The sequence below is a fragment of the Acipenser ruthenus genome, chromosome 2 (assembly GCF_902713425.1).
Source record: "Acipenser ruthenus chromosome 2, fAciRut3.2 maternal haplotype, whole genome shotgun sequence".
In the NCBI taxonomy this organism is placed as follows: domain Eukaryota; kingdom Metazoa; phylum Chordata; class Actinopteri; order Acipenseriformes; family Acipenseridae; genus Acipenser; species Acipenser ruthenus.
In genome coordinates, this window is record NC_081190.1 from 60,802,395 (window position 1) to 60,945,791 (window position 143,397).

Consider the following 143,397-nt stretch of genomic DNA (forward strand, 5'->3'; position numbering starts at 1 on the left):
ATAACAAACACAATAGTCCAAAATGAAACTTAAAAAGGTGCAGTCCTCCAAATCCGAACTGATAAATAAACGTCAATATTTCAGTCTTAAGCCCGAGACAGACAGGCGCGGCGCGGCACCACTGGGCATTTTCGATGTGCGTTACCGCTAGTCTGCACCCAGACACACAGGAGCGGTAAGTGACTAAGCCAGTACAGTTGTTGTCAGTACCACACTGTAGGCTGTGTACTCGAATAGCATTTACATATATGGCCAAAGGTTTTGCATCACCTAGTAGAATATTAGGATGCAGACATAATTTTGACATTTTATTTAACATCATGAAATCTAAGAAACTACAAAATGGTATCTCAAAAGTCTACAATAGTAGTACAGTATTTCTTTTCGAAATGTCACATTTTTAAATTTTTGGAAAACTACAAAGTGATATGTAATTTCAATATGTCAATGTAACATTATTAATTCTGTAGGGCATGATGGAGAACTTTTGGTCATAGCTGTAATGCCCCCCATATAATCTACTAAATAAAAACACTGGTTTATTTTTCAATGCTGTTTTTCTGTCATCTTATGCAGATGTATGAAATGAGCGATCTGAGCTTAGCAAAGAAACATGCAATACATTGCTGTATGTAGCAAGTAGCCTTCTACTAAAGTGTTAGAAATATTTAGTAAAAATTATAGTGAACTACAGAAATAATAATAAAAAAAAGGTAGGAAGTATGCTTATCAGGGGCGATGTATAAAATACTGACTTGCCTGTCATTGTATGAAATATGGGAGGGATCAAACACTTCAGGGTGCTTGGACACCTCCGTAGACAAGTTTCATTCATGATTTTTCCTGCCAATCACATGTTGTCAGCACTTGGCTGCGATTGGTTAATCCACCGATGGTACCGCATGACAGCCAGAAAAAAAATCGCTCTTGATTCGATTTGAGCGGTACCGCGCTCAGCGTCACCGCGGGACTAGCGGTATCGTCCCGCACTGATGTGTCCAACACTATAGGAAAGCAATGGCAGCGATACAGGCGGCAAAATGCCTTGCATGCTGCGCCGCGCCCGTCTGTCCCGGGCTTTACACTACATTAAATCTAATGATGAACTGTGAGTTATCTACCAATATCGGCCAATAGCCATTGGCTATCGGTATCGGCCAAGAAAATCTTTATCGGTGCACCCCTAATTTCTAGTCAACAATAAAATAGTCACACTGACTTTACATGAAGTATTGCACAATAAAGCTTTTAATGAACACAATAAAGGGTAAGGAATGTTCAGAGTTCTGTGAAGTTTTAACATGAGTACAACATTCACTTGTCTACAACAATTAACAATAAATTACACCCGTCAGGGTCTTAAAAATTACCCCGGATTACTACAACATATATCTGCAGTTGAACTTTATCAAATTTCCAAACTAACAAACAAAATTTTAAAACAAGCAGCTCTTTCATTTAGCAGTGCTATATCAAGTCAGTTCATATTGTGGTACTTCAGATAAAACAGGAAACAACCACTGACATGTACTCAGTTCATTCCTCTGTAAAAAGAGGATAATATAGTTTGCGTCTATTGGTACAGATAGACATATTCTTCAATTAATGTACAGTACATTTATACATGTGCTTTCTTAGACCCTGCCTGTTCGGAGTTGATCCAGCTGAGCTCTCAATTCAGGACAAAGTTCTATAAGCAACAATTCCAAGAGAACCTAGGAAACATTTAAGAGGTACATTTTTAGTTTCAGCTATTAGTGCAGAAGAAGCATTCACACAGTATATATGTTGAATTGCAGTAAGTGAACTATTGACCTTGGATTTACTGCCCTTAAGTATTTATATATTACATATGATTTATTATTTTTAATTCAATGTCTTAATGATGCAAGAACATTATAAATAATACATTTAGGTCATACTATATTGAAAACCTACTGTCTACACTACATTATCAATTTCAATGGATGGATTTGTTTATAATCATGACCGACATCCTGGGGCCAAAATAAAAAAGAAAGCAGCTGTTGTAAATCCAGGTCATTTACACAATGTAATGCATCATACAAGCATTCACAAAGACCTCCAGTATTCACTGTTTCAATATTCTTAATGAGGTTAGAAACTATACACAGTTTAGGTCAATCTCGTGTATACAAAATGATTACCATGTACACTGATATTGTTTTTCATTACCAAAATTTAAAGGAGAAAAAGATTTATACAATGGCTTTTCTGTTTTAATAGTATAAACCATCATAATCAGCCTTACTCAAATTGCTTGGCAGCATGACAGCACTCATGAACAAAATGCAACTCTGTTAAGTGCTGGCAATTATTGTTTATTCTGAAAGTTGATATATTACCATTATAAAATAAGCAGCTTTCTTGGAAACATGTACACATTAATAATGCTAGAAATGTATTGTAATACAATGTTCGCAAATAAGGGTTGTGCCATTGTATTGACATAGTTTATTTAAATCAAATGCAGACATTCTAGGAAACATTAAATTAGGGCTTCATTTTCTTTTCAATATTATTAATAATGTGTTACTTTCAGTGAACGAGTACATCAGTGGCATACATTCCTCACCATTGCCAAGAAAATAAAAGGAGTGCCAACAGTATCATGACAAAATAAGTCACCATAACCTAAATCCACTGTATGCACATGTAAATATGTTTGACAGATGCACCCTGTGTGTCACACACTTTGTTACATATATCAAATGTGATTAAACTTGGTGTAAAAGGAGTGGATGGTCCGCCAATAAAGGAGCTAGATGATATATGTAATTACAAACGCCACACATGCACACAAATGTATTTTATTTAGCAAGTTGTACATAATTGCAGATGTTGGCTGCAGTGCCACCACTGAGCTACCAGCACTGGTGATGCTCATTCTGATGTTGTTTCTTCAGAGAAGCTGGTGAACACTAACAATGGTAAGCACCGAAGCAATTATACAATATAGTACAAGTAAAAAAAAAAAAAAAAAAACAGAAGTTGGCTGTATCTGACCATGGCGCTGTTTCCTCTAAAAAGGAAAGTCTCACCCTCATTTTGACTTGCAGTGCTAACGCACACCCTCACAATACAATACACAAGCTAAAATCACTCCTTGCAAAAACTGCTTTCTTTACTGTCTGTGGCTTTTCTTTTCCCTTTCTTCATCCAAGACAAAGGGATCCTGTTGTTTGCTTTGAACTTGCTGATTCAAACTAGGAACACCTGTGTGCAACTGCTGCAAGGCGTTCCAGAGGCACACCCACCAGCCTGTTAGAGACCTGTAGCCAGCCATCCTCGGCTAACATTCTCCAAATAATCACAAATAATCTGGCAGCCTCGTCGTGCACGGAGCGCCCTGCTCTTCCTGCAGCTACACGTCTATAAAGCGGTCTCTGTCCCTGTCACACTTGGTTTGTAGATTCTTATCACAAGCTGTTGAGACTATCAGAATCTGGGGGTACTGTCTGCTAGTCTGTCAGTAAAATGGATGTAGGTCAGGCTGATCTACTTGTATGTGTTACTGAAATCTCTAATGATGTATTTATAGCCGTGGCAGGGGATGAATGTCACTGACATGCTTGTACTGTGTATTAAGCAACTTGAACACCACTGCAGGAAGCGTCCTTTTACCTGAGTCTCCGTTATACTGAAATATCACCATTTGTTAGTCATCAGATTTCTCCTTCAGTGGAACAATTCGGATATAACCTTAATGACAACAGATCATCTTGGCCCTCCATGTATCTAATAAGCTGTGCTTTTCGCACATCCATAGCATTATTTTGTTACAAAGTACTTACTGATGTAGAAGATCATTTTTCTATTGAAGAGTGGCAGTGTGAAAGCCCTGCCGGTGCATGTGTTTAAGGGTTGATGTGGGGAGTATTGGGTTGGCAGGGAGGGGGTTAAGTTTCTCCAATAAAACAGGTGGGAATGTGGCTGGAGCCGTGAATTGTAGAGGTGTATAAATAGGTTGATCACGGGTGTTGGTTAGAAAGGATTAGGACTGATGCTGGTGTTGGAGGTGGAGGGCGTTCTGTGTTCCGTGCTGTGCTGTCTCGTCCTGCATTGTTGTAAGTTTTTGTACAGACCTTTTGTTTTGTCCATTGTGCCTTTTATTTTGTTCATGTATTTTTATTCGTGTTTGTTTATATGTTTGTAAATAAACGTGCGCGTCAGTGCTTCACTCTGTCTCTCTTCTGTGCCAACAACATCCAGGCCGTGACGCTACCCTGTCACAAAGAGCTACTGAGAATAATTCACATGCACTTCAAAATACTGTACTTTATTCCCTGAGATTGAGCAGAAGGCTCCTTGACTCTCTTCAAAGCTACTGATCAATCCCAAGAGTTAAATAATGAGCGTTCCGATTTAACCTAGGGTGTTCCACAGAAAAACCAATAGCAAGCTTGTGAGAGGAAAACCATGTGACCAACATCTTGTCTGCCCAAGCATGTTTCATGTCCTCATATCCCTGATGGGGGTATGCATCCCCAATTGAGGATACTAACAAAATTCTCAAAGATCCACATACAGCAGATAGGATGTCACTTACATATAGGAGATGCTTGTTGGCACTCGTTTCCTGCAGCGCATTAAATATCTTGATGATCCCATGCCGGGCATTCTGCTGTCCAACAAGGCTCTGTAGAGCATCTAGGGGAAATCAACAGTTTCAGAGCATCCGTTCACTACCCCACATTATCGGTCAAGAAACACGTTTAAATTTCTGAGGTATGTAATGTAAAGCTAACGTAGCATAAACAATAAATAATGGCTCTACATTTTTTAATTACTTTCCTCCAAGGCCACAATGTCAAAGACAGTTTTGAAGCAATCAGTTCTAATTAAGCATTAAGTAATTGTTGATAGCGAGTCAAATTAACCATGGCAGCGTATGGAAATTAATAATCAAATGTCATCTGTTCTTCCAGAGTAACAACAGTTGGCTTTACTCGAGAATAAAAAGAAAACCTGGGATGTTGTCCAGTAGCTTCTGTTGTGCTCTTTGCTTCGTTTCCTGGCGCTGAATCTCTGTTCTGGGTCTTGTAAGGGCCGCCAGTTTTCCATTTGGCCAGAAGGCATCTCGAAAGACGTTGATGTAACACACAAGCATCTGCTCGCTGAATATCCAGTTTACTGTGTCACGGATCTGCCTGCAAGGCAAAATGTATCTCAATAGCTACTAAGATGTTGTTCTTGAAATAAATTAAATCAGAAATCTAGTTTAGATTAAACTTTGTAAAACTAGCAAGAAGGAATAATTAGTTACATGTAGGGAAAGTTAATAGTCATAGTTGTGTTTTTTTTTTTTTTTTAAGTACAATTGTGTATTCAATGTGGAATTAACAATCAACCACAGGCTGGTTTGGTTGGGGAACTTTACAAATTCATAATCCCAGGTTAACCTTGAACTGGTTTACACTGCTCATATGCTATTTATTATGAAGACTGTCTATTTTGTTAATACTACTTTTGTTAATATTACTGAATTATGAAGACCACTAAAATGACAATATATTACTTCTGCCATCATGTTCAAACAGATAAAACAGTCTGATTTTAAGGGAATATCTTTTTTTTTTTCTCAGAAATCCATGTACCAAGCAAATTGTATTAATATTATTATTTAAAGCTGCACATCTTTGATAAAGGATGTTTAATAGGTGGCAAATAAATAGCACGAAGACAGACATGACAGGATGCCTTATTTCCCCAAGTGAGAGAGGTGAAACTGCCACTGCTGTCATTTTCAGTTTTGGCAGAACTCTGTGATGTCTCCTTACACCGACAGCCTGAAGAGCCAGCCTGCAGTCTGCAGTTAGTAATCTCAGGACAACAGCTTTTCTTTTTGTTTTTTAAATGGCTTCCTACATAACAGCAGTTAGGCCGACTCAAGAATTCCGAGGCTATAGTATGGTGCATTGTGACAGATTTTTCTACACTAGTCTTTTTATGTACATGTTGGTGATGGTGTGTTTGTTAATTTTGCTGATTCACAACATTAAAACACAACAAAATGGGTTTGAAAAGTTTTCTTTTTTATTTAAGATTTGTATGAATTATATGCAAGACTAATATTTTACCTTCTGTTTATTTACATTTTAAGGATAAGAAATGTCAGGAAAGTGATGTCTATTCCCGAGGAACCCTGATGTTGTTAAATGCTGTACAATAAAATGTACTTTTATTCAAAGAACATTTTAAAAGACATATTCAGAGAGGTTTTCACCTGAAGACTTCCATTCACAACAGAAAAGCACACAAGAGGCACATGTTAAGTGTTTTTTGCTGGTATTTTAGAATAGCATTGATTTGTCCTAAATCATGAGAGCCAAGGCCAGTTTAACACACAGTCTGGAACAAAAAAAAAAGACTACTTACTTGTTAATAGTTCTCCCAAATGTAATTTGAACTAGTGCAATTAGTGTCTTTCTGACCCACTTAAACACTGTCAAAAAAAGAAGAAAGAAAAAAGAAGAAAAAAAAAAGTAAAAAATCAACAAACTTTTTTTTTTTTTTTTAATACAGTTATGCTTTTTGGATTTTTTTTGTTTTACTTAATTACTAACCCGAAAACACTGATGTTTGTTAAAAAAGGTATTTACAACATGTAGTTGTGCTAGTTGCAAAAATCTCATGAAAACAATGTAGTGTTTTGTCAGTGCTTCACCATCCACAGCATTCAGCAATGCCCATGTATATCTTATTAGAACTAGCAACTAGCAATATCACTACTGCCCCCCCATTTTCTTCTATTGAAGAATATCAATCAACGATATCAATGAAAAGTTGCTGCTGCTTCCAGTTACCTCGTTTAAACTAACTCCAGTGGTCTAGCTGCAATCACATCATGTGACCTACAGCACAGTTACCAGGGTGCAGAGGTTTATCTACAGAGTATTTTAAATACTTGTATATTCTGAATTAGAAAAATCTAGTGAAGATCCAAAATATTCTCAACACATTAAACATTGGTAGGAGGAATTAACGCTCTTAAAAAAAGATAATAAAAGGTAAGAATTTTGATTTTAAAGCACCGGTTAGCACTTTAACTTTTTAACTATTGGTTGAGCAGTTGCAAATGTGACATGTTTATATATGCCTGAGACGAGAGGTTAAAAAAAAAAAAAAAAAAAACATCTTAAAAGGGGGAATTTTTTTTTTTTTTTTTTAGCCACTAAGGTATACAGATGGATATTGAGAACTCAAAAAACAAATGAAGCAGCTGAATTTCAGAACTTCAATCTACAGATCTTCCATCTGCCACCAGTCTCACTATTACTCAAGAGCAAGCACAGGTTTGTTTGCTCTGGGTGTAACTAACATTTCCAAATGTGTTATTGTTTAGCATTGCACTCCAAGCAATTTGTTTCCTACAAGCACCTGATAGTATCCTTGGGAGTCCTATTGCTTACTGCAACATATGGCTTGCTTCTCATTTACTTCACTACACAGGACAATAATGGAAGGGGCTGCAGTATATAACCCAGTTATGTGTGAAAATGAAAGTGTAAATTTTATTGCTGTAGAATGCATCTGACCATGAAAGTGACATCTGTTATCTTGTTAAGTTTCTGAAGCATAAAATCTGTTTACAACAGTGTCATACAACTTTCCAAAGTGCACAAAGGGAATACTCTCTACTGAAATACTGCCATTAAAACAATCTGTGACAACTGAAGTTCATTTATTGTTTACATTTAAATTGAAATTTAAGCGCATTACACAAGAAAAGTAATTCAAGGCTATAATGCTAGGCTATTATATGTATATTGTGATGGAAGTGTACATTCCTAACCGGAATTTGGAGGCTTTAGGACCCTGGGGTTAGGAGATGTGCACTCCATCTTCTATACACATACAGAGGCTAACTTCACTACAATGAAACCTTATAACGATTCCAACAGCAAGAACCAATATTTTCAATGGAAATTAGCCCCATTAGAGTGATCACTTACCAGGATCGACCTGGATACAAATATCTCAGTGCTGGCTAAAACTGAACTTCCTCCAGTGTGAATGTGTTATTCTCTCAGTGAAATTAAAAGACTAAGGTTGTCTAATTCAAAGATAACTTATTGTAGTGCGAACCATGCATGACGTATGCTATCGTTGCCTGCCCGCCATCTTCACATAAACTATAACCAGGCAACTGGCGGGAGGAGGAAACTGCAAACAGTGCATTGAGAAAAGCATGAAAAATATGAAGCAATCTGCGCAGGATATTTTTTGTACATTCTTTTCTTTTTCATTTCACTACCGTTTTCTTATAAATACCGTTTAAAATGTTGATCGATGTGAAGTCATTTTCATATAAAGTACTATAAAACGCTAAAAACGCACTTTTATAAAATAGCTTTCTTATTTTAGTGGGCTTTAATGTAACTTTAAAATTGCTGCTTTTGTATTATGGGTATACTGTTTTTTAAATATGATATTTAAATGGTTACATATCATGTTTCTTCATTATTCTGATGCAGCAAATTGCCAAACACTATTATAGTGACCACCCTGATATAACAAACATTTCTCCAGGTTCCCATGGGGGTTCGTTATAGTGAAGTTTGCCTCTCTCTCTCTCTCTCTCTCTCTCTCTCTCTCTCTCTCTCTCTCAAAATTGTTTTTTTTAAATACTCTATCCTGATTGGTCAAAACAGGTCACATGGGGGTGTGGATATTACAGCATATCACCATGGGTTGGCACTTCTTTTCAAAAAGTGGAGAATCACTTGTAGATATCCATACGAAAAAATGTAGCCATATTTAAATTCGCAATAAAGATGACTGACGAGATGTATGTAAATTTTGATCTTTTGGGAAACCAAACTCTGGATGAGATTTTGTATGAGTCTGAATCGGACACTAATGCAAGTGGTGAAAAAAAAAAAAAAGTAAGTATGACTTCGAGTACTAGACATCTTGAACTTACTAAAGCGCAGCTTCTGGACATAGAAAAAGAAAAGGAAGAAAGAAATACACAAAGGACCACTGCCTGGGCATTGGGTGTGCTATTTGACTGGCTAAAACAAAAATCATTGTCCACTGTCCGTAGCTCAGAGGGATTCATTCTCAAGCTTTGTGACCCTATGAGCCGGTCTTATATATATATGGTCACCACAATCCTTTAGAGTAAGTGTTGTGTGCTGGTACTGTGCAAACACATCTTATATTTAATCCCATATTAATCTAACCTTAGTTGTATGACACCCCTGGTTTTCATGAGTGGTGCGAGACATTTTAGGAACAATCAGCTATAAAACTGTGCTTCTCGGCTCCTGAACTTTATCGTTATTCAGTGTATAAAAGGGGCTGGATTGATGGCTGTACTAGATGGAACACCTTTACTCATCCATAGACCAGGTCCAGCAAAAGCAATCTGATCTTTCACAGCAGTTCATTGATTTGGCACAGATAGTCACTTCCACTACGCTTCCACACTAAAATGGCTCCCTAGGGAGGCATTTTTTAAATACAGTAATAAAATGCCAAGTCTTACATGAACAAAATGTAAATGACTCTCTGACTGCAAACTAAGTGAATTAGTCATGGGCATTAGAGTTTATTCTGAAATACTGAAAATAGAAAAAAAAAATACTCATATTGGTTTAATAGTATAATTATTACTAAACAATAGACAGGATATTTGGGCTTGTGTTTTAAACGTTGTATTAAAAGTAACGGTTTATAGTTCATCCCAATATTTATGTTTATCCAAAAGCCATGTTCCAGCAATGTGAACCTCCTCCACAGCTACTACACATAGCCTCACACAGCTAAGTGAGCTGCACAGTGCAGAGACGTGCTGAGCACACTGTAAATGAAGCATGATTCTCAACAGTCAGCTGGCACCAAGTTTGCACAAGTGTTGAGAAGACAGTAAGACTGTAACATTCAACCAGGTCTTTAATCCTTTACCTGAACCTCCTAGATGTATACTGTTGGGTAGCAACAAGAGCTTCAATGTACTTACTTCCCCGAAGTTCAAAGATTTCTCCAATCAGCATGAAACAAGGTTCAGCAAGCAGGTCTTTCTTCCCATCAAGCTCATCTACATAGTCGGAAAAGTCAATGTCATCTTCAGTCTCCTCCTGAGACAATGAGAAAATATCCATAGGAAAAAAAAGGACAGAAATGAACTGCTTAAACGAGCTGGTTACTGAACCCCACCAGGAGGGGTGTAATCACATAAAAACAGAGATATCATACCAGATATTGAAAACATCAAACACATACTCAGACATAAGTCATGTAAATGTGATTCTCTCATGCTTGCTAGCAGTCTTTCTTCAGAAACAAACCGAAATGCACAAACCTCTTGGTGAGAGAAGAAATCTCCAGGCAGCCTCTCCAGGAAGGACGACAGTGAAAAGGAGGACTTCTTTCCCTGGATGTCGATGACCTTTAGGTGCTCGGGCGAAGGGCTGAGAAAGGCATACAGAGCCTCACTCTGACACAGCCTCTCGTCAGAAAGCATCTTCTGAACAATAGAAGACACTGTTCAGTGTTTATTATTGAGGGGCAAAACAAATACCATAAGGCAGCACATATACATATATGAGACAATGGAAATCTGTACTTTATAAACAAAGTACGTTGCAAACAATTCGAAATGCTGTATGTAACTGTGAACATAAGTACCTTAAATATAAACAATACAAGAAAGCTTAACTGCCAAAGAACGGGAGTTTATTACTGTATTTGTACAAAACACCCCCACCCCCCCTCCCCGTGTGCCGTACAATGTAATAATTAGTACCATTTTATGAATTTATATTTTAAATTGTATACGTTATGTATTTAAACTATACAACGGCTGTGCAAACAAAAATATAGAATGAAAGTAAACAGCAACTGTTTTTCCTGCCTGATGTCACAAATACCGCCGTGACTCATTTACTGTCCTGGATGTACCTTATTTGCACAAAATATCTACCTGATGAACAGGGAAACTGTACATCATAAACACTATTTTTTTTTTTTTGGTCAACAGGTTTATAGCAAAAAACAAATTCTTAAACCCAGTCTTTGGTAGTTTTCTCTTTATTAGGATGCTGAGACTGCTTAACAACTACTAAGTAACATTTAAAGGGAGGTAGAGATCTGGAAAATAAAAAGGAAAAGATCAAGCCCGACCAGTCCTCCCTGCTGCTAGCCATCTTCAGTCACAATGGACTTGCCCGGGAATCTGACTGACAAATCAGTTTTGCCCTGCCAAGCCTACACCCTATCAACTGCACTTCATTTTTTTTTTATTTTTTTTTTTTTAAGAGAAAGTATGAAAAAGCAACTGTGCTGTGCTTCCCAGACACCAAGTCTCCCTTACAAGATGGCGGATTTCATGAAACGGCTTTGAACCCTGAATAGCAAGACAAACAAGGCTAGTTTGTTTATATAATAATAACCTGAACTTAGCCAAACTGAATCCTGTCCTTTTCAAATGTACCAATATACTTTAAAAGCAAGTTTATTGATCTCATCAGTAGCAGCAACTAAATATTAGTGAACCCAAAACCTCATTTTTTTTTTTTTTTACCAAAAATGAAACCAGGTTGAGTGTTTTTACTAAGTATCCCTGGTGTTTACTCCCAGGTGTGAATGGTTACATTAAATTATATAGGTTTGTTTTTTTAGAGCTTACATTAAGTGTATAATATGTGTATTCATCATTGCAAGGTCAGAACATCGTTTTAATAAAATTTATGAGTTAGTAACCCAGATCTCACCTGCAGGAATGCGTTCAGTTGGTTTTTGGATTTGTCCAGGAATTTTTGGTCAACAGATTTAAATGGCAGCTTACTGAGGGAGGGTAACTGTACTTTTTTCAAGGATGGGAAACACTGTGCAGAAAGGGGGGGGACAAAATCAGTTTAAAAATACAAACAACAATACATTTTCTTTCCTCTTGAAGCAGCACAGGTCTTTAAGGAAGCTGTGCTCGACACACTCGCTGTGAAATTGGTTTAGCCATAGAAGGCTTAGGATCTAGCAAATAAAACAGTATACAGTACATTGCAATGTACTTTTAAAAAAAATACAGAGTCTGTGATCAAGCAATGCAGGAGACATTTGGACACCATCTAATAGGGGTTGTTACATGGAACTGGCATAAAAAATCTGGTTGTATAAAAAGGTAAGAGAGAGAGCTGCTTTTCCTTCTGACTTCAGAAACATGGCTATGGAGGGCGAATTACGTAAGAACACATTTCTTTTTACATATTTTCTTGATAATATAAAAATCTGGACAGCAATATCATGACTGACTCTGTCTCTATGATAACACAGCAGCACTCAGTTAGCAGCATTGTTAAAGTAATTACTATACCTCAGTGAAGACAATGTTAACACAGGCACGTGGGTGTTATGCATTACAGAGAAGCAACAGAAATCTGATACCTCAGTGAGCTTTCTGTGCAGAGTCTGGAACTCGATTAACCTTCTGGAAACTGTCCAGCTATTGTTTTTAGACTCGTCGCTCTCAAGTAAATGCACACAGATAGAGTAGCAGGGCATTTGCTCACCATTCTCTTCAGCAACCTGTTACAGAAAGAAACAATTTTACAACTAAAACCAAAAAAAAAAAAAAAAAAAAGGTATGTTTTAATGCTGACCTCTGCTTTTGAAATGACCAAATTCAATTCATTATGATTTCCTTTTTAAAGAAGCTGTTCCTTCTTAATTGAATTACCTTGAGTCATTAAGTCTTTAAAGTAAATTGAATTAATCTCATATAAATAAAAACATGGTAAGAGAATGGGTGTTTTCAGCAGTGACAATTCTCCAATGAATGTAGACACTAAGTGATTCAAGCCAAACAATACAACACTGATTTATTTCCATGTTCTATTTCGGTACCCAATCAAATTTTCATGGAGACATACTGTACACATGTGATTAAAATGAAGAGCTTATTGAACATGTAGAAAAGAGACCAGAAACATGGACACACAAAAACACTGTGATGTATAAAATATACTATTTATTCTTAATGAGTTTACTGATTTTGCAGATATAAGGTAACATTGTTATAATGTAACCCAGGCAGCTCTTAAAGGTTTTTGCTTTAGTGTTCTCAGTCCAACTATGCGTGGAACATGACAACTGTTTTAATTATTTTTACATATATTAGACCATTGTTATATTGGTGAAATATATTGTTTTGGTTGGACCTATACATATCGCACAATAACACTGCTGTACTCAGCATGTATTCAATGAATATGTTTTCACTTTATTTAAACAAATTTAACAGGAGAACCCAAAAAAACATACCTGCACAATGCAGTGGTGCAGTCAGTGTTTGATTACAAACTATGCAGTGTTTCCTGCATTATTGCACGATCCACGCTGCATACATACCTAATCACGCGAGATGTGATCAAATTCAAATTCAAAAACAGCTTTATTGGTTGTACACGTCATTGCACTTGATCAAGTACCGTATTACATGTAGTCAGTTTGCCCAAAAATGATTCTTATAAGCGGATTGCTTGATTCTACAAGCAGAGTATTTTACATTGGATAGTATAGGAATGATTGTGTCCCAGTGGTTTTGATCACTATATGCGGTTGGTTCTTATATCAGTGATTCTTCTAAACGGAGTGCACTGTATTTTTAACAGACTGATAAAGAATTTGTTACAATTTTGTAATGTCTTATTAAGTGGAATTCACCAAGATTTTATTTTGATATTTACTGACTCATATTTATTCAAAAAGATATTTGCTATATTTATATTATTATATTTTCTTCAATTGACGCAGTAGCAACACTGAAGCTGTTAAAATAATAGTATATAATAACACAATCATAATAAAAAAAATTAACATCTGGTTAATTTCAAGTACGAAATGTAAGCATTACCATAAGGGTATTTAACTCTTTAAGACCTGTGATGCAGCCTGTTGTTTGTTACGTCCTACATCGGCCTTGTGCCCCGTGTGAAGCCAGCAGCTTTAGTCGCTCCTTTCCAGGGATCAAGCAACGTAAGTCGGCTGACTTTGTGCTCTTCCCCCAGGCTGCAATAGCTCTGGCCAGAGTTATTTTATTATTATCATTTTGGCTTTGGCCATAATCACGAGACGGTTTGTGTAATTTAAGTAATTATATTACTGTATTATTGTATGTGAGAAATATTTTCTTTTCTCATTATATTTTTCTGTTTTTACAGAGACTATGTGCAGACTGGAGCTGGCGTTCCAGTCTGAGGGCATGGAGTCAGACAGCACATCCTCTGCGGTTAAGCTCTCTCTGTCTGCAGAGCTTATACCACTAATCAAGAGGGCCACTGCAGACTTGCAAGTGCCCTGGCCTACAGAAGGCGAGACAAGGCAGTCAATCTACAGCTCCTGCTGTTTACAGGTCTATAGATACCCTATATAGGATGCACGATGCGGAGAAGCTTGGCCTGGCCTAATTCCTGCCTGTGAAGACTTCAATTGCTGTTGGTACTAGCGCCTTATTTAGCATTACTGTCCAAGGACGCTATCTGCCCCAATAAGCTGTGCCGGGTCTCGAAGGTGATCCTAAAGTGTGCCTATTCAGCCAGTGCATTCGCCGCACGGCTGGGCAACTTTAACAGCATTCAGTCATACTTGCTGAGGTCCTTCTCTGACAACCACAGGCCCTCACCACCACAGCTGGATGAGCTGCGCCTAGTCAGAACCTGCTCTGTCTGTCTAAACTGAACGGGCAGGCGGTGGGTAGAAACCTGGCTGTGCTGGTAGCTGCACGCAGGCCGCTTTAGCTTTCCTAGGCACGTGTGCCTGATGGGGACAAAGCACCGCTGTTGGATGCCCCTATTACACAGCGCAGAGGAATCCACGAAAGAGCTGGTACGCTTGCTCCCCAACCGACCATCCCCAGTGCGCCTGTTGCCAGAGGTGGTATTCAGGAGCGGCCCATGGCTCGCCATGGAGGCTATATAGGTCCCGCCGCCTGGCGCAGAGACAAAAGCCTCAGGCCAAGCCACAAGCTGAGCAGTGGCCCTAGAGGTTTGCTGCCACAGGCCCAGGGCCCCTTCTCAGGAAGCCATCTGGACTACTTGCGTCAGTGCGCCATGGACATCTGGGTGCTTACTACCATTCAAACTGGTTACTCTCTGCAGTTCAAGCACGGTCCCCCTCCCTTTCGGGGCGGGACTCCAACATCAGTCACGGGCCCGCAAGACGCCGCAGTGGTGCATCAGGAGGTAGCAGCTCTGCTGAAAAAGCAGACTACTCGTATGGTACACCCCCTCGTTGGAGGAAGGGTTCTACTCCAGGTGCTTCCTGGTGCCCAAGCGGGATGGTGGCCTCAGACCCATCCTCGACCTCAGACAGGTCAACCTGTATCTTAGCCGAAGGAGGTTCAAAATGTTGACTATACAGGAGCTGTTGCAGTCAATCAGGCCAGGTGACAGGTTCACCACGGTGGACCTCAAAGACACCTATTTCCACATCCCCATGGATGGTTCGTCTTTCAGGGAACAGCATATGAGTTCCATGTCTTGCCATTTGGCCTCTCTCCCTTTATCTTTTCAAAGTGCATGGAAATTGGCCCCATTGAGACTCAAAGGCATCAGAGTACATTTCTATTTCAGGGAACCATGGTTATGATAATAACCTAATGTTATTTTTTTTTCTAGTCATCTAATCAAACCATGTCACAGTAAATGTACAAAAAGCCAGATTACAATAGATCAGCTATTACCGTTTAAACATGTGATAGACACATAATCAGAATTATTAAACAAATAATCCATAATATTGTTTATTTAATTTTTATATGATGCTAAAGGGGTCTTCAACCCGGACGCAGCGCGCATGCCGTCTCCTTGCGCGTCACTCTGCAGTTGCCGCAGACCACTGTTCACACCGAACGCTGCAGGGGAAGTCATCGGCCGGTCTGATGTTATGTTACGGCTGCATGTACAAGCAACAAACAGTAAATGCCAGCGGGAAGGGAAAACTCTTTTTATACAGAAGACACAAAGCTTAGTTAAAAAAATATTTCAAGTAATGAGGAGCGAAACCTATAAAACCTCATTTTAACCCCCCCTCCACACACCATCATAATCCCCCCACAATTACCCAAAATATCAGGCAATTGTGTTGTTTTTATTTTATTTTAAACATGTTGCTTTTAAAAATTGAGATATTTTCTTTCTTTGTGAGTTTCGTCTAGTCTGCTGGGTATAGGCAAAGAGAGTGTGAGGCATCATTATACATTGATATTATTGAGCATTATCGTATACACATGATTAAAAAATGCAACTACTGCCATCCCATCATATCAAACTTTTAGACTGTAAAAGTGACAACACAATACCTGGAATAATGAACAGCAAACAAAAAAAGATAATTGCGATCGCCCTGCTCTACCGGAGAAAGAAAAAAAAATTGAGGGTCCATGACATCCTCAAGAAAAATGTACGACAAATATCATCGGCTGATACAGGAACTCCGGTTTGATGAAGGCAGATTTCAAACCTACTTAATGTTGTATTATACAACTCTGGAAAATCAGAACCACAAGCTTTTCCTCTGTTTTATTTATTTTATTTTTTTAATTTCCTCCTCACAAAGGAGCCTCCTACTTTCCCCCCCGATTGGCTGCTGGTAATTTATGTCACAGTGCGGTGCAGCAAAAGTTGAAAAATATTTTGCCTCCTGCGTGCCGCTCCGCAGTGCCGCTTGAGTGCCACTTCCCTCTACTGCTGCGCGGGACCGCCTTCATTGAAAACAATAGCTACTGCCGCGCCATGTCCGGTGTGAATGCCCCTTAACACAATCTAATACATTACGTTGCTGTTAACTTGCTGAGCACACCAATACAGATTTTTTTTTTTTTTAATAGCAAAACCTGGGCAATTTAACAATGTTACTGTTTCCGACCGCGACAAAAGAAAAAATGAATGAAAGCAATCCCAGTTTTCCCGGATGTCTGATAACTGTAATTTAAGAGTAGATCTAATTCTTATAGAAAAGACAATTAGACAATTGATGAATGCTTGCTTTTACATGCAATTGATATTTACACTGAAGCTGAGATATTAACTGGATATTTCTTAATGAACTGATTTATGCTATTTTGATATTTAGCTTATTTTCTAAATTTTGATCAAATTCATATAATGGTGTTACGTGGTTTACTGCTCAATTGTTTATCTCTGCAATCTTGAACTTGAAGGAAGAAATATATAATTAAGAAAGTGAATTCAATTAAACCATTATACATATTCATGAACTGTATCAATAAAAATGAGTGGATCCCAAACCATTCAAACATCTGAACACTTCTAGTCAAAACATTTGTCACTGAATGCATTAATTTTCTTTTAGTATTTCTAAATCCAGCACAATTGAGCATTTAATAGTAATGGATGCCCTGTAATGCACTGAAAAATGTAATGAAAAAAATCAGAAACATAGCATTGCATACCATATTTGACAGACGAAAGACATGACTTTGTATTGACTAATACATATTTATCTTTTAGCTTATAATTTGAACATTTTCAGCAGGCCAGTTGCCAGATCTAGATTTCGTCACAGAATTATAGTAACAGAAAAACCTGCAAAACATAGATCTTAAAACACTGCAGCACTTACATAGCACTCTTTTGGAACTGACTGCTTCTAAAACACATGAGAATAAATATGACTAGATAAGCAAAACAATAGTATTTTACACTGAACACATCATTAGATGTTTCCAGACACTTTTTAAGTGCTTTATTTTTTTACTCAGAGGCCCTAAATTACCCGACTTTCTCCCCAATTTAGAATCTCCATTTACGATCTACCTGCTCATTACATATCAGCATCTATGCTAAAAGCCCAGCGTGGATGCAGCTGAGTTATGGGTGGTATGGATTTCCTGACTTTATTGGCTTCAAGCTGCACCATTTAAATTAATTTAATTGTCATTTTTTTAATGAATTTCCTAACTTTGTGGCTTCAAGTGTACACCAAAACAATTTTTATTAAGTTTTTTGTAATGAATATCATCCACATGATACGATTATGAAGATCATCTTTGTCAGCCCTTAATTAAGAACCATTCCTATTTCCAGCTGAAAGAACGGAGCCCCCACACCACGTTCCCTGAATTACCTCGTTGCTATTGATAATGGCTCGCCACGTGCCCAGGTTCTCGCACCACCAGTCTGTGCGCGAGATGTGTAGCTGAAGGTCACTGTGCTCCTTCTCCATATTGCTGATCTCCTCCCTCAACTTAGAGACAATCTAATGGGGGAATCAGGGGTTTAGAGGTTACAAAGGTAAAGTAGCAATTTACTCACATTTTCTCAAGGTCACATCTCAGGACCTGTGGCAGGACTGAGGCCTTGCACATGTAAATAGTGTTGTTTTATTTTGTTTAGTTTTGTCAATAAAGTTTATTGAAAATGTAAGTTTGTACTATATATGGCTGGGCTGGGAGTTAGAATCCCCTCGATAATTGGGACAAGTGTGGAATGTGGCCAGGTGTTCGAGTAACTGTCAATTAACCCTGGCCACATGGTTTAAAAGTGAGCTGGAAAAGCCAGTTCTTTGTTATCTACAGCAGGAGATGAAGGGCTGTGAATCTGTGGAGATCCCTCACGACTGTGTGTATATCCAGGGTGAGTGAACCAACTATGCAACCACTATGTACTCAACTGGCACTGTGAACGCAACTGAAGATCACTGCATGCATACTGGGATGCCTGGTATTGAAGAATAGGAATTAGTTTAGTGTGTTGTCAGGAAGAAGGTTTTGTATTTTTGTATTTATTTTTTTCATTACACTGTGTGTGTTCTCCTGCGCTAGGACAATCATTGCTGGTACCCTAGTAGCTGCCACCTACCACTACTACAAAATAGTGTGTCAAACGCAACCTCTGTGTCTCTCTGGTCTGTCAGTGGATATCCACAACTCTCTTTTATGGGACAATATGACCGTGAGACCTGTGAGTTTGGGGTCACACAAAATGATTGACTAACATTTCAGTTGAAAGATCTGTATCCTGATATGTAGGTTTCAGCAAGTTTAGTACTACTTGATGAGCGATTAAAGATCAACGTATTGTTCTTCTTTCAAAACCTAAGATCCCACACTTCTTTACATCAAATAATATATCAGTTAGAGGGCATTTTCAGTATATTTTCTTGCAAATTGAGACTTTCATTGTGTAACAGTTTGATCTATTCAATTAGTGTGAGGTATGTAAGACACTACACACACACAGGTGTGGTAATGGAACAGCAATACTATCCAGTATACTGTTTGGTGAAATAAAGGTACCTTTCTGTCAGGTTTTGGCGCATTGAGAATGGAGCCCAGAGCTTGTCTTTTGTACTCCAGCTTCTCGTGTAGCAGGCGAAGCTTGTTGACAGCGTAGCTGGCCTGCTCATTAATCCCACTGCTACCTTCATCCAGCACCTCCTCACCGCTTTCACAAGCATGGCTCTGGAACAACACAAGAAAACAAAGTTTAACATCAATAAAGCAACTTCATCTCCATCTCTGAGAGGACATACTTTTAGTATTAACAGATTGCTAGTGCTTGTCAGAAACAGGGGTTTGCTTTTAAGCTAATGCCATGTCATTAATTACTCATAACTAAGGATACCATTTTGTCACGGTAATGGCTAAAAATATAAATTTTCACGGAATGGTCAGGGCTTTGAAGTTAGAGAAATTTATTAATATAATATATTGTGATATTTAAATATTTGTGCTAAATAAACATCTTTAACACAAGAAAAAAAAATCTCTGGACAGCCAGCTTGTTTTCCTTTTGATCAGCTTAGTGTGCTTTCCTATAGCTTTGAAAAACATTATATCATCACCCGAATAGATGACTCCTCTGTACTACTGCCTACCACTGACAGAGAGTTAAGGTTTAAAAATAACACAGAAAGATTTTTTTTGTGTTTTCTCACTATTTATTATTTAAGATGCATAAAGTAAATTACTAACAATTAAGATTGGGTCATTTTATATGCATTCTGAGACCAAAAAAAGGTCAAAGGTCAAATTTCAGGGTAATGCACTTTAACAAGACCAATATCTATTTAAATATTTGTTCTTAACAATTTTTTTTGTCTGAAAAAGATGACTGTACATTGAATTTTGTTTTGTGAACTTTAGCAAAGACATACCTCATTGGTTTTTGCGTACCCTTTTTTTGTAAATATATAAATGCATCTGCTTTCTTTAGCCTTCTATGGCATACAGAAAAAAAAAGTAATACAGTGACCTTTCAATTTTATAGCTTTAAAACACTTATTTACATCTATTCTTTGAAACAAAACAAAAAAAATGCATGTCTTCTGGCAAAATATTAAGATACAATAACTTATATGCAGTAAAAACCACTTGTGAGTAAGGGTCAGTCAGCACACAGATTTACGCGCCTCTGTTTTAGAAGCAGTGTTAACCCATTCAGTCCATCATTTTTTACCACTTTTTACACTTGCAGGCATTTCGTGTTGACATCGTAGCAGAACTTCTGAGAACTGCTTGCTGTAGAGTGGTGTTTTTTTTCAGTGTGTTTTTTTTTTGCATATAACGGGATATGATCGCTCGTTGTGATCAATTCAACTTCCTCTGCCGGTACATGTGTGAGCGAGGACGTTTTTTGAAACGGAATGAGGCTTAAAAAACATTTGGAAGCAAACTTTCCTTTCACTCAAAACGTATGCAAATTAGCAAAACGGTAATGATTCGTCATGCACGCATGACCTTTCCTTAGCCCTACATTAAATTAACATAATATTCATCTCAGGAGTCATTTACTCGCCACCATCTGTGTTTTTGTCATGTTTAATTGTAACTCCCCTTTTAAAATGACCCTGAGCACTGTTTAATGCCAGAAGCCCTAGTGTGTGTGTGTGCGTGTGTGCGTGTGTGTGTGTGTACGTCTCGACACGTAAGAGAGGGAGGATGTCTTGGAGAAAATTAGAGGTAGTCTGTTTTTATTTGTTTATTTAAAAAAAAAAAAAAACTTAACTGAAATCAGTCTATTAATTTTCCAACTGTACAACTACTGTTTTTTTTTGTTTTTTTTGTAAATTCAGATTCCAGGGAGGGGGGCAAGTGCCCCCCCTTGCACCTATCTGTGGACGCCCATGAACGTGTCTATGGTCACTGTTTACTGTGAAGAAACAGCAATGGCAAGGAATGAAAAAAGTGAAGAATAAATAAATTGCGGTGTCAACTTTATGTATTATTTAATTTCGGAAAAAACAAAACAACGTTTAACTTGAACTGCTATTTGGCACCCTTTGTTTTGTAGTTAATTCACTGGGGTAAAGTAAGGCCTACACAACGTATTCTTTACTCCTGGGATATTTTTCTGCTTTAACATGATACATAGTGTAACGTCTTGCTGTAAATTAAATGCACACACAGAGGCCACGCCCCCTGCCCCTGCTGCTATGCTGTCTCTGCCTGCGTTCAGAGCAATATATAATGGCTTTTATTACTTTTTGAAACCAAACAACTATCCGGATTAATATTTAAATTATGAGCGAATATCCGAACATGAAAATCCTGCGTTTGTCCAAGCACTAGTAAGAGTTATGTGTTACTTGTCTGGAAAGCTGGGAATAAAAATAATAATAATAATAATAAAAAACAGATTAAGCAGACCTCCTGCCCACAGCTAGGGGACCATCACATTTTTTAATATACAGATTTGGTATCTGGCCTTTCTAGATACCGCTCTGGTCAGTGCAGTCTTACCGCCTCATCTTTGTCCTCGGAGCTGGACTGCGAGTTACTTCGCTGTTCCTCCTTCCTGATGAGTCTCTCGTACATGTCGCTCACCAGGAATGATGGGTAATACCTGTCCTTCATTGTTTCACAAACGTCACTCTGGATCTTGTTGAAAATGTCAGTTCCTTTGTTACCCACAAGTGTCTGCTGGATTTCTTTGTAAAGAGCCTTCTCCACAGGAATTTCTCTGCTTTCCACAAAGAAGTTTTGGTAGATTTCACCAACTAGTTGAGGTATTTCATTCTGTGGAACAAAAATGTAGTTAATTGCAGGATAGTTAAAATGGAAAATGCAAATACATTTGAAAAACATCAACTGGGCTGAATTCTCAAAGCTTTTTACAACAAATGTCTATAGGCATTGTGACAGGGATGGCTGAGTGGTGACGTCAGACCAGATGCAGGAAAAATAACAAATGCAGTACTGCAGGGCAAAAGACACGGCGTGCGCCGTTTTTATTTAAATAACTTACAAAAAAACGCTCACAGAGCAAAATAAAAGTTTAAACAAAATAATGACGAACACAATAAGAAAATAAGTATTCAAGGTCAGGCTGGGCAAATCGCTTTCACTGTTACTAGATTTATTTTAGTTTTGTTTTCTCTCGTCTCTTCCGCTCTCGTTCTCCACTTCCGAACACCCACCCAGATTGCAGAGAGCTGCAGGTGACCATCTCCCGACTAGCAACATTCAAACAATTAACTAACTTGGGAGATGGTCACCTTCTGCATGAGGTTTTTTTTTTTTTTTTTTTTTAATGTGGATGGGGCTTCCCATCCACTCTGTAAAACAATAACAAAACATATGGCTTCTCGCTGTCATATATACCAATAATAATAATAATAATAATAATAATAATAATAATAATAATAATAATAATAATAATAATTTTATTATTATTATTATTTTTATTATTGTTAATACAAAAACAAAACAAATACAAAAGAATAAATTGCACAGGGACGGAGGGGGTACCCCGTTCTAAAATAAGCAAATACATTCATGGCAGGGCTTTGCCCTGCCCTCTTTTCATATGCAAGGCTCCTTGCCCTGTCACAGGCATAAATAACTATTGCAATTCTAAACCAAACCAAAGACTTACACTAAACTGCAAGACCCCAAATCAAATGTTTGAGAACATTTGTATTAAATTATTTTTTGAATGTAACCCTGTGTGTGACAGCAGGGAAGGTGTTCAGAAACACCTCCAATATGCAGATGATATAGCTGTACTTTAGTGTGACATGTCAAGGTAACATCGAACCAGCACACAGGCACGAACAGATCTGATGGTAACAGTGTCAAAAGCAAAATAGTATCCAATACTGGCTTATCATATTTACTATCAACAGCCTTAGACGTGGGTAAAGTGAATTACAGACTTTCTGTATTCTTGTAATACAAAGCATCCACAGTCCTAAATACCTTGTCTCGGCACAAGCTGCATTCCCAGAGTACATGCTGCCAAATGCGCCAAAGAAGCTATCTTTAACCCACACAATGTTACACCTTTCTGTTGAAGAGTGCTTATAATTATGGAGATGTAGTTGCCATATACTGGGTCTGATTCTCAGAGTTAATGTTCATTAAGTTCCCATTGGCCTTATGAAACCACTGGTGTCACAAGCCCTGTGTCTTCCTGGAAAAGACATCCCTTCCCCTCCAGGAAGCCCTGTTGCTGAGCACCTTGGTTACAAGTACCTTGTTAGCATTTTTCAGATACTCCACCGATTCCCAGAAGCTAACGAGCGCTCTCTTGTCGACCCTTTCCATGTAGATGCGGAAATGTTCCCGAAACTTTGGGTTGGACAGGATTTCCTCGAACTGAAGAATCTAGTAACAGAACACTTGAAGTAAGTAAAAGCAGACATACCTATCACTACTGTCATTTAAAATGGTGGTGTGGCTAGTGAACTGTGGACTAAAACAGGTAAAACTACAACATTTGTGATTATAACAATTACAGCACCACAAAATTAAATAAGTAATGTTTAATCATTATAGCAGAGTGGAAAACAGGAGCCAATTATTCCTACAGGACAGAAGTCAAAACTCCAGCTTCTTTCTCAGACTATTAACAGGTATCAATATTAAGAAGTGTATAATACAAATGTTAAGACTACACACCCGAATTATCACCATCCTTGTATTGCCATTTAGGAGATACTTATTAAAACTGTTATTTCCCCATGGATACATAATAAAATGGGTAAAATACAAAATTACAAAGTCATCTTTTCAATATTCAGTGCAATGTCTAAAAGCAATGAAGTATTGAGATAAAAAGGAGAGCTCCATTAATTGGCCTGTCACCTGATTATATTGAGCCATGGTTCCAGTACAGACAGTAGATTTCCTTAAACACCAATCCCCCGCTCTGGTGAACACACTCAGGACTGAGACACAAGTCCATTGTACTTTGTTTGTCTCTTCACATGTAGACTTTTAATTTCCAATAGTTGCATTTGTTGCAAAGATAAATACTGTGCAATCATCCATTAACTGAAGGATGCCATAAAATGTGTATTATTTTGTTAACCCTTTCAATGGTGAAAGAAACAGGACTAACCCTTTCTGTCACTATAAAGATGGACATTTTATACAAAAGAAAAACAGTCACAGTGCTCGTAACCTCAGACAAATACAGTACAAGTTACAACCTAAAAATACATTGTTGTTTGACTAAAATATTTGACAAAAAGATTCTCACTTTGAAGGGGAAGTCTCCTGAGCAATTTAGCAGATTCAGCAGGTGATTATGAAAACCAAAATCCCCATCAAGTTAAACCACCAGAGGGGGATAATACTTTAATGATCTATAATGGTGGAACATTTTAGATCTGCCATAGTTTAGATCAGGGGCTCCCAGTCTAAAGGCTTCTACATGGTTTTAAAGGGACGCAGCATGTACAGAAATATGAAAACCTGTTGCCCTTTATTTACATGAACCTGGGGTTATTTTACAAATAGTATGTATCACTCTAAAATAAAATGGTGATGGTAAGAGAACAGTAGAACTTGTTATATCCTATCCTATGTTACCATACCCTCTATTAACTGATGGGCCTCTGGCATGTGTCATTTACACATGCTGCTACCAACTGAATGGTACAGGTGGAAACTGATCAATGCACATTTTACTATGGGTGTAAAATCAGTAAATTCAGCTCACAGCAGGGCAGAATGGATTCCATTGCAGACTTGTTTTTAAAAAAAGACGGTGTGTTTGGGAATTCAGTTTCACTTTTTATATGCTGTTCAATAAACGAAAACAAGAAAGCAAGGGATTAATGTAACTATTACCATTGTTTCTCTCTTGGGTTAACACACACGGTGCAAAACACATAGAAAGCCTGAGAAAGTACAGTAAGAACTGTTTTTGGAGTGTTGTTTTGTAAATTGACAAACACTGTATTACAGTGTTTTGTTTAGCAATAATTTCCACTGATTTTCTTTGTACAGTATACATGCAATACCGTACTTTAGTGTTTTAGACACACTGATGTACCTGACATTGTTCATTTATAATGCCCCCAACGTTAATAAAGCAACTACAATGTAGCATAACGACTCCCTCTCGGATATTATATTTTTACATATGCAATGGATCCCTAGAACCAATTAAATCGGATATAACAGGTTCTACAATATAACCTACATTATAAAGTGTTACACAGCCTTACAGCCTCTATCATAACGTAGCCACTTACAACTTTCGCTCGGCCAAAGGCTGTCCGGTTACAAGTGGCCAAAATGAGACAGCACTCTCGTGGCTATAAAACCAAACTATGGAGCTCTATTCCTTGTCATAACAGAGACTCAAACTCCCACATGAAAACCAATTTCAAGTCTCACTTATTGCAGTTTCACTCTATGATATTCACCTGGGAAATTATCTTTTTTTTGTAAATTTGTTTTTAAGCTCTTGCTTCTTTTTAAATCGCTTGCTTCTTTTTTCTTGTTTTTATTATTGAATTTGAACGGTTTTGCCATTAAAGATACAATAAAAATATCATGTTGTTGTTAACAGAATCACTTGTGTTACTTATCTAATAAATGCATGATTTCTGCCAATATATGTTTTTGAGTAGAAGGTACTCCCCAAACTAGAATTAATAGGTCAGGAAAGAAAGCTTGTAAAGCCCTACTTTAAATAATTAATATAGGGGGGGGCATTTTTCTCCTCTAGGCAGGAGTACTCTCACACTGTCTAGAGTAATTGCTATTGCTATAGATACCTGTCACAGGGTAGAGGAAGGACTAATACTAATTGGAGACAAGAGTGAAATGAAAACAAAATGATTGAAGCAGCACAAATACGTTTTTGAAAATGTCATTGATTCCAAGAGACTAATGCATTTCCAGTGAGCTTCTTGAAATCCTGTGTCTCAAATCAATAGGGCAATGATTCAGGCAAAGATATATTGAAAAAAATCTGAAGGTTACAGTGCGACTCAGATTTATTTATTTGTATTCATTCCCGATTTCTGAAAGGACATCAAAACGTCAAAACACCAAGGCAACATATACAGTACTAACAGCAATAATCCTTGTGTGCATCATTCTCTATTGCTGTTGCATCTCTGATCATTGTATACTGTTGTGTACTCTATTTTGGCCCTCGTGCCGTCTTTATTTTGTTCCTGTGTTTTGTGTTATTTGTTAAACGTGCGCATACGTGTTTAAAACTGCAGCTTTCTGTCTCTGAGTCTAATTCCTGCCGGTAGCCGGCCTAGGCCGTGAAGCTACCCTGTCACAATTGTGCTTATGGTATTTATTATTCCAGCAAAAATATTGTCTCTCATTGTGCCAATCATTATATTGTTAAAACACAGTCATAAACTTTCCAGCTGTTACAGGTTATAGATATTCCCTCTCTGTTAAAAACACTACTTTTGCTATGATTGACTGGATTCACAAAAACAACTGGTTCCTCATTGGCCCAGGCGATGGGTTTGTTCTGGTGCAAAACTTTGCAGTCTGTCAAGAAATGGACCCAAATCGAATGAGGAATGCACCAGACCAAGGCACATACATAAAAAAAAGATCTTTAACTGAGAAGCATGCATTTTAAATCCCTTGAAGTGCTTAATTATCTTGCTTTTCTTCTATCGAACATCACTAGAATGCAGCTAGTGCAGAAATGTTCCACAAAGAGAAACAAACCCCATGGTGAGGTTTATCTCATTAAAAAATGTTGTATTCCGACAGTAGTCCCCAGATCTTTAGTACATAAGCGAAGCGTTTCAATTTTTCATGTACAAGTCGTTTTAAATACAACTTCTTTATTTTTTTATGCCCTAATGTAATTGAGTTGGCATAATGCATTACTCCTGGGTCACCAGGAGACAAGCATTCCCCTAAACTGAGTGCAAGCATTTCAAAATGTGAAAGATAGTGAAAGTGGCCATTAATGTTAAATATCTGGATTAAAATAAAAGTACGTGTCACAAAGACGGCCGGAGTGGGTGGCGTCAGACCAGAAACAGGAACACAAACGACAGAGAGATGGGGTTTTGGTGAGGCTGAACGCGTGATCGCGTTCAGCATTTAATAAACAGAACAGAAAATAAAAGGTTGGAACAGACAAAAACACTGGACACGGCACTACACGCCAAAATAAATAGACATACAAAACGACTAAACGCTAAACAGACGGTGCAGGACAGACAGACGAACAAACACGGTGAGTGAAAACACGTTAACTATTACTTTTACTATTATTATTATTTTACTTCACCTCCGTCTCCAATCCCGTTCTCCACTCACCGAACACCAACCCTGACTGAACGAAATGTGCGTCTATATATACTATTGTGCTGGGATTCAATTACTAATTAATTATTCACTTGAATCCCAGCACGTGAATTAATTCTGTGCAACCCCGTGCTCACATATTACATTTAACCAGCACGTGAAGTGATTTGTGCTCTCCTCGTGCCTAAATACAAATCTACAATTTAAACACACGTGAAACACAGACCTGTTTATATCCCGTGTACCAATCTATACACCGACATTTACACACGCAACATACAACACATAACACAAATGCACACAGGGGCGGGGCGCTTTGCCACATATACCCCCCCTTGTGCGCAGCACACATGGCCTCAACGGCCACCTCCCCCCTTAAAAATCCAGCAGTCCAGGACAAAGTCTCGGGCTGGGAAGGGAGGCTTCAGTGGGCCCATGGCTGGCCATGCTGTCAGCACCCCTGCCGGTAGTGGCACGGCTGACAGCCTGTTGGTCCCGTCCTGCAGCGAAAAAGCTGCGGGGCAGGTGGTCCCCCGACCTCCCCCTTCTTCGTAGCCGGCAGCTCCCTCCTGTGGGGCTCCGGCCACAAGAACTCCTGCAGCGAAACTGCTGCTGGGGAAAGTGGTCTCCAGACCTCCTCCCCCTTCTTCGTGGCCGGCAGCTCCCCTTTCTGGGGCTCCGGCCACCGTACTCCCTGCGGAGGTACGGGCAGCAGAGGCAGCTCCTGCTCCTCTGCTCCGGGCGGTGGTGGAGGCAGAGGCAGCTCCAGCTCCTCTGCTCCTGGCGGTGGTGGAGGCAGAGGCAGCTCCAGCTCCTCTGCTCCTGGCGGTGGTGGAGGCAGAGGCAGCTCCAGCTCCTCTGCTCCTTGCGGTGGTGGTGGCGGAGGCAGAGGCAGCTCCTGCTCCTCTGCTCCTTGCGGTGGTGGTGGCGGAGGCAGAGGCAGCTCCTGCTCCTCTGCTCCTGGAGGTGGTGGAGGCAGAGGCAGCTCCTGCTCCTCTGCTCCTTGCGGTGGTGGTGGCGGAGGCAGAGGCAGCTCCTGCTCCTCTACTCCTTGCGGTGGTGGTGGCGGAGGCAGAGGCAGCTCCTGCTCCTCTGCTCCTGGAGGTGGTGGAGGCAGAGGCAGCTCCTGCTCCTCTGCTCCTGGAGGTGGTGGAGGCAGAGGCAGCTCCTGCTCCTCTGCTCCTTGCGGTGGTGGTGGCGGAGGTAGAGGCGATGGGGCTGATGCTGGCCACTCAGAGGGAGGCTGTGGCGGTGCTGGCTCCCTCTGCTGTGGCGGCTGGGCATGTGCACGCTGTGCTGCCTTCAGCAGCATAGCTCGAGGCTGCTGGGGGACACCAGCATCCTGCCCTTCTCCCCCCCAAAAATTTTCAGGGGGTTGAGCCTGTAACTCCTCCCCTTCTGGCTCTTGGGACGGCACCAGCAGGTATTCACCCTCTGCTGGTGGAGGTGGGACCAGCAGGCATTCTCCCTCTGCTGGCAGCTTGGGTCCTACGGCTGTGGAAGCCCCGACTTCCCTCTTTTTGGGCTGTGGACGCACCGACTCCTCCCTTTTGGGCTGTGGACGCACCGACTCCTCCCTTTTGGGCTGTGGACGCACCGACGCCTCCCTTTTGGGCTGTGGACGCACCGACTCCTCCCTTTTGGGCTGTGGACGCACCGACTCCTCCCTTTTGGGCTGTGGACGCACCGACTCCTCCCTTTTGGGCTGTGGACGCACCGACTCCTCCCTTTTGGGCTGTGGACGCACCGACTCCTCCCTTTTGGGCTGTGGACGTTCGGGCTCCCCCCACTCAGGCGTAGGACGTTCGGGCTCCTCCCACTCAGGCGTAGGACGTTCGGGCTCCTCCCACTCAGGCGTAGGACGTTCGGGCTCCTCCCACTCAGGCGTAGGACGTTCGGGCTCCTCCCACTCAGGCGTAGGACGTTCGGGCTCCTCCCACTCAGGCGTAGGACGTTCGGGCTCCTCCCATTTGGGCTGTGGACGCTCAGGCTCCTCCCACTTGGGCTGTGGACGCTCAGGCTCCTCCCACTTGGGCTGTGGACGCTCAGGCTCCTCCCACTTGGGCTGTGGACGCTCAGGCTCCTCCCACTTGGGCTGTGGACGCTCAGGCTCCTCCCACTTGGGCTGTGGACGCTCAGGCTCCTCCTCATAACTGCGGAAGGGACAGTTGGCGAACAGATGATCCTGGTCGCAGAGGAGGCACCCCGACGATGGCTTGTTACATCGCCGTGGATGCCTGGCCCTTAGGCGGCACTCCTCCTCCCTGTCCTTCACCTCTTTATCCGTCTCTGCCTCCCGCTTGGGCTGTGAAGGCAAAACCAGCAGGCATTCACCCTCTGCTGGTGGAGATGGGGACAGCAGGTACTCACCCTCTGCTGGTGGAGATGGGGACAGCAGGTACTCCTCTGCTGGTGGTCCTGCTACCTGGGCTGCTGTTCCATTTATGGTTGCCTCCAGGTAGCTGAGGACAAACTCCACACCTTCCTCCAAGGTGTTTGGGGTGTGTTCCTGCTGATAGGCCTCCCATCTCTCACTGTCCATCATCCACAGGGCCTGGACGACTATGGGCAGAGACTGGGCCTCCAGCCCAGCATTCTCCAGGAACCAGTCCCGCCATTTTGTGGCGTCTTCTGCCATTATATTTTTTTCTTTTTTTTTTTAAACAAAACAGTATTTGTAATCCCTTTTTTTTTTTTTTTTTTTAATCCAGACCCCTCCTGGTCTGACGCTTGGAGGCGCGGCTATCCCACGAAGACACCACGTGTCACAAAGACGGCCGGAGTGGGTGGCGTCAGACCAGAAACAGGAACACAAACGACAGAGAGATGGGGTTTTGGTGAGGCTGAACGCGTGATCGCGTTCAGCATTTAATAAACAGAACAGAAAATAAAAGGTTGGAACAGACAAAAACACTGGACACGGCACTACACGCCAAAATAAATAGACATACAAAACGACTAAACGCTAAACAGACGGTGCAGGACAGACAGACGAACAAACACGGTGAGTGAAAACACGTTAACTATTACTTTTACTATTATTATTATTTTACTTCACCTCCGTCTCCAATCCCGTTCTCCACTCACCGAACACCAACCCTGACTGAACGAAATGTGCGTATATATATACTATTGTGCTGGGATTCAATTACTAATTAATTATTCACTTGAATCCCAGCACGTGAATTAATTCTGTGCAACCCCGTGCTCACATATTACATTTAACCAGCACGTGAAGTGATTTGTGCTCTCCTCGTGCCTAAATACAAATCTACAATTTAAACACACGTGAAACACAGACCTGTTTATATCCCGTGTACCAATCTATACACCGACATTTACACACGCAACATACAACACATAACACAAATGCACACAGGGGCGGGGCGCTTTGCCACAGTACGGTATGACAAAAATTATTCCCCAGAGATGTTCAAATAAAAGAGATGGTTAATATTGTGCAAACCTCAACTCAGCAGAGCTTCTGTCACAGTAACTAAGCTACAGGGCTCTGAAAAGCAATAACGTAGTGCAGTACTCTCTGCGTATAGGAACACCTCCTAAGAGAACACCCTTGAGGCAAAACTGATTTTTCCCATTGTAAATTCTCCGCCTAACAGAGCAGGAACTTTGCTTAAAAGAACACCTTTTTGGCACCGCTAGCGATTCGTTCACAACTGATACAGTACTGTTTTGTAACTCATCATCATCATCAAACGTAAATTCAAATGGTCTTGAGGCACACTGATTGCTTTATTCAATCTTTCAAGAACCGGCGTCATTTAATATTGCCTCGCTTTGTATTCTGATTTCCACGAGTGCACCTCATCGCTACAAAATGACACGTAAACAAACACAGAAACGCATCGCTGTTTACCTTGCTACAAAAAGTTGGTATTTGTTCGAGCTCTTGAAAAAAAACGGAATCAGTTTTCCATAATTTTGAGCATGTCTTGAATATTGGTCCTGTAAATGTATTCATAATTAATCTAGAGCTGCTTCTGCATTTTTTAATGTGTGTAGGGGTGCTGTGTTAATTTAGTTTGACAGCTAGTTTATTAACATTAGTTCGTCTGTTACTTTATTATTATAGCTTATTGCTTTTCTCGTACTCTATTCTGTTCATTTCATATTTTGATGTACGTGCATCATGACAATTAATACATATTTATTTATTGATTCATATTGTGTCTAGTGGTCAACTCTGTCTTAGAGAACACTTCGGCTAAGAGAACACTTTGCTTGCTTCCCGAGGGCTGTTCTCTTAGCCAGAGACTACTGTACAAAGATTGTGGATAGGGGTCTACCTAATTCGTGAAAATCTGGAAATTGAGGGGTCACCGCGAAATTAACCTCTTTTAGGGGCCAATGTATAACAGACTAGTGCGGAGAGAGAAAAAAAAGACATACTTTTAATTTAAATGAACTACTGCACAACGCAAACTACGTATCTTAATTCTGTAGATAGGCTTTTTTTATTATTCCTTCGCTGTCCTGTGTGCATTGCACTAAAAAAGTCCTTAGACAAATACCATTTAAAAAAAATACTCCAAAGCGGTTAACTTTCTTGTTTTCTGTTCACATGACAACAATGTTTTAAATGAGCCTATCAGTGTGTCTGTACTGACTTTTCTGTGACCTGTACTGTACAGTAGGAGGTGGGACAAAGTCAGTGTTGCATTGTTATTTTGATTTAGAAAGCTAAAATCGAGTTTTTAGCATTGGAGGTAAAATACCAAAAATGGACAATAAAGCAAAAAAAGCAAAGTGTATTTCAGCTGAGGATCGTGTCAAGAAATTACCCAAAGAAACTTTACATGTAGATGGGGGTAAATTGTTTTGCACATCTTGTAATGTGACTTTGGAGAAAATACGACTGATTGCTTTTTAGCTTCAGAATCAAACATTAACAAAAGGCTACTACAGAGGCTGCTAAACAGGATGTAAAACAAACAGCTTTCAGAAAACAAACTTGAAAGTCAGCGCAGACCAAAAGTATTCCTGTCGGTTGTAGCCAAGTTAAATCAATACTATGGGTACGATCCAGCACAGCCACCTCGCTTCAAACAACCTGCTGCTTACTTTTTAAACACAGTTAGAATTTTAGACCTGAACAGGCACGTTTTCTTTGTTTTGACTCAGTACTAATAAAAAAATTCCTGGATGGGAACGTGCTGCATATACTGCCTTTATTAAAGTATGCCAGATGCCCTTGGGTAACCAAGTTTTGGGACTGTTTCTAATCGATCTCCACATCTGTATAACTTGGCAAAGCGTTGCCTTACACTTCCAATCAATTCAGTAGATGTAGAATGTGCAGTCTCAATGTATGGACAAGTCTTCACAACACAGACACAGAATGTTGTCAGCAACTGCTGGGGGATGTTGCATGCTTGCCTTTAACAAATGGCGGTACTCTGTTTTAGTAAGGAAGCAAGTACCAATATTTTTACTCTTTTATAGTGCTCTGAAATATTACTTACTTGGGTTTATTTAATGTTTAAACAGGTCAGCAAAATCCTAATTTTATTCCATAACCTACCTGGGAAAATTATGTAAATTCTCTGTGATTTAGTAGACCCCAAATTATGGGGCATTAAAAAAAGCAATGACATGGTAATAACTGGGTAATAACCTTCTGATCCTATATAGTATCGACTGCTGGTATGTGTGTAATTACGGTCAATGGTATATGCAATGGTATTACCAGGTAGTTACCACAAGTAACAAGATGCTTTTCATATGGTACTATTCATGTCCTGTAATATAAAGTTCCACCCAATAATTACAAGTAATGCAGAGCACAGCTGAAAAAAATGTATGTTGGAGTATGTAGAAACAATATGTGAACTGAGCAGAAGAACATCAACATGTATATATCCTTTCCTCCACTATCTGAGCAGCCAATTCTAATCTGCCTCCCCCCCCCCCCCGCCCCCGCCCCCGCCCCCGCCCCCGCCCCACTAAAATGAGGAGCTATCACAGGTTAACTCCTGCTAATTTATTAATGAGTCATTTAGCAGACGCTTTTATTCAAAGAATGCTTTCACAAAACAAACACTGTGACATCCCATATCCCTGTCAGCACTCCACTGCTGTGGTGACCCAAGCACTTTCCTGTTCGTTTTGTGAAAGCCCCCCCTGCAGAGAGGCTGTTTCCATCAGTGAGTTTCTTACCCTCGGACTCTGGTGGCCTTCTGTCTCTTCGGTAGCCCCGTCCTCTTGCTGGTCATAAGCAGGGCCCCCCAGCATCCTTATCCGTTTCTCGCACTGCTTCTTAGCCACAGTCAGTTGGTTGATGTACCGCTTCATGTTACGAGCCCTCAGCAGGTCTGCCTTCATTGCGGCCGTCTCTTTACCTTTGCTATCTGCAGAGAGAATGCTTGTTTAGGAATATATATATATTTTTTTTTCTTCTGAGGAATCCTAATAAAGGTGCATTTATCATACTAACAAAAAACACCACACCATAAATTAAAAACGCTGACAGCGTTAAATAAGCCTGCAAAAACATTCTGATTGTTAAAATTGATAAACTGGATTTGAACTGCTTTTACTTAAGTTAATTGAGCTTGCAAGACATTCAAGATGGAATTACCTTCAGCAGTACCAAACACTGCAATCCGTGCAATGCATAACAATGATGTACTAACCGGATTGGACTGGTAGATAATCCCCTTAACCCCCCCCCCCCCCCCCCTAAAAAAAGTCAAATTTGTTCTTGCTATCCCCCACAGCGACAGCATCAAATCTCCTGGCTGTGCTCAGCACACAACCGTTGAAACAGTCAGTAGATTTTAATGTCCTTATTTCCTGTTGCTCTGCCATTTTCTGCACAAGCAATACTGAACAGGGAACTGCTATAAGCACCAAGTGACAATGACCTGAGCTAACAGCAAATTAACCAATAGCAACTATATCAAAGCAGCACTGACCCTGCTGAAGCTATGGGAATGGACACAGCCTGTTTTCTAAATATCATTGCCCTGCAGGGGGCAGCAGTCTGACAGAATGTTGCTCATGCAAGCATGAATTGAATATACCATAAATTAGAACTGTATATAAAATCAAGTTCTAACCTATTTATTTCCAGTACAGTACACAACCTGGAACTCAGTACCCACACATCATATTTTATAGCAGTTTCTCCCATTCCAGGTTTTAATATGTGCTTAATTAGCCCCAGTGTATAGGTAACAAGCTCAGGTGTGTCTTATTAAACTCATACTGTAGTAAAACCAGGAATGGATCAATCTGCTATGCAATGGGAGTCTTATTGCCATTCATGCTATTATGATGTTGAGATAAAAGTCACAATGAATAGGCTACAGCAGATTGTGTAGACCAGAAGGAGGGGATGTTATGAGCATATAGCAGTAATACAGTAATGGTAACTGAATCGACTATAATTGGCCTACTTGCATAATTGCAAACGTATAAAATAAAAAAGACCAAACTAGACCTAGCAAATCACACATATGCACTGAATATGAATCCAATATTTCAAATCATTAGGGCTTTATCTTCTAGAAACCAAAGTCACATGACCACCATATGGCAGGTCACAGGTTAAATAGGTTCATAATTCCAGCTACTGTTTGATTTTGTCCAAGAAATTTATATAACACTGTGAAGTAAGCTTCTTAAATGGTTTATGAATGGCAGAGAAGGAAGTACAAAAACATAACACTCCCCTTACAGGACTTTGTACATCAGAACAGTCAATTAGCTATGCATGAGCCAAGCTGCAAATATACAGGTCGACCGAGAGGACGGGGAGGACAGGGAAATTTCCCAGGGGCCCAACGCCCCGAAGGGGGGCCCTGATGAAGGGGGAACTTTTTTTTTTTTAATATATATAAAATATTTTAAAACAACTAGCCCTGCACAAGACCCTTTGCGTTCCCACCACCACATTAAAAAGAAAAACTCCAGTACTGCACACCGAGCCGATGTGCTTCTGTTGTATAATGATTGTGTATCCAGGCGCTGTCAAACACTTCCTTTCACACAATGATTTGAACTTTCACATTTCATATTTTACTACACCAAAAAGATGAAAAAAAGGCATAGCAATTCTATGTATTTTTTTTTTTTTTAAAGACTTTTAAAAACTTTAAAAGAACCCCAAAGTTGCACAATATATACCACAGTATGAATTATTCTATTATTAAGATCTATAATTTGCTCAAAACAAAGTGGTGCAGCAGTTTGTTAGAAAAACTGCATTATGTAAAATAAATAAAGTACTTTCTTCAGCTGGTGGTAAACACAATTAGAGAATGATCGGTTATATTGCTTAAAATACAAATATATTTACCAATACAGGCTATTAGTTAAGAGCAGAGATGAGTGGTTTATTTTTGGCACGGGATAAATAAAATAGTGTATAGCAACACCATTAAAATGTAGTTTATGCTAAAAACGTATGTTATTTGATGTTAAGTAAGCTTCCAATTAATGACTATTACACGTGGAGTTTGTACAAAAAAAATATTTATTCACTTTGAGAAAGCGTAAACTATCCTGCTGCAGATTTTAATTGAGATATTGAAACTTCTACGTGTCGTTGACAGTTTCCTTCAAACCCATTATCAAAATACTGTATCGGTTGAAATGATCTTCCTCAGACACTGCTAAGATTGTATCTATCATTGCTTGGTTTAGAAGCTTGGTTTAGACTACAGTATACTACAGAGTCGGATGAATATAGAACCTTGGGTGGGAGGCGGCAGCGGGACATACCAATCCTTCCCCGGGACCCATGACGGCTCTCGGCGGCCTTGCAAATATAGGTACTGCTCATGTATTACAGAAGTATTACTGACTATCTTACTTTAACTGCAAATTAAAAGTCACCACCCTTTCCATTATAGAGAAGATAAGCCAGTACTGAAATTGCCTGTGTGAGCTCAATATTGTAACTGCATTCTACTGGAGGAGGAAGGTCAGGTCCTGGAATTGTTGATTTAATTGTATGGTGTTTTAACTATCTAGCATTGTGGGACAACAGAAGATCTACCTTTGCACAAAGCCTGCCTATTAAAGCTTTATCAAAAATAAAATGCTGATCATAGTCTAGGCATGAGGTACAAAAGAAATAATTAAGCGAACATGTACAAAGCTGATATTATTCTGTGGCAGTCACGAATCTTAAACACACGCAAACTGGCTTCTCAGAGCCCGACTAACACCTGCCAACAGAGCACCTACTGTGCTTCCTCTAAATCATGCCTATAGATCTTCACCAAAACTCACAGTTTTATATAAGACAGAGTGCATGTCAGAGATTCCATTTGGAAAACGAATGGATCAGACACATTTTCTTCACAATCACACTGCTTATACTGGAACGACAGAAGTCTGCTTCATTTAAGATCCAACAGCTTGATAAACCATCTACAGCCAGCACTGCCTGCGAATCCTGCGCTTGATCATGATGTGATCTAGACTGATTACTACTCAGATGCAGCTCCGATCCAACCGCACAGATTCAAAAAGCATTTACTCAAGGCAGTGCAAAGTTTGGAAGGAGGAAAAACAAGTGGTTACAGAACAAATGAGACACAATTAAAGTATGAGCTGTCAAAGGAACATACTGGGCTCCTGCATATAAAGTTTTACAACATTAAAATGTTGTTTTTTCTAATGCAAATGCTTCAAAGTCCACTTAGTGGTCTGTTAGGTCACATTCATTTGCATGGTATTTAGATTTTAGGAAGGTATTTTCCCTGCAGTCTAAATCCTGCCATTCCCCACTATATGCAAAATGTGATGCAAGAATAATGGCTATACAATTCTTTAGCATATCAAATCCCTTTTATATTCATTTACAAACTTAACCAAGTCATATTTGATTTGGTAGTGCTATCTAGTAGTGTTTTTTTTTTTTTTTTTTTTGCTTTTTCCAGAGCTAACTAGTCCTCAAGGATACACTTGACCTTTGAACCCTAGTTTGTGAGGGAATGCGTTATAAATCCCAGAGGACTCTGTATTGATTCACCAAGACTCGTATTTTGTGCTAGTGCATTTGACAGTTATTGATGAATTCTAGCTAAAATGTCAGTCTTCTGAATAGATAGATAAATAACAACTAGGGTGTTGATTGTTTGACATGTCTGGCTGTGTGGAAATTTGCTGAGGCTTTTCCTTAATTTAAGACATTTTTCAAGCACCAAAGGTTGGCAGTCTTTGTATTACAGAATACAATTTCACCTCAAAAACGGTTTGGTTAGAACTAAATATCAGGGTCATTAAACAGATTGTGCAAGATCACAATCAATAGCAAAATGAAGAAAACACACACACACAAAAAGAACATTCAGCACCTTTGGCACAAAAGCCCAGCAGATACAGCTATCTATTATTCATTAATCTGAGCCCTGCTTGCTTTAAGTAAAAACATCATATCAAAAGGATGCTTCCCGTTTATACTATATAAGGTGTATAAGGTGATACCTTGTAACAATTGTAAGTCGCCCTGGATAAGGGCGTCAGCTAAGAAATAAATAATAATAATAATAATAATAATAATAATAATAATAATAATAATAATAATACTCTAGACTCAAACTGGCATATCGTTTCTGGCTTTCAGCTCTAACAGAGTAATGATGTAGTTGAACATTTAGCTTTTTGCTTTGTGTTTTTATCAGCCAGGTAATGGGATTATATTTGGACCACAAATCCATTTTGCAACCATCCTGAGAATCAATACACACAGAGTGCTGAGGGCTCTGAGTACAGAAATCACATTAAGAGGAGGGTTTGGGGAAAGGATGATAGGAGGAAGACCAACAGCAGGGACTTTGCGTGTGTTTCTTACATTTCCCTTTTCTCTGTTTTACAAGTCGCTATTTTATTTAGTTTATCACAAGCTCAGCATTAACTTTTCCTTTGGTTTCATTGTCAGTGTGTGAGGAGAGAAAACAGAAAGTTGTTTATAGGTGTATCTGTTTCTTATGTATAGGTAATGTTAATAAATTGGTGACTATTTCTTGCCAGCAAATATTTCATGTTTTACAGTATTTTGTTTCCCTATGCTTTACCATATCACTGGGGCAGCAGTGTGTGGAGTAGTGGTTAGGGCTCTGGACTCTTGACCGGAGGGTCGTGGGTTTAATCCCAGGTGGGGGACACTGCTGCTGTACCCTTGAGCAAGGTACTTTACCTAGATTGCGCCAGTAAAAACCCAACTGTATAAATGGGGAATTGTATGTAAAAATAATGTGATATCTTGTAACAATTGTAAGTCACCCTGGATAAATGTATGGTACATGAATTATAGTAGACTCTCGCTAATCTGAACCCCTGTAATCTGAATTGAGCTACAGTGCGGATACATGGAGAAACCAAATTTCCATATCAAAATGCTATGATGTATGTTAAATATTTAAAGATTTCTCTATTTTTATATTCAAAGGTTTGCTACTAATTTGTGAGAAAATATTAGTTTCAGATACATAAAACAAAGACTGGATATGGCATTTTTAGTAGGGTACAGATTACAAACAGTAAACAGAACAAATCACTAATCTGAACAGGGACCAGTATACATTTTGCAGTGCAATGCACTAAAATTACATAACAGTGTTTACACCCTGGTAGATAGTTACTCCCTTATCAAACACGAGAAAACCTGAATAAACTAATGAAACAACTTTTTTTTTTTTATGACAGTACACAGAGAATCTAAGTACATGGTTACCTAGATCATACCAAATACATTGAATTACAAATGTCTTAAATCAATTAAAGATAGCAGTACAGCTACAATGGCATTGCCTTATGTCAAATGTCACTTTAATTAGTGGAGTACTATTGATTTAGTACCTTTTTGCGTCACTTCTAAAACTAAAGGTGCAAAGATGATATAATTAGGCAATGAAGAAAGGTTATGTTTTATAAAACATAGACATGTGTTCCTTCTTTAAGTAATAATTCTATAGGCTTCTAAAATAAATGAAGATTGAATTGAACACGAGTTATGTTGTATTACAATTGTAGCTCTATACTTAAACATATGGAAAATGTTTTTTTCTAGACTGTAGAGTCCGATCGTACTGTACATATCTGAAACTGATTTTTAATAGATCTGCTGGAGTGAAATTATATCACTACCAGTATCATAAGATTAGTTTTTTCAGATTTCAGCTGTGTTACTGACATTGTTGGCACTATAAATGTATTAGCTTAAGTGAATTCAATCTTGCTTAGCTATTGAGCACAGCCCATTTTCATACAGCACTTTGTGTTTGGCTTAGCTCCCAGCATAATAATGTTTTACTACAATAAGTCACTTACACAGTCTCATGGCAATAAGCAATGAACAAAATCAGCTGCAGCCCAGCTGTTTCAAATTGCAGCCAAGCTCTAAACAGATGCCTTACCTTTCTGCTTCTTCAAGTGAGGCAAGCTGCTGATTGTAGTTGCTTGAATTACTTCAACAACAATCTGGTATCTGTCAAGAAAGAAACACATATCATCTATCTAAAACATCATTTCTTTAAGCCATTAGCTATACTGTGTTTTTTATTTCCCTTTTGTTCTGTAAGTGATTTCCATTGCTCTTGTCTGGTATCAAAACAAAAGTTATTGTATGGGTGGTATTGAAGGAAGGGGAAATGTAAGACTTTCCTGAGCCACAGGGTTATTTGACATGTATAGACAGAGGCACTTCTGTGTCCCGAAGCACATTACAGGTTGAAGAGGCCAACTTTACTACTGTACATCAGACTTAATTTCAGCTATGCGATTGCGGCTAGACTAGCCAGCAGCTCAAGTTAGCACTTAAACACATTGTTAAAGACGCTGAAGTTGAATACTGTTTGAAATTATAATTAATACATTCTGATGGAATGTACAGCAGTCCCTGCTTCATTTGTTTTAAGATTTTGCTATGTTAGGGCTATCAAAATCTTAATAACAACAACAACAACTTCAAATGAATTCCTTAAGATCTGGGGCCTTACAGTATTTTCAAAGCGTTTACTCAACTTTGTAATATACTCCTATTTTTTGAAAGGAGAAAAAAATCAGTGTCACAAAATGAGATACAAAAGACATTGAGAGTGCATTAGGGAACTTGAAATATGTTGTTTGGTTTTAGTTTTCTAAAATTAACAGGCGTTTTAACTATTTAAAAAAATATGAGTGAATTAAAGACTGAAGTAAACTTTTTGCACATATGGTCCTTGGTTTCTTAATCCATCAGTCCTCTTTTATATCTGAAATGTGTGTAATATTATAAGACTTGAGTTGCAGCAAGTGATTTGGGGATATTAACTCACTCCCTTGCATAACAGAAGAACTTGATTTTTTATTTTATTTTTATTTTTTTTAAATTATTATTATTCTAGCTTGAGCCTTACCTGTTCAACAACCAGGCCAGGCAGAGACTACCCTACCCTATCTGGGTAATTTCCACCAGGGCTTGGTCCCTTTGGTCTACCGCCTAGATCAGCAACTTTGCGAGAGCAGGATTCTAACCACCATACTTGCTTAATTCACCCTACTCTCTAAACTGCAAGTTGACATAGATTATTCTACCCCTGTTCAATTTCTAGACAGTCAGGCAAAATGGTCCCTTTTATTCACACATAAAACACATCGTCCTCCACAAGGTGGTTCTTTATTTTTTTTTTAATTGTCAATTTTAAGGATATTTTCCTTACTTGTGTCTCAGCGAGACAAATAACATCACTGATCATTAAGAAGAAACACAGATACCTGCTGGAGAACACATCAACATTATGACTTGGCTACTACACAGATGATATTTACCAGCAAGCTTCTAAATCAGCAGTCCATGGCATCAATCTATTGCTGTTATTTACAACTTGAAAAACTGACAAGGTCTACAACAAATTTTCATCAAGGTTACTCCAAACCCAGATACTTTATGACTGCTCTGGAAAGCGTTCCAATAGTCTAGCCTAATTGTATAAAATCAATGTTTAATATATTTCAGTAGTGTAGCAGGTTGCATTTATTGCTTCAGCAATGAATTGCAGGATGATTACCTCTTCATTTAAATGAATCTTGAACAACAGATTTGGGGGATTTTTTGCAATTCATGTTCCGGAACACTGAACAGATTAATCTACTACATTATCGGTAGATTCCACAAAGGGGAACCCCAGTTCTCTAGCTTTCCTTAACACACAGATACAAGGGGATATGTTCTTTCCAAAATCAGAGTTAGAAATAATATGGTAAGTTTGGACACAGAAAAATGGAGTAAAAAGGTAAAAGTATCTCTTTTACAATTGTCGCTCTAATTTAGATAGACAAATCTGTTTACCATACAAGAATGAAAAGTACTCTTGATAACTACCAGACTAGGCCACTGCTGAGCCTACAGTATATATACAACTGTTGTTGTGACTGAATTATTTTGTGCACTCTAACCTTGTAACACAGAGGAGCCTTAAGTGAGGCATCGCTGGAAATCCTAATTGAAAACAAGTCATGCCCAGTATTGAACTTTTGCCTAGACAGCTGAAGGTGCTTCTTATCCACTATCTAACATAATAATTGGGGGATGCTCTGACCTAATTTCCATGGCAACACCATGCTCGCAAAAGAAAAATGTTTAATTGGGTTTTATCCCAATTAATTTATATTTGCTGGCATCACTACAAACTATGCTAATACATCAATCAACTGCCTGTATCTACTTCTACTTTCTTTAGAACAATCTAATATTGCACATTCCAATAAGGGTTCATTAATATGACTAGTTTTTATTATCAATCTAATTTAATTACATTTGCATTGCAAAGATTCTGTCAGACATTGTGCCTTAGCAAGCGGAATGCCATGCGAGAGACTTGTAACCTAGAAAAAAAAATGTCCGTGCACAAATAAAGGACATAAAATGTATTTTAATGATGTTACAGAAGATTGATAATGAGCCTGAATTACCATAAAAACTTGTATGTCCAACTGCTTGTTGTTATGGTAACATACAGTATGTCACTTCCTTTAGCTATTCATCACCATAACAACAGATTAACATGGTTTAAAATATATTCAAAGTTCACTGTGGTTTAAAAAAAAAAACACACGGCACAAAACAAATATTATTTTAATTCATCAGAATAAAAAAAAAATCCTAGAAGAATAAAAAAAATCCTTCAGCTGCAGAATATAAATTTCCAATTATTTTTTACAGAGATTGGGCATTTAGTTCTGCTTCTGTTTCTGTCCAGCATACTCAGACCATCATCGTTGTCGGTATTGTTGTTGTAGACTGCCTTGCTAATCATCATTTGCCACCTCTTGGAAAAAATGGGACAAAGTACAGTACATACAATCTTGCTCATTTTAGAGCTGTATCATTGACAACACAGTGAAAACATTCGCCAATATACTTTTAAACGAATTACACTAAACAAAAAGAAGATATTGATAAATAAATATCCTGCAGCATACCATATGGCTGTTGAATACAAACAGCTGTAAAACAGCACCATCATTAGGGTCACAGTTGGTTCTATTTATCTAGGTTCAATAAACCTTTGTTCAAGTTTCTATTAATTTCCATTACCAGTTACAGCCTCATGGACATTGTGGCCTTTGAGCCTTGTTATTATGCAATGCATTTTGAATTCACTTGTTGTTGAGATCTTTAGCTGAAATTAAGTCTGGCTGTTAAATAATATTTCCTAAGGGTATGGGCAGCTCTGCAATGTAAATCTTTTATTGCTGACTTCTGTATCAGCAATAAATGTTGATTTTGACTGAATGTTTGAAGTTGAAGAAGGTGGTAAAGTCTGGTACTGAGCAGTCAAACTGATCATTTGAAAGTGTCAAAAGATATCCACCAAAAAACTTTCTACATGCTATAAGAAAAAAGGTCTGGAAGCGATTTTTAATCTATATGAATTTTTTATTACAAAGTAACATGCAATTTTATAGCATCTCCTAGCACAGGGAACCCTTGGCATTGCTGAAGTATAAACATACAAAATAATAACTCTGTGCATGCCATCTAAAGGCAATTTTACACTAAACCTAGATTGTAACATACTGTACTGCTGTTAACAATGTTTCTCTTCTTACCCACAAAAACATCTAATTCATAGCTGGACCCTGCTTGCAGCCCTGTTGCTCAAGACAAGAAGGTCAAGTGACTCATCTGATGTCGCACAGTAAATCATCAGCTTAGCTTTCATGCATCCACGAATCTCCTTGCTCTCCCCATTCAGTCAAACTGCATTATTTATATAACCATATTCACATGTTGCTTCACAGAAAAAAGGAAGCTGCGCTTCTGGGAACAAAACATTAAGAATCTCTTTATTCTATTACGACAATAACCCAACAGCTTGTACCACACACTTTTAACCTACATATCTTAAGACAACAGTAGGCCTTTCAGATTTCAGTAGATTCAGTTTGTACAGTAATGAGACACAGAAAACAGGAAGGCACAAGAGTAATGTGCCTATGTGAAAGGACATTTACTGATTTAGTGCCGCGGAGCACGAAATCAGTGGCACCCACAGGATTTGAAGGCAGCGTCTCAGAAACTGAAAAAGATATTTTTTTTTTACTTCTTTCAACTGCTGCTGTGCTGCTGCTAAGGGATTTTACAGTTTTTTATGATTTGTTCTGGAGAAACTGTTGACATAACTCATCTAGAAATACCAGCTGAATGTGTTCTAATTAAGAAAACAAACAGAAATAAAATAAGCAGGCAATTTAAAAGGCAGTCTTGCTTTCTTTTTTAAAAATATGCAGTATTACGTAAGAAGCAGGCAGAGTCCCACACAAAAAACAGTTTGGGAAAATCAATCCTCCCTGGTGTATCCCACATGATACTATACTTTGGCATTCGTTTCTAAAAAAAAAAAAAAAAAAAAAAAAAAAAATAATAATAATAAATTAATACGCAGTACATATGTGTTGCCGGACGGCTTTACCCTTGATACAAGATACATGATCTAGTTACATATATGCTTTTCACTGTCCAAAAATACATTAATAACCACCTATTGCTGCAGATAGAGGAGGGGCATGCCAGTCATTTGAACGCTGAGGCAGGTTTCATCGAGGAGGAAACTTTTGCCACTTCAGCTGCCATGGTTACTAAAAGCAAACCAATTTATAAATAATGTTCACCATAACACCATTTAACACATACTGTAGGTGACAGGTAGCTCCTTGGCCAGTACCAGAATTTTTTTTTTTTTCCGGTCTGCTTTTGGGGTCTCATTCAATAGCAATGACAAAAAGCCCACCTTAATTGCTTCAGAAATTCAACATCAGAGCTGCCGCTGATGAGCTTGATGAACTCCTCATAGGAAGGGGCGTAGGTGTAGGCCTTCTTGTGGTGTTCATTCACCTGCTCCCTGAGTTCCAGCTGGGCGAGCAGCATCCGATTGATGTAGTCTGGGTCGCTGAGCACCTCCACCAACGGTTTCAGCACTGACAGCCATGTAAGAGATACCAAATTGTAGTACGGTTATTTAACCCTAAAAGCATTTAAACACAGGCCTCCAGAGTTTAAAAGCATGAGGCTGCTGAATTAGTCTAGGTTTAAACTCAAATTTTGTAACAGCACCTAAATGTAAGCTTACGACTTTTAAAATTTTGACTAGCTTGCTGGATAAATTAAAAAAATATGTAGTTCCTTTCATAATAGTGAGAACTACCTACCGACTGATTTATTAATAAATCTACCAGGACACATTGGTGTGATTTGCTGTGAAAACACCCTTTGAGCAATTTTTTTTGTATCTGTCATGAACATGATGTTTTAGCCTTTCCTTCTGCCCACATTGCCAGCTGCGTTAAAAAATAAAATCCATATATATACATTTCATTCATATGCTGAGTTTTTTTTACACAGTTTGCCAAAGTTTCATGTCTGACCTCAATTAGGTATCAAACCAGAAAGAAAGCACGCTGAGCACATTGTCACATAGGATAAACATGTTGTAAAATTGGTATGTGTAAAAGATATCTATCATTGACGTGGCAAAGGTTAAGACAATACTGCTGTGACATGGTTCTATTTTGCTGTAAAACATTCATAATGGAAATGTATTCAGAAATTCATAGAATATAGCTGTGCAAAAGTGTGTGGTACGTATCACTGAAACGACCAGAGGTGGAAACAATAGGGCATTACACCGGTAATAGGTTTTACCTGAGAAAAATCATAAAATAAAGCCTTGTACCAAATACTTAGACAATAAAAAACTTAAAGTCATATGACTTCAATATGACAGCCATCAGAGATCAGTGTCAAGAACACATTTTATCATGCACTGTTTATATAACCCGGAAATATGAAGGCACCATCTGGAAGGCACTGATATTGTGAAAGGGTTTAGAAAAACATTGATCTCACAGGGAGGCTTAAAAAAAATACAGCAACACTGTATAGCCTGCACTGTTTCCCTGTCTTATAGAGTAAAAAAGTGTCAAAAACACATGCATCGTTTTATGAGCTCTTGAATGTCATGTCGTCATAAAACAGGGAAATAAGGCGGGTGCTACAGTATAAAGAATCTAGCAGTCACAAATCCTCAGTATATTAGTGTAGAAAAAAAGAGACACATAGATTGTGTTTGGTTTAGTTCATGACAATAACCTTGGCATTATTTAAATGTGCTTGGTCAAGCAGGCATACCTTATAGCATGACAATGTCTGTACTTTCCAAATCGAGGTATTTGTAGATTTCCCTTACCTTATAAATTGTATTTTTAAAAGTAGCTGCTACCTGTTGACCAATAATACACCAGTTCCTTTGTTAATACAGACACTGCTATGCTGTACATTCGGATACGCCGGACACAACGTATGTCCCCCAATAATATCAAATTAAGTATGACACTAAGTCACTGTGAGTTGCATAATCCAAAAGAGACACACTGAACAAATAATACTGACACCAAAAGACACTACGAAAACAAACGGAAGAACAGATACAAGTTGCCTATGAAATCAATAAAATGAAGTACAGGGTTAGAAGTTGGAATATATATTGTATACTCTACAGCAGCGGTCGGCAATTCAATTTCATGGTGGGCCAAATGACCTGCAGGCAGCCACAGAGCGGACCACTTACGCATCATGCCCTTTTATGGATGCTGACTCGGCCCACTCATCACCCATTGGCCCATCGATATCCTCTCACATTCATACACACACACGCACGCACACACACACACACAAAACGGACATGCAGGCAGGCTGCTACGGATAGAGATTAGCCGGCGAAACACTCACATCAGCGGACAACACAGGAAACATTATGTGTACAGTATACAGTTTGTTGTGTTTGCCCACGCCGCTACTATACATGAAGATCATATGGGGAATCCCCCATGACAACCCCCTTGCGGCAATATTACAATGAAGTTCCGCTCTCACTCCGCCCTTGATACAGCCCTGCCAAGGAGGCCTCCGCGGGCCACAGTACCTGTCCGCGGGCGCCAATTGCTGACCCCTGCTCTGCAGAGTTTAAACAAACTGCCATTGACTGTTTGGAAAAGGACAAGAAGTTTTCAGAAATACTGATGGACTCCAGTGGTTCAAAACGCACTCAAAATGCAATGTAAAATGTTCTACGTAGATTTAAAAATGATTTATTTCTGTAAACTGTGTTCAATTTAAAATAATCTTTTATTATTTTTGCATTCTTCCTCATGTGCACAATGTAGCAGCATGATTTACTTTATGTTACCAGTAGCCTATTTGAGCATGATAAATGTATGTGTGTGTATTTTTGTTTTGTTTTGTTGTTTTTTTAAAACCGGACACCTCGTTATTTCTGACAACCTTTCTGTGTCCCGACATGTCTGGTTTAGCAAGGGACACCTGTATAGGTTTTTTTCTCTGCTATTATTTCCAGGTGCTGCTTGCCTCATAGGGCTTTGTCTTCAAATTTTTGGGGCAGACATTCCAACACCAACACTAAGCCTGGCTTTAGTTCCTACAGTAATACCTTTAGTGGCGAAGACTTCTGCCAGGACCACCCTGAGGCTGCGAGAGCGGACATCCTTGGTGGGAAGGAGGTAGAGCATGAGAAGGCGCGAGCAAGAGCGCAGGAACCGCAGCTCCTCCTCCGGGCTGTTCAAACACGGGTGCAGTGGGAACAGCTTTGGGGGTTCTTCTTGTCTGAGAGTGGAAACAGAGTTTAGAAATGACATGGTCTCAAGCCAGGTTATTCTCACACTTCGTTATTGTTTCATTTGTAGCTTGCTCTACAAATGTCAACACAGATATACAGTACCAACACAAATTATGGAAAAAGCTTATTTACAGCAAGACTAGGGGTGGGATTGTAGTGCTCATTTTTCCTCACTCCAGACCCCTTAATTACTAAATATCTCTGAATAGATAAATGTCACCTCTAAAAATATGCAAAACATTTCAATGAGCAATTCATCTCCAAGTATAATGGCACCCCAAAAGGCTCTCCTTTTTCTTGGTAACCAGTAAAACTGATGATTCCAGATAACTTCACTCAGACTACTTGTTCAGTATATATCTTGGTTTCCCTGGATAGAAAATCGTCTCCTCTTTAAAAAAATGCAATAGGTTTTAATGAGCAGTCTGTTCACAGTTTTCATAGTTTTAATTGTAACCACAAAAAGATTGACTTCAAACGAAAATGCAGCACATATTGTTGCCATCAAGATGCAGAATGCAAAGAATATCAATAAAAAACCAACAAAGACAATACTTCAAATGCTTTTCAAATAAATAAAAAAAATAAGCAATTGGGGCTTCATTTCACATCAACATTATGAACCGTTTCAGTAACAGTAAACCCAACAAACATTCCCTCGCTGGCCTTGACAGCAGAACATGTAATTTGTCTTGAATGCAAGTCAGTCTGTTTATAGAAATGTGGGGCCAAACCAATACATTACTGTACTGAAACCCACTCCACCACATTATCTATACAGTTACTGGTTAGAGGAACCTAGGGATCTTACAATTCGATACAGGGAAATCTAAAATTCCTCTAGGGCAATTCAGAAACTGTATCTGTGTCTATCTTTTAGGAATAAAAACAAATCTACAACCATGCTTTTTCATAACAGTGAAAGGTGGAATTCTAAGATCAGGTGACATAAAACTAGAAGTGATCAGATTCACGGATTCTAAATTACCCAACGAGACATTTTAAATCCCCTAATCTTTGCCCTCGATTACAGGGCTGTCCAACCTTGTTGGCTAAAAGAACCATACCCATGACTAAGGATACGATTTTGTCACCATGATTTTTAGTACATTTCACGGAAATGTCACGGAAAGGCCACCAAACTCAAGGTCAACATACACAAGAGCTTTTAAACAGTACACAAAAAAAAAAAAAAATTATATATATATATATATATATATAAATATAAGACTGTTGCTTTTGACTACTGGTAAGTTTAAATGTCACTTTAGAGTAAAAAACTTAGTTAAAGGTCCTTTCACACCAATGTAACAATTTTTTTTTTTTAAATACTGTACGATGCAGGCTTTCACACCGCGTAACGAAACAGATGGTGTGAAATAAACTGTTCCTATTTCTCTGGGCACGTCTGGTGTAAATATAAATATATATATATATATACAAAATAAGCATTTCAAATAATTGTTTTTATTACCGTGTACAAAATGAAACGGTATATATTTTTTTCTTAAAAAAAAAAAAAAAAAAAACAGTTGAAAAGGTCAAATCACACAGGCAGCAAGCACCGTGTCCAAGAAACAGGGCATCACAAAGATAAAAAAAAAAAAAGACCAGAAACAGATAAACGTTTTATCTACAGTTTGCAGGAAATAAAGATGTTTTGTTTAGCAATGTTTAGTTTTAGAGAAAGTGAGTATTTATTTTCAACAGACTACTTGGGTACCCTAGCTACACTGTATGAAAAAAAGTTTCAAAAAATTTCATTAATAAATATTTTTGGAAGATGCAAGCCCACTTTTTTGTTTCAAAAAAATTAATTAACAAGCGCTGTATGTATGTGAAGATCACAACCGAGAGTTTACAGTAACATACGATCTGTTCATTTACATGCTCGCTCAGCTACAAAATACAAATCTCATTCGGTGACCTACATCTACATGTAAATGCTGTGTGCATACACAACCAAACAATTTACAGACACTCGCAGATTTGTATTTTCAGTGCATGACATATTGCATTTTAAAAGGAAATAAAGGCAGTGCCTAACCAAATGTGTTTTTACATCCATCTCCAAGAAATAAATAATAATAATAATAATAATAATTTCACTGACTTCTGTTCAAATTAACGATTTTCACGATTTCCATGACCTCCCTGACAAAATCGTATCCTTACTCATGGCCAAGGAGTTACCAAAAAAGAAAAAAGACAGTAACCTTAAAGTAAAACAAAATAATTCCACAAGTCTTGCCCCTTTTTACACTTCCATAGGTCTCAAATGTGCAGTTTTTTAAAGAAACATGTGTTATTGGAATCATGTATTTTCTTTTTAAAACAGGCATTTGGTACAGGATGAAGAAACTTCTCAGTTTGCTTGCTTTGCTTCCAAGGACGTCTGTTGCTCCTTTACTTCACCCCAGTGCTCCTTTACTTCACCCCAGCAGTGTACTCTGGGTCAAAGCAGGTTATAAATTTACATTTTGAATAAAGGAGAGAGATAACCTTGCCGTTTCTGTTTTGGAAGAGATTGAGATGTCCTGCAGTACATAGCCTGCTGTACAGTGCACAGACATCTTACAGAAAAATACAGTAGACTTTAGACACCAAGGAGTAGTCATAACATGGACAGCGTGACTCTGCAGAATGTCTTTTTCTTCTGGAAAGAATTAATTATGGTCTATGTGTACTCTAATGAACTCACAGTGGCTAAAATTAGCTGGCCACACACACACACAACTAAGTAAAAGATACATAGGGGTTACAGTGGTGGCAGTAAAATGGTGCATTACTCAAATTACATTTTCAGTTTAATAGCACTTAAGGTTATAGCGTAAACCTTCACAAATTCCATGTCAATGTCAGGGCCGCAGTGTGGAGTAGCGGTTAGGGCTCTGGACTCTCGACCGGAGGATCATGGGTTCAATCCCAGGTGGGGTACAATGCTGCTGTACCGTTGAGCAAGGTACTTTACCTAGATTGCTCCAGTAAAAACCCAACTGTATAAATGGGTAATTGTATGTAAAAAAAATAAGGTGATATCTGTATAATGTGAAATAATGTATAATGTGATATCTTGTAACAATTGTAAGTCGCCCTGGATAACGGCGTCTGCTAAGAAAAAATAAAATAAAATAAATAAATGTCAAGTATCCAGATGGATGAGAATCCAAGATACTAGGAATCTCAATAATAAAATATGGCAGAATCCTTACCTGGTGTTGGCTGCTTTGAGGTCACAGAAGTGAGTGTGTAACGTTTTGACAGTGTCGATGCACACCACCCGGACGATGTCGACGTAGGACAGACGGTTTCTAAGCCGTTTGGCCACCTCCCAGAAGTCCTCCGATAGCATGTGATACAGATGACCTTCATCTTTGCTGAGCTCCACATACCAGGAGAGGACGTAGTCCCTGTAGCTGTAGTCAAATACTGTCAATGGAAAACAAATGCGAAAAGAGTGAGTGGAAAGGCAAATTAGTGTTTGGGTCCTAGAATCAAAGCCTCACTACCAGTAACAGGGCTTTTCAATTGCCTTGGTGCCCTTATCAACTGCCACAATGCTCCCCTTTTAGGGAAGCTCTGTTGTGTGTGTGTATGGCCAGCTCCTTTTAGTCACTGCGAGTTCATTAGAGTACACATGGACCATAATACATTCTTCCAGGAGAAAAAGAGTCACACTGCCAATTTTATAACTACTCCTTGGTGTCTAAAGTCTACTGCATTTTTCTGTAGTATAGATGTCTGTGCACAGCAGGCTATATACTGTATGACATCTCAATCTCTTCCAAAACAGAATGGCAATGTTATCTCTCTCTATTCAAAATGTTAATTTATTTGTTTTTGTTTTTTGTCAGATTTTAAAGTTTTTGTTAACTAAACTTATTTAAAGTAAAAACACATCGTTTTTTTTATTTTTTTTTTATTACTGGCTTTCAGTAACATGCTTTGACCCAGAATAAACAAATTATTATTAAATTAAACTGTGTTGTTTATTTCTGTAGCCAATAATTAGCTTTATATATGAATCCTAAGCAAAATTACACAACATACTACACTTTGGCCTTGATTTAAGTTTAGAGGCCTTGATGCCCTCTACAAATGTACAGTTGCCAATTTAGAGCCCTGCAGTAAGCAACTAAAACAATCTTATTACCTTAGTAGGGGCTTTTGTTCTAATGCCAGATAAAACACTTCTATATTGATTACTTCTGACTCAACTGGAAACCATAGTAATGAAGAGCAAAATTATGAATCAGTTCTTTGGTGGTGGATCAAAGCTGGCCTAAATGATGATCTTCGGTGACTCTCCAATGGTACTGTTTTTCTGTCCGGAGATGAATAAACAACACTTCAATCAATACATGTAATTCTTTGTTTTACAGTACAGTAGCTTGATGTTTTATTTTTGCAGACAGGAATTTGCCTTGTCTGTATTAATGGAATTCTAGGCTAGCTCAAGGTTTCAACAGGGGGGGGGGGGGGGGGGGGTGTAGAGAGGATAAGAGAAATGGGAAAACTAAACTCTCACAAATCACAAGATGTCTGTATTAAGATGCAGAAGGTTACTATATGCAATAAAAAGCTGTTGTTGTAGCCCTGTTGATTTAGAAGTTGCGCATTACACTGGACATGTGAGAGTCAAATGCTCCAACAGCTGATAGGATTGCAGCAAGTGAACATATTGTACTGTACAAAGCGTGATTAAACCATGTTAATAAATAAAGACCTGTTGTGTTTAAAAATTGTACAAACTGAAGATAAACCCAGCTTTCTCGTGGGATTACAGTAACCCCCACTGTCTTGTTTAACCTAGGCACTTTTACTTTACTGGGCTGAGTCTTTTTTGGTATTTAACTTGGCCCCTTTTGCAGATATCATGTCGTTATACAGCTGGACACTTGGGTGTTTTTGTACAGCATGTGAAACGTTTATGGACAGATATCCTTTTTAAATATGCTGCTCACATCCAAGCACTATTGTACCAGCGTAAAATTACAGGATTAGAAAAATAAATGAGTATAGGCCTAGCAGTATTTTAAATAATGTCTTTTACATACCATAGCCTACTTGCTAAATATAAAAAAAATTAAATAAAATAAAAAACATGTGGTTCATACAAACAGTGATCTGTTAAAAATATTTAAGAAAATAAATTGTACATGGTTCCCAAGTAAACTTACTTCTTTTAAACTTTTTTTTTTTTTTAACCTTGTGAAAACAGCTTCAGGTTTCATCTACGCCCTAATTACAGGAATACACATTCATGTATTTCCAGCAATGTTGTTAACAGGAGAAAACTCTATTGTAGCTGCAGAGAAACTACTTGCAATGCACATTGTTAGTTTTTTATTGTATGTATATCAAGCAGCAGTTCCTACTGGTGTTTCCTTCTCAAATTGCAGTGTTGAAGCTAGGGTTCTTGGACTCCCTCACCACGATTATGCATTGTAAAGGCTGGCATGTATCTGGGCAATATTACAAGGCTTGAGTTTGCACTGTGAATCAGTATTTTACGTATTGTACTTTTATTTATTAAGCAAAACGTTTGGGGTCACTGTTCTTCATTAAATGAGAAACACTTTTTCCAACAGCTACAGACGTGTTTCTCAAAACAGGTCAGCCTCCACATCTGAACTGTGTCTTGTCTTGCGGTGCGAAAGAACAAGCGTGATCCAATTAAAGCAAAGCTCTTTGTGTCTTAAGCGAATGTGCCAGCTTATCAGCTAGACAACCACGTTTATTTCTCAACAGAGCGTCTTCAGGTTGGGATTGAAATGCATTTCTCACATGCTGTTAAGGGTGTTGATAACTGATAATGCTGCATTTGAATGAATGCAGATTCACAGTAACAATTTGTAGTATATGTACTGTACTAACTGCTTAGAAGCATGTGACACTAAAGAATGGTGAAGAATAAAAATGCCATATTGTATACTGTCACAGATGATTCTGATCGTTCCTTCCTGTGCTACAAGCAACTAGTTTATTTTGAATGGAAGGCGTCTGTCGCACGGGTACATGGCTCTTCGATGGAACCTACTTTTTCCCTACAGATGATACAGATGACAGAATCATCATCATCATTATTATTATTAATGAGAAAATTAGGTCTCATAATAAAAAGCAACAGCTACTATATATCTGAAGAATCACTTGCATGCAGTATGCTCATTTATTAGCTAACATCGCATCTGTCTTCAGTATGACACAGACTCATTGCTTGGCATTTTGACAATTTCTCAAATTACATTTTCATGAAATGGCTGCCAATTGTTTCCTTTAAAAAGGCCAATATAGCACACATGCATCCTATCACAGAAGTGTGGCTTGTTACAAAGCCAAAAGAACTAAGAAGATAATACATGGAAGATTTGTATACAAGAGCAGAAGGAGGTAAAAAGTAAGTACCAACCTGCAGAAGCTGTTTATTCACACCTGCTGAGCATTTTCTTAGCTGAGTTGATATTCAAGCTACAACTAATCTTCTGTTAGATATATTGACCAAAGGAAAGTTAATAGTGATGCTTAAAGTGTTATGTTTGTGTCTTGATTCATATTTACAGGATGCTTTTTAAGGGTGCAACGGTTCACTGTGTATCGATGAATCGTGATACTTTCTTTACACAATATATCGTATCTTAATAAAGGTATTTATCGTTTGCATTGTGATACAAGACCAAAAGCACAACATAGCTCATTGTAGTTCACCAAATGGTTCTTGAACAAAGAATGCAGCAAGTGTGTTTTACAGTTGCTATGGATACATACTCTCCCTATCTCCCTATGTCTTTTTACAAAATGGCCCATCATTAAGGACCTTGTGATTCTGTTATGCATCAGGACCAGTACTAATTCAATCAAGAACTCCCAACAATAAATCTTTGTCCTCTCACAACGGCTGCCAGGCAGTGGTCAGTCTGCATATGATTGGTCAAGGACTGCTGCAGGCTCTTCAATGCAGTTATTATAATGTCATAAAAGCTTTAATAACCTGATAAGCACATCTAACCATCTCTCTGAGACTTGTGGATAATCTCCAAGTTAGCATAGTAAGGTCACAACACAACCAAAAGTACAGGAATACAGTGATCAACTTAGACATATGTAAACCAACTACACCCAGTATATTAATCTAACTAGTCTGTTGCAGAAGATTTTTATTTTATTTTTTTATTTTGTACAATTTGTATAGCTTCAATACATGAGGACACATTTCACTAAACTTTACTATACTGACAATACTACAAGTATACTAGGCCTACAAAACATTAGGGCACCTCAGAGCTTGTGTTCTTAATTTGATATACTGTAGGGGTATAATGTTTAATGTAGGCCTATACTCAAGGCTGGAAGTTAACATATATTTTGCTACCCAAAATTCTTAATTTGCTAGTAGTTTTTTTTACGCAGTAGCATTTTTCTGATACCTTACGCTCCTTACCTTACGCCCCCCCCATGTAAATACGCATGAGACCCACAATGCAAATCGGACTGGACAGTGAAGTACAAATACTGTCACAAATCACAACGTGGATACAAATTTCAAGGTATGAAGTTTAATTTATAGACCAAAATTAAACATTGTGATTTTTTAAGACAACAGGCAATAACCTAACAGAAGATTAAGTTCATTCAAGGTCTATAAAATACTGATTTAATCTGTCATGGAGAATGGTGGCTTTGGTTTTGTTATAATTTAAACCCTGGTTTCACCCACGCTAAAAATGAACACATACTAGGTAGATAATTATTACTTTATCAAAATCTTGGTTAATATGCCTTATTCTGTTATTACTTCTTAGTTAATTTCTTCAAAATTGTACAGCATTTACATTGCAGTGAAAAGGCAGGGTGGGAGCATGCATATTTATGAACAAACCAGTTAGTGTAACATGTTGCATGAAACTTTTAAATGTAGCGGTACCATGTTGGAATTAGCTTTCATTTTCAAAACAGCTTGGTTGTGTTTATAACCTTATAATTTATAAGGTCATACAATGCAGGATTCAACAATAACGTGGCTGTGACAGGATAGCGGCACGAAAGAGACTCAGAGGAACAAAAGCGGGAGTTTAAACACTAACGCACACTAATAAACAAAAATAACAGAAATCAAAAAGGCACCAGGCCCAAAACAAAAAGCTTAAACAAAATACACAAATATACACAACAACAACAACAACAACAACTGCTGTCAGGCTGGGCATTCAACTTCACTGAACAGATCTTTTAAAACAGCAACACACAGAACAAAAACTCACCAAACTCCCCTCTCTCCTAATGGAGCTTGGGCTCTCCTTTTAAAGAAAGTGGCTGCCCACAATTAGTAGAACACAAACAAAACCCCACAATATTTACAGGCAGAACTCTTGGTCTGTTTCATAGTTGTGTATGATTTGTTAGTTACCGAAATCTCAGTCAACAACTGAAGACAGATAGATGAAAGGATAATTTTGTACCACTTAATTTGCACCGACGAAACATAACCTGGCTAACCGTACTGATGGCAAACGCTTAGACACAGATATGGCTGCATTCTTGCGGAACTTAAGGATAAAACAAAATACATTTTGACAAGGAATTGCATTAGTTCCATTACTTAGTTGAGCACTAGTTGGTTTCAATAAATACTTCCTGATTTAAATATAGGCCTGCTGTGTGATAGTTTGAGATATTCAGTCTATTTAAAACAGTAAGTAGTTATAAATTATTTTATAAATAATTAGGAGGCTGTGTGGTCCAGTGCTTAAAGAAACAGGCTTGTAACCAGGAGGTCCCCGGTTCAAATCCCAGCTCAGCCACTGACTCATTGTGTGACCCTGAGCAAGTCACTTAACCTCCTTGTGCTCCGTCTTTCGGGTGAGATGTAATTGTAAGTGACTCTGCAGCTGATGCATAGTTCACACACCCTAGTCTCTGTAAGTCGCATTGGATAAAGGCGTCTGCTAAATAAACAAATAATAATATTAGTTGAATAAACCACTACCGAATAAGACCATTTTGCTACCTACTTTCCAGGCAGGTAGTAAATCCTCACTATTGCCTTAGGTTATCTTCTAGCCCTGCTATAATACACTAAAAAACATATTATTGTGGGTATCCAGGACAAATGCAATGTAATATAACTGTACCACATACATGTCCTAAAAAAGGCCTGTTCATACTTCTGTTGCACTGCTGGGTAGCCGCACTGTAGAATAAGGTGACCAAAGCTGTTCATAGTTCTACAGCATTCAATGTGCAGTGTGTCGCAGATACAGTACCTGCAGCTGGAGTTCAAATAATTCAACTTTTCCCACCACTAACCTGCGGCTAGACAATCCAAACATAGTATGTACATGCTATGCTGAATCAACCCTGATTGACTATGAACTCCTACATCGCTATATTATGGATGTCCTGCAGTACCTCAGGAACAGCTCAACGCAAAGCTACAATACCACTAATAATGCTTAGAAATACTAAAATAACCTGGCTTGAAAAAACTACAAGGAAGTACTGTGAAGTACAGTTCCTCAGTATCAGTGGTTCACTTGACAGCGACTGGTTGCTTCAATGTCCAACAGACAGAACGCATGTGTTGGTTGATTGCCAATGATGCTCCTGGCAGCAACAGTGAAATGAGGACAGAGACAGATCAGCTGGCAATAAGCAGATAACGCCCAAAGACCTAATTTAGCATACAGTAGTATAGACTGCTACAGTCCTTAAAGGACAGAAAATAGTGTTTGTAGAAGATGCTATTAGCAAATTGCAATGATCAGTTATTCAGTATCAATAACGATTATGTTTACACTGAGGAAAATAAGGATCACTAAGATTAAATCTGCTCATTACTATGATTAAAACACACACACACACAGACACACACACTCCTGACTTAGTTTTCTATTCTATTTTTCAAGAGGCTTGGAAGCAGGAAAGACAGGAACTTATTAACTTATATTTATATTACGCTTTTCACATGTGGTTATATGTCACTAGTACAAATATCATCCAGCATTTCTTTGTTTGTGGCTTGCTAGGAAAATATTGACTATTACCCAATAAAACTTGAATGAATTAAGGTTTGATTCAAAGCAATACACAAATGCCGTTGGTGGGAAAGAGTAGAGTGAGATACTGTGAGATAAAAAGTTAGTATTGAGTTACATTGATATACAGTCAGCAAAGGACAGCTACTCGCCCAGACTTTTCCCTGAAATTTGGATACTGAGGGCGTAAGGGCGTAAGTCGGTAGTAAGGCACAGAGCTATTTATCTTTACTTGCTGTCATCATTCAAAGGTGTTGTTTATTACAAAGTACTTGACATCATTTTGACAGCTGCAATAAGTTGATTTTAGAACTGATCTAGTGTTTATGGTTTCAACAAATTAATCAAACCTATTCTTTTATTTTTATTTTTAAACAGTCCCAGCAATACTTTGTTTGAAAACATTTCAAATGTGATATAAACAAAAAAAGGTTGTCTCAAAGATGTGAGAAACAAATACCCAAATAAAGCAAAGACACATGATGAAGACTACGATGCACCGTTAAACAAAAGAAAACCAAGCCTTTCAATGGCACTAACTTTAACAACTGTCCCGGTGAAACTGATTTTCCCTGAGGTTTTGCCCTTAGTAAAGATGGAACTGAAGTCACAGCTGGTGGCTCCCCAGTGGCAGGATTAAAATACTACTACAGCTCAAGCCTTTTCCCTTCCCTTTCAACAGCAGAAACTTTTACACAGGTAAAATACAGGATTCCAGACAAACTTTTTACCTTGGCCAAAAATTATGGGAGACAAATCCACTTGCTGGACGCCACTTTAAGAGCAAGTTAGTTGCTTCCATATTCAACTGCTTAAAATACAAGAAAAAACACAAACATTACACAAAAACAGAAATGTAATGTTTGTACTCACTGGTTTGCTGCCTCATTGTTCATCTATGCTCCCTGACACTGACTTGCTGTGCCTTGCCTGTCCTCCATGTGAGCTGCTCTTCTGACACTGCACCTGTCCTCCATGTGGTCTGCTGTTCTGACACTGCACCTATCCTCCATGTAATCTGCTGTTCTGACGCTGAACCTGTCCTCCATGTGGTCTGCTGTTCTGACACTGCACCTATCCTCCATGTAATCTGCTGTTCTGACACTGCACCTGTCCTCCATGTGATCTGCTGTTCTGACACTGCACCTGTCCTCAAATGCTGCTCCTGTAACTGTTCTTCTTCCTCATGCTGTCATTTTACATGTTTGGTTCTTTAAAAGTGAACTTCAAATTTCCTGCAGTTCTGCCTTTTGGCAATGTGTTCCTTAACTCAGCCCTCTGAACTAATTGGAATTTAAGCCTGTGAACTACATACAACTATCAAATCTTTCTTATTATTCACAATCTGAGTCAGCCTCACCAGATGCCCTGTGGTGTTTGGCCTGCCTCCCTGATCACCTGCATTGGGGTCTGCACTGTCAGGCACGGTAAATCAGAGACGTATGGTAAAGTCACATTTTTGACTGGCAAATAAAAAAGTAAGGCACAGTAAATGCACAGTATAAGCATGTGAGAAGGATGATAAACTGCAGAATTACCATGCAAATTTATGATCAACTTTTAAAAGGACAATCTTAGTAAAACAAAACATTATTATTATTATTATTATTATTATTATTTATTTCTTAGCTGACGCCCTTGTCCAGGGCGACTTACAATTGTTACAAGATATCACATTATTTACATACAATTACCCATTTGTACAGTTGGGTTTTTACTGGAGCAATCTAGGTAAAGTACCTTGCTCAAGGGTACAGCAGCAGTGTCCCCACCGGGGATTGAACCCACGACCTTCCGGTCAAGAGTCCAGAGCCCTAACCACTACTCCACACTGCTGCCCTACATACTACAAATAAGCTGCAAATAAAATGTCTATTGCTCAAACATTATAACTTGACTAATAAACAGCAACCTTGTACCTAAAATGTCTGATTTATAAGCATACAGTAGTCTCTGGCTAACAGAACACCCCTCGGAAAGCAAGCACAGTGTTCTCTTAGCCGAAGTTTTCTCGAAGACAGAGTTCACCATCGGACACAATATGCCAAGGCCAATCACGACATGAATCAATAAATACAAATGTATTACTTGTCATGATGCACGTGCATCAACATATGAAATGAACAGAATAAGTATGAGAAAAGGAATAGGCAAGTGTATGTTAACTATGATAATACACTAACTGACAAACTAAATTAACAAAACACTCCTATATACGGTAAAAATTCAGCAGCGGCTCAAACAGTAATTATAAATATGATAATTCATTTTAACACAATGGTGATTAACACAGCACCGCCCTACACAAGTTAAAAAAAAAAAAAATGCAGCAGCAGCTCTAGATTACTCTCACGATGACAAGTCAGTTTTGAAAAGATTGAATAAACCATTTTAACTTGAGTTTGATGATGATGAGTTATCAGGTTAGAAAACAGTGCTGTATCAGTTTTGAATTGGTCAATAACAAATCACTATCATTACCAAAGGTGTTTTATTAAGCGAAGTTCCTTTTCCCTTAGCCGGAGCATTTACAATGGGAACATTACATTTCACCACAAGGCTGTTCCCTAAGCCAAAGTGTTCTCTTAGGAGGTGTTCCTATATGCGGAGACTACTGTACCACTGAAAATCTGATTAAAAAAAAAATGTACCCTTCAGATGGTAAATTACAAATAAAAATACAAACCTGTGCATAAAATGGCTAACAAAAAAATTACTGACTTGTTAGAACGTCGCTTTATAAGTAAATTGTCTATTGAAATATTCGGGCCCGGCCTTGAAAGGGTTAAAAGGCGTGCACTGGCATCATAGCGCATTCATACATACTGTACATACAAAAAGTGGGAGATTGCACTTTTGGTGTTCTTGCTAGTCTCTTTAAAAGCTAGATAGAGGCAGTATTTTTGGTTACAGGCACCAATAGCATCTAACCTCAAAAAGACAGTCACAAAAAACAAAGTTAACCCATTTTTGCGACCATTTTAGTCACAGTCTGGAGCCCTGAGACAGCTTTCTGGATATGATGTCATACTCTGTCTGCCACGGACGTAATTCCAACATTGTGAATAGCAACCGATTTGCCAATTTGGTCCTGTATGCAGAATCACAATCAGTTTTTATCCGTCTTTATTTAGACATTACTAGAAAGATGTCACAGTGCAGTGGTGTTTGAATGAGTGCTTGGATATATAACACTCATCTCGTTTCATCACAGTTAATGGGTCAGTGGCCGTCAACGATACACCAGAGTTTGAACAGATTTTCCCAGATACCAGTCAGAAAAACTATATGATTTGTGCTCTCCACCTACTGCACAAAGTTTTACCCAACAGCAATTTCTTGTACATTCCATAAGTGTGCCTAATATGTACTGTGTGTGTGTGTGTGTGTGTGTGTGTGTGTGTGTGTGTGTGTGTGTATATATATATATATTAGCATTCACCCCCCTTGGACGTTTTCACAGTTTGTTTTGTTACAACCTGAAATCTTGATGCATTTAAATTGGATTTTTTTTCCTTTTATTTACACAACCTAATCAACACTTTTAATGTGTGAAAAAATGAAAAAACAAATCAATTAAAAATAAAAACCTGAAAAGTCTTCATTAGATAAGTATTCACCCGCTTTGCTATGACACTCCTAAATAAGCTCAGGTGCAACCAACTGCCTTCAGAATTCACACAATGAGTTAAATGGAGTCCATCTGTGTGCAAGTGGTTCACATGATTTCAGATTAAATACACCTGTCTCTGTACAGTTGGGTAGTGCATTCAAAGCAAAGATACTACCATGAAGACCAAGAAGCTTTCAAAACAACTCTGGGTTAAAGTTGTGGAAAGGCACAAATCAGGGGAGGGGTATAAAAAGATTTCAAAGGCACTTAATATCCCTTGGAGCACAGTAAGTCGATGGTATACGGCACCACCCAGAATCTGCTTAGAGCAGGCCGTCCTCCCAAACTGAGCAGCCGGGTAAGAAGGGCATTGGTCAGAGAAGCCAGCAAGAGGCCAACGACAACTGTGAAAGACCTACAGCGTTCCATAGCTGAGATGGAAGAAACTATCCATGTGTCAACAATAGCTCAGGTACTCCACAAATCTGGCCTGTATGGAAGATGGCAAGAAGGAAGCCATTTCTGAAAAAAGCCCCTGTAAAATCTTGCTTGGAATTTGCAAAAAGGCATGTGAGAGATTCTGTGGTCCGATGAAACAAAAATTGGACTATTTGGCCTAAATGCAAAGCTTTATGTCTGGTGCAAACCCAACACAGCACATCACCCAGGTAACACCATCCCTACTGTGAAGCAGGGACTGGGAAGCTTGTCAGGGTAGAGGGCAAAATGGATGGAGCTAAATACAGGCAAATCCTTGAGGAAAACCTGCTTCAGTAGAGACTTACCCCAAAAGACTCACAGCTGTAATTGCTGCCAAAGGTGGTTCTACCAAGTACTGACTCAGGGGGGTGAATACTTATCTAACCAAGACATTTCAGTTTTTTCATTTTTCATTAACTGTTGTTTCACAATAAAAATTATCTTCAAAGTGCTGAGCAGGTTGTGTAAATCAAAGGAAAAAAAAATCCCATTTAAATGCATCAAGATTTCAGGTTGAAACACTTTGTAAACATTGTTTATATACTCTTTAAATAAAGAATTAATTAATTTTTTATGCTAGGTTAGAGGTTAGAGGCAAAGGCCAAGGTTCAGCATACAGTCTATATACTGTAACCATGCAAATACAGCATTAAGTCATTACCTCTAATGATATGTGGCGGTGTGTGACGGTTTATTTTGTATAGTTTGGGTTATGTATCACGGGGGAGTTAATGTATATTGGTATGTGAGCACGGGGGTGTGGATTTGTGTGTGTGTGTGGAATAGTGGTGACAGGGAGGAAATTAAAATCCTCCCTTTAAAAAAACGTGGGAACGTGGCTGGAGCTGTGAATTGAATAAATGATTAAATGATTAATGAAGGCTCCAGCCACAGGTGTATAAATAGGGTGATCACAGGTGAGAAAGGAGTTGTGTGTTCAGAGGCGGAACGAGAGTCGGGAGGTAGAGAGAAAATATAAAATAATTTACAATTGCTATTCGTGCTGGATTTATACCAGTGCAATACTTTGGTTTTGTTTCATGTCTGGGTTACTTCTTCCGGCTCTGACGTCACCACACAAGCCATCGTCTGACACATGGTGTCCACAAGTGGGAAACAGCGCTTTCACAGACGCAGGCCAGGAACAGTACTGCGAGTGACAAAGGAGGGTTTTTTTGTGTGTGTTTTCTTTGAGATGGAGAAAGGAATGGACATATGCCTTGCTTGCCTAAAAGGTGAGGAATGGTGCTGTTGGCGAGGTCGGGCACATCTCACCCGACCAACCCCCTCCATGTCAAGAGGTGGAACTGCCGGCCCGAAGAAAAAGAAGGGGAGGAGAGGGGGTTCCCGGAGGAAGGCAAGGAAGAAGGTGCAAGCTCCAGCGCCCATGAGGGAGGAGCCAGAGTGCTCAGTGCCCAGGAAAGGGGGAGTAAAAGGGTCCAATGCCCTCAGGGGAAATCTTGGGATGGGCTGATGGACCCTGAGAAGGACCCCAATGAGACCATCCCAACGACGGTGAATATGCTGTGGGCCTGAGATGGGGAGCAATGGGAGGCCTGGGAACGACACCAACACCCAGCGTCCCTCCCAGACATCACTGCCATGGTACTCAGTTACCTGGTTGCCGATATGGGACTGTCTCCACTGCCTCCAATCTCATCAAGAGGAGCCACGCCTACTCCAGATCCACAGGCAGTAGGCAGGTCCACACCGAGGCCCAGAGGAGAGTCGCACCAGTCCCCAGCGACCGAAGGAGAGCTGCACCAGTTCCCCGCGACCGAGGTAGAGCAGCACCAGTCCCCAGTGATAGAGGGAGACTACCTGTTGCTCCCGCCTCCACCACCAGAGGGCAAATACCTGCAGCTCCCACCTCCACCGCAAGAGGGAGACCACCTGTTGCTCCCACCTTCACCACTAGAGGAGCTGGAGCTACCTCCACCACAAGAGGAAGAGGACCTGCAGCTGCTTAAGCCTGCACTGCCCGGGGCTGCCTGTCCCGCATCGCTTGGGGAGGCCAGTTCACCGTTGACGGAGGGAGGCCAGTCCGCTGCCAGTAGTGCTACGGGAGGAGGAACTCGTCCTGCTGATGGCATTAACAGCATTTACAATTGCTATTCGTGCTGGATTTATACCAGCATGATACTTGTTTTGTTTTGTTTCTTGTCTGTTTTGTTTGTCTATTTGTTTTGACCAATGTGCTGTTTTGTTTGTGCAAGTGTTTTGTTTTGTTTAAAACTTGTATTTAATAAAGAAACAAGCGCATTTGCTTCTCGCACTGTTGTTGTGGGTTATTTCTTCCGGGTCAGACGTCACCACACAAGCCATCATGTGACACAGCGACAGTATTTTTTATTTTTTGCACGATACCTACATCCAACCTGACCTAGAATAATATACAATTGTGTACCAAGTATGAAGCCAATCTCTCAAAGCCCTAGGTCTTTATCATGCAGAAACCACAGATCACAGTGAACGTTGCTGTTTGTTCAAGGAGTTTTTCACAAACATGAAGTTCATCTAAAATGAAATACAGTATCAGCAGTTGAAGATGAGGCAGCAGGGCCGATGGGGCTGTATTTGTTGAGCTGACTGTTGCCCTAGGTAGTACACTGTAAAGAATTTAGCAAAAATAACAATAACTGCACAATTTTATGGGTCTCCTTGAAGTCTCAGGTTTTCCAGTTTCAAGGGCTTTTTCTACTGGTATTAAGGAGAAGGGGTTATTTTAGGAAAGGACAGTATCCAAAAGTAGTGTTCATCTCCCACTTTTTTTTGTTTTAGTTCAAGAATGTACGCCTTGCAAGTCTTGTTAATTATAACCTGACTGGCTCTGACTCAAAGACAAAGTGATATGATGCGTTCTGTAAGCTTCTTTATTTTGCTAGATTAAATACTGCAACATTACTGAAGTGCCTGTACCATCCTGTTTATGACATTTTTTTTCATGCTGCAAGAGGATCCAGTAACATGTAGAGGCTTTCAAATCTGTGCAGGTAACGCAGTATTCAGCACAATGACTTTCTTCATTATTAACGTATCAATGCTTTGCAATTATGTGATCAAAAAGTGCAAAATACAGCATACTGTAGGAAACTATTTTCAAAAGCACCGATGCAGATGTTTCCAGAAATCTCTTTCTCAAATTATTAAAAAATAATCTGACACAGTGCGTGAGGCTAAGAACGTGTTGCTTATACCGTATGACATCTACTGTACAGTGCCAGGACCTCTAGGTATAAAGCCAAAAAGTTAATCACATTAAACTACTGTAACACAGTTACATACTGGAGGGGGTTAGAGCTGCCTCTATGGATTGTTTCTCTGTATAAAATGAATATTAAATCAAATCAGTAAACTGATGTTTTAAAAAAGACAGTAAGTGGATTATAATAAGCAGACATAGTGTTTCATATTGCAGTGCTGAAAAAACATCCTACTAATAGGCCTAAATATTTAGTAACAGCCATAAATAATAAGTCTGCATTGACAGGTTACTCTGGTCGTGCATAAACATAGCACACAGGACATGTATTGATATGTCAGTAAAATGAATGAAAGTTTGTAATAAAAATAAACAGCGTAACAGCATGTACTTCACACCAAGCGCTGCCACACACACAGCCGTGTGGCCAGACCAACACAGCTGCTGTTTCTGTTTGAAGGGTGGGGACCAGCTCCTCTGTTACTGAGTAAGTACAGGAACAACAACAACCTGCCCATTTAAATGAATGTAGTGGAACAATGATTCCACATGGTGGTCTTGAGGTTTTTTGCATTTTATTAAATTACAGCTTTGTTTTCTAGAGGTTCAGACAAACTGGTTAGAAGCAACAGAGAATGACAAGATATGAGCAAGTTCCACACAGAGAGTAATATACAGGGATCTATTTAAATCTAAACAGTGACCTCGAAACACAGACACCATAACACTTTTAAACCTGAAATATCACAGGCAAATTCATTTGTATTGTATTACAGTAGGCGGTGTTAAAAACGGGACAGGAAATCAACCTGGTGGGGAAAACACCTGTAGGGTTTATATAGAATTAAAAGGCTATTACAATAAACCCATGTGTGCAATAATACTGTACCTTCTTTAAGAGCTTTATCCACATTGTGTGAGATCACTACTCTTCTTAATTGCTGAGACTCCAGTGCTGGCACAGAAAGATGTCTCTGAAATTCAAAATGAAGACTGTCACACAAACAAACAAACAAACAACAACAAAAAAAAAATCCAGGAAACAAAAAATGCCAAGGCAACAATAAATTAAATAAATGAATGAATACTTACTGTATAATTTACAAAGTCAAGTAATCACAAATTAGACGCAAACACTTTGGCTCAGCGACACTAAACATATGTGAACACATGACTCTTAATTGGTTAATGCCATTAATAACTGCCATTTGTCACAGGAGAAGGGGTGACATTTGACAGTGTGGTCAGAGGCAAAACCATAGTAAAAGTGCTCTATAGGCAAACTACATTAAAAATTCAAACCAACAAACTCCAGACATGACTTAAACCAGAGAAATTGTTACAAATGAAGTAAAAGCAAAAATGACAGATTTACTACAGTTAATAATAAAGTTGTTAACGCAGAAGCTATATAAAATAGTCCAAGATTAGCAGGAGACTGGAAAACCAGCCCTACAGGTTCAGAGTACTGGGCAACAAACAGAACATCTATCTGTTTAAGAAATACATGTCAGCTTTTCACTTAAACATAGCAAACTGATACAATAAGGAAAACCAAAATACAGGGATGATCTCAGTACCTAAACACGTGTGTTAGTTAATCATTCATCTTTTTGCACTGATCATCCATATACAATAGGCTAATCAAGGCACAATACACCTTCAGCATCAACCAAGACACTACAATGTCTGACAACTACTGAAAGCACTATAAGCCGACTCATTCTACACTGCATGCTCTAGATATAAACCTACAAACCAGCAACATGTTATTATGATCACTGTCCTCTGAGGAACGTAACAGTTCAATTTCACATGAAGGATGGAAAGTAACCATCAGAGAACAGAACAACTGATATTACAACTTTTTCATCAAAGTGTGTCTGCACCACAATGGTCTGTAGGACACCTTGTCACCAATGTCCGTGCACAGTTTGGATACAGAAAGATGTAGCCCTCAATAGCTCTGCCAATCTGATGCAGTTGCACAGGGGTAAAATATTTAAATGAATAGAGGATGTCTATACTAATGGGCACAACTGTTCTACAACCTACCCACCGTGAAACATATGTTTGAGAACAAAGGACATACAGTACCAGTTAACTTTGGATACTACTGTATGTCCAGATAACAAACAGTCTCAGCTTGACATCATGACAAAGTGTGTAGTTCCTCATAGTAATATAAAAAGAAACTATAAGGACACCAAAGTCAGTTGCTTGAGACATGTCAAGAATTTAACAAAACAGGTTCAGGCTTTTCTTCCAATACTTCCAAAGCACTGTGAACATCTCTTCAATTCCCAATTAGGAAAATATGTATGTGACACATAGTAGGCTACAGTAAGTACCGTAGTGTACATTTGATATTTTAATGGGTAACCTGTTTTATACTGTCAGAGGTCCATTGCATACCAACGTGTCCCATCCCAACAAGGCCTGCATCCAAAAACAATGGTGCATCACCCTTGAAAGTTCTGAAACTGCCTAACTGCTTAGCAAACTGGAATCCCAACCCTAAGGTCTAGCAGTACTGCAATAACTAGATTTGCCAGTTTAAAAAAGTTAAGCCATCTGCAATCTACCATATCTGTCAGCCTTGGGGGTGACTGTAGCCTTTCACTTCTGAATATCTGGGTTTAAATCTAACTTGGCTAAGACTACAAAACCAGTTAAATGAGTTTGTCTTAGTTTTATTGTAGTTCCCTTTACAAAACCACCACACAATTTGGCACAATAAATTGGCTCTGTGGGCACTGGGAGCCTCGAAAACAGAGAGATCAGTGGCAAAACCCCTATAGGGTGCTCCTTCAATCACTGCTCCCAGTGAAGCTGCCAATCCATCACTTACAGTACATCACAGAAACGTTGAATAATGTCAGAATAGTATGTAGGCCTATACAGTAAAGTAACTGAAATGCTTTTAAAATCAGATCAACAACTTGGCAGGATGTGCAATTCTGAACTCTAGATCAATTTGAGACTCTTAGTCATTGCTACTGTCTGGCAAAGGATCTAAACTGTGGCAGCACAGTAAGTAACATAATAAATGTATAGTAATACAATCAATAACAACCCATTTACATTACTGACCCCACTGGTAGTAACGTATTTCTTGTTTAGGCCTGGAGTAGATACTGTACGTTACAGAAACCTAACATAACCATGTATTAAATATTAAATGCATCTACAGCAATAAATAAACATAGGAAGCTAGTTTTAACTTAACTCCACTAGTGTTACAATCCACAAACGCACTTGTTAACACTAATATCTTTTTAAAAAATATTTACATGCAATTTAAAAAAGGTTGATGTAGATTAATATATAATGATAACAATTAGCTTACCATTATTTTAATGAATAGCAGTTCCAACGTCGGTGTCTTATTTTTCCTCAGGGTGTCAAATCTAGTTATTTTTGTTGGACTTTGCTTTACCAGGAGGGCAAATGTTCCAACTAAGATGCAGAGCAGGGAGAAAGAGAAGTAAACAAACAGCTTGAACAGGACCGATGTTACGGAAATTTCCCGATCGCCACACTGAAAAAGTAAAGGTGCAGCGAGACCGAGCAAACAAGCGGGCAGGAGAAACCGGGATAAAGAAACGGGGCTGCTGCTGCTGCTGCTGCTGCCATCAGGATGCATGCTGCTGGAAATAACATTTCCTCAACAACGACAAGAAGACGGACCTCACTCTTCTTGATTTTAACTGACCCTCGCTCATAACAAGGAATACAATTTATTAAAACAAAGCAAAATGTAGGTTGTGATTAGACTCCGGTCCAGAAACAAATAATTCTGATAATCCGTGTGCGTATTCGATGTGTTTCATTTTAAAATGTCAAGTCTCTGTTGCATGTTGTCATAAAAAAAACACACATGCGTTTCCATTTAATGAATCGTTAGCAGTAAGCTGTTGCTTGTGCATAGATTCAGGCGCTCGTGAGACGCAGGTGGTAAGTACGATAGAATCGTGTGGTTTCCTAAGAATTTCTATGTTATGTAACGTTATCAGTTTCGTTTCCGCTTCGCTTGAGACGTATTCAGGCAACAATTGTGGCTTTAAAAACAAAAACCACAACATTGAACTTTACTCTCAACCGGCTTTTAACCGAAGCGATTTACACCTGTGTTTGGGTGAAGTGATGATCTTCAATTGCAAGCTCCCGAGTTTCCTGTATTATACAGTATTAGTCCATCCGATTCACCAATCCGAGAGGAAACAAATATCCTACTGCACTTGGGCCAACCATACACATCATCATATCATACCGGTACAGTGGGTTATAACTTTAAAAGTCGTAAACGAAAAATTATTCAATGTATGTACATTTGTCGAAAGAGGAAAATATGTTAATTATGGCACAACGAGTCTCCCATAAAAATAAAGGCTTTTTGTTCATCCATGGAGATACGAGATTGGTTTTGGTTGAACCAGCAATCTTTGGAACATGTCTAAAGCACAGAATCAGCATACCATCATCTGGGGTTGGGGGTAGGTGTTTTTTTTTTTTAATATTAAATCCCTCAAATAACTTAATTTACATGTACATATCTCGTGGTGTAGAACAGGACCCCTGGTCAATAGATTTGTGGGTGTTTTTGCTTCCTCTAAACCAATTTTATTTGCTCTTCAAAGTCTTCATCCATAACTTTAGAGTAAATTGCAATTACATTTTTTGCAGAAAATCTAAAAGGCAAGTTTATAAATGACAATGCCTTCACATCCACAATAACGTCAACAGACCCACAGTGAATATGGTTGGAAATTATATGGAATAATAAAGTAGCAGTGGTTACCCAGGGAATATTTACACGCGCCCACAATTAGTAAACATGGTGAGCTGTATAATATGACAACGAACCCTATTGCTATAGGATATAGCTGGGCTGGTTGGCTTTCATCGCTGCCCAAGTACGTTAGTAGGGTTTTAGCGCCATCTGTTGGTACTTCTCATTACACACCCAGCCCGTGGAACTAATTGCTGTCAGTCAGGAAGTGACGTTATTTAGTTATACTAGTTTTTTCAGATCCTGCCAGTGGTGAATATGGGAGATGTATTAGTTCAAACCAGTAATTAGTGATACAAGCACGTATGTAGAGCATTCTTAATTGTAAAAGTGATCAACCGTTTCTTACAGGGACAAAATACTAGAGCGCGGGTCCCTTGGTTATTTGGAAAACAAACACGTCTGGCGACGTAGTTACTGTGAACACAGGTAGTGATGAAGCAACTAGTGCCGCCTAACCTATTAATGTTTTGCTTCTGTGTACTATTAGCCTTTTTTAGATTCGTATTAAGTATGAGTTATTTTGTATTAATTACAGTGTGGTTGACATAGTGTTTAACCATGACATATGACTACGATACAAAACAAAACCTAGCTATGGCGTGCTAGTATTATTTTTTTTGTAACTATTTTGATAGGTCTTTCAAAGGTTGTCTGCTAATGCATTGTATGTAATAATAATAGTCTATATTTTTGAGTGGATTGTTATTGAAATATATACCTATCTTAAGTTATAATAATGGCAACAACAACAAAAAATATTAGGACAAGAGACCTGTCCTGAGACGTAACGTTTGAACTGCCACTTTGGCAGAGTTTGGGATCCGAGTCTACTGTCGTTAAAAACATAAAATGTGTATGCAACAGGTATTCACAGCGGCGTTGTCTGGCGTTAATGCCGTTAACAAATCAGTAATGTTTGGAGGAAAACAAACGAGCTTGGAGGTGTAATTTATAGCCTCCAAATACTACGTTTCAAGGAAGGAGGCTTGTGTTTCTGCTGATAAAACAATTGGGATGTAAGCAAGGTCTGTTTTCTGACAGCAGTGCTGTCGGGCTTAGTTGGCTAACCTATGTTAAGTAATTAAGGGTTTACTGTGTGCCCATCTGAGTTTTACCTTCTCTGTGGTTTCCACGGTTATTAGGGTGTAAGCCTGAAGATCTGCAAGGGATTGTGAATATGTACTGTGTGTGGTCATTACAGCTTAAGTGGACCAGATTCTGGGGATTTATTTCCTACATTTGATTTTTATGATGGGATCATTCCATTTCAAGTGGGCAAACATCAATAGAATTGGGTTCTTTAATGTCGCAGATGTTATTGAAAAATTGGAGGAGAAAAATACAAAGTTTAAATTCTCACCTCTGCCACTTGCCCTTAAATTCTTAGGGGGTAATTTCCCTGCTCCTTGTTATTGTTATGTCTCCTGAACCATTTCACAATTAGAGAGCCACCCCAGTTTTGTAAAATGTAAAAAAGGTACATTTTGTTACTCTTTCTCAATGTGTGTTTTTGAACACTACAATGACAGCAGCCATGGGCTGAGCAAGCTGGATTTTTACATTTGTCTTGGATCTTATTCTGCCTGACTTTTTCTCCTGAAATCACCGACATGCAAGCACCCTCATTGTCTCACTGGAAATGGAATGAATGACCTGTTGCATAAACTACATGTTGTTTCAAATGGTTCTCAGGTACGCTAGGTACTTTGTCCATATAAAAAAAAGAACTGTCCCATTTCCCACACAAATTCTGCACAGTAGAGTAATTGTAAAAGTGTTCATTAAAGGGTAAAGAAATTCAATTTAAAAAGCTTCATGGTATAGTCTAGTCATTATATCATGTGATTTCGCAAAACAACACAGGCCTGAAAGCAAAACGACAGCCTGTTAGATTGAGCAATTTATTATAAAATATTTAAATTGCTTTTCTAGTAATGTGACCTTTCATTTTTGAAATTATGAAGTGCCAAGCTTATTTTGCTTTGTATTTTCTAAAGGCACTGTTAGAAATAAGTCAGCAAAACAGAGCAGTATCATGGATAGCCCTAAGGACTTGGAGGGTGAAGTGGACCATTCCTTTTTTGACAGTGATGATGGCGAAGAACAAGGAAAAGACCTCAAAGAGGCCAACAATAGCAAACCTCAAAAACACAATGAGCTAAAGCAGACCAGCACTAACGAAAAAGGAACAAGTAAACTGGGAAGAGATGGAAACAGGGAAGAAATTAGAGAAGGGCAAGAAGAAAGAGAATCATGCAGTGGCTCAGTAAAAGAGGAGTGTAATCTATCAGCAAGTTCTTTCTCACTGTCATCATTGGCTAGATCAGAGGCCAGTAGAGGTAATCTGGAAGGAGCCTCTGGTAGCCAGATAAAAATTCCAGAAAAAATCAGATCATGTTCATCTGCCGAGGAGAGGGAGGATGATGATGATGATGATGATGAGAGTGAGGATGGTTACAACAGAAGTGAAGAGGACAGTGAGGAAGAGCCAGATCAAGAACATTCCAGGTGTAAACCTGCTCACCACAACAGTTCGAAAAAAGTGAGCAGCAAAAACAGAAACTATAGCCCTGCTTCGTCATCGGAATCCGAGAGTTCCAGCAGTGAATCGGAGAGTTACACATCACCCAGAAAAAAATCTGCAGGGTTGCCACTCTCTTCCCCCAGACATCGATCCAAATTATATTTAATGTCAAGAAAAGATAAAGCTAGGCTCCTGGAGGAATCTGAAGATACAGTGACAGATGTAACTCCATTATCCACACCTGATGTCAGCCCCGTTCAGTCTTTTGATTTAGCAATGGCAAAAGAGGACCTGAAGAAGCAGCAAATTAAAAAGCAGCGCAATGTGGGCCTTGGTCTCTATGGGAATTCTGGAGATTATTACTCCGACGAAGGTGAAAAGAGGTTCCTAAAGACGCAGAAGGAGAGATGTAATATGTCTGGCAACAACTTGGCATCGTCTGTGTCTTTAGAGTCTGGTGCTGGTAGCAGGCATGACCAAAAGCTCTTAAGTGATGCCATGGATCTCAATCAGCTTCTAAAAGGTACTTTTTGAAAAATGTCAATTGAAACATGTAAAATTGTAATAAAGTAACATAAAACCTAACCTACTGTAATCCCCTAACATTTACAATCATGTAGAAGTGTTAGTGTAAAGATTATGAAACCAGATGTTTCATATGTATTGGAGATGTGTGAGAGTGTGTGTAAAAGGCTATGGAAGCATGCATAGCCATGTTCTGATAGGTGGAGACTGGTTAGATGTCATTAGCTGTGTAAGCCTGTTGAAATGTTTAATGCAGCGTTGTTGAGCATTTGTTTGTCTCGTGGCAACAGAAAGTGAAATGCTCAATATAATCTAAGATATAGCCAGCATTTCTTTCTCCATGTGATGCACCAGGCATTCACCATTATTTCTGGAATTTAGAGAGCCCTAAAGACCTTTTTACTGGGCACAGAAATGTGATGCACTGGTTTTACCACTATTCAAAGTCAAATTCATATTGTGATCACAAATCAGCTGAAAGAAAATAGTTTTTTTTACTAATTAATTAAAACTTCTTCCCTATCCTGTGAAGCTTTTATGCATCTGGAAAGCAAGAAACAGAAAAATGTGGGCATTGATTACCCTGAACGGAAGTCAAGAAAAAACTTTTCATTTAGCAACGAGGATGTGAGGCGTATTGATCAAGAGAACCAGAGATTACTGAGAGAACTTTCCAGGCAAGCCCGTCCACCGAGTAAGAGCCCCAAACCAAAGAAACCTGCCAATCCCCCTGCAAGGCTGTACCACAGTGCTCTCAACAGGCAGCGGGAACAGCAGAGAATCGAGAGAGAGAACATGGTGAGTAACATTTACAAGATGTCTGCTTGAATGCATAGTAACAAGGTTATACACTGCATGCCGGCAACTGCAGTGAAAAGCAATAAACCCAGTGTCTTTATTATCTGGATTTTCAATGAAAAGTTAAGGTAAAGTGTATTTAAATCTGTGATGTCCGTCAGTGCTGTAATTTAAAATCTGATGTGAAAATAATAATGTTGACCACCAGGAGGCACTTTTATTCCTTTTTGTGGTCTTCAGTAACAGTTATTAGCAAAGATGCAGGATACATACTTGAGGGTGTTCATTTTTGTTTGGCTAGTAAAGAGTAGCTTGAAACGTAAGATTCAATATTTTTTAAATAAATGATAACCATTGATAACTAATCTAAACAAAATCTGACATGATATTCTAATTAAGCAGTAGGGCCCAAAGAAGAGGGTTCTACCACCTGGTATGAATGCAGTGGAATTTGAAACATTAGAATATCGCGTTGGACAGATCAGCACAGGACGATATCGCTAGTCCTGCTGTGATGCTGAACGGTGCCGCTCAAATCAAATCCAGTTAAATTTATTTATTTATTTTATGAATGCCGTGCGGTACCATCGGTGGATTAACCAATTACAGCCAAGTGGTGACAACACCAGGGTTCGTAGGGGCTTGGAAAACCATAAAAAGCCTATTTTCACTTGGTAATATTCAAGGCCTTGAAAAGCCTTTCATTTGATTGTATGTTTTTTTGGATTGGCCTGGAAAAGCCTTGATAATTGTGGAACAGTTGTTCCACAGTGTTTTAGTTGCGTCCTGCTGTGAAAAATATTCTCATTATATCTGTAATCTATACAAAGACATGCATGCAGTGTCGCCCCATGGATTCCGTCAGATTCTTTTTTTTTTTTTTGCATGTGAATGTGCTGCATCACAAAACTGCTGGAAGTATGGTAGTTTATTTTTTATTTTTTTATTTTTTTATTTTATTTATGTAGGTATTTATTTATTTATTTATTTAAATGCTTTGTGTTATGTTGGATTCATAAATCAACAGCACTTAACCGGTTGTATATGGTTCTAACCGACTTCCTTTTGTAAAATGAAATCTTTCAGTGATTACTTTTTATTTTCTAAACATACTTTATAATACAATATTTTAATGATCTGTATTTATACAATTTAGTGTTTTAATGCATTATTTTAATACAGTCGCCACCGCTTAGAACGGGCACGTTTGTTCATTCACCCACAGTAAGCGATGGACGGTATAAACTCCCACACAGTAACCTGACATTCAAAATGTCCCCCAATCACCAGTACAGTAATCAAAACAAACAAGCGTGTGTGCGGTTAAAAGTCTTTATAAAGACACTCATTACACTAATAAAAAAATATGTATTAAAACCTATGAATGTAATAAAAAGTGCAAAAAAGTAATACAAGTGCAGAAATGTACAGTACAGGTAGGTTACATTACTGCAAATTGTTTCCAGCGAAGAACTCTGTAATACACATCTGGACAATCTCTTTTTTTGTATGGACGGCAAACCATGTCAGCGTTTAAAAAACAAAACAAACAAAAAAAAAAAACAATTCGGCTCTATATCCGGATGCTGCTCCACATTAGCAGTGTTGCAAGCGCAGCACGCAAGCTTATGTCATCGGTGTCTGTTTCAGGCAGAGCGTCCTGGTCGCCAAGGTGACACAGCTGAGAATTCTTCCTCCGACATCCTCTCTGGAGTTTCACTTTCGGTTGTATTTTCATCAACACTCTTCTCCTCAACTACAGAAGTCTCAGCGCACAGTATCTAACAGACACTTTATTTTTATTTACAATTTTTGATGCGCATCACTTTTCTCTTTCCAGCCATGCTTGCTGTTGCAGTCAGTGCTGTTTTTTCAAACTGTAAACCCGACACTGCGTACAGGGATTAAATAGCCAAGGTATGGTACAGGGGTAATTGCTCAGTAACGAGGTTCAAACAGCTGATTGATCGATCTGTCAAGCTTTTACTACAGTCAAGTGCTGCCTTTTGTATTGAATGCTATGTGAATGGCAAGGTAACAAGATGAAAACAGTTTATTGGTGGATTAGTAAGAGCGATTACTACAGTAATAAGCAGTGCGTTTGTTATTTAAGTTTATCTGAATGGCACACCACGCGATCCAAACAGCTGAGTTTGCCCGAAATATACGGTGTGCTTAACACGGTATAAAGAATGCCTTTATTATTGAAATCAATGGGAATAGCAAATGGCAAACTGCAAACGCTATTTGTCTGCTATAAACGGCGGCCCGAAATAACCCTGTGCAGTGCAAGTGGTGGGTACTGTAACCTATTTTAACCTTTATGCTTTTGTACCATCTGTAAGTAATACTATAAGTTTGACTGAGTTAGCTTATAGTATATGCGTTGACATGAGCGCATACATTGGTTATTTAAAGTTTGACCCAGGATTATTTTAACATAGAAATACCATAAATTAAGAAAGCTTTAGAAAGTACTTACAATGTCTTTCGATCAGCATGAGTTTACTGTACAGAATATAACATTACGTACCAGTGTGTGTTTTTTCCCCTCCCTAGCTGGTGTTAGTATATTAAAACATTAGATACTGTACCTTATCAGACCTTGTAGGGACTGATATATAAAAGAGTTGGATACTTGAAATTGCCAGACTTTCAATCACTATGTGTGAAGACATAAAAAAGACGCCCGTCTGTTTCCGTAACATTTCTTTAGGTTTATTTCTGTCTTCTTAATATCCGTATGCTCAAAATCCACCTCTACCTTTTCCACAGTCTCTGCATTTTCAAGTCTATTCCATTTTTTTGGATTTTGTATGTTATCTACATGATGCACAGAAATGTGCGGCATTGTGATTGGAGTACTCGACTCATGTCAATTTCTCAAGCTTACCTGCGTAGAAACGCAAGCCCGGTGGTACCCGGTTGAATATATAAATTCCTCTGTACCACCAGCCATATTTAAGTGTTAAACACATAAAATGGCAATGTCCGGTTGCACTTCTGTATAAAATATACGTACAGAAGCTTATTGTTAAATACTACAACATCTCAAATTAATGTACATTTTGTGCTGCAGTGTAACTCTTTTCTTTTTGGTGTTTCTAAGCCACCGTTGCTTTCTCATCGATGGCCGCGACGCAAACTGCGTTCTTGTGTTGAGGGGAGTCAGTAGCCTATGGCAGGAAAAAGTGGCAATCTAAACAGTAAATATTAATTAATAATGTGAAAAGAAATTGCAAATAGTATTGGAGAGCAAAGAAGCCAGCAAGTAAAAGAACGTTTGATTTAATGGTGGAGAATATTTAATATACAAGAGTTGTATTGGGCATGTGTGGCGGGGTGCCCCCCTTCCCTGTGTGTATTTTTGTGTTTTATGTGGTGTGTTGTTGTTGGTGTGTATGTATTGGAGCACGGGGTATAACGTGGGCTATGTAGCACGAGTGATTTAAAATGTATAGTTGTATTTAGGCAGGGGGATTGCACAATCACTTCACATGCAGATAGTATGTATTTGTATGTGGGCATGTATTAGTTCACGTGATGGGATTCAAGTGAATGATTAATAAGTAATTGAATCCCGGCACAGCTGTATATATAGATGCACGAATCGCTCACTCGGGGTTGGGTGTTCAGTGTGGAGAGAACGGGAGAGAAAGTCAGGAGTAAGCTTTAAAAACAAACAAATAACTACATGTGCTATTCATGCTGGTTTTACACCAGCGCGATACTTGTTTTATTCAATATTTCTCCAGTGTTTGTTTTGTATGTTTATTTTGGCCAACGTGCCGTTTGTTTTGTGTCTGAAGTGTGTGTTTTGTTTAAACCTTTTATTTTGTTCATTTACAAAGCAACAGCGCATTTACTTACAGTACTGTTGTGACTTCCTTCCTGGTCTGACGTCACCACACGAGCCATCCATGTCACAGCGTGAAAAAAAGAAAGCAGAAAAAAGAACTTGCAAAATCTCATCCAAGATGGGTAAGTGCTCATTTCAAGAAATGTGGCTTACCACAGATAAATATAAAGGCTGGCTTTGCAAAGATTTTAAAGATGCCTACAAAGTACACCGCAAAGCATACAGAAAGAACTTTAATATATCCAGTATGGAGGAATCTGCCATTCATAGTCATATACAGGGTGCAAAGCATTTACTCACTATTAAACAGATGGAATCTACAAGTTACTCAATTGCAACATTTCTCACTGGCAAGGTGAAATCAGCTTGTTGAGTCTTCAGAAACTGAGTGCCATGAACACAATAACAATAACAGTCTACTTTAACCAGCACAGGTATAAAAGATGATGTATGGACAGCTGAAGTGGCATGGGCCATGAAAGTTGTAATGTCTCACTATTCCTACAACAGCTGTGCTGACATTGGCAAGTAATTCCATCTCATGTTTCCAGATAGTGCCATTGCAAAAGCCTTCACATGCGGGGTGAAAAAGTGTGCCTATATTGTAGTTCTTGGACTTGCACCTTACTTTAAGCACCAGTTAGTGGATCAAGTATGTGGACTTAGAAGTTATGTGATCCTTTTTTATGAAAGCCTGAACCAGGATACCCACAACAAGCAAATGGATCTGAATATCAGGTTTTATGATGAATGTATCAAGCAAGTCACTACAAGATATTTTACAAGTGCATTTATGGGACATGCGTATGCCGATGTGATGGTCTTAGAGTTTTTAGAAACATTTACTAACTTGAATCTCACAAAAATTATTCAGTTGTCAGTGGGTGGCCCAAATGTGAACTGGTCATCTTGTAGCAAACTGTTTTCTGAAGTGCATGACAAAGATAGCCATCCGCTTATCGACATTGGTAGTTGTGGCCTGCATATTGTCCACAATGCCTTCAAAGCACGGTTTGAGTCTTAGGATGTCAAATCCTTTCTGTATGCCATGTATCATCGTGTTGAGAATGCCCTTTTTAGATGTGGTGATTTTGTTGCAGTTACTGGTATTACTGGTAGTAACATCTTTCCATTAAATTTCTGTGGCCATCGATGGGTTGAGAATGAAAAAGTGGCAAGTTGTGCTATTTTAGACTGTATTTGCCAACATCAAGAAATATATACTGAAACAGTGCAGAAAGAACCTAAAAAGTACAGTGTGCCGCAAAGCAAGACAATTTGCAACTGTGAAGCAAGGATGCTTAGATGTTGCCATGCCAGCAAAGTTTTTTGAATCAGTGGCTCACCAGTTTAACCAGTTTCTTCTGCGATATCAAACTGACAAGCCAATGGTTCCCGTCATTGCAAGGATCTTGAAAAGCTTGTTTGTGGTTTGCGGAGTCGTTTCATGAAAAGAGAGGTCTTGGGCAAGGCCAAATCTAAAGCTCAGCTGGCAAAACTTGATCTCACATATGAAAAAGTAGATGTTGGATTTTCAGCCTCAAAGCAGTTGAAGGAAATGGTAGCTTTAAAGAAAATATCAGAGAAAGGTGCTAGAATTTCACATGGAATGTAAGAAGTGCCTAGTAACTGCTACCTCAAAGCTTTTGGATAAGTGTACTTTAAAGTATCTGATGGCACAAAACCTCTCTTGCTTTGACCCCACTGCTATGGCCAGTGACAAAGAGGATTACATAGCTAAACTTCAAAAGAGTCCTGCATAAACTGGCTGAACTTAAACAAGTGAAAGGGACTGTGACAGTATTCAAGGGCAGTATCAAGCTTTTCTTAATGAAGTGATTAGCCATCAATTGTCAGTGTTCAAGGAGTTTAACATTGACACAGAACGGCTTGACAACTTCAAGTCATATGATGGAAGATGTTTGGACAGTCACCAAGCTGTTTTTTTATCCTTTCACATGGACAGGCAACGGTGCAGAGCTTCTCAATCAACAAACAACTCATTGTTGACATGAAGGAAGAGTCAGTTGTGGCACAAATAATGGTGTGTGATGCTGTCAGTACTGTTGGTAACAAAACCAATCCTGTCCTTGCATTGGAGCCAGACAAAAATATATGCAACACTTGGAGAAAAGCAGAAAAACTGAAATTCACCTCTATCGACTTCAATGGAAAGCAAAAATTAGATGCTGAAAGTGGGGGGGGGGGGGGGGGGGAACTGTTGTCTGTGGAGGTATCCAAGCACCCTGAAGTGTTTGATCCCTCCCATATTTCATAAAAGGACAGGCAGGTCAGTATTTTATACATCACCCCTGATAAGCATCCTTCCTGTGGCCAGTTTGATGCTGGTATCACTTTTTGCCTTTTTTAAAATCATTTCTGTAGTTCACTACTATTTTTTACTAAATAACTGGCTGTAAAAGGATATATTTTCTAACACTTCAGTAGTAGGTGACTTGCTGTCAGCAAAGTGTGTGTTTCTTTGCTAAGTTGATTGCTCATTCATACACCTGCATATAGATGACAGAAAAACAACATTGATAAACAAAACAGTATTTTTATTTAGTAGATTATATGGAGGACATTACAGCTATGGCCAAAAGTTTTGCATCACACCCTATAGAATTAACTATTTTTGCATAGCCTACGGTGTGGTACTGACAACTACTGTACTGTACCATTCAATTTTTCTACAATATTGTAAGACAGCTCAGTTGCGTAGTGCATACCACTCATGTCCAGCAGTGCTGCGCCCCTCGTGTGTTCCAGGCTTAAGAAGGGACGAACATTGATGGGCCAAACAGCCTCTTTAAACTTTTCTTATGTCATAAGTTTTGTTAAATGTCCCGAGATGAGGGCATCCGGTAAAGGCACTCCACATGGAATGCAGGATGTGCCCTATAGCCTGGAGGTCGCCGGTTCGAGTCCAGGCTATTCCACTGCCGACCGTGGATGGGAGCTCCCAGGTGGCGGCACACAATTGGCCGAGCGCCGCCCGGGTGAGGAAGGGCTTTGGTCAGCCAGGGTGTCCTCGGTTCACCGTGCACCAGCTACCCCTGTGGACTGGCCGGGCGCCTGTGGGCCTGCCTGTAAGTTGCCCAGAGTTGCGTGGTCCTCCGACGCTATAGCTCTGAGGTGGCTGCATGGCAGCCCTGCAGAGTGAAAAGAAGAGGACAGCTGACGGCGCACATTTCAGAGGACGCGTGTGTCCGTCTTCGTCTCTCCCGAGTCAGTACGGGCGTGGCAGCGGTGGGCCTGGTTTAAATAAAAATAATTGGGCATTTCAAATTGGGGAGAAAATCTAAAAAAGAATTGGCAATTCCAAATTTATAAAAATAAATAAGTAAAAAATAAAGAAATGTCCCATCTCGAAGGCTTATAGAGCAAAGGTTTATTGTTTTCCTGTCCTATACTTGCAAATAATGTCATATATAAACATATCAGTTGGTAGTGATCTTAATGATTAATGCTTAGTTAGATGAGGCAAATATTATGTTTATATATTCATACTAAACTGTATCTTTAAAATGGAAATGTGTATTGACCCCAGTCTGCACCAACTCATTAGATAGAGTTTTAGTCCAGCACAATAAATAGCAAATCATTTAAATCAACAAATGCCCATTTTTCTAGTCAGTGATGAGGTATGGACAGCCCAAGTTATAACAACAATCACTGCTGTTAAATCAGGGCGGGACAGTTTAGAAAGTGCAATAGAAGGAACCCCAGAATAGTGTAAGTAGAGACAGCTTAACTTACAACACACACTGTACAGCGCTCGGTTAAAGTACAAAGCGAGACTGCCTAAAATTCAGTGAAAGAAAGATTTAACTTTGAATTCAAATTCCATTTGCATTATGAACTGGTATAAAATCAAATGACCTTTTCTGTCATTGTTTTAGAGTTTTCAATTTTATTGCTGTCCTTTGGCACAGTATATTTTGCACCATTTGTCACATAGTTTGAGGACTCCCCTGTAGTTGACTGCCTGTTCTTAGAACAGAGTAACTGAATACTGTATATGATCTTTTTACGTCTGTAGTCCCACATTTGGGGAGTGGCTTTGGTGTGAGATTCATAACTAGGCTTGGAAAAGCTATGTGTGCAGTAGGTTATGTGCTTGATTTGGTCACTTCCCTTTTACCCCTAACTTTATTACTATTGATTGACCTTTCTGTTCAAAGGAGGTGACATTGAACGTTTGCATGTTTCATCTCGACCGTTCTAAAGAGAAGCAGGTGAATGAGTTCAGGCATAATTAGACACTAAGGAGGCATCACATTATGAAGGATGACACAATATGATATATGTCACAACAGATGATTTACATCCACTTAAAAAAACTCAGTGAAGAAAAGAACAATAGGGTTTGTACCCCACATATTTTCCATATCGCTGGGGTCATTATTCTTTTTTTACATATCTAGCAATTATAAGAATTTCATGCATATGTTACGGTAAAAGTCTGAATCTGGTCAATCTAAATAAGGTGGTAAATGTAAGAGATTATAAAGAAATAGATTGCTTTTCAGACATTTACCGGTTAATCTTATGATTTACCGAAGCGTATTGGTAAATGCAGGTATATCATTGAAGAATGTATTTATTCCTGCGTATAAATTGTCAATTAACAAAATAATTATTAATGTAGAAGAATATATGTATTTCTGCATACACATTTTCCATTAACAAAATAATCATTAATGAGCTTACAGTAATGCACAACTGAGCAATTTTTAAACTAGTGCAACGTGGTACTGAACAATATTGTGATCCACTTATGTAGAACAACCAACATTCTGGTAAATGTGCATATAAAACAATTCACAATGCTGTTGAAGGATATTGTACTCCAAATACTTAGATGAAAAATAACATTCTCTTAAATGCAAAATAAATAATTTAGGACCTTTGTTTTTTCAACAGAAAATCACACTTTGGTTGTGACACAAAATACCACAAATACAGGCAGGGAATAGATATATTTACTTACTTATTGCAGCATGGTAGACTCTTGTGGCACTTGGAGTTACACAGGACTCCTGAAGCCTTACAATGCGTGAAAGCGAGACATTCAGTCATTAGCCAAAGGCACTTGGTTATTCTTGAGATTTACCGGTAAATGTCTGAATTAAAGTGTTATCCTGTTTGTTTTGGACATTTACCATTTTGCTTTGTAAATATCGACATTTACCGGTAAATCTTTGATTTGCCGATATTCAGTCTTTTACGGTAACATATACAGTACATTTTACATAGATTATGTTGATGTACATTATGGTGATATACTTTTTCATAATACTAATACAGGTAGAACGTTTGACAGTGAGGGTTGTGTTTATTACGGACATACTTGTTAAAAAATGTACATAAAAAGGATGGACGGCAGAATGAAATAACAAAGTTTACAGTAGGTGCTGTGGTGGTACCATAAAATATGTAGAAGATTTTCTCTTAGCCTTATTTTATGCTACAATAATTTAACTAGGCTATATAGTGTGTTAAGCATTTACAACGCTATAGTAGGAGCCAACCATTCATTATGGGGCAAATGGGCCTTATTACAAATTCTGCTGTATTAATGGCCATTTGCAATAAAGATAGCTTACTGTGCTCCAGTAGTAAAATATGAAGTAGGTTTCTAAAACATTTTGTATTATGTTTAGCAGGCTGAGAACATATAAATGTTAAAATCTGTTATGAAATTAGTCACTGAACATAGTGTGATCCAGTGCTCCGCATGACATGGAAGTGACATTTGGAGACTGTTCTAAGATTTCATATTTTGGAATGGTACAACTTTGCCTATGCTATTTCAGGCAGTAGTGCTTCCTGTGGCTTCTGCTTACCTAGTTATTTCCATTTGACACTGAACAGGCTGTGTCTTGTGACATGTTGAATAACAGCCAATAATTATTTTAAAACTCCAGTGGGGTCTATTGCATTGATCTAAACAGTGAGAAATCTAAATACAGCCACTGTTCAAATAAAATGGTGCCTTTGGGTATCAAGGTTATGCACATCAAACATCTAACAGTGCATGAGACTAGAGCATAGTTTAAACTGAATAGGTGTCTAATATAAAAGCCTTTTATAAAATGTACTAAGTCTACAATGTATTCATTTTTTTACTATTTATTTGCTAAAAGTATTCACTTCTTAAAATGTACTGGCATTATTTTGAGGTAGATTCCTCATTACTGTAAACCCTATTAACATTATTGACCCAAGTCCTGGTTGCTGTAGGATGTATTGAGTTTGCTGTAAGGCTTTGATGTCACCTGCACTCCTAGTCCTAAATGAATCCCAGTGATGCAAGCTGTACATTCCTTTTTCAGCAGGGCTTTCCTTTAGGAATTAAGTCGCTGTAAACAAAGCCAGCAGAACATAGGGTTTAAAAGTAGGTAATGCAAAGAGTTTAGGTGTCTTGTAGATATGTGTTGCAGCTATCCAGCTTAGATGAAACAATGTAGCAAGGTCATGGCTTAAGGCCAGTGAGTGCATGTGAATGGAATATGTTTTAGTAGAAGCTTGTGCTTAGCATTTGACAGCCTTACATAGGCATTATGAAAGGCCACAGGGAATGTACTAAGTAGCTCTAGGAATTAGCTAATAAACACTGTGGAAGACACTAAGGCCCAAATTTATAAAGGGGAAAAACCGACTGCAAAAAGCCATGTAATCTGCTTGTTCAGTACGGCCGCACTCCGCGCCAAAATAACAACCTATTTTATAAGACTAATTAGGTGAAGCAGGCGATTCCGCATTTAGCAGTGGAGAATTACACACCTCTCACAATAAATAGCGGGTTTGGGTCAACCCTGCGTGTGTAGGCTACACATTCCAAAAGAAAATGAATGGCACACAAAGACCTCAGCCTGGTACTAGCCATGGTGATGAGGATGCTCGGAAGCGAAAACTGAAATTTACCAATATGGAAGTGGAGATTTTGGTACAAGCAGTACTTGTAACACATGAAGATGTGTTACAAGCTTGAAATACATCAGCAGGACAAAGGAATCAAATATGGACTGTGTGGTAGCTTCTTAATAAACAAATGTACCACTTCAGAGTTTGTAGTCTAGGTTGCTTATACATTACAACGCATCATCCAGTTACTGTGCTTCACATATTAGTTCAACTTCTTAATTCGTATAGAATAATTCCAGGCGTATAGACTTTTCAAACTTCAGAAACAATACGTTTTATTTACTTACATCCATGGCAGTCAAACAGGTGAAAAATCCTTTCATTGTACAGAAATATGTTCAACAACAATAACTCCATACTACTTCGTACAAACAGTCTGCAGTTACAACTCTCCTATTTCTTATGTATTTCTGACTCTATGTATGATTTTAAAGCATATCTGTATGGTCTATAATATAGCTACATTATTCAGATGTGCCTTCAACCATTTGCTCTAGCAACAAACCAACTGTGTCATCTGTCCCTCTGTCTTTTTTTGTTTTGTTTTTACTGTTTTCTTTCAAACTCAAATTTAACAATACTGCTGAACTAGTATTGTTAAATACCAAAATGCCATATTACAAAACATAAATTCTATAGGCATTACTAAAATAACGCTGGAGGAGGAGCCCTCATTGTATTACATGTATATGAGGCTTTTTCTTTGGTGTGCCTCGGAATATCGTTCCATCTGTTCTTACTCTCCCCCACCGTTCTTATAATAATGCCTACACTCTAGAAATAAAGGCTCTCGTTAGAACCTTGCTTTGCCACTGTGGGGAGACCTTTTTAGGTGCTTCTAAATATTTTTTTTACATGGATTTTATATTCTCTATTTGCAGACTTTCTTTTCTGTCATGTAAACTATGAAACATGTATTGAAAATTGGAGTTTGCAAAACAATACGGTACTTTAAACCGCAATTTACAAACTCGCGCAAATCACTTCTTAGTTGCGTGTTTTATAAATCCCATCCAAGAATTCAGAAACCTCAGCACCCATTTTACAGTCGTAAAACATGCGCAATCATTTTATCTCAACCTAAATATACACTCTGTATATAAATATCTAAGTTTATGTTTTGAAAAACTCGAACAAGTGTCCTGTTCATATATTTACATAGTGTGTTTATGTCGTTTAACTTTAGGCTTTCCTGAAAAGACTTGAATCAGCAAAGCCAACACTGGGAATGAAACGTTCTGAACAGTTATCAGACTATCAGCGCCAGATGAGGTACATGGGCTCAGTACCTTTAGGCAGAATGAGCTCAGCAGGTAAGCTGTCTATTCAGAACTGTACTACCTCTGAGGTCCTGGCCAAAGAATTAGAATAACCTGCTACCAAAGCCCACAATACTTGGCTCTAGCACATTGTGGAAACAGTCCAATGTTTCTGTGATAAGTTACTTGTCCCAGTACTTTATGGTGTGCATGTCTATGGGCTTGATGTGTTATGACCCACATGCTTTTTTGAAATGCCAGAAACAGGTGGAAGGCCTTGTTGGGCACTTGGCCACTGCATTGGGGGTCGAGTTTCATGGGCATTTGCGATTATGCCTCTCATGAATCAAATGTCACATGACATACCGCATGGGAGATGTGGGGTAGTCTGTATATACTCTGCATAAAAGGTTGATTTGTTAGATTGTAAAAGTGTAATCAGTCACCATTCAATGGTGCCAGTGTATTTAGTAAACATACAGACGTGCTCAAATTTGTTGGTACCCTTACAGCTCATTGAAATAATACTTCATTCCTCCTGAAAAGTGACGAAATTAAAAGCTATTTTATCATGTATACTTGCATGCCTTTGGTATGTCATAGAATAAAGCAAAGAAGCTGTGAAAAGAGATGAATTATTGCTTATTCTACAAAGATATTCTAAAATGGCCTGGACACATTTGTTGGTACCCTTAGAAAAGATAATAAATAATTGGATTATAGTGATATTTCAAACTAATTAGTTTATTTAATTAGTATCACACATGTCTCCAATCTTGTAATCAGTCATTCAGCCTATTTAAATGGAGAAAAGTAGTCACTGTGCTGTTTGGTATCATTGTGTGCACCACACTGAACATGGACCAGAGAAAGCAAAGGAGAGAGTTGTCTGAGGAGATCAGAAAGAAAATAATATACAAGCATGGTAAAGGTAAAGGCTACAAGACCATCTCCAAGCAGTTTGATGTTCCTGTGACAACAGTTGCAAATATTATTAAGAAGTTTAAGGTCCATGGAACTGTAGCCAGCCTCCCTGGGCGCGGCCGCAATAGGAAAATCGACCCCAGAGTGAACAGAAGGATAGTGCGAATGGTAGAAAAAGAACCAAGGATAACTGCCAAAGAGATACAAGCTAAACTCCAAGGTGAAGGTACGTCAGTTTCTGATCGCACCATCCGTCGCTTTTTGAGCGAAAGTGGGCTCCATGGAAGAAGACCCAGGAGGACTCCACTTTTGAAAGGAAAACATAAAAAAGCCAGACTGGAATTTGCTAAAATGCATATTGACAAGCCACAATCCTTCTGGGAGAATGTCCTTTGGACAGATGAGTCAAAACTGGAGCTTTTTGGCAAGTCACATCAGCTCTATGTTCACAGACGAAAAAATGAAGCTTTCAAAGAAAAGATCACCATACCTACAGTGAAACATGGAGGAGGCTCGGTCATGTTTTGGGGCTGCTTTGCTGCACCTGGCACAGGGTGCCTTGAATCTGTGCAGGGCACAATGAAATCTCAAGACTATCAAGGCATTCTGGAGCGAAACGTACTTCCCAGTGTCAGAAATCTCTGTCTCAGTCGCAGGTCATGGGTCCTCCAACAGGATAATGACCCAAAACACACAGCTAAAAGCACCCAAGAATGGATAAGAACAAAACATTGGACTATTCTGAAGTGGCCTTCTATGAGTCCTGATCTGAATCCTATCGAACATCTATGGAAAGAGCTGAAACTTGCAGTCTGGAGAAGGCACCCATCAAACCTGAGACAGCTGGAGCAGTTTGCTCAGGAAGAGTGGGCCAAACTACCTGTTAACAGGTGCAGAAGTCTCATTGAAAGCTACAGAAAATGTTTGATTGTAGTGATTGCCTCTAAAGGTTGTGCAACAAAATATTAGGTTAGCGGTCCCATCATTTTTGTCCATGCCATTTTCATTTGTTTTATTATTTACAATATTATGTTGAATAAAAAATCAAAAGCAAAGTCTGATTTCTATTAAATATGGAATAAACAATGGTGGATTCCAATTACTTTTGTCAATTTCAAGTTATTTCAGAGAAAATTGTGCATTCTTCGTTTTTTGTGGAGGGGTACCAACAAATCTGAGCACGTCTGTATAGCTGGAATCTCTTTTCTGGACAGACTGTACACAAATGTTACTCTGTCCCTAATAATACATACATTTGACTAAGGGGGATGATCCGGACATCACTATTCCCTTGCTTGTTTTGTACAATAATCTTTGTTTGTCTTCAATAGGTGGTTCTACTAGATCAGCCAGTGTTGCAAGCCATTGTAGAGAAAGACCCAGTATATCCACTACTGCTGTGTCCAGGCCTAGCAGAGCTGCTGAAGCAAGAGCTGCTTGGTCGTAATTCCCATTCATTAATATCTTTACTGTATGGTGCATGGTGGACATGTTTTCAGTTATAAAAATATCAGATACTGTGCAGCTTCTGTGTAAATGTAAAATAAATCATTTTTTAATTTTGACTCGACCGAGACAGTGAAAACATTTCACATTAAGCCAAACCAAATCTGCTTTGTAGTGTGTTATTTAGCAGTAAAGTTTGAAATGTGTTGTTTAAAGTATAAGTAAAATCTGTAACAGGGTTAAACCGTATCAATGTTACACAAGGATGTGCTGCATTTTGCATTTTGATTAAACATTTTCTGTTCATTTTTAAGGTCATTTAAACTACAAAGATGTGTGTTTTATATACAGGGGTCAATTGCTGTTGCTATTATATTTGTCAATAAAGCTACTTGTTACATAATCTACAAGTTTTTGTAGTGGAGGAATCTGTCCATTATGACCTACTTTTTTTTTTGTTAATGAAACCCAAATGTGTGAGCTGTTGAATGCTGCTTTTATTGTAAGATTGCTGACAGTGACCAAACTATGAGAGTAAAACTAAAATTCCAAATTTTAAGGAAGCTGAATAAAGAATGCACCCTCTTGTTCGCAATAAAACAATATCCATTAAACTATTCTGTTTTATGATTAACATTTTTGTAACACCCTATAAGACAATATTAATGGCTTTTTTTTTTTCACAGTTACGGTTTTAGATTTATTTTCTTGTGTAACTCCATTCAGAAGTTCCGATGTTTAATAAATGTAAATATGACAGAAGGCAGCACAAGTAGCAGAGTCAAATAGATAAATGTTTAATCCATTAGTCACATTATTATTTTAACAGTTTGTCAAACCTTTATGAAAAAATGCTATAGTATACTATACTGCTGCACAAAATCCTATAGTTTAGCAAACTACAAAATATATGAACTACATAGGATTTTTTGTAGGATTGTAGTGTAGCATTTGTTCACATGGAAACTAAAGTACTAAAAGTACAAGACGCATTGATGTAACAGTGCATTACAGTTTTTGCATGAAATGACTCTGGGATGTACAAGATTGCTGTGATCTAAAGGACAACCATTAATTTGCAGTATGACTCCCTATTTTTATATATTGCTGTTTTATATAAATAAAGACCTACTCTAATTTCCCTAGGAAATATGCTGTTGTCCATTAAATCACAGTTTCAAAACAGTAGAATATAACTATGATCTTCAGTGTAGGGGATGTTTGAGATTTAGGTGTATTTCTTGATTTCATCATACAATACTAATACAAAAGCACCACCCATGCCTCTCAATACATTGGACCAGGCACCCTTAAAGAAAGCTCTGGGTCCTTCATCCTTGGCAATCTTCTTCCAGCAATCAATTGTGCCCGTGTACATGATATCAGCTGTCAATACAAGATAAAACATAAATTAAGCATGAGAACCTGTATTAGGTTTAAAACATTTTATATTCTAAAGGTTAACAGCTCAGTATAATTAATGTACTTTATCTCCAGAAATCCACTATATTATGTAGAAGATTGCAGGATCAATAAAGTTATGTAAAACGCACATGCAGTACACAAATGAGTCAGTTATATTTAATATTTAACTTAATAAATGAAAACGCAACATCAATAAACACAAATAGGTGACAATAAACTTTAAAATAACAAACAACTCATTTTTATCATGAAATGTGTCTTTAAAGAAATCAGTTGGTGGAAGCTTTTTTTTTTTTTTTTTTACACAATCTAACCCGTGTGCAGAACACATAATGAATACACCAGATATCGTGACCGGGTTTCATTTTAATGCTCATTTTTATAGCTCACCTCCTTTGCGACCTGACTGCATCATCATACGACGACGGACTGTGTCGAAGGGGTATGACACAATGCCAGATGCAGCAGTAACAGTCTGTGCGATCATCCAGCTGATGACGATGTGCACGTTTTTGGGATCCGGCATCATACCTGAACGTGCAATGAAGAAAATGGGATATGTGTCTTAAGTTTGCCTAAATACAAATTTGCATAGTTGACTTGTATAATCAGATCTCCTGAAAAGGTCTGCACGAGCTTCAGAATTAAAGCAGATATTTTAAGTAATATAATTTACCAAATATAGTCGCTTGTTTTAGGATCACAATGATAACATAATCATATAAAAGGAAAGTTATGCAAGCATTGCTTTTTATAACACCTTGCTCTCTGCAATGAATAGACTAAATATTACTTCTTCTCTTACCCTTGGCAGTGTCGTAGACTCCAAAGTAAGCAGCTCTATAGATGATAATACCCTGGACTGAAACGTTGAATCCCTGGTAAAGACCCTTGAGGCCGTCAGACTTGTAGATCTTAGAGAGGCAGTTGCCCAGACCGGAAAACTCTCTCTCGCTCATGCCTTTACCCACATCGGCTGCCAGCCTGGTTCTGGCAAAATCAAGGGGATACACGAAGCACAGCGAGGTGGCACCAGCGGCGCCGCCAGACGCCAGGTTACCGGCGAAGTAGCGCCAGAATTGCGTTTTCTGGTCCACTCCTCCAAGGAAGACTTTCTTGTACTTGTCTTTGAAGGCGAAGTTTAAGGCCTGGGTGGGGAAGTAGCGGATCACGTTGGCCAGATTGCCTCTCCAGAAGGAGATAAAACCTTGCTCCTTGGGGATCCTCACTACACAGTCAATGATCCCTTTATACTGCGTTGCCGCTGAGATCTGCTTGCTGACATGTTGGACCTAGATAGAGGCAGACAATATTTATATAAACATAAATATAATTAGATGCAACGTGGTGTATATAAGGTTACCCACTTTGTCAAATGATAGATAAATGTTTGTTTAACCCTTCCATTGCCACCCTTTTTAAAACACATGACACGCATTTGTAATATATAGGCCTATATATATAACTTTTTTTTTTTTTTTACTGTATAATAATAATAATAATAATAATAATAATAATAATAATATTTAATATGGAAACCGTAAAAATTATAAAGTTCGATATATTGTAATCTTTTTCATGTTACGCGCAAAAATCAAAAAGGGCCAGGAAGAATCAGAACAGTCGCAAGACCGCAATTCTGACAGTATGAGGAATGTTATGCAAATTAAGTGGTATCTAATGAACATAGCCCACGTGCAAACATCAAAAGAGTCAGATTTATTTTCCTTCTAAAGTGGTTTCGCCTGTTTCAAACAGTAATGGAGATGGGAATCTATTTCAAACAGGCTCAGTCTAAAAAAGTGTCACACACAGTCCAATGTGCTGCTGGAAATTGCTGCAATTAGAGGATGAAAGGGATAATGTAGCTGCTATGCCAAAATAAAAACTAAATAAATAATCGAATACATAAATGAATAAATAATCGGATACATAAATGAATAAATAAATGCCTGTATTTATTGATTTATTTGGACTTTTATTTATGCATTAATGTAAAAATGAATTTATTTATTTATTCATTTTGGCATAAAATATCCTTCATAACAGAAATTAGAATTGAATACATCATACATTAAAAGAGGCTACATTAAAATATGAGCTAACTTTATTTGTTTTGTCCTGATGTACTGTGTCGATTATTTTGTGTTTCTACAGAACAATGAATTTTGCACTGTAGATGACCTGTCTATAGAATGCAATCTCTGCAGCGTTATGAAGTTTAGTGCGTGAGCTGCTTTGTGTAATGTTTAAGCAACACCCACTGGCTAATTTTAGAAGCACATCCCAGCCAAACTAAAGCGTTGATGGAAACCAGAAATTTCAGAAGCAACCTTAAAGAAACCGTACAGCTTGGTGTATTTAGTGACTTCACGTCGCGTGGAGTTGCATTCACTGCAGTCACATTATGCAGAACCGACCCGGCCATTGAATCTAACAAGTCCCCGCTCTTATTTATGTATTTATTACAAATTCGTTTAAGGTTTCGTTCGTCTCGTGCTAAAACCAGCACCATGGAAAGCAGCCCTGATGTGTAGTGTAATGTGAAAAGTTTCTAAATTTAGAAATCGAAGCCAGTGCAGTTCTGTCACTTCACTACTATTAATAAACTACTATTATATATAATAATAGCACATCCACACAGAAAACACTTCCTAATTTAACCGCCAGAGACCTAATTATCGGTCTCCATTATAATAATTAGTGCTGCAAGTCATCAGGATACATACTAGTGTAAAAAAGCAGCTGCTCTCACATGTGCTCTTTAGCTTGTTTTTCCTTAATAGTAAAATGTAATTTAAGTCTCTAAAGCAGCACAAATTCACGCATTATTTGTCCGCCATTCTTATGTATATATATATATTGATTTTCTTCCTATTTTCTGGTTATCAAGGAATCGCACCAGCGCACAATCCTACCTGCAGCAGCAGTTTCACCCTTTCTATAGGGGCCACAGCTGTCTTGGAAATTGCAGCAGCAACACCACCGGCCAGAAAATCCTTCAGAAAGCTAATTACTTGGTCACCCATTTGGAATCAAATGTATCCAAAGCTGCCTCTTCAAAAATAAATGTCAAACTTAACAGTTCCCTTCTCCACCCAGTTATCGGCTTGCAACTTAATTCCCCTTCAAATGTACGATGACTTTTCTTCTTTCCTAATATACAGTCTGTCTATCGCGAGACAGGGGGGCTGGAGGAACCAAATGGTCAACTTCAGATTGGTGCTGCTAAATAAATTTCCCAGGTCACAGTTCATTCCAAACGCCATACTTATTAAAGTAAGTTAAGAGGTGTATTGGGGACGTTTAAAGGGCAAATTAAAGTTATCTTGCCCTCACTGAGCCTCTGCACATCATGTACTAACAACACCGAGTTCACGTGAAGGCGAACAAGTGGGAAGCCTGGACTACACCCACGAGACTCAACGTTTAAAAGTATCGCATAATTAAGAATTAACGTCTTAACATCAACAGAAATAAACATAAAAAGCATAAGAAAATAAATTATTTTAAACTTGTCATATTCCATTTTAAAGTTAGTATAGACAAGATCATTGATGTTGGTAAAACGCAGCTTGTCAGTCACTATGTGAAACCGGTAAATATCTCAAATAAAAGCTAAACCAGGGTGCGTTCTAGTTTTGCCCTTGGGGCGAAACGGAGTTTTTGGAACACTAATCAAGTTCCATTGGTGTCAAAAACTTTGTTCAATGTCAAAAGTGAAAGTAACTTTAATTTGTTACCGGTGTGGTGTTATTTTCAGGTACGCGGTAAAATGTGGTACACTGCGCCCTGCGCTTGCTCATGCCTAAACAATGCCTAAACAACGTCTGCTAAGAAAGCAGTGAAGCTGCTAGTAGGTTATGCTGCTTTCGATCTTTTACATCTTTTTAAATTGAATTGATCATAGGTTCCCGTCTTTTACACCGTTGTTAATGTAATTTATCATATTTTTCCACCATTAAGAAAATAGTCTGCAAATATTGATCATATGCAATACATTGGGTCTTTTACATTTCTTTTATTTGTGCAACTTTGCAGTGCTCATTTTGTCTTGTTGGTCGTGAATTGTTTTTTTTCTTTTTAGAGAAATTGATTGTCTGTTTCCAGGCAATCAAGTTTGCAAAAAAAAAAGTTTAATTAATGGTAAATGTACCTCTGTTTGATAATAGGAAAATATCTATCAGATTGCAATTGATTGCATATGTACCAAAATCTGACAAGGTACCACTTTTAATGTGACAACATACCATTTCTGACACTACACAGATCAAGATTTTGTATGTGTACCACATTCTGACGATGTACCACTTACTAACACTACACCGGTACTGTCATTAGGGTGACAGCAGCTCGGCTCTGGCAGGCGGCTGCCGGGGGAGTTCCTGCCAGGTAGTCAGGGGCGGACTTCAAGCAGGGTTCCCATCTCAAAGGCCGCAGCTTTTCCGACAGCGGCGGGCGGCTCTGGGGTGGACGACGAGGAGGATCCTGACTCTGGCTGACTGGGAATGCAGCGCTGTGATCTGCCATCTGGAGGTCCCTCTCTCTCAGTTCTCCAGACCGCCTTCACTGTGGGAGTTGCCTTCAGCCATGACAGTGGCCACTGTCTGCTCCTGATTGGTGCTTCAGTCTCCGGAGATCCTGGATTCCTTGGGCCCCACTGTATGTCCTGTTCTCCATTCATTTGCAGCAGTGTACGGTCCATAATCCCACTTCTGTACACCAATGTAGTGTTGTGTGGAAATGAATAAGGCTCACACAGGATTTGCAGGTTCTCAAACTCATGGTTTATTAAGCCAGGACACTACACTGGACAAGTACTGCTTTACCAGCCAGTGGTACAAATACATCTGACCAGCCTAGCGCTACTCAGACTGTGACAAAATAATCAAAATAGAATAAATGCAAGTCCCAAAACACACTGTTGCAGGCGTGTGCTACAGCCACTAAGTGCAGTCTCTGGTCCATTCTAGTCCTGTTTCTCTTTTGCTCTTTCGTGTGGTTTCTTCTTCCCTCTTTCTCTTGCTTTCCAACTTGTGTCTGTCCTTCGTTCTCCAGCTTGTCTCTCTCTTGTTTTCCAGCACTCTGTCTCAGCTGCACTCTGTCTCAACAGCACGCTGTCTCAGCAGCACTGTCTGTCTCAGCAGCACTGTCTGTCTCAGCAGCACTGTCTGTCTCAGCAACACTGTCTGTCTCAGCAGCACTCTCTGTCTCAGCAGCACTCTCTGTTTCAGCAGCACTCTCTGTCTCAGTAGAGCACCCTCTGTGTGGAAACACAACTATTTCAACTGAATCTCGCTAATTTAAATTATTTGACAAGGGCCATTCTTAATGGGATCCAAAAAATAAATAGGCGGGACAAAAGAGTGAGAGAGGGACAACTGAAACAGTTATTGCGCATGCCCATTGACAGAGGGATGCATTTTTTCGGAGGATTGCATTTTCTGATGTTTGTGTTGTCTGACAAGAAAAAAAATTGGCACTGCCTTTCAAAACAAGCTCCATTTCAGAGGGAGGGGTGTGAGGGTGTTTACAAATTCCATATTTTTTAGTAGTTCTATTTTTTTTGTTTGTTTTAGCAGTTCTAGTTTTTCTTAGTTAAACTGGTGGGGATAGGATGATTCTAAAATTCTAATGACGTGCATATACATTGACACCAGTCAATCACGCAACACGCGACTCTCAAAAAATGAAAGCGACGTTTTAAAAAAAACAAGCCCAATTTCGTTATTATGGCAACTGTGGACGTTATACAGGTGTCAGATACAGTAGTTCCCAGCGTACCTCTGTCAATGTCAATATAGATGCTGTTATAATGCAGTATATGGAGTGACCACTAGATGGTAGTGTATAGTGTTTATGAGAGCCTGTTATGTGGTTCCTCTTGAAAGAGTTTAAATATGTGTTTCTTCATCTCATAAAACGGTCGCAGTATATTAATGGTTCAAAATAAAAGTTATTTGTTATCAGCAAACTTTCGTGGATTCTCAATATATAACAGATACGTACCATACTGTGCATGGAACGATATTCGTCTTAAAACCTTTAAGGGGGTTACAGTTTGTCTGCTGATTTGCTTATCGAAAACTTAATATTTGTAGCACATATTTCGAAATCAGTTGTACCAGTACAGTGCACGTCAATGTCAAATGACAGTGACATTGCTTATCGGATAATGTTAAGGTGCTGTTCCAAGCTGCCCTTTTATGGACAGTGACAGTGCCAGCCTTAGTGCTGCCTGCTGTAGTCAGTACAGACGGAATCCAAAAGTGAAATACAGTACAAGGAGAGACCAATATTGTAAAACGAAACATGCTTGATTAACGGTTATTCAGCTGTACTTCTTATCCTTTTTAAGGTGGTTTAAGCCATTTAATTAAAAAATCACGTGACAATGTGATTTTTCAACTCACTTATAGATTAGGGGGAGGCTGGTAGAGTTTAAGGTCGCATTGTGCGATAGATGAGGAGGATCTATGGTCGGTATTTATGATTCTGCAGCAGGCTCAAAGAAGCCAGGTAAAGAAAGGCAGATTTAGAGAAAAAGATCAAAACAGAACCCAGAACAACTAAGAATGTTCCTTTGGTCACGTTTTTTTAATTTAATTTTTTAGAAATGTTTAAAACAGTTTGGGCGCTATTTAGCAAATACGTGCTACTGCGTTTGCGAAGCGCTGCGATAGCGCACGAAAACGTGATTTAGAAGTCGGGTCTCATGCGTGGGCTAACGAACATCAAGTAGCGAATCATGCGCCCAGCCAATCAAAGCACAGCGGGGGGAGTAAGGCTACAACCAATAAGGATTCAACATTCCCTTTAAGAGCACCTGTGCGTCTGCGATAGTGAATGGAGGTTATTTTGAAAAAAATAAAAATAAAATAAATAACTAAAAAAGAAGGAAGATTAGGCGCCTCAAGCAAGGCTACATTTTTTTTTAGCAGTCTGGGGCAGACAGTGAATACTTACGAAATAAAAAAAAAAAGTAATCTATAAGCAAAATTAAGTTACATAATTATTTTTATATTTCACTTGCTGAGCGAGCAAGCAACGGGGGAGCGAACATTTTAGAATCAGGAGTTTTCCTTAAGTTAGGCATGTGCAGCTCACCTTTGAACCACGAGGACCATCGCTGTCTATTATAAATGCTTTCCTGTTAAAAATATACTAATGGTACGCATTTGCGTCTTATACAACAATAACAAAGTACGTTTTAGTTGAGGTACCCTCCTTCTAAGAATAATATACGCATGGATTCTCGATTATAGTAAATTTTAAAGCTATACATGAACCCTAAACTATATATTTCACAGTGTTACTCTATATAGACAACTGCATTCAATACATTTTTAACCAAGTCAAAGTCAATTAAGAACATGGTTACACATTTTGCCAAGAAGGCTTACAAAGCTGCAGCTAAATTATTATTGTTTTTCTATTGTTTTGTTGCCAGGTGGTGTTTTTTTTTTTTTTTTTTTCTCACTTCAACTCATTATCTGAAGTCAGTTCTTTTGCCACAGTGCTATAAGTTAAGTTCCTGTGTTGCAGGTAATAGGACCCTATTTGAGTGCTGCAGTTGCATTCCTCAAAGCATCCTCATCACTTACATTACCTCCACTGGCAGCTCAAAAAATACCTTTACATGTCAACACAATCATAGAAGATATCTTAACTGGCACGCTTCCTTTATTGAAGCTGGGGTGTTTGCCATCTGTAAATATGTGTCTTTTGAATTCAGTTATATTACTGTATAGTTTTCATTAGCACACCATAATCTGTCCAAGGTAATAGCCTCCCTTTTTAACGCATACCAGTGCTCAGATTTCTTCAGTATTGCTGTACTTTCAGTTTGGCAGCTGTTTGTGTATCAAGTGAATACAACATCATATTAATGGTGAAGTACTTGTCAAGCCGATCTCAGTCAAAGCAGTACCTCCCCACTGTGCCAGGCTCGTTCTTTCTATGTGTTAAGATAAGCAATGTTGCTTGAGTGAGAGGGGATTTGGGTGCTTTCTGTTGCCTATAGCAACCTCACACTGTTGAATAGAAAGAAACAACACAAGGCGGAACAGATTGTTGACACTAAAGAAAGTTGATTTCACTGTCTACCGGAATGCTGCTGTCTGTCATATTTGTAAAATATGGTAACAAATAACTACATTCTTATCAAACAAAAGTGATGCTTGAATGGAAAAATGCATTCTATTGATTTTTTAACAGCATTTATTAAAAATGTTCAACCAATGAATCAGTCTTTATTTAATAGTGAATCACCATCACAAAGTGCTTTACAAGATACAATAAAAAACAATGCATAATACATTAAATACAGTGAAAAACAAAGCATAATACATTAAATACAAGGCTAGGATGTGAAAATTCTAAAACATTGTGGATGCGTATGTCATATAGAATCATAAGAAGATACAGTGAAAAATCAGAAGTAGCAAAGACACAACAGCTGATAACACATATCAGGCTTAAAGAGCATGCAATGCAAGAGAGAACAAGTGGGTCTTGAGAGTTGATTTAAAGCAAGCGATGGTGGGAGCATCACGCACCAAAGCTGGGAGAGAGTTCCAGAGAGTCAGAGCCATGAAGCTAAACGAGTGTTCTCCAAGTGTGATGCACAGTCATTAAACCTTATCGACAGATAGACCTGCAGGTGCCGCAATAGCTGTGGATTATTTAAACACAGTTGAAACTATTGTACAGTTGGAAGTATGTGGTTTTTGAATACCAGTCGGCATGTTGATTTTAAGTAATAATTATAAAAGTTATGAATCATTGTGGTCTATTCAGATTGGCGGTTGCCTTTTACTTTTCGGAGCGAACCAAAGTAAAATTAAGAGCCTTCTAAATTCTGCCCTGTGATCATTTCAGCACCTTAAACAGCACATTTTTTTTAAATCCCCCCCCCCCCAAAAAAAAAACAAACAACGGGATGCTTATTGCTATAGAAAGTTTTATTAAAGTGCATAACTGCTTCAACTTGTAAGTCACGTGGGTTTTAGTGAAACAGTACGCTGCAATTTGTTTGTCTATGATTTTCGTTGGCAAACAACATGGTTCAAGTTCTGTGGCTAGCCTACAGCCTGTGGGAGACTTACGCAACCTGCACAGACTTATTTTTAATTAAAATGTTTCTGCAATTATCACCATGTTGATACAGAGGCACACAGACACGTATTTTTACATGATAAGATATACTTGCAATGTGGGTTCGTAGAAATGTATCGAGCCATACAATGGTTCCAAAATGAACTCGCTTTAGAAAAAAAAGAAAGAAAAATACAGACATCGTTGGTTTTATAGTTTGTTAACATAACTTGGCATTTTGAGCAGAAGGCACACGCGCTCCCTCGCAAACTGAACACTCCTGTTAGAAGCAAAAAAGAATGTTGACTTCTGTGGGCGATCGTATTGCTCAAGTGTTAGCGCTTTTGCTAGGTCCAAGCCACCTAGAGCAGTGGTTTGGATGCCCTACCATGGTGCCTTGCCTGTGCAGAAGTCGGGCACTATACAGTGTGCTGCTCCCTCCAGGGTGAAAAGGAGTCGCCACCTGCCAAGAAGAGCAAGAAGGGGAGGAGCGTCTGTTCCCAGAGGCAAGCCAGGAAGGTAGTGATAGAGAGAGCTGCTGCCATTCCAAGAGCCAGAGAAGTAGGAGCTGCCATCCCCAGCACCCAGAAGGGGGGAGCCCGAGCGTCCACAGCCCAAGAGGGTTAAGCCAACATCTCCAGCATCCAAGAAGGGGAAGCCTGTATGTCTAGAGCCCAAGAAAGGGAAGCACCAGTCTCCAGCGACCGAGGGAGAGCCGCACCAGTCTCCAGCAACCAAGGGAGAGCAGCACCAGTCTCTATTGACCGAGGGAGAGCTGCACCAGTCTCCAGTAACCGAGGGAGAGCCACACCAGTCTCCAGCAACCGAGGGAGAGCCACACCAGTCTCCATCGACCGAGGGAGAGCCACACCAGTCTCCAGCGACTGAGGAAGAGCTGCAGCAGTCTCCAGAGATAGAAGAAGACTACCGACTGCTCTCGCCTCCACCACTAGAGGGAGACTACCTGCCGCTCCCGCCTCCACCACTAGAGGGAGACTACCTGCCGCTCCCGCCTCCACCACTAGAGGGAGACTACCTGCCGCTCCTGCCTCCACCGCTAGGGGAGACTACCTGCTGCTCTCGCCTCCACCACCAGAAGAATACTATCTATTGCTCCTGCCTCCAGCACAAGAGGAAGAAGCCCCGCTGTCTCCAGCGCGAGAAGGAGAAGCCCCGCTGTCTCCAACGCGAGAGGGAGAAGCCCTGCTGTCTCCAGCATGAGAGGGAGGGGCCCCGCTGTCTCCAGCGTGAGAGGGAGAAGCCCCGCTGTCTCCAACGCGAGAGGGAGGAGCCCCGATGTCTCCAGCGCGAGAGGGACAAGCCCCGCTGTCTCCAGCGCGAGAGGGAGAAGCCCCGCTGTCTCCAGCGCGAGAGGGAGAAGCCCCGCTGTCTCCAGCGCGAGAGGGAGAAGCTTAGTTGTCACCAAAGAGAGAGAAGCGGTGCGGCCAGTGAATTCTATTGGACAACAGCCAGGCCAGCCTCAGCAGGCACTGCATTTGCTGCTGAGGGGAGCCTGGTGAAAGCCAGATGCACATCTGCGTTCCGAGGGTCCGCTGCTGCCGTCGCCTCCCGAGGGTGAGCTCCTGTCCTGTCCTGCACCGCCTGGGGCTGTAAAGCCTGCACTGCCCGGGGATCCCAGCTCGTCATAGCCCAGGGATGCCAGCACTGCATTACTGCTGCCCACGCCACCACCACTTCTGGAGTACCCTGCACCGGTGTAAGATCTGCCTCGGCTGGAGGAGCCAGCCTTGTCGCTGTCGGTGTTGACATTTAAGGATAGCCTACCACCGTGGCTGTCACCCATGGACCCATTGTTGCCCTTGGACTTTTGGAACTTTAAGGGGGAGATGGCCATTGAAACCAGGTGTGCGTTACACAAGGTGGGGGGGAGGGGGTGTGTGGCAGGGGCAAGAGCCCTGCTTGTAAATAAAGTGCAGCGTTTTGTGTGTTTTGGTGGTGGTTGGCAAGGATGTGGTTAATTCTTGCCCCTGCCAAAAACATGTAAGAATGTGGCTGCTCCCAAATAGAATAATTGGTGATAATTGGGAGCAGCCACATTCTGCATAATTTGCATGACTTGTTTTTGTTTAACCTTTTATTTTGGCTCGTGAGCTGTGTTTTTGTTGTTCATTTTGATTTATGAAAATAAACCTGCAGTTCTGAGTCTCCTTTCTGCCTTCTGACTATCTTAGACATCCGCCAACCAAACCACATGCATAAATAAATAAATGTTTTATTTACATCCTATCATAACATTGTACATCCACCTTTGTCTTGTGTTTGCTTTTTTGTCCTCCTCCTCCCTCCTCCTCTGCTCCTTTCTAATACTGCACTGTCCGCACAGGGATCCCTCTGTGGGGGAAGTGAGTCTAACTCCTCCGACCGCCCGGGTCGGACTCCTGCCCAAGTCCCTGCCATCCCCAGCGGTTTCTCGTCGGTCAGAGGGGACCCTCGGCCACATCTACACTTTTGCAGCTTATGCGCGAGCCTCATGGAGGCCACAACCTGCTATCACTCTCCCTAGTTTCTTTTCTAGGTCCGAGCACCTTTCTTGCCCACACTCTGAGGCAGGCCAAGTCCCCCACCTGCCTAGTTGGGCCCCATGCAATGGGGGGGGGGGGTTCTCTTCCTTCGTCTCTCCTATACGGACGTGAGACACTTTTCCCTAACTCTCCATGCCACACAGCTGCCAGCCGATGCTGCTGAGTAGTGACGGGATCTATCCTTTTGTCTTCTATCTCTCATTCTCCTTGTCGCCAAGCAGCCAGAGGATGCTGCCTGACCTGACCTGGACTTGCGAGCGTCCTTAATGTTTGTCTTTTCATTCTCCTTGTCGCTCAGCAGCCAGAAGATGTTACCTGACTCAGTCCTTTGAGTACAGGGAGCTGTCCAGCTGTTCTATGCCTAACACCATTGTCACACAAGCGCTCACACACTCCCAAGCTCACTGACCCTCACGTCCTCCTTTACTCTCAAGCTCTTGTAGGTGCCCAGTGAAATTGTTGGTAAACTTAAAGCCTCCATGCTGGACAAGCCCAGTTGGACAAAACAACAATATTTGTCCACTATACAAAAAATAGGTATTTTTATTTCCAAGCTATTATCTGTGGTTCTGATGGACAAGGGTCACTCAGTATGGTGTCGACCAGAGCCTCCAGTGAAATGTGAAATGCCCATGACTAATCAATAGGACTGACGAAAAGCACAGTAATTGAGTCAAAGGCAGCTACCATCCTAAAACCAGTGATTTTTTAAATTCAGAGTGAAACGTATTATACTCAAGATTTGAGTTGCATGCTGTGAAGTTTTGCTGGTGTTCAGCCTTAGCGCTGTAATAAGTGGCTTGAAGCAGCGACTTTTTCAAGACTAAAGTTCAGGTGCATTGTTGTCTTTTGAATGGCCTGTTATGTATTTTGCAGGCTTTCAAAAGGTAATAAGGTAATGGTTTTCAGACTAGAAGATGGAACAGTAATTACATTGTTTTTATTATCTACATGTGGTTTTACATAATATTTTCCAGCAAAGTGTAGTTATGACTAGAGTATTACAGATTTTTTTTTACAACTGTGCATACATAACATATTTAAATAATCAATATAGCATATTGCTCAGACTCAGAAATTAGAAAATGGTTAATGCAAGATTATGCAACAATATATTGTTTAGATTGCTGGATCTCTCGCTGAGCTGCTTCCCCAGAAGAATCCAGGAGGAGCTAGTAGAATTGTGGCCCCTGAGTTTCAGAACATGTTGAATCGAAGAGTTTGAAAAGCTGTGGAAGAGGTAGGATTTGTTTAAGAAAATACACTGAACACCTGATAGAAGCAAAAACTGTTTTTAATTCATTATAGTGGTTGGAGTTTACAAAATAATAACGTTTAAAATTTAAATTTCTAGTTACATTACTGTAGCCTTAAAACCAAGTTAACATTTTAATTGACGTTTAATTTAAATAGAGGATTTAGAGGTGTGATATAAAGTTTTGAACATCACAGGGACATTAGACTTAATTTTTAGATATAAACAAACCACATTTAAACGACACCTTGACACCCTTCCCGATTTTACGTACAGATATGATAAGGAGGGACTGGGCGCTATCAAAGGTGATGCTATTCTTAAACTTGGGATTGATTTTTAGAAATAGTTCTGCAAATCATGCTGAACTTGCAGCTAGAACATCCAGGGAATCAATGAACTCGGAAGGTTCACCAAGTAAGTGGAGTGACGATGTCAAAATAAACAAATAAAAACATGCACGTGTGTAATATCTGTTAACTGGTAAATTACAGTTATTGTATAAAAAACTCCTATAGCACTTTATGGTTTTTCACATGCCGTAAATCCTCCAACAGAGGGCGCTCATGTACTGCAGCACTGTACAAGCGTTGGTAGATTTGTCGAGAGCAATAGCTGGATTAAATAAGATACAATATGCAACATTATCATACTTTTGTAACATTTAAAACCAAAAAATTATTTTCTATGCAGCATGTTTATATATATACATAATTTTAAGCAGACACCCTTATCATGGGCAAACTTACAATTGTTACACTTATAGCACATTATTTTTACATACAATTACTCATTTATACAGTTGGGTTTTTACTGGAGCAATCTAGATAAAGTACCTTGCTCAAGGGTACAGCAGCAGTGTCCCCCACCTGGAATTAAACCCACGACCCTCCAGTCAAGAGTCCAGAGCCCTAACCACTACTCCACTCTGCTGCCCTATAGTTATCATAGATAGTTTATTAGGGTTGACAACTGATATACTTATCAAGTTCACAATGTGGTTTCTAATTCCCATTGATAGCAAAGTGGCCAATTGTTTTGCCTGCTATTTGGCACTAAGCGTATTAATGTGTTCTCTTTCACAAAGGTTCAACAGGAAGAGTTTCTGTGCATTCTCGAAAAATTTGACTTGCACCTAAAGAAGGAGCATGTGAAGCTTTTCCTGGCAAGATGTGGCCTTGAGAACAAGAAGTCTGCATTCGACTATGTAGAGTTATTTAAGAACTTCCTGGACCAAAGTGAGAGACAGAGAGTCACCCACAAAGTCCTCTCCCAAGTTAGTGCTTTCATTCAGCCTGTCATGAGAGCGGTGATAATTAAAAAAAAAAAAAAATTTATGTATTGAGCACACACATTCCTAGTCCTAAACCAGACATTTTTTTAAATTAAATTTTAAAATATGGCACACTAATGCATTCACGAGAGGTATAGTATTGAAGTAACCTACTGAAGTGATAATACTGAGTCCTAAAAAACAGTACAAAGCAGAAATATTTTGACAATGAGACACACGTTGAATAGCTTTTCTGCAGCATCCTTTTATTTGTTTTGGAAAATGGATGTGGACAGGCAACCAGGAGCTTAACCAAAGCTACACACTGCTAACAGATAGTGAGAAAAAATATCCTGTAAATCCCAAAGGACAGGGGCTTAACACAAGCTGCAACTGTGTACCTAGTTTCCAAGGAAACTTCACATTGCAGCTCTGAGGTGGTTGCATCAACATATATACAGCAAAGTCTTCAAATGTATGAAACATGCAGCTTTAATTCTAGGAGAAAACTGTTTTGCGTGACATATCTTAAATCATTGCCAGTTGTCAGTTAAAAGAACATGCTCCATATACACACCTCATTGCTATCTGGCACATCTTTGATAGTTACATTGGTGCAGAAACTTGAGCTATACATTATTGTATTTTCTCTGCTAATGCCTGTACAATAAATTAGCAGACAGCCGAGCTCTTCACAAAGTTCTTATGGTAAATTATAATTATAATAATTATATTAATCTGAAAGTACACATTTCAAAACTGTTAAATATGTTTCTGTTAACATTTATGTATTAAGGTAAATCTGGAAGAAAAAAAAAAGTTTTTTTTTAATGTTAAATCTAGGAAAAATTATGTGATTTAAGTTAAATCCAGAAAACACTTTTTTTTTTTTACACTTGGTGCTCCATATATATATATATATATATATATATATATATATATATATATATATATATATATATATATATATATATATATATATATATATCCCTACGTGTTGCTACAACTGTTTAAATAATGAGTTATAAATAATGAATTACAATTTTTCTTTTCATTGTTAACATCCTGATAACTTTTTACACACATAACTTTAGTCTGTTTCAAAACTTTTTTCAAAATGCCCGCTCTAGCACACTGGGGTTTGAGATCTGTCCTCTAAAACATAACAAGTGCTCTGGCTTTTCAGTTCCGTACCACATCATGGACTGTTACTGCTGTGTTACCTGTTTGACAATGCGGTCAAAATAGCTTTGAAACAGACTTTAAAGTTAGAAGTGTAAAAAGGATGTTAACAATGAAAAGAAAAATTACAGGTATGTTATTTTAACCGTTGTAGCAACACGTGGGGACGTGTAACGCTATATTTTTCTGAACCCCGCTACCTACTATTTAATGCTTCAGTTAACATAGTTTTCTTATCAAGACTTTTTAATTTGTTTTATCTTTCTGTTATGTTGCAGTAAAATTGACAAGCTATACAGGGATATCAATTAGCCAGAATTTCGAGCAGCAGTTGAGAGCAGGTATGAAATTGCCGAATACATTGTGTTTACTGGTAGTGATGTAATGGCTAGTTTGTTTGTTTACATACACTAAATATGCTACTAAGGTTTATCATGTTAATCTGATAATAGGATTGTTAACCCAATTCAGGGCTAATGCACCAAAGAATAGTGAGGGATGGGGGGGGGGGGGGGGGGGTGATCAAAGAAATAAAACAAAATAAAATCAATAAATAATAATGTCATAGACTTAAAGTCATACCTTTGAAGTCATAATGCATTGCAAGTGTTATTAGGGAATGTTGTGCTGTGTTTTCAAGCGCTTCAATGTGACAGCGGGTGCGTTCACGGAGATCAAGAGCAGCCGCCGCAGGGGAGGGATACCATGGTAAATAGGTTACCTATTTACCATGGTATCTCTCCCCTGGGTGCGTTGTGTTTTGGTGAGCAGGAAAGCAGCGGGCGGGATGGCGAGCTTGTCCTGCTGCTCCAACACAAGCTACCTTAAGAGCCGGTACGATGCGGTCAATGGGTGAAGTTCGTCAGGAGTACTGCATAAAAAAAAAACGAGTGTGTTGTCGTGGCAGTTGGTGATCAAAGAAATAAAACAAAATAAAATCAATAAATAATAATGTCATAGACTTAAAGTCATACCTTTGAAGTCATAATGCATTGCAAGTGTTATTAGGGAATGTTGTGCTGTGTTTTCAAGCGCTTCAATGTGACAGCGGGTGCGTTCACGGAGATCAAGAGCAGCCGGAGATCAAGAGCAGCCGCCGCAGGGGAGGGATACCATGGTAAATAGGTTACCTATTTACCATGGTATCTCTCCCCTGGGTGCGTTGTGTTTTGGTGAGCAGGAAAGCAGCGGGCGGGATGGCGAGCTTGTCCTGCTGCTCCAACACAAGCTACCTTAAGAGCCGGTACGATGCGGTCAATGGGTGAAGTTCGTCAGGAGTACTGCATAAAAAAAAAAAAACGAGTGTGTTGTCGTGGCAGTTGGTGATCAAAGAAATAAAACAAAATAAAATCAATAAATAATAATGTCATAGACTTAAAGTCATACCTTTGAAGTCATAATGCATTGCAAGTGTTATTAGGGAATGTTGTGCTGTGTTTTCAAGCGCTTCAATGTGACAGCGGGTGCGTTCACGGAGATCAAGAGCAGCCGCCGCAGGGGAGGGATACCATGGTAAATAGGTTACCTATTTACCATGGTATCTCTCCCCTGGGTGCGTTGTGTTTTGGTGAGCAGGAAAGCAGCGGGCGGGATGGCGAGCTTGTCCTGCTGCTCCAACACAAGCTACCTTAAGAGCCGGTACGATGCGGTCAATGGGTGAAGTTCGTCAGGAGTACTGCATAAAAAAAAAACGAGTGTGTTGTCGTGGCAGTTGGTGATCAAAGAAATAAAACAAAATAAAATCAATAAATAATAATGTCATAGACTTAAAGTCATACCTTTGAAGTCATAATGCATTGCAAGTGTTATTAGGGAATGTTGTGCTGTGTTTTCAAGCGCTTCAATGTGACAGCGGGTGCGTTCACGGAGATCAAGAGCAGCCGCCGCAGGGGAGGGATACCATGGTAAATAGGTTACCTATTTACCATGGTATCTCTCCCCTGGGTGCGTTGTGTTTTGGTGAGCAGGAAAGCAGCGGGCGGGATGGCGAGCTTGTCCTGCTGCTCCAACACAAGCTACCTTAAGAGCCGGTACGATGCGGTCAATGGGTGAAGTTCGTCAGGAGTACTGCATAAAAAAAAAACGAGTGTGTTGTCGTGGCAGTTGGTGATCAAAGAAATAAAACAAAATAAAATCAATAAATAATAATGTCATAGACTTAAAGTCATACCTTTGAAGTCATAATGCATTGCAAGTGTTATTAGGGAATGTTGTGCTGTGTTTTCAAGCGCTTCAATGTGACAGCGGGTGCGTTCACGGAGATCAAGAGCAGCCGGAGATCAAGAGCAGCCGCCGCAGGGGAGGGATACCATGGTAAATAGGTTACCTATTTACCATGGTATCTCTCCCCTGGGTGCGTTGTGTTTTGGTGAGCAGGAAAGCAGCGGGCGGGATGGCGAGCTTGTCCTGCTGCTCCAACACAAGCTACCTTAAGAGCCGGTACGATGCGGTCAATGGGTGAAGTTCGTCAGGAGTACTGCATAAAAAAAAAAAAAACGAGTGTGTTGTCGTGGCAGTTGGTGATCAAAGAAATAAAACAAAATAAAATCAATAAATAATAATGTCATAGACTTAAAGTCATACCTTTGAAGTCATAATGCATTGCAAGTGTTATTAGGGAATGTTGTGCTGTGTTTTCAAGCGCTTCAATGTGACAGCGGGTGCGTTCACGGAGATCAAGAGCAGCCGCCGCAGGGGAGGGATACCATGGTAAATAGGTTACCTATTTACCATGGTATCTCTCCCCTGGGTGCGTTGTGTTTTGGTGAGCAGGAAAGCAGCGGGCGGGATGGCGAGCTTGTCCTGCTGCTCCAACACAAGCAACCTTAAGAGCCGGTACGATGCGGTCAATGGGTGAAGTTCGTCAGGAGTACTGCATAAAAAAAAACGAGTGTGTTGTCGTGGCAAATCAATAAATAATAATGTCATAGACTTAAAGTCATACCTTTGAAGTCATAATGCATTGCAAGTGTTATTAGGGAATGTTGTGCTGTGTTTTCAAGCGCTTCAATGTGACAGCGGGTGCGTTCACGGAGATCAAGAGCAGCCGCCGCAGGGGAGGGATACCATGGTAAATAGGTTACCTATTTACCATGGTATCTCTCCCCTGGGTGCGTTGTGTTTTGGTGAGCAGGAAAGCAGCGGGCGGGATGGCGAGCTTGTCCTGCTGCTCCAACACAAGCAACCTTAAGAGCCGGTACGATGGGGTCTGGTTGTAAAATACTTTACAGAGGAATAAGTAATAACATTTGTGATTATTTTATTTGCAGTAAGTAAAATTGTATTGTAGTTATAATTTGTGGGCCACTATTCACAGTCCTTTATTTCATGTTTTTGAGACAGTTGGTGGTAAACTTGGTTTAAGTGTTGAATTTAAAAGTAGTTTTTGGACCCATGATTAAGGTTGAATGAACACCAAAAACAGGCTTTTATTAGAGTATGGGCTCAGTGAATAGGACCCTATAGAGCAATGGTTTTCAACCTGGGATAGGCTTCCAACTGGTACGCAGCAGCAGTTGTCTTTATGACGATGTGATTCCCCAACCACAATACTCCCTTAATCACACTATCGTTATGTGTTTGTACCACTGCACCACCTACAAAGAAAAGGACTTGGAGCAAGTCTGAGAAGTTATGATGAGAGGTATTTCTTGTGAGCTTTCAAAGTTAATGATGGGGAACCAAAGGAGCCACAATGAGTTGTTTGCGTTGAACTCATATCAAATAATTAGATGAAGCCATCGCAACTTGGAGACAAAAAAATCAGTTGTAATAGGGTACTGTTTTACAATAGCCATTTAAAATTGCACATAGTTACTGATACACCTGATGGTCCCTGCTGTAGACACTGGTAGTTGAGGTGAACAGGTTGAAAACCACTGCTATAGAGCACAAATGTGAATTCATTATAATGCTGAATGTTGATTATGTTTCTTATTGTCAGCACAAGGATGCCAGATAAAGAATTAGATAAAAAAAAGACTCAAGGTAGCACATTATCCTTTGAAACACCTGCCACCTTTAGCACACACTTTTATGTCAATGGTCCATCCTTTGTATGAAAGAGTAAAACTGTTATACAAATTGCAAATTGTAGAATGGCTGCCATTGCTGTCCTGTTGACAGTATTGCATCATGTTGCTATGATTTATCTCAAACTAACCTTTTTCTTGAAATCTCAACCAATATTTTGTGTTTACAGTTAGTCACTGTTCAAATACCTTTAAATGTAATATCTCATTGTAAATGTGCATTAGTATTTCAATGTACAGATATATTTATTTTCTTAATGTTATATAAACTACCCTACCTTTTAATAACATTAGTATTGCGACACCCTGTTCCCCAGTACTGTAACAATATTGGTTTATGGGTAGTTTATGTATTAATTTATCTTAATACGTTTTATCCTGGTTAATAAATAAAAATTAAGGCATTACAACGTTTGACAAACCTACATAACAGGTCACAAAGCAGCCCCAGCTATTGGTCTTTTGTGTCCAATCAGAAGCCACTGACTGTTAGTGGGAGCCAGTTCATGCTACTAACCCAGTGTTCAGTAGCTGTTAGGTTTCTTATTTGAAGGTTATTGTTAAAGATTGTAACAGCATTGAAATCAATACAATCTACTTTTTCCTGAAGCAAATGTAAACTTTTAAAGTTTCAGCCCCTACTTGGTGTCCAAGCGCAATGAAGATGAATGTGAGAGTCCAGGGACACACTAAACCTGCAGGAAGATTGATTCCCTGGTATTAAATGCAGACATTGATTGAGCGGTAGACATCCTTTCTTTGGGGACGCTTGGCTATCAAAAGCCTGATTAACGTCTGATAGTCATGTGTGGTGCTCTCGCTCTTGGGGTCTGAGGCCATGACAAAGAGTTAACCACCAGCATATGCTGAGAGCATTGTGGGCCACGCTGACCCAGCACTGAACTCAGCTGCACTGACTGTGCTGCTGCTGCCTGGCCTTCTCAGGTTCAGTCTAGAGATCACTGATGAGGAGTTTGAACAGCTGCTGGACAGTTCATGGCCATGTTCGATTCTCGGTAAAACATGAAAAGAACTGCATTCTCCAGCTGTTCCCCAGCCCTAATTAAATTTGTATATTTGAATTACTCCAGTAACAAAAAACAAAAATAAAACTCCCATTTTTATGTTTTATGTCCTGACCTTTACAGTCATTCTTTTTATTTCTAAGCTTTGTTGATCTACTATTGTATGTTGTCTATAGTTGTCATTACCTAACCTTCAGCTAGCTTTACTGCCAGTTTTGGTCTGCAACAGTAAATGATTATCTATGGCTGGCTGTCATTTGTTTCCTCATTCCATAATTAAAAGACTTGACACTTCAACTATTTCTAACTGCTCTATATTGTATTGTATGCAAGCAACGTTGAGAGTTTGATACAGTAGATCTGTTTATCCACACAGTAGGGTTGTATCACACAGCTGTATGCAACCACCCCAGCCCTTGTTTTTATATGGCCGAGACACGCAAGACACAAACTGTAAAACATGAAATGTTTGCAAGCAAGACATTTTAAATACTAGCATTGTTTTAAACATTTTTTTTTTAATTCTTTCCAGTATTAAAACATTATTACTCTGTGCAGTAGTTATTTCTTGATGGCAGCAAAATACATTATTTGTGATACAGTATTTTCAAATGATGAATGGAGGGCAACCGTGGATTGGAGGAGAAACAGTTGCACTTCCTGTCTTTGCTGTCAGTATATTAGCATTTGTGTGTGTGTGTGTGTGTGTGCGTGTGTGTGTCTGTCTTTGTGACCTTGCGTCACACTTAATTGGAGGTTACTGGGGGACATACATTGTGACACCAGCATAACTGTCTGTAGCGAGAGACTACTGACTGTATTACTAATACTATTAGGTTTTAGCCTAAGTCACAGCCAGATACATGCTTGAACTTACATGCGGGAGCACCGTTGCTGCCTTTATGATAAAGGCTTTCCTGTTAAAAATGTCCTGACGAGTATGCCTTTGCGTCTTAAAAATAATATTGAAGTCCGCATTATTTTTATTGGTGTGCCATGCGCATCTTTGTACCAGTCATGTGAAACCCCTGCTTATAACTGTAAATATAGGCCTACACTGTAATTATAGGCCTCTGCTGTTATTTATTATTAATATTTATTGTTATTCATTCTTATATACACTGCTGTGCAGAAGTCTTAGACACATTCAGGAGTTACAATATATGGATGTTATGAGCATCAACAATTTACTCAAAATCTCCACTAGTGTTTTTCCACTATTATAACAACTCTTATAACAACTTTGTTATTAATACAGCTTAGTTTGGGTGAGAAGAAACCAAGCTTGTCATTTAGCAATCTTAAATTCACTTTGATCAGAATCTTCAAAAACTTGTGATCACAACTCAAAGTAAACTATACATGAGCAGCTAATATGAAGTGTTGTACTAGCTAATCCAATAATAGTAACAAAAGTAATGTGCAAAAATAAATGTAATTTATACAGTGTCAAATCAAAAAGACAAACATTAAATCAAGTGACAAATCAAACAACTACAAACCATAGTTAATAAAACGTGCCTAATCAAATTGACGAGGAACCCTGTTACATATATAAAGATTATTTTTTATATATATTGTAGCCTACTGAAAAATGTGTAATTAAAAAAATATATATGAATAAATATGAATAATAACAGAGGTGTATATTTACAGATTAATTAATGAATTACACTATGTAACACAATTTTTGTTCCTGGGTAGTAAGTGTTATTTCCTAATTGCTTATGCCTCAAAAGTATAGAAAATGGCTATTATTCCCCACAAACTTTGCTTTTGTGACCAGGACAGTGATATTTTGAAATTTACCTATTTCCAATGAGAAAACGGGCGAATTTGTGTCTTTTCGTTCACATAAAGTCAGAAAAAAACAACATATGAATCCAAATTAACATGTATTTATACTAAAGTAATACAAAAATGACTACAAAAGATTTAGAAGTGAGTAGTTTTTCGAGATTTACGATTATACTGTCAATCACTTTCACGAATCAGCCCCCAAATGTAGTCTCCCATCATGTTCTTGTTATACTGTCCTTGGTAGCGGCGTTCAAAGTCCAGTATATCCTGGTGGAAGAACTCGCCTTGCTGCTCCGAGTACGCTCCCATGTTCTCCTTGAATTTATCAAGATGAGCATCAAGGATATGGACTTTGAGGGACATCCTACAGCCCATTGTGCCGTAGTTCTTCACCAGAGTCTCAACCAGCTCCACATAGTTTTCGGCCTTGTGATTGCCCAGGAAGCCCCGAATCACTGCGACAAAGCTGTTCCAAGCCGCTTTCTCCTTACTAGTGAGCTTCTTGGGGAATTCATTGCACTCCAGGATCTTCTTTATCTGTGGTCCGATGAAGACACCGGCTTTGACCTTTGCCTCAGACAGCTTAGGGAAGAAGTCTTGAAGGTACTTGAAGGCTGCCAACTCCTTATCTAGAGCTCTGACAAATTGTTTCATAAGGCCCAATTTGATGTGCAGTGGTGGCATCAGCACCTTCCGGGGGTCCACCAGTGGCTCCCACTTGACGTTGTTCCTCCCCACAGAGAACTCGGTCCGCTGTGGCCAGTCCCGCCTGTGGTAGTGCGCCTTGGTGTCCCTGCTGTCCCAAAGGCAAAGATAGCAGGGAAACTTGGTAAAACCGCCTTGGAGACCCATCAGGAATACCACCATTTTGAAGTCTCCTATGACCTTGATGCCATCTCAGAAAAATGCAGATATGTATCCACTTAGGCAGCTGGAACTAAACTGAACTGGTGGGCTTAAGGCCCCTGTATTTATACTACTATTTATATTACTAGAAAGTTCTAGAAAGTTCTAGAAGTTACTCCAAGTTTACTCAGCACTGAATCTATCTGGAATGTTCTGGAAAATAGGTAAATTTCAAAATATCACTGTCCTGGTCACAAAAGCAAAGTTTGTGGGGAATAATAGCCATTTTTTATACTTTTGAGGCATAAGCAATTCGGAAATAACACTTACTACCCAGGAACCAAAAAAAAAAAAAAATTTGTTACACAGTGTTATTATGTAAACAGATAAGTAGGTTCATCTACCTCTCATTCAGAACCATGAACAGCTTGTGTTCGCAACATTCCTACTTCGAGTTCAGCCACTGAAAAAACTAGGCTATGTAAAATATATCAAATAATCTTTAAATATAATCTGTATCTGTAAGAAGCTATTTATTATTAATATGTATTTGTGTATCGGATGGTTCCGGGTAGGACTAAAGGTGTATCAGACAGTACCGGACGGGATTAAAAGTGTATCGGACGGTGTACCGGACGGTATCACATGGTACCGGACGGGTTTTAGTCACCCCCGTTGGTTTTCATGACTGTTCTGTACTTTTGAGAGCTTTGTGGATGACACATGCACTGTTTTGAAAGGTTACAGTACCTGCTCATGACGAGACGTAAGGTATGTAAATGTAATATGAACTTTAGACCTCCAATACAACATTTAAACATCCATTACCTAGTCTAGAACCCAGTCCATTTCTTTTTATTTTGATGACTTAATTTAAAAGCACAGAATCTAGTGTTTTTTTATGTTTTAGTGTTTTCTACTTCACCTGGTAGGCTGTCCCATGCATTTATAATTCTCTGTTTAAAAAGTGTTTCCTATCTGTTCTAAACTTACTATTACTCAGATTCCATGTCCTCTTCTTCTTCTCTATGCTAAATTTGAAGTAGTGTCTTGGGTTAACTTTATCTATACCATCTATGAATGAAATGACTTCAATCAAGTCCCTACTTTCACTTCTTTTTTCAAGGCTGAATAGATTTCATTATTTTAACCTTTCCTCATAGCTCATGTCATTAAGTCCTGGGATCAGGTTAGTTGCCCTTCTCTGTGCCTTCTATAGTACAATTATTATTATTATTATTATTATTATTATTATTATTATTATTATTATTATTATTATTATTATTATTATTATATAAGCAGACGCCCTTATCCAGGGCGACTTACAATTGTTACAAAATATCACATTACAAAGTATTACATTGCAAAATATCACATTACACAAGATAAGAGCAGTTATATACAGTAAAATCAGTAGCAAGTAAGATCAAATTCAACTAAGAGCAAAATAAAGACTACAGTAAATATTATTTTATTATTATTTATTTCTTAGCAGACGCCCTTATCCAGGGCGACTTACAATCGTAAGCAAATACATTTCAAGTGTTAGATAATACATTTAAAAGCTAATTTGACTAAGAGTAGTGAACTTCTACTAAAAATGTTTGCATATAAGAGTAAATTCCATTAAGAGCACATAGTAAGTACGATAAATGGATAAGAACGATTTCAAATAAGCGCAATTACCAAAAAAACATGAATACAGGTACCTTTAAAGGGCACATAAGGACCTTTTTATTTTATTGTGTTGCATGCTCCCATGTGTTGCTACAAATGTTTATGTAAGGTGTGTGTATTGTTTTAATTATTATCTTTTTTTACATTTTGACCACTTTTTTAAACTTTTAAATTGCATTCCCCTGCCTCAAGATGGCTTCCCACGTACCTGCATGGACCTCTCAGAACTACATTTCCCATCATCCTGCTCACTGGTAAATCCATCTCAGTTACATATGTGAGCAGGAGGATAGTGGGAAATGTAGTTCTGAAAGGTCTATGCGGGTACATGGGAAGCCATCTTGAAGCAAGAATGCAATTTAAAAATTTTAAAAAAGTGGTCAGAATGTAAAAAAAAAAAAATTAAAACAATACACACAACTTACGTAAACAGTTGTAGCAACACATGGGAAGATGTAACACAATAAAATAAATAGGTCCGTATGTACCCTTTAAGAGTAAAATCAAATACAAGATACAGAAAATAGTTAATAATTAAGAGCAGTAGTAGAATGTGGCAAAGTATGGAGCGGTTCAGTGCAGCTACAAGATGATGCAAGCAGTGGTACAATTGGATGGCATATAGGCCATTATAGTCAAGATTATGTATTTTTTGTAGTGAGATGACCAAAACTCCACACAGTATTCTAGATGGGGTCTAACTAGGGCATTGTATAATCTTACCATAATCTCTCTAGAATTGTATTTGATGTTTTTTGCAATATAGCCTCACATTCTAAATTAAATTAAATATCATTGTATATATTTATGACATTAATGTATTTGCAAACATGAAATTAATTTGCTTATTTGAGAAAAATTGACTTTTGTGGGTTACAGGCACACCTGCTTTTAAGCTGAATATAAAGAAAGAAACCATAATCCAGTAATTGCATATATCCAATAGAGTTAGTAAAGATGTGACACTTGATGACTGTTAGAAATCATTTTAAGAGCATTATTTTTTGTTTATGTTTTAAAATCTGTGAATTAAGTAGAGACAGCGTCACCAATAAACAGTTGCATTTTACTTTCTCCAACAAGTTCCTTAAAGGAGTGCTTAGTGCTTTAAAATCATTTTTGCACCACCTTGTATTGGCTTTATTAACATTATTGTTGTTTCCTTTTATTGTACTGAAAATCTTTTGAGAGTCTTATTAATTCAAGATATTCCAATATTTCATATACATGGCCTATTTGCAGCTAGACCATTGGAGTGGTTTTGAATGACAGCACGTGGCGTGGATACCAGGAAGCAACTTTTCATCTGTATTGTTATCTTTGAAATATCTGCATATTCCAAATTGCAAGAAGAACAACTCAGTTTAATACGGAAATTTGGGGGAGAAAAATAAAAGGAAACGAATGTTCTTGTCCACTGGGTGCAATACATTTGGCCACCAATTAAATCGTCTTCCGCAAGGCCCCATAGAAGGAGCAACGTTTGTGTGGTCCCATTTCAGAGGATGAAGCCCTATAGCAAAGGCCTGGTTGATGGGTTTATTTTTTGAGGAGATGTGTGTGGGAACTGCTGGAATGAATTCCAAGCAGATTTAGCATGCATTTTTCATTTTTATTTTATTCATAGGGGGAAGAAAAAAAAGGTGACGTTATATTAGGGAGATACTAGTGAAAGTTAGTCCTGGTCAGACCTGGGGACAACAATAGCACAGTGTTGTTGTGGGCTGCATACAGGACTTAGATATTCTTCCCATGTCAGTATAATCACTACTGGGAGGTAGCTCCATTAAGGATTACCATATCATTAATAGTATCCATGACTTTTGTTCAAAGGCTACTTGTGTAATGTTGCCTTGTGGATGAAGCTGCCTAATCCTCTGAGCTGCAGCTGTAGAGAGAGAGATCCCTCCTAGCCGCCCACACTGACTTCCCTGTCCCTCCGGATCATTTCTCAAAAACAGACAGAAACAACAGTCAACTCAAAGCCAGAAAAAAAGAAACATCCATTCTACATTTCCACATTCATCCCGAGCTTCAATCCCTGCCAACGTCTTCCATTCATCCCCTTTCTAACATCCAGATCACCACTCAGATGGTGGGCCAGATTAAAGAGGAACAATACAGTTTTAAATGTAAAAATGTGCATCTATTTTTTCCCCCCATGCATGTGAAAAAAATAAGCTTTTTTTTTTTTCTGGGCTACCTTCCTGGGTGTCTGCCTGTATGTTTTCCCTTCAGTTTGTGTGTCCTTGTTACACCCATATCTCATCACAGATCGGCATTCTTCTCTTAAAATGAATATGACGAATAAAAAAGTAACAACAAACAAACTACTTGGCCTCTTTTATGTGCAGAGGGGCATAACAAACTAAGAGAGGGTTTTGTCAATTTTCTTGTACTGCACAGCTTAATGCCCAATATTGAAAAGACATGTAATCAAACAAAGTAGTAACAACAGCAATTAGACAGTAAAAAAAGGTGCTGTACCACAATTTAAGTTTACTATAATATGCTTTTTAAATGTTTAGTGCACTATACCAATGAAGCATACCAAAGAGTTGCAAACAATAGCAGAAGCTACGGTAAAATAAACATGATAAACTATGAAAAGTTCACATACTGTAGGAAAAGCATGGCAAACATATATTTATAAGGCAAGTGTATTTATGTTTTTGGAGGTGCAGTGAAGTTTATTAAATTTCAGAGTGATTTCGGTGGTAGGTCATTTTATGGCAAAGTTTCATTTGCAATGGAGCTCTGATAAGGATACTGAACATATTACAAAAATGGACAAAGCTAAGGCACATCAGTATGTTTTTTTTATAAAAATAGGTTCCACAAGTGTAAAGCGTTAATGAAAAGATTATAAGTGCATAACTATGATTCTGAGTGCAGCTGTTATGCTGTTGTCTTGTCTGGCTGCTATCAGGGAAATAATCTTTTATTGCCTGAGAAAGTGTCAAAAAAACTGACCTCACCAGACCTGGTGCAGGCAGGAGCTGTCTGGTCAAAATGTTGCTGACACACAGAGATAAGCCAGAAACTAAGCTTTGCCCGCAAAGGGGTGTAAAACTGTATAATATAAAGCAGCAGCACTTGGAGGTGCATTCAAGAAGCAACAAGATCCTCCAAGAACACACACCAGTGCTAGCCAGAAATTGGTAACTGATATCATGGCTTAGTTTCTGCTAATAACCAGTGGCCTAATTATTGTGTCTAATGATAATGTATCAAAAGTGTAACTTTTGATTATTGGATATATTAATAAAAGCAAACGTGTTAAATTCTGCTTTAATCTTTGTTGTGCACGCACACACACACACACACACACACACACACACACACACACACACACACACATAAATAAAACATTTTGTTTCTTTGCACAGTGCTTTGCAGTATAAAGAATGAAGAGATACGTGTATACCCCTGTTTGGAATACAGCAGTAACAAACTTTTATTATGATAGTAACACTGTCCAGTCTTGCCCTCCTAAGACCAGCAATGTAGCTTGGGCACGCTGTGTTTGACCAATCGATTACGACATTTTAGGATATGTGTGGGAGGGTTTAGTCTCTCAAAACGTGTGAATGGTTGATTACCACGTCAATCAAATGGTGAATGATTGATGCCTAAACTGGCTTATAGGATTTCTCCGTGTTGTTCAGTCTGGAATCCAGTAAGTATAAACGAATTGAAAAGTTTTATATTTCGGATCGTGGTTTGATTTGAGCAAATCCTGATGGCTACAACATTTAGCAGACCCACAGGAGATATTTTTTGTTAAATGTTATTTTATTTTCAACAGTTATTTTCAGAACTAATCAATCGTTATTGATTGCTGTACTGTCCCAGGGTGCTGCACCATCAATATGGACCATCAGTAATATAAAATATGTCGGTGCCCCTAGGCTGCGAGCGAGTAATCGCTTACAAAATTTTAGGACATGTGTAGGGGAATTTAGTCTTTCGAAATTATATTTTGAATTTAGTTTTTGTGTACATTTAAAAATATTTATAGTTTACATATTGACCCGACGATGTTCTGTTTAAATGTTTATTATTATTATTTATTAATACAAATGACGCAGCCTTGAGAAATATACTAACTCCATTTTTTTCTCCATAGATAGTTAACATATGAGCAATGCAAGACACATGCAATCTGTCTAATTACCATGTTAGGAAAGCACTTTTTTAGGGCTTTAAATCGGCACAGAAATTGTAATTTTTCATTTTTTCCCCCATTTAATCTGCAATATCTCAATCAGTTGAGTAGATATGCCCATTGGCGCGAAGCACTCCTTTTAATGGACTCTGACATCGCCCGCTTACACCCATTGGCCCATCGGCATCCCCTCGCATTCACACACACAAACTGACAGGCAGAGGCAGGCTGCTCAAGGAACGAGGGACGGCGACACAACAGCACACAAACATCACACCAACACAGCAAATTCCCAACCCCGTCCCTGTCCATTATTAAGTCCATATTTTCACCGGTCGCTTGTGTTGCGGCTGCTCCGCGAGAGACACATACAAAAAGATCTTTACGTACTTAATTGCAACTGGCAGAATAAATAACACATATTATTGCTGTATGTGCGATCCTCTCTGTATAATCCAGTATAAAAAGGAAAGCAAGAAATCGACTATTACTTATTCATTTCAAACACTATAGCTGCTACTTTTTTTTTGTAAATTGCAGGTTATTAAATAGGTTGCAGTTAAATCTGAATGACATAGTTTAAAAGAAATAGTTAATACTCTTAGTTTTCTTAAGAATGTTTATTAAAATGTGTTTTTTTTTATTTTATTTTAAGTGTATACAATTTCACGTGTAAGCACAACTACAATCAATTATCTATCATTTCTGAACTTTACCCGTTCAAACACATTTTAATAACCAAGTAATTCAGCAAGATGTATTTATTTCGTGTTAGTGAATCAAACGAACAAATCTGCTGGATTGATAAACTCAACTGAATGAATCAAACGAATGAAGCCAGTAAACAGAATCGAACTGCACATCACTGGTTTTCACGTCGGAAAAAAATAGGTTTAAATAATTGCAATTATCGTGCACCATAGTTTAACGCCCTTTCATAAAGGAGGCCCTAAGTGTAGTGACCTTGTTCAGTGTTTAGCTGAGCTATTAATCCTTATAAAAAGTCTACTGTGGTAAAACATTGTACAAGAATAGCAAAAAATATAGTGAAATCATGGTAAAGCCCAGGAAAGCATGGTGAACCACAGCTAATTAAGGCATAATCATGGTAAAAACATGGTAGATTGCAAAATGACCTTGCAGATTCATGCAGACTGGACATTTCTTAAAGGGAAGAAAATTAATTTGAGACAAAAACGTTCCTTATTTAAGACCACTGCACCTACGCAGCATAAGACAAAAAAAAAAAAATAGACCAAAACCAGACAAACATACTACATGTTTCAGTAAACCTCAAACCTGAACCGTCAAACACGTTTCTCTGATCTGTTTGACCAAAGAGTCTTATGGCTCGCTGACGACTGAGAAAAACCCAGCCCAACATGCTGTATGACAGTGTTGTCAGTCCATCTCAAATCTGCCCCTTTAGAACCCTTTCTTCCAGCTCCAATGAGGCGTTTTCTCTCTCTCTCTGCTGGGAAGAAGTTCAATCCTCTTTTCTTGAGTTTACTCATTCAGTCCTGGGTCTCTTCAGAACAGAGGCGACCCGTTGTGTCAAATCAGATCAGAATGCATGGTGGCACTGTAGTCCTCTAATGGCTCTCTTTCCACGAGCTTTTCGCTGTCATTACCTAGAAACCAGTCACAGAGCAAGCCAAAGATTATAAAATGGCATATTCACTTTTGTAAACACTCAGTCCTGGATGTTTTATCATTTACATTTCCTTTCTCATTTTGCTAATTTTTTAGAATATTTGACCCTGTATAATCCTCTGCCTCTAATGTGCAGCTCAAATGTCTTGCAGTTTAAATATATAGATCATTCTCTGTATAGATATTAATAAAACCTGGATTTGTTGTGATAGGTTTGTAAATTGACTTTAATATCTAAACATAAGTTCCATTACTTTTCTTTTTCTTTAGTATGAATCGTTTTTTAAATTCCACTCCAAATACCAGAGTTATTTTGGTTAAAATTCTGGTTCAAAATCAGGAGCAGTTCATAGCAAGCCAGTCCGGGCTCTTTATTATTCACACATACTTTGCAAATTGATCAGATCGACTAGAAAGGATAAAGAAATACATTTTACACTGGGTCAAGAAGTGTTATTGTGTGTTAAATAAATAAATAAAATAAAGCTAACATTTCGTTGAATATGAATTAAAATGTTCAACAAGCTTGTCACATTAAAGGATTTAATAGAATGGGGTAGACGTAATGGGGGAAGTATGCAAAGTGTGTAGTTTAGTCTCTTTTTTTAACAAACTGTTTAATAGTTTTCAGTGACTTCTAGCCTTCTGAAATCACGCTGTGCTGTTGTGTTTTCGGCTTCCCTGACAGGGAGTCCCCACTGAGGTGTCCAGTCCTAGGTCAGCAGAAACATGGGCAGAAATTTTCCACCCTTCATTATTCACCCTCTGAACCCTTATGAAAATAACCCTTGACCGATTCCTCACTCGGTGGTTGTACTTTTTATCCCTGCTCTACAAGTGCTTTACTCTTCATTTTATCCAATCAGTTCTCCCTTGTCAAGTCTACTTATCACAGGACATTTTTCACCTATTTATTTTCTTTTTTAACTCATTGATTTTATTTAAATGTCATTTTAGTAGGGAATTTAGCAGCTTTTACATTTGTATTGTTATATTTCAACCTGTTTTCTTTACTGTGGCTGTTACATAAACTAGATCAAAAGATTACGAATCAAGAAAAGCAGTTTCTAATTATAATTGTGCTTATAAATCTATTGTATATAATTTCAACTTTAAATAAAAAAAAAATGGACAAAGAAGTAAGACAAAAATGTAAAATAATATCTGGCACAGAGAAAAAAAAACTCAAGGAAAAAAATAACATGGAACTGATCTGCTGAGTATTTCAAAAGCTTTCTACAAGGTTTGAACTAATCAGGGATTACTCACATCTTACCATTAGTATTCATTTGCAATTTTTTTTAAAACGTAAACTATGTGCAGTCTCCCTGATCTCCCTGGTGAATATTAAACACATAGATGCTGCCACTGTGGTACTTTTACTAATCTAATGCACACACTCTGTTTTTGGGAAATACAAAAGAATATGTTAAATGGAGCAATATTTTAGCTCAGGCTCTGGAAGTGTGGCTGTCTCTCAAATCCCCAGCACCTGCAGCAGAAAGGCAGGGCATTTGCACACACATGTGAATGGACAATGAAGAAATCATGTATCCATGCCTCCAACAATACCACCTTGCAGCACCCTTGCCCGTGTCACTGAATTTGACCATTCCTAATTCTTATTGATAAAGTCTTCAAATGCTTGCCCACTGTGAGGCTAATTTTCGTTTTGTTTTCGCTTGATTAATTTTGCATGACCCTGGGTCAACCTTTAAAACCCACATCTCTCTCCAAGACCAGAGTGGCCCTCAATTCCAAAGGCAAGGAAAGTGGCTGCCATTTCCCTGGACAAAAGCTTGGAGGTTTTCAGCTAATAACACCCACAGGAGGAGCCATGTGGTTCAGTGAAGCGCACAAGAAACCCATTAGGGATACCTTTTTGTTTTCTTTTTCTTTTGGATCTTATAGGGTTGACCGGTGTGTCAAGTTTGTCAGGTGCTTGAAGTATTTGACAAGCCCACTTTTTTATAAGCTGAAAAGGTATTTACAAATGTGTCACTGCCTTGTCAGGTTGTTTAAGTGTGCTATTACTGAAGCATGAGTTTTATAAATTAAGAGTTACATTTTTGTAAAGGTGCAGCATATCACGCAGTGTACATTGAATAACAATGGATGTAATAAATAAACGTTTTCAGACCTTGAACAGTTACAGTACTTAAATGTCTTAAGAATAAAAGTGTAGCCAGAGGCACAACAAGATGATGTTTATTTTATGCAAACTTTTATTTATGAAGTTTAGTATAAAGTGCTACAGAAAAATGAATTTTGAGTTTTTATGAGAGGTCTTTATCAACATCTTCATGTGATCTATTTAACATAACTTATACAATATCAAATGCTAAATTGGAACAAATGCTGTAATGGTTCTTCTTAGTTTAAACATACAGAACAAGTTTGTTGCTTCATTTATCGAGAATTAAAAATTGTACACTAGACTCTAAACTGAACCCCAGTAATTTCATTGTGAGCTGTGTACTGCTAAAATTAAACTAATGAAGCTAAACTGCCAAAAGTACTTGAAGATATATGACACTGTTAGTTGAAGTCCCGAACCAGAAGAAGTGAACCAGTGAACGGGGCAAAGCTGCAGAAAACAGTGCCCAAGTGAAAGTGATGCCATGGGTATGGGCATCTTGAAGTGAAAACAATTTAATATCAATTTGAGTAAGAACCTGATGGGCTCTTCAGTCCCAGCCAACATCCAACATTGCGCTACAATGTGGGTACTGAGGATTATTTAATGTGCTCCTTGTTTTGTGTTAGCTCTCAAGTTCCGAACCCACTGACTTATTGGAGTAATGCACACAAAATGATTCGAAAGGAAATTGTACCGCTTGCTGTCTTAGTGCAAATGTCTGTAAGAAACTGTGGCAAAGTGGTTTGCAGTGCGCAGGTGTAGAGGTGATGCAGTGCTCAAGACAATGACAAACAGCAAAGTACTGGTGAAATGGAGGGTTATTTATAATCTAAAATCTGATGACAAAGGTAAAGAAATGGAGGGCTGGCAATACACAGCAATGTATATTGCGCAGTTCAATAAACAACGGCTTGCAGTCCCAAAATAATAGACACAGTTAAATACACACACAAAACACAGACACGGTCACAAATCCAAAGTGATTGCTGTAGTGTTCATGGTGAAATACAATTTTAATCTGTGAACAAAGGTGCAGTGTTGCCCGGGTTTGTGCTGGCCTTAAGCGACAGCTCCGGATCGTGTTAGCCGTCTAATAAATAACAAGCAGTACAATTAGACGATACAAACAAACAAAACACTCACGGTTATTTTATACTCATCCTTCAGTGGTTCTCTTAACCATAAACAAAGGAACAGATCACCTAATCACATCCCCTATTTGTACCTTCAGTCACGCCCCCTTGGTTAGCGAGTGCAGCCGTTTCTCCTCCAGTCCGCGGATGCCACATCACTTTCCCTCTGGGGCGATGACTTAATGTACCACAGCTGTGCCCCCTTTCTAGATGGCCGACTTCCACCTAACCCTGGGAATTAATTGTCAGGTCATCCAGTCCAGGACACTCTGTTCCATTTATACAACTGTGACAGGGAGGCTGGGCGGTGACTTCAAGGCAGAAGCAGGAACTAAACAAACTAACACCAATACTGCAGCTTCCAAACAAAAAGACGCGGTGACGCCGTTTTATTTAAATAATACAAAAATAAAATAAAAGGTTTAAACAAAAACACACTGTGCTCACAGAGCAAAATAAAAGGTTTAAACAGAAATAAAATCTCGAACACAAAATAATAAACCATTCAGGTCAGGCTGGGCAGTTGCTGTCACTGTCACTGTTCCTGTATATTTAAGTTTCTCTCTCTCTCTCTCTCTCTCTCTCTCTCTCTCTCTCTCTCTCTCTCTCTCTCTCTCTCTCTCTCTCCGCTCCTCTCATACACCCACCACGAGTGCAGCGAGCTAGAGACTTTTATATCGTGGCCGAGGGGTTTAACTGGCTAGTAATTATTTTATTACCCCTTGGCTACAATCTGCACGAGTTTATTAATTAAACTGCTGTGGATGGGGCTTACCATCCATGCGACTAAACAAACTAAAAACACATGGCTACGCCGTCATAAATAAATCACAATACAAAGCAAACACAAAACAATAATCTGCACAGGGGCGGAGGGGGAGACCCCGTTCTAAAAATAAATACATAAATACGTACAGGGCTCCTCGCCCTGTTACAACAACACAGCTCGGGAGAGAGATTTATCACCAAGAATCATTCTGTCTCTGTCACAGATACATACATTGGTTCTACAAGTAGGTCAGTCTATTTTTAAGTGAAGAAGTTTAATTTATTGTTTTACAGACCTGATTCTGTTGGTCTGCTAACTTTGTTGCTGCTTTTTATTGATAACGTTATTGAATCAAGTGTAAGGACATTATTCATAGAGTCATAGAAAAATATATATATAAATGGTAACAAGGTACTTTGTAAACCAGAAAGTTTACAAACATTTTGTGGATGCTTTTTTAAGGGCTGGTGTCAGGCCTGAGAAGAAACAACATTTAGACAAATGATTAAGATCTTTAAATAACAACAGTGCTGGCAGGTAAGGTATAGCACTGTGGATAAGAGTGATGACACTAAAAAAGAAACTGGAGGAGGAACCATAGAGACTAGACAATGAGAGGATTCTTATCAATAGGGTAGAACTCATTTATCAGGTATGTTATAGAGTATATAGTGAGTACAAGGTTTCCTACATTTAAATAATGTCTTTCTTCTGTTTGTTAGTCATGTCTTTCTTCTGTTTGTTAGTTATAACCAGCCTTGGGAAGAATACATACTGTATGACAAAGATGATATATTAATCTAAAGACTGTGTCACGTCTATATTAGTAATTTAAACAGTGTCATCCCTAAACTTTTAAACCCTGTTGTAACATACATTTTTTTCCACAGTACTGTAATAGTATTTAGTGATGTTAACATGTGGGTCAATAAATCAACTCTGGTGGAAACCATTAGCAGGACTAATATAGAGTTGAAGGGTAGTGGAGTAGTCTCTGTTGTGTTCAGCAATAATAAATTGCATAATGTAGAGGATTCACTTCACCAGGGTAGTCTGTCTCTGTTCTTCGATGCTGTTAAGTTTTATGAAACCTGTATTTTCTTTTTTTCTTTTACACGGCTCTTCAGGATTATCAAAACTCTGGGTGTTGGGAAGACATTTGAGGAGCTGGATGAAAAAAACACAAGACGCCTCACACAAGAAGCCATGTACCAACTTTTAAAAGGGTACTTTTTACTTTACCAAACAATATTAAATACCAAATATTTGCTAAATTGCGTATTAAGCCAAGTGTAATTTTGCTTCTTGCCTTTTCGTTTTCCTTTTCCGATACAGTCTTCCTTTGACTGTTTCTTCTGTTCTTATTCCCCTTTATCTCTCTATTCATTTCAGTGTATTTCGGTTGCTGCCCTAAGTAGAGTTTGAGATGAATAGGGCATCTCTGCTAATTTGCATAATCAGAGCTGTGGCACCAGTTTTCAGACTGGTAAACACATCAGGATTGTGCCAACCGTAGAAAGGTAAGCCCCTGCTGGGAAGCTTTCCAAAAGAATAATGACTGTAACAGGGTTAATTAAACATGCATTTGATATCCACGCAACTGTATTATAACAGTACAAACGATTGTATTGTATCTCATTTCATTTTCAGACTACCAAGCAAATCTGACCTATTATGCCTTTCACATAAATTACATTTTATTGATTTTGTTTCTAGTACATTTCTATTAAAACTATTACTTAGCTTTTACTATACAATATAACTATTATTTGATGTATTATATAATAAATATTAAGGAATGCAATGGTCCATATTTTGATTCAAAGACAAAAGCCAATATTCCAAAAATAATTTAAAAAGGAAATGGTAGCAGTATAAAACTATCAAACAAAATAGTTGCAAGAAGAAGCAGTTAATTTATTGTTCTTGGTAGTTTTATACATTACATTTTAATTCCTCTCATTAAATCAGAGCCCTTTGTTTTCAGGATAAAGAAACACTTTTTTTTGTTGATATCTTGTTTAATTATGTTGTTTATTTGTTTTACAACATGGTGCATGCATGATACACAGTTTCACTGTTTATATTTAGTTTTCAACAAATAAATGAACTATTTTTAAACAGAAAGCAAAAATGACTGATATTAAAAAAACAAAAAAACAATGTTAATTTGAAAAACAAAACAAAAAAAAAAACAAGGGTGAATCTTTCTCAATATATTTTATATTATGATAGCCTAATTCATTCTTCAGCCATAGTCGCTAATACATTCTGCTGGGAAACAGTTTCTTATATTCTTGGTAGCCTGCCAAGTTTTGGCATTGCTATTCTTAAAAGGGAGAAGAGCAACATTCCCAGCTCCCTTTTTACTGTGAGATACTTGTATTCCTCTTTCTACAGCAGCATATCCCAGTTTCTAAAGCTGCACTTTTTGTTACAGATTTGACATCCACCCAGAAGTTAGTCCGACGACTGGGAAACTTTGATTACGAACCAAGACAAGACGCTCGAATTCTTGGAGTTTGTGAGACATTTTGGCTACTCTCCCAAATCAGCCTGTTTTCCCAATGCCAAGATAAGTCCACCAAAGAAAGGAGATGATAATTTCAGGCTCTGCTCCAAAAAACTCAACTGTGCCTCGGATATACTTGTTGACAGTGTGCGTGCCAAGGTAAGGCTGCTAAGAAGTTGCACATTTCACGGTTTGTGCTTGCATGTCTCTTTGTTTTTCTGATTAAGTGCTTGTTAAAGGTTGCAGGCTGACAGCACTGGAGACTGAACCTCTCTGTTTATCAACAGAGAATGCCTGCTTTCCTATACTATTTACTTATGCCCCATCACCACTTTCTTTCCCCAGTTTTTCGAGATTATAGTCTATCCTCTATACTCACCCAATCCAATCAGTGGTATCCCTGAACTACACTCCTAAACTATAAAAAGTCCCAGTACGCTGCAGCAATAATGGGTCTGTCATTTGAAAAGTGTTTTTACTTTAAACAGGATGTTGACCATTTGGGAACCTGTGTTCGACCTATTAAATGACATTCCACTGAATGTGAATTAGCCAAGTATCTGTTGTTTCATTTGCACATGTTGCACCTTAGATGGAGTAGTTGTGGGATGACCTTTGAAAATAATTTGAAGCTGGACCCTTACCACACTGGATTTGTGAGCAAGGAGGAATTCAAAGACATTCTGACTGAGCTCTGTGTGCAGCTGAATGCCTACGAGTGTGACATGCTGGAAATTCAATTTGAAAAAAAAATGGAGGCGAATGGTATGGTTGACTTCAAATAGTATTATTCTGAAACTGGCTTGTGAGTAGAGAAAGAGACAATCCCCCTTCTGCATACTTATGCTAAGCAGTTTGGTCTAGTGGTCAGGAAGGATGACTGGGAAGGACGGCTTAAATTCACAGCTTAAACACTGACTTGACCTTCAGACTAGTCATTTCACCTTCTTGTGACAAAATTCATCCAGCTGTAAAACAATATACAGAGTATTATATAACGTAACTCAGCTGCAGCTTTCCGGCTAGTGCTTACATAATTTAAAAGGCTGCTAGCGTGGTCCAAAAACTCTTCATGATGCTCTACAATTGAGATATTAATGAATGTAATATTATATCTAAAGCATAGCTACACCAGTAACTTTCATCCAGTTACAAAAGTCTTGAAGTTAAGTGCCTTAAGAAGGCAGAGCTGAAGTTTAATATGTCAAGATACAATGTCAACCCCCTTCAAGCAGTAAGAAATGTTTAACTCTTATTAGAATCACAGCAAGTTAGACACTTCCAACTTTTACTAGCTTGTTTATGTTTGTAATGTTTAATTCATCTTTCCTTATGAACATGTCAAGGAGTTGTGTGTTGTTTTTTTTTTTGTTTGTTTTCTCTTGTTCACCATATTGGAGAGATCCTATCAGTTTGTGCATTTGGTAAAATATCTTTGTGGTTCTGTGATTCCAAGAGTTATTTAAAGCTCAAGTAGCTGCCTGTACACATTCTGGCCAGCTTGCAACTTAAAAAAAAAATAAAAAAAAGCTACAAGAGCCAAGCTGTGGCTGTAAACGTAAGGGATCTAGGTGTACCTGCTAATCTCAATAAAAGTAATGAGTAACCCAAATACTGCCACCTTGTCAGTGGGGAAGAGCGACATTTAAGTTAGCTACTGTATTTCCTATAATACATTTTATTAATTTTGTTAACTTCATATTAAAATGATATGTAAGTGGTATTTAATTAATGCAATTAGTTTAGGCTAATAAAAATAAATTGAAGAACAGCATGGGGTGTAGCATGTCTTACAGTTGCAGTAGCGTTAGGCAAACTGCAGCTGAAAGCAGCCAGTGCAGCTAACTTGGGGCAACAAAACAATGCTGTGGTTTAATAGATGATCAGGTGAGAATTGGTAGGTGCACCTTGGTGCTACCTGACTGGAAAAAGGCAATACTGAAAGATATTTCAAGTGATGTCTCAAACTTGTTGGAGGGATGTGTATGAATTTTCATACACATAAAATGACAAAACGTGCATTGTTTAAAAGTAAGCTATATGGCGTTCTTGAAGACATTTGCACTGCAGAGAGATGTGGAGGAATGACAGCCATCCTACAGCATTCCCACAGAGATGCCAGCGAACCACCAGCTGGCAATCACACTTCAGGACTTGATACTCTTACAACCAGGCTGAGGAATAAGGTAAGAGTACAAAATAAAAATATATAAAACTGTTTTGGGCATCATTTCAGAAGATGATATCAATACACACCATTTGTTAGGAAGTCTGTGCGACTTCAAAAGATTCATACAAAAAACCATGCAACTTTGACATCTTTGAGAAGGGCCCTGTGATAGAGGCAGTACTCGGGTGCAAAGCGCACTGCGGCGCTGTGTTTATTTTAACACAAAAATAAATAAAAGATTGAACAAAAAAAACACAATGCACACAGAGCGAAATAAAAGGTTCAAGCAAAACAAGTTGTGAACACAAAATCCAAACAAAATAACAAGTACCGGGCTGGTGGTGTCCAGTACACGTAGCATTTATTAATTTTTACTTTCGTATTTATTTCCTCTCTGCTCTTTCCTCCAAACACTGACAACACTCCACCTGGAACAACACAAGCTGCAGGCTTTTATATCTGTGACCATCTCTGGATTAATACTCAATCAGTCAATTCCAGAGATGGTCACATTCTATACAAGTTTTTGTTTGCACGGCCGACAGTTACTTCTTCTACTTCTGTTATTACTACAATGTATTCTACTACTGTGTTCACTGCAACAACTTAGGACACCCTATGATAAACATCAAGGTGGACCAGGACACCAGATGACCTGCCCAAGGTGGTGTTAGTTGGTGACAAGAGAACGTCTGCCCACAATAAGAATGTCTTTGTTTATTTTCTTTCTGTTATCCAACAGCTTCAAGGGGAGTGGAAGGAGAGTCTAGAAACTCTGCAACCTCATTCTGGGTGAAGATGAAGATTGTCACATCATGTCGAAGATTGATCACAACATAGATAGACACATAGACTACAAGACATTACTGGAGGAGGCATGCAAAAAAAGTAACAGCCATTGGTAAAAATGTTACATATAAAGTCGCTTATGACATTGAACCTATTGAACTCATTAGAACACGCTGAAAAGAAACACAAAACTTAAATCTTCTAAACCTGAATATGTTTCGGTTGAGAACTGGTACCAGACAGTACTTGCAATTGTGCAATTGGTGTCATTTTTTAACAGGGTTTGCTGTGAAAATTAGACATTGACCAAATAGTGTAATATTTATCATTGGATAACTAACATTGCACTGTTTTCTACGGTGGCTTGTTGAGACCACCAGGGAAGATAACTTATCCATCTCAGGTAAACGGAAGTAATGACTTGGTTTTCTCCAGATCCTGAGATAAATGATGTTGTGATCTCGACCTAATGAAGAATTTGTAACTTTTTTTTCAATAGCCTCAACAAGCCCCCGTAGGTTTCTCCTTTTGATGTTGACTGGAAAATGTTGTTCCCCTTCACTATACTATATTGCATTGGAATACTTGTTTATAGGGCATTCAGATAGTTTGTAATTTTGTTCTTGGCATGGAAAGGAGATCCTTTTTAGCTGAGCGCAAGTTGCGTTGGGGAATGTAGCAACAAAGCAGATCCTTGATGTAAGATGGACCCAGGCTGTTCAATTACTGTCCCTATTCAGGGTCATTACAGTGTCGTGCCACCGACAAAAATTTGAGCTATATTGTAATTTTCCAACATGTGGAATATATTTGACTTTATTAATGATTCAATGGAATCAACCAAAATTACACATTTCTCAAATTATAAATTTATTTCCAAAAAAAATGAAGTGTCACAATTATTGGCACCCTTGTTTTCAGTACTTTGTGCACCCTCCCCTTGCAAGGATAACGGCACTGAGTCTTTTTCTATAATGTTTTTTTTTTTTTTTAATTTAGTCATTGTCAATTATTTTTATTAATTTCTCTCAGTTTGGAATGGCCAATTATTTTTAAGCTCAGTTCACCGCTACCACCCCTGCGCTGTCTCGGGAGGGCAAAGATGAACACACGCTGTCCTCCGAAGCGTGTGCCGTCAGCCGACCGCTTTTTTTCACACTGCGGACTCACCATGCAGCCACCTAAGAGCTACAGCGTCGAAGGACAACGCAGCTCTCAGGCAGGTTACAAGCAAGCCCGCAGGCACCCAGCCAGACTACAGGGGTCGCTGGTGCACGGTGAGCCGAGGACACCCTGACCAACCGAAACCCTCCCCCCTGGGGCAACGCTCGGCCAATTGTGCACTGCTCCCTGGGAGCTTCTGTCCACAGTTGGCTGTGGAATAGCTTGGACTCGAACCAGCAACATCCAGGCTATAGAGCGCATCCTGCACTCCACGCGGAGCGCCTTTACCGGATCCGCCACTCGGGAGCCCCTTTTTTTCTATAATGTTTCATGAGATTGGAGAACACATTGGGAGGGATCATAGACCATTCCTCCATACAGAATCTTTCCAGATCCTTGATATCCTTTGGTCTGCGCTTATGGACTGCCCTCTTCAATTGAAACTACAGATTTTCAATGGGGTTCAAGTCCGGAGATGGCCATTGTAAAATGTTTTTTTTAGTGGTCAATTAACCATTTCTTTGTGGATTTTGATGTGTGCTTGGGGTCATTGTTTTGCTGGAAGATCCACTTGCGGCCAAGTTTCAGCCTCCTGGCAGAGGCAACCAGGTTTTTGGCTAAAATGTCCTGGTACTGGGTAGAGTTCATGATGCCGTTGACCTTAACAAGGGCCCCAGGACCAGTGGAAGCAAAACAGCCCCATAACATCAAAGATCCACCACCATATTTTACAGTAGGTATGAGGTTCTTTTCTGCACACACATCCTTCTTTCGACGCCAAACCCACCGCTGGTGTGTGTGGCCAAAAAGCTCTATTTTCGTCTCATCTGACCATAGCACCCGGTTCCAATCGAAGTGCCAATGCCGTTTAGCAAACTCCAGGCGCTTACGTTTGTTGGTTGCTCTCAATAAAGGCTTTTTTCTGGCAACCCTTCCAAATAGCCTATTGGCATGGAGGTGGCGTCTAATTGTAGATTTGGAGACTTGGTGACCCCAAGATGCAACCAAGTTCTGTAATTTTCCAACTGTGGCCCTTGGATTTCCCTTTGCCTCCCGAACTATCTGCCTCACTGTGCGTGGGGACAAAATATACTTGCGTCCTGTAGCAGGCAAGTTTACCACTGTTCCAGTGGTTTTGAACTTCTTAATTATTGCCCTAATAGTGGTTAGTGGTATATTTAGTTTTTTAGCTATTGTTTTGTACCCATTGCGTGATTTATGAAGGTCAACAACCATTTGTCTCTTTTCATTTGTGAGTTCTTTGCCTTTCCCCATGGTGATGGATGACAAATGGATTTCATATGCGTGTTACCTCATTTTTATACCCCAGTGAAACAGGAAGCCATGGAAGGCCACTATACAGTTCCTTAAGACTGAGATGAACTTAAAGAAGTAGAATGTTAATGCAGATTTAATTTTGTTTGATTTTATTTATAAGACTATATATATGTATGTTGTAACATCATCAGATTGTGTTATACTTTTTTTATTGGAATCATTGTAGAAATTCTAAATATAATTACTTCTTCATTAATTATTTTTCTAGAGCTATGAGCTGTTTTTAATTATCTGTGCTTTAAAATCTCTCTCTCTCTCTCTCTCTCTCTCTCTCTCTCTCTCTCTTTTTATATAACATTGTCTATTTTTATTTTGGTAATATAGAGACAATCACATGTAAAAGCCCAAAACATCACAGTGTGGACCTTTTGACCTGTGTCTTTGGATGTTTTGAGTATGCCTCTAAATTTTGTAGATCATTATCATTTTCTAGAGAAAAGTGTGTTTTGAAATATTTTAAAACCTAGCCTCGTCGTTCTGCTCACTTTTCAAAACTGAACAATTGGTACTCCACAAATTGACCAAAGATGATGAAGCGCGCATGGATACTCAGCACTGCCTCTTCATTGTGATTTAAAAAGTCTGACTTTCATGTTTATTGACATCAGAGCAGGGATATTTAGGAATAAAATAATATTACATGATGCTATCATTATCAGTAAATAATTGTGAATTAAAACTATAGTGCTCAAAAGAAAAGGGTGTACGTCATCAGGCTACACAAAAAAGTTATTTATTTCAGTGAACATTTTCCATTGTACATGTTTAGTTTGCACAGAACAAAAAGTGGTCAAAGGGCTGCTTTGGAAAATAATATGTGTCTGGATCATTTTCTCTGCTGATTGATATTAAGTTATGCTTCAAAAACAATTATGTAAAATTGCATTTACAAACAGATATTAAGCTATCAGCTTGCTGCTTTTTGTGTCTTATCCCTTTCCTATCTCCACGCTCACTTCTTTTTGTCTTTGTTTTGAAGATTTATTTCTCTCGATCAGATTAATGCAACCATGTTTTGCAGCTGACACCTGCATGTCCTCTTTACAATCACTGTAGCTTTGGGTTTTCCAAGCGATTTGCCTGTGTGGCTGGAACACGTTGATCTGTTTGCTCAATAACGGTTGGGAGCACAAGTGAGCTCTGTATTAAGGAAGCCTCGAGCAGAAGCAGCCCCGGTTAGGACTCCTTATCCCCGGTGAGGAGAGCACTCGGGACCCGGAGCACCAGCAATCGGCTTTGTTCCTCCCTTCTACAGAGAACCTTAGATTTCATGGGGGTGATTATTTTTATTCCTGCTCACTCAAGGGTGAAGCCCAAGGAACCAGAGATTGTCCCCTTTCAGGGCCATTACAAAAGGGGCACCTCCAGCAAAAACCACTATGAGTTTTTCTGTTTTTGTTGGGTCTCTCTTGGAAACTAATGCTATACAGCTTACTTAAAGAAAGAGTGAGGGGAATCAGGGAGAAATGAATTAATGCATTGTGGGAGAAGGAACACACATTTAAGTCACAAGCTGGATTGAATCAATTCCCTCCTGGTTTGAACAGACATTTTTAATCTTTTGGAAAGTCAAGCTATCTGCAAGTTCGACTTTTGGCCAAAGTTGGCAAATTAGGACTTTGGGTAGAGATTTTAAATGGGGGTGGGGTGGTGAAAAAAAGACTTTCTTATCTTTAGGCCCATTGTAGATTCAACGAAGGGTTTATCGGATACAGTTAAAAGGGGGAAAGCTACCAACATTTGATAAGACTGTCATGGATCAGTGAAAGTTTCAAAATTCTATGTAAATGCCCTAAGTTTAAACTATGGTGGCCCTTTGCATTTAAAACTTTAATCCCAGTTACAATGAAGAATGGTCTGTCTACTTTGCTTAAATATATGGAAATTACAGAGCTTGACAAAAGTTTGAGATAGACACTGAAAGATACATGATTTGAGATGCAGCTAAGGCTATAAAAACTTAACAGGCAATACTTCACTGCTCCATGTAATCCTACACAATAAACATTGCATACATTTTCATATTTAGAATTATGCTTCGTTTTGAAAACGACATATTTTTATAGGGACTTAACATTTTTAAAAGGACTTTTTACTCACTGTGCCAGAAGCATACAACCCTGAAAGTGACACCTGTCTTTATCCCTTTCATAGCACCTACAGTTGATAAATTAATGAAAACATTTTAATTCGACAAATTATTAATTTAAATAACGTTTGAGTGTTACATAAAACAAGGCTTTACCTCCTTTTTTTGTCGAAGTTGTTAAAGTTTACAAATTGAGGGTCAGTTGTCGGGTGACCTCGGTAAATAATATGTCAGATACCCTTTAGCCTTAACACATGGGATTAACTCTTAATGTTGATTTTCCTCTGAGTGAAAGTATTTGCTAATCGTATTTGTTATTTGCATTCTATTTAAATATAGGTGGTGGTGCGCTCTGGGAATAAGACGCTGTGCACTTCCTCAAAAGATTGAAAATCATTCTTAAATTGAACTATTATCACATGAGACAATATAATAACAGGAAATGAAGGTAGTGCCTAATTTTACTGGTTGCTACTGTGCTAATAAATCAATGGTTAAAAACATCTGATTATTATTATTATTATTATTATTATTATTGTTGTTGTTGTTGTTGTTGTTGTTGTTGTTGTTGTTGTTGTTATTTGAACATATTATATGCTTGGTAAATATTAAACGTAACGATTTAATAGACTACAACATTCCTAAATATATTTACTTAAAAACTAAAAAAGGGTACATTCTAAGCAATGTATGTACTTTTGTTGCAATATTATAAATGGTTGTTATTACTCATTCACACACATTGCCTACGACAAACGTAGACACCCATCGTCACAATGGTCACATGGAAAACAAATATTAAGATCGATAATATTAAAAATTGCATTAATAAAAAAATAGAAAATAGTTCAAATGAATGTATTCGTTCAAAGTCCAGACCCATTAAAACGCACGATTGGTATATGACAAGTGGCATAAACAAGACCACATGTGAAACTTTCTCATACAAAAATAATCATAATGCAAATGTTACAGGGTTTAGTAGCTGGATGACATACGCATTTTCATAAGGGCAGACCGGTGAAAAATACCGTATATGATTTCATTATTTTATGACCGATCTGCGAATGCGTAAAATAACGGCTCATAAGACCCTCTGCCAACAACCGTAGTAATTTTAGTGCAATAAATAAAATAAAATACAAATTGACGTCTACTGCGTTTTATTATTTGTGATCATATTCTTATGTTCACAAAAACTGTCCAAAAAACTTCTAACTGGAAACCTCCGAAAATAAACTGGCAACGGTGTCTGCCTCCCATGGCTGAATGGTTGCAAACATGGCAATAACTAGCTGTGAGTGAGGACACCGAGGTCGTGTCCTCGGATTGTTGTTGTTGTTGTTTTGCATCATCAATGCTGATGCTCGTGTAAAGATTCTGGTAAAGTATAAAATACTCCTTCATTTTCTCTGTTGGTTTGCCGCATAGATTTATAAATACTGAAGGGTGAAGCATATAAATACTAAAATGTGTTTATCATCAGTTGCATTAAGATTTAATTCTCACTTGATTGTCATTGTGTAGATAACAGATTGTTATACTGTGAACAATCTTACAATGATAGCCTACAAGTTCTTATGAAATATAAAAATACCACCCTTTCAACTTACTACCCTTATTACAGTCCTACCTATGAACAAATTAACGAATATTGATGGAAAGGCTGCGAAAGAGAATCGAAACGCAATGTGTTTACCGTAGCGAGGGGAGTTTGAATCCTAAATGTTCGTTTTTGCAGTATAACGTATTTTATGGAAGCGTTTATTGTAATGTTTTAGACGTATTGACATGTCAAATTTAAGAGTAAATTTAAACACTAAAATGTATTCAGAATATGTCGCATTTTATGTTTCATTCTTTACAGTGTGACCACTGACCTTTTTTTAAGATTCCAATTATGCTCGCTGCCTGTGCATTTTGGCACGTTTTGAAGGAAAGCTAAAAGCACACTGCAAGTGAAGAATTACATATCTATGTTCGTAATACAGACTTTTTTTGTTAATGCAAAGGAAATCTGATAAAATAGTCTGAGTGTATGTGTTTTCTAATACATTCATCAAGCTAAAAGAAGTAACAATAATTTTAAACCACTATAGTATTTGAATGTAAAGGTGTATGTGTTTTAGCTGAAAAATATTGACAATCTACAGTGCCCATATAATAACAAATGCCCAGAATGACATATTAATGAATGCACAAAATGTGGTGTTGTTCTCCAAACAGATTCTACCGGAATCACAATTCGGTGTTATTCCTAAGTCTTTGGTCCTTAAAATTCGTTCTTATTCTAAAGTTATTGCTGAAATGGACGCCTTGCCCACAGTATTTGATACATGGTGGTTTTACAACAAATTAAAAGTATGGTACTTAAGACATCAAAGCAACAGAACAAAAAAGCGAAACACATTAATCCACAAAAAAGTCCATTTCATTTCTATATTTTATTTAAACATGTCTTTTCACATGGGATTTCCATTAACAGATAACTTAAGTAATCATATAAATATTAGACCAGTCTGTATTCACAAGGGAGCATGTTGTGCATTATGCATGCTGAACGTGTTTGCATGGGAGTGTCCAACGAAGTTTATATAGTGGTTGTCAAGTCCTTGCACTGGTGACAAATAGCTGCCGAGTTGCTGTACAGGCGTTGTCACTGGCACAGCTGCATTTGGTAAATAAGGGATGGCTGGGGTCCGTGAAGAACTGTGCCATGAAAAGTGTCCGGGTCCTTGCTGAAAAACAGAGTCACTCAGGTTGTGACTTTGGAAGTCGGTTGTGGAGTGAATCTGGCACAAGAACTCTGAGGGGTCGGGCAAGACGCCTAATGGGCCAAACACTGGTTCTGTGACAAAACGGGACTTTGATTGGAGGAAAGTCAGGATTCTGGCATACTTGGTGTCTTTTGTCTCCATCCTCTCAACTGTGGTCAGGTAGTGAACTAGATTCTTCATACATTCGTGATAGCCGAAGTGGAAATAGTTTGCAAACTCTGCCAACAACTCTCCTGGGATAAAAAAAAAAGAAATTAGTATATTGAAATTAACTATGCTCTGAAAATGTTTTAGATTTTAATACAGTAATACATCCGTTTTTCAACCCATAACCAAATATTGTTTGTCTTAGCACTTATAGTTGGTGAGTATGAATGTGTCCAAAAGGTTAAACAGATGTAAAAGTAGTCACATAAGAGGTAAATGACCCCTCCCTCTCCACATGCCCCCCGTTTGCTACATACCATACGACCCATACAGCATGATTTTCAAAAGGAGCAAAATAAGAACAAGGTTGCAAAGTGATTTCTAAAAGCTGATTTGGGTCCCTAAGTATATGGCTTTCAAAGGGTTTAGATGAGCGAGTCTGTATTCACGTTGACTCTTTAAATAAATCAAGTGATGTGGTTACATTAATAAGGCTTTAAAAATCATTTTGCAACCTATTCTTATTTTGTCCCTTTTGAAAATCATGCTGATAGTACTGTAATCGTTGTTTCTATCTGTCAAATTGAATATTTTATATCATGGCTAAGAACTTATATTAGTTATCTAATAGTAACAACAGACTGAAACGATAATGCACAACAAAGAAAGATGGTATTATCAAGCCTCTTTACAAGTTGCATTGGTACATACCTTTCTCTCTTCCCCTGGGGAAATCACCAGAATGAAGGGCTCTTAGATACTGCACTGTCATCTCCAGGATCTCTGCTTTCTCCAACTTACCAGAGCTCTGCAATTAAACCATTATATCTTATTACAGAAGATAGGAGGGGAAATCTGAATTGAAATGAGAACCAATCCTTGAGCAAACAGGAAAAGTATGTGGCAGGATGGGGAGGTTCTGCCGGCGACCTTCGTGAATGTAACATATATCTCAATATTACTAGCCTACACTGCTAACCCAAATGTTTAAGAATTAAACATACATTTAATGCGACGCATTTTAAACACACATCTTTTATTATTAATTACAATTAAAATAAACACTAAAACGCGTTTAACATTGTTGTAACCTTTAAATTGTATGCTTAATTCTTAAAATGTGGTTTTACATTTTACCACATCAAATAAAAACGATAATACATCAAACAGAGTATAACACACATTCTCTAAGTATTTCATACACGTATTAAGAAAATGAAATACTACGTTTGCACTCAGACCGGATAGGGTATCCTAAAGTTACCTGCTTTGCAAGAGCCATTGGTACGGTTTTGCCAAGTTCATTAAGGCACTGATTAATGCGGTCTCTCCTTCTCTTCTCAATCACCTTGTGCGAAACCGGAGCCTTCTGTTGAAAAATTAAATGAAAATATGATTTTAAAAATGATACAAAAGTCGATAATAAAAAAAATATAGAGTTAATAGCTGTTATGGTACACATATTGAATGAGGTAAAACCGCGGGTTGTTATGGGATATATAAAAGTGACGGTTATTAAAGTTCCGTCACATTAGAGATACATATATGTATTCTACTCGGCTTATTTGTGATTTGAATTTAAATAAAATAATAACTGTAACTTGAATTCCTTGTGAAACGGGTACCGTTGTGTACAAAAAAAAGCACAATGTATTTCATGATGGAAACACATCACTGGAAACCTAAGATTCTTGCAAATACAGCAGTGACCTCACGCATAGTATAGCCTATCTATTTTTTTATACACAGTATCTAATTGTTTTGTTTTGACAATGTGAGTGAAGAGTGTTTAAGGACAACAATATAAAACCTTCAGATCACTATTTAAAATAAATTAACTTGCCCTGAGTTCGTTTACACTATGGCATTGCTTATGTTTTCAGTATTTTATAGTTTGTCATAAACTAATTGTAGCAATTGTAATTTACATAAATAGCTATATCTTTTTACACAAATCTACACAGAAGCTATTTTCAAAGAATATCCACATTCTCAATACAGTGCACACAAAAGTGTTCCTTTACCTTGCGCCCCTTCACCTTGCGCTCCTTCGTCTTGGAGGACATCGTTTGATAAGAAAGTCAATAAATTAAAAAAGGAGAAATCTCTATTAGTGAACAGTTCGTGTGTTAACTGTGGGTACGACCCGAAGTGGACAAGATGGTCTGATGGGATCTAGCTGAACGTTGCTCCTTATAAAGCGATCATTTAGGGCACTAGTGCATTCATAGCCTAAATTATTCCATAGGATTAGAGAGGGTGGCTTTTGGGAAATGTGTGCATTTAGGATCAGTTAAAGAAATAGTAAAAAATCTAAAGCCATCGCTAGCAGGGGGCAGAACTGCTTTGTTAATCCACGTGGCTCTTCAAAAGACACGTGATTACTGTTAGAATAGTATTTGCATAGTAACAACCCAGGCGGGAACTGTGAACTGAGCTTTGAGTCAGCCCTGATCCTTCAGAGCGCAGTGCGCACAAGAAAACAAAGCTAAACAAAAAAAACTTTCTTTATTCCACCTCGCGTTTCTCACACGATTGCCTGTTTACAAATCCCAGCAAGCTATCTTAACTTCTATCCAAGCCCTGTCTGAGTTTTAAGGCCTGTCCAGAGTCATTAAAGTAATTAAGTAAGCCGTTAATAGGCTGTTCCGCCAAGTTCAAGGGAGATCTTTTGGAGATGGAGTCCCCGCGTTTGTTCTCAGGGTTTCTCACACGACTTGGTGACACGTTCATCTTTTATGAGAGATGGCAAGCTTTTTGTTTACATTCTTTATTTGTTAGGGACCTCGGCAGGTGTGGGATTGGGGCTGGCACACGAGCTTTGCCTTTCTCCAAGCCAGCGGCTCCAGCAGTCTTTGGCACACGAGGGTTACCCACCACTGGATTCTCTTTGGAGAGGTTCAATTTGTAGCCTATTATCCTATAAGAAAATGTCTATTGAAATGAATGAATAGTTTCATTGGCCCAAATTTTAATAATGCCGGGAAAGAATGGGAGAAATAAAGAAAAATGCAGCTGGTCCTAACGTGCATTATTCACTGTCACCTGCGACAGGGTAGCCTGGAGACCCCTATTCATTTGCCTAATTTTGGTCAACTTAACAAACTTTGGGAGAAATTATTCTGGCATTGTTAGGAAGGGTAAAGCTTTCTGGTCGAATTAACAGCATGTTTTGATCCGGTAAATGTCATTAGAAAGAAAGAAACAATCGCGTTTAAAGGGGTCTGGGTAATGCGCCAAGTGGAGACGCCAAAGCGCAAATATCACAAAGGGAGCAAGTAAATGGCATAGGGGACTTTTGTAGCCTCACATTGCTCAAGTTTTCACAACAAAGGGCATTATTTTATACTTGAATACATTTCATACAACAATTCCCTATTTTCTTCAAACACATTTTCACAGCAAGGTTAACAACAGGTTTATTGTGCCCGCTCTGGCTCACAGTTATAAACTTGGTTTCATGCGCCAAAACGGTTTGCTCGTCTGCTTTTTTCACGGGAACTATTTAAAGCTTTAAAAAACGGCTGTTTTAAAATAATAATAATAATTTAAAAATCGCGTGTATGATTTTAAAGAAAATAAATAAAAGAAGACTTGGACGTTTTAAGTACCATAAAGGCTCTCAGAACGTGTGATCCTGTAGGGATTTTTTTTTTTTTTTTTACACCAGTTTAAGAAAGGCACAACGAACTAGATAAAATACTTAAATCCCATTACTTTAATTGTTGCATTTTCAATATGTTTTATTACATCATGCGTTGACATTGAACAACACATGTCCTTTATATATTTTTTTTATTTTTTTTTTTTTATTTAAGTTTGGAAGTGTGACTTTGATCCCATATTGTTTCTATTCTTCAAAGACATTTCGTATAGTTAACATGCTAATTAATTCAATGTAGTTTTAATTGTGCTGTTCTTTAAAAAGGCTACTTCAAAATTGCTCAGATGATAATGTTAGCACCGTAGTTGTATGTCATTGTAATGTCTGTATTTTGTTAACGTTGCTTCTTTCTTTTATATAATGTGTAACTTGTTTGGTTACACGCTAGTAGCACTCTGCAGTTTTCTGTCATTTGAAACGGTCGAAGAATGTTGTGTAGTTATAGAAATATGAAGTGAATTCAAACAATATCACGAATAATTATTTATTAAAATATATGTTGTTCTCCCGCTCTCTATAGCGATGCACCTGTAGTGGATGAACGAGCAGTGTTTTGTTGGGAAATACCAGTACCTTGTAAATGCAGTCTTACATTTAGACCATTACAATTATAAGAACTCAGTAAATTTGTAACCACTTTAGTATTTGTTTTACTTCATTTTTTCAAATGTATTTACAATTATATAACTGAAAATTGAGAAAGGTACGTTTATACATTGCATAGATAAATAGTAATGTAGTATGTCCCATGCATGACTTAACACACAAATGTGCTGTAAAAATCAGATGTGTTTTAAAATCTCTCTCTCTCTCTCTCTCTCTCTCTCTCTCTCTCTCTCTCTCTCAAGCAAACTAATAATAATTACTGAATTAATAAATAATGTAACATTGTAAAGCTGTGAATTACTTTTTTCGTAGCCTGACTATTATGTTTATTTATTTAACTTAAAAATAAAAAAATAAAAAAATAAATAAATAAATAAATAAATAAATAAATAAATAAATAAATAAAGTCTTCATATGGTTGGGCAAAAAATGAACAAAAGAACAAACTCTTTTTCTAATACCCCCTATCCACTCCACAGACCACTCAAAATTTCTAGACGTCTAGAAGTGAGAGTTAGATTTTACGGTATGGTGTTAATCGGAGGGTTTGGTCGTATTCACAAAGCTCTGACTAGTGAGTTATGGCTTCGTTAACAACAACAGTTTCACAAATATTACATTTTATTTCTGCAAAAAACAGAAGCTTTATTAATTGGATACAATAAACATACAATGTTACACGACACACAAGTTATTATCTCAATACAAATATATAAATGGAGAGCAATACTTCTGAGGACCTCGCTAACAAGAATTTCCTCACATGCACCACGCACCAAACCTGAATTTAAGTTATTCGTATTTAATGAGCAACACTTACACCCTCCTACATTCTACTGTGGAGACAGAGAAAGAGAAACACTAGTGCTTTAAACCAAGAGTGACAGATTGAATTGTGCCAGCGCTTAACTTAATCAAGGTAGCTTGGACACTCCTGACTTTTTGCAGAGAGACCCTTTTAGTGACTGGACCTGGACACTCGAAGAATATCCACATGCTAAGAAAGAATTAAGAGAAGCCAATCCATAAATACTGTGTAAAGCTATAATTGTCGTCAGCTGACACGACGCCACAGGCTAATAGTCTCTCTTGCTTGAAAATGGCTGCTGTCACATGCGTTCACTTTTTATGTACATACATTCATAAGCAACAGTACTGAACAGAGGGAGTCTGTTGTGCTGGTATAAGTGCCTCTAACTGTATGCCATAGTGTTGCAGTTTCACTGAGCGTGCTCAAACTGGCAACCGTGCAATCTCAAAGCAACATCTTAACCACTGCACAACTAAGCCTGGCGCGTTTGCACCATCAGTTATAGAGCTGTCAGAATAGCGTCACACACAGACGCCGGTGATTGCACATTGACTGGTCAGTCTTCTGTGCAGTTTGTCATTTATTAAAGATGTGCTGCCACGAAGATAGTGTGAAAGAGGGCAGTTCAGTCTTGATTGCTCATTTCATAGCTGAGCCAAGCAAAGGTAACCCTTATTTTGACATTTCTGACAATTGTGGCTTTTGTGGTGTTTTTTCTTCTCTCTAACAACTACTGTACAGTACATTACTTGTGCCAAATCCACAAAGTATATCACCAGCATCAGTATGACAAATGTAATTATTTACAGTCACAAAAGGGGAACTTTGAAGATCAAAATCCTCAGATCAATAACCGAGGGTTAAACTTGATCCTACAAGTAAACGCTCCATTTACGCCCCCATGTGGCTAATAAACGGAACCGCAACTAGTCTAAAATAAAAAATATTAAAATTGGAACGTGGCATACTTTTATCCAGTGATTACAGTACATTGCGTTTTAGGGTTAAACATTTGAATCCTTTGAATAATAATAATAATAATAATAATAATAATAATAATAATAATAATAATAATAAAAAAAATAAAAAAAAAATGTTAAACAATGTTTATCTTTACCCTGGATTTACCTCGCATCTTAATATTTTTGGTTTCCATATTTTCCTTTTGAAATGCCATAAGTGTGATGGCAGTGCTTGGTTCTCTCCTCCCATTCACTTCCATATATGGTCATTTAAATTCACACCGCTGGTATTGCAGCGC

At 38.6% G+C, this 143,397-nt stretch overlaps 4 protein-coding genes across 10 annotated transcripts; 1 reads left to right on the top strand and 3 right to left on the bottom strand.

Annotated features, from left to right (window-relative positions):
- Window positions 1–1,206: 1,206 nt before the first annotated feature.
- Window positions 1,207–68,659, bottom strand: snx25 (sorting nexin 25). The gene is made up of 19 exons (XM_034015300.3): window positions 68,343–68,659; window positions 65,883–65,967; window positions 50,877–51,093; window positions 47,479–47,651; window positions 44,764–44,950; window positions 39,907–39,977; window positions 33,695–33,885; window positions 23,462–23,593; window positions 21,728–22,003; window positions 19,283–19,447; window positions 18,112–18,243; window positions 12,412–12,552; window positions 11,742–11,855; window positions 10,331–10,495; window positions 9,989–10,106; window positions 6,400–6,466; window positions 4,990–5,171; window positions 4,571–4,671; window positions 1,207–1,715 (listed from the first exon to the last, which is right to left on the bottom strand). The coding sequence occupies exons 1-19, from the start codon at window positions 68,637–68,639 to the stop codon at window positions 1,635–1,637; spliced, it is 2,895 nt and encodes a 964-aa protein (XP_033871191.3). The 5' UTR covers window positions 68,640–68,659; the 3' UTR covers window positions 1,207–1,634.
- Window positions 68,660–68,664: 5 nt separating this feature from the next.
- On the top strand, window positions 68,665–88,670 carry LOC117409373 (cilia- and flagella-associated protein 97-like). 7 transcript variants are annotated; one of them, XR_009308393.1, is made up of 6 exons: window positions 69,368–69,489; window positions 71,786–72,835; window positions 73,370–73,635; window positions 77,487–77,616; window positions 85,611–85,737; window positions 87,939–88,670. XR_009308393.1 is itself a non-coding variant. In XM_058998265.1 (5 exons), exons 2-5 carry the CDS (start codon window positions 71,824–71,826, stop codon window positions 88,052–88,054), a joined length of 1,521 nt encoding a protein of 506 aa, XP_058854248.1. In that variant the 5' UTR covers window positions 68,665–68,753; window positions 71,786–71,823; the 3' UTR covers window positions 88,055–88,670. The 7 variants fall into 7 exon arrangements, 5 of the variants coding, with proteins under 5 accessions (XP_058854248.1, XP_058854226.1, XP_058854242.1 ...); XR_009308394.1 differs by having other exon boundaries at window positions 69,369–69,489; window positions 77,508–77,616; XM_058998265.1 differs by lacking the exons at window positions 69,368–69,489; window positions 77,487–77,616 and adding an exon at window positions 68,665–68,753.
- Window positions 88,671–88,826: 156 nt separating this feature from the next.
- LOC117409374 (ADP/ATP translocase 1-like) lies at window positions 88,827–92,631 on the bottom strand. The gene is made up of 4 exons (XM_034015336.3): window positions 92,397–92,631; window positions 90,284–90,770; window positions 89,869–90,009; window positions 88,827–89,439 (listed from the first exon to the last, which is right to left on the bottom strand). Exons 1-4 carry the CDS (start codon window positions 92,505–92,507, stop codon window positions 89,282–89,284), a joined length of 897 nt encoding a protein of 298 aa, XP_033871227.1. The 5' UTR covers window positions 92,508–92,631; the 3' UTR covers window positions 88,827–89,281.
- Window positions 92,632–136,604: 43,973 nt separating this feature from the next.
- Window positions 136,605–139,244, bottom strand: LOC117408636 (hairy and enhancer of split-related protein helt-like). The gene is made up of 4 exons (XM_059007484.1): window positions 139,080–139,244; window positions 138,320–138,424; window positions 137,767–137,863; window positions 136,605–137,141 (listed from the first exon to the last, which is right to left on the bottom strand). The coding sequence occupies exons 1-4, from the start codon at window positions 139,119–139,121 to the stop codon at window positions 136,657–136,659; spliced, it is 729 nt and encodes a 242-aa protein (XP_058863467.1). The 5' UTR covers window positions 139,122–139,244; the 3' UTR covers window positions 136,605–136,656.
- Between the last annotated feature and the right edge of the window lie 4,153 nt (window positions 139,245–143,397).

Excerpts from the sequence above, each read along its gene's own strand:
- snx25 (XM_034015300.3), bottom strand. The coding sequence starts at position 68,639 with ATGCATCCTGATGGCAGCAGCAGCAGCAGCAGCAGCCCCGTTTCTTTA. Across the intron at positions 12,553-18,111 it reads CCATTATCAATAGCAACGAG|GTTGCTGAAGAGAATGGTGA; the intron begins GTAATTCAGGGA and ends TTTCTGTAACAG. Across the intron at positions 6,467-9,988 it reads AATCTTTGAACTTCGGGGAA|TGTTTAAGTGGGTCAGAAAG; the intron begins GTAAGTACATTG and ends TTTTTTTGACAG.
- LOC117408636 (XM_059007484.1), bottom strand. The coding sequence starts at position 139,121 with ATGTCCTCCAAGACGAAGGAGCGCAAGGTGAAGGGGCGCAAG. Across the intron at positions 138,425-139,079 it reads GCAAGGTGAAGGGGCGCAAG|AAGGCTCCGGTTTCGCACAA; the intron begins GTAAAGGAACAC and ends ATTTTTCAACAG. Across the intron at positions 137,142-137,766 it reads CCCCAGGGGAAGAGAGAAAG|GAGAGTTGTTGGCAGAGTTT; the intron begins GTATGTACCAAT and ends TTTTTATCCCAG.
- LOC117409374 (XM_034015336.3), bottom strand. The coding sequence starts at position 92,507 with ATGGGTGACCAAGTAATTAGCTTTCTGAAGGATTTTCTGGCCGGTGGT. Across the intron at positions 90,771-92,396 it reads GGGTGAAACTGCTGCTGCAG|GTCCAACATGTCAGCAAGCA; the intron begins GTAGGATTGTGC and ends GCCTCTATCTAG. Across the intron at positions 90,010-90,283 it reads AGTCTACGACACTGCCAAGG|GTATGATGCCGGATCCCAAA; the intron begins GTAAGAGAAGAA and ends TTGCACGTTCAG.
- LOC117409373 (XM_058998265.1), top strand. The coding sequence starts at position 71,824 with ATGGATAGCCCTAAGGACTTGGAGGGTGAAGTGGACCATTCCTTTTTT. Across the intron at positions 73,636-85,610 it reads GAATCGAGAGAGAGAACATG|GCTTTCCTGAAAAGACTTGA; the intron begins GTGAGTAACATT and ends GTTTAACTTTAG. Across the intron at positions 85,738-87,938 it reads AGGCAGAATGAGCTCAGCAG|GTGGTTCTACTAGATCAGCC; the intron begins GTAAGCTGTCTA and ends TGTCTTCAATAG.